This window comes from Eumetopias jubatus, unplaced genomic scaffold (assembly GCF_037043125.1).
Source record: "Eumetopias jubatus isolate StellerSeaLion01/CBP00866 unplaced genomic scaffold, mEumJub1_p1.0 scaffold_3, whole genome shotgun sequence".
Classification (NCBI taxonomy): domain Eukaryota; kingdom Metazoa; phylum Chordata; class Mammalia; order Carnivora; family Otariidae; genus Eumetopias; species Eumetopias jubatus.
The window spans coordinates 157,130,510-157,274,688 of NW_028274809.1; the positions used below are offsets into that span (position 1 = coordinate 157,130,510).

The 144,179-nt window shown below is 35.0% G+C and overlaps 2 pseudogenes; both read right to left on the minus strand.

The window, feature by feature from the left end:
• Positions 1-6,306: 6,306 nt before the first annotated feature.
• Positions 6,307-8,363, minus strand: LOC114210046 (zinc finger and BTB domain-containing protein 39-like; annotated as a pseudogene).
• A 26-nt stretch (positions 8,364-8,389) lies between these two features.
• Positions 8,390-116,167, minus strand: LOC114210033 (synaptosomal-associated protein 23 pseudogene; annotated as a pseudogene).
• Between the last annotated feature and the right edge of the window lie 28,012 nt (positions 116,168-144,179).

Consider the following 144,179-nt stretch of genomic DNA (forward strand, 5'->3'; position numbering starts at 1 on the left):
GCTTCTTGTCTCGTGACAGGTAACCCACAGGCTGACAGCATGTAGTACTCCCATCCTATGGCTTAATACGCTAAGCAATAAAGCAGAGAACAATGGTGTCTGTTTCTTTTCTAACTCTTCTAAGAGAGATTTTATGTCACTCTGACTTTATAATATTGTTATTAACATTTTTTTTCAAATATACCACTATAATAGAAATCACAGTCTATTTTATTTTTGAAGACTTTACCTCAGTATCTTTTTCTCCGTGTAGGTCTCCACAGCATTATATATGTATGGATTGACTTACTCATTTCTCAATGGGTGCATCACTAACATCATTTGTAGATAAAATAATAAAAATTTTAATATAAATGTACCTTTAATTTTCCCAAGAAATAACTTTTCTTTATTCTCATGCTGCTGTCTTGACTTGGTTGCTTATAATTTCTTGCCTGGCATAACACATTAGTCTAGTTAGAAAATATTCCTCATACCTCTTGCACTTAATCTGAAATTGTCTAAGGAATTACATCAAATTATCTAAAAACAAAGGCAACCCTATAATCAATTTCTTAAGATAAATCTTTGTGATTTCTCCAATGTCACCAAAATAAAATCTCAAATTATTTGAGGGAAGTCCCGCCTATCTTATGTGGTACAGACTTAACTTACATTTTCCACCCAGATGGGAAAGGAAGAAACAAAATTACCTCTGTTTACAAGTGTCTTGAACTTGTATGTGGAAAACCCTAAAAGTTCCACAAAATAACTATTAGAAGTAATAAGCAAATTCAGCAAAGTAGGAGGATACAGAGTGAACACAGAAAAATCAGTTTAATTTTTTATACACAAACCATGAACAATGTAAGAAGAAAATTAAGAAAACATTTCCATTTATAATAGCATCAAAAAGAACAAAATATTTAAGAATTAACTAAGTTGGTGAAAGCAGCATATAGTACGGTGGTATTTTTTTCTTACCATTCTGCCAAGCTCTGTCTTTTGATTGGATGCATAGATCAATTATATTTAAGGTAATTATTGATTGGTGACACTTAGGTCTGCTATTTTATTATGTGTTTAAATTTTTTTCTTGGGTTTCTTGTTTCTTTGTTTCTCTTTTCTTGCCTTTCTGAAAGTTTCTTGAATATTTTTTTAGGACTCAGTCTTGTTTTATTTATAGTGTTTTGAAAGTATCAGTTTTTATACTGTTGTAGCGGTTGGTCTGGTTTTTACAATATTCATACATGACTTATATCAGTCCACTGGTACCAACCTTTTACCCAAATTTGAAAAACAAAGTTGTTTTTAGTACCTCTAAATGAGACAAGTGTTTCAGTTTCTTAGGTTATAGACCACAGATCATGATAACCTCCATTTTTGCCTTGATGCTAATGCTCTAATCTGGGAAATAACTCATTATGTTACAGTGTAAACATTCATATACTCCTCATAAAACATTATTTATTTATTCCACAGGTTCTTAGTCTTTGATTTTTAGTATAAGGAATCCCTTATGGCTAATTACATGCCAAACTGTGTTATACATTTACACCAAATATAAACATAGAAATATGCTTATATTTGCTACATAGTAATCGTTTCAAAATAAATATTATAATCCTTGAATTGATTCTCATATGTTTTCAAAACATTACTAACATATTTCAAGTTATTAGTTGATAGTGTGGTTATTTCAAGCCATCTTCTTAAGAATAATAGAATTTCAATTGAAACAAAAATTCTTTACTTTTGTTGCTTTCATATAATATAGACTCCAAATCACAAATGACATAGAGGATTGCTGATTTGTGTTTAAAGGACATGAAGATTTTACAGTTATGGAAATTTCTTTAATAAATGTTTTTACGGTGTTAAGTGAAATTAAATATGACGTGGAATATATATGTAGAAAAAAAACAATTTACAAATTGTAAAAAGTTGGCAAATAACATAAAATCCAGAGAAACAATCAAGGGATTTTAGATAACCTCCTGGCCCTAATAATAATTCCTTCTTTTCTACATAAGATTCATTACCTTCTAATTCTGATAATAAAATATTCTCTAATAATAATCATTGCGATGTTGGTAGAAATTATATTGATTATTTTTTACAGCAATTTTAGACATCTATTATTGGGGGGCAGTTTACAAAATTATTGTTATTGGGGGGGCAGTTTACAAAATATACAAAACCGTAGAGCAATAGATAGTAAACACTTAGATATTAGGAAGTCAGTGCTTTTTAATGTAATGGAAGGAGTTAGACATTAACAACTCTTCTTGGTTTTCACAAGAGACTTTCTCGCCAGTAGAGATGAGAGGGGAGGGTGGATAGGACAGGGGAAGGGTGTTAAAGAAACATCGGGATCAAGACAGTTTCATTTCCATTCTGATGTTAAGTTTATGGTGAGTGATCACGATGAAACAAATGCTTAGTGCCCTCCACTTCCTGACGTAATCAGTGCAGGATGTAGGCATAAGGATTCCCTAGATGGGCACAGCCTTCTCTGCACAAACCGCTCCCATTCCAAGAAAATCAGTGTTCACCTATACAGTGATTTAAATGTACTTCCAAAGTTGAGGAGTCTGAGGAATAGGGCCCAGCAGGAGTCCAGAAGAGGAAGAAAACTGATCAGTAGCAAAACCTGACTGGGGAGAAGGCTTGTTGGAGATAAAAGAGCACTGATAGATGAGAAGAGAAGAAAGTCAAAAGAAATTTTAACCAATGTCCTGGTTCTTAGGTGTCACCTGGGCCCAACCCCCCCACCTTCTTTTTTACCAACTAGCTATAACCTATAGAGACTCCATGGAGTCCTAAAATGTAGGACCAAATTCTAGGATACAGCAGAGATTTCCAGTGGTGTGGTGGCCTCAGTGAGCTGTCAATCAGTCACAGGGGAGGCAGGACACAGATCCCCTCTTCTGGCCATAAGCAACCTCTGCTGTTTTCCCCAGTGTGCCATGCAAAGGTTACTTTTTTTCCCTTAAGGAACAGATTGGGAATGGTCACATGCTCTACAGTTGCCTTCTCAAAATTCTTAATATTTTTAAAGATTTTATTTATTTATTTGAGAGAGAGAGAGAATGAGAGATAGAGAGCCTGAGAGGGAAGAGGGTCAGAGGGAGAAGCAGACTCCCCGCTGAGCAGGGAGCCCGATGTGGGACTCGATCCCGGGACTCCAGGATCATGACCCGAGCCGAAGGCAGTCGCTTAACCAACTGAGCCACGCAGGCGCCCAAAATTCTTAATTTTTAAACAAAGCGCTCTGCAGCTGCTCCCAAGTACAGTACAAGAAAATGCGGGGAAAGGGAGAAAAAAAAAAAGACATTCAAGGGTCCAACAGAACCTTGGAATAATTCGGTAGGAGACAGTGCTCAACCGGACTCCAGGGCAGAGAGGGCAACAAACTTCAATAAAGGAAAGGTTGAAACAAAACAAAACAAAACAAATTGAATGTGTTGCACCAGTTATCCTCACATCCCTTTGCCACAATATAGTGTTTCGAGTAAAACAATTCAGAGAAAGATGATCTTGATGCAGAGGCAGCAAACAGGACTCTAAACAGAGGGAGAGGTCAAGTGTGAATATGGGGACATGCAGAGGAACAGGGTTTGGCCAATGAGCCTCAGGAGCTGCTGACCCTGCTACCTATCTGACAACAACCAACTGGACCACCCTGATCAACCAGCTGGCCTCAGGAGGATAAAGGGGTGCAGTTTTTATTTAGTGTCTCAGGGGCAAAGTTTCTAGGATTTGATTTCTGGTTTACTGGCAAAAAGGGAAAATTCAGTTTCAGGTTAGGTATAGAGATAATCCAGCATCCACGATGCCCTCTATTAAGGAAAACGTTTCTCCAGCACATGGATCCATTCTCAGCTACCTGGCTGTGTTCTGGGAGGTACCACCTCTCTCCAATCTGACTACTCAAAAGTCAGTCCTCACTAACAGTCTGGGAGGGACCACTCAGGCTTGAAAAGGTAGCAGATATGGGACTGTCATCTTTTACACATTTTCTTTCTTGAATCTCTAATGGTCAGAGTGGTGAAGAAAGGGAGAAGCCCATCAGGGATAAAAAGTATCAGCACTGCTTTCTGACAAGACTGTCCTGAGGGAACATGTAACAAGGTGAATGTAGATGGTGGAAAGTGGCCACGTACACAAATCCTTTCCAGTAGCGTTCACCCCACCAGAGACTCGTGCACCTCAACTTTGGAGGTTTTAACAATGTCAGGCTAGGGGGAGAGGCAGCGGCTCCAACAAGGACAGAGATTTGGTTCACCTATTTGTCTTAGTATAGATTTCCTAGTTTAGGAAGGATGAGAAAATATGCAAAAATGTCCTTCACGTGACTTGATTCCCTCAACCCAGTCCCCAGTCTACTCTGGGTGATGAAAGGTCAGGAATTCAACAAGCCCCAACTTTCTAGAACTCATATGCATTATCTAACAGGTGCTCTGGGTTTATTCTGCAAGAGACTATCTGGAGGGAAACTAAAGAATATGCTTGTTTAAAGACTTGATACTTCCTCCCCCAGTTCTAGCCCCTGCTTCCCAAATCTCTGGTCAGAATTATCCCCCAGAATATGGATACTTGCTGGGGAGAAACTCATTTTCCTGAAGTCACTTATCCAAAAGAGATGCGTGGCGATATGTATACAAAAGCAAAAATCGGGGCGCCTGGTTAAGCGACTGCCTTCGGCTCAGGTCATGATCCTGGAGTCCCAGGATTGAGTCCGGCATCTCCCTCTGACCCTCTCTCCTCTTATGCTCTCTCTCTCTCATTCTCTCAAATAAATAAATAGAATCCTAAGAAAAAAGCAAAAATAAATATTAATGCACAAAAAGGCTTTTTGATTTCATTAAAACCACCTGCTTGTGAAATAGCCCCGGGATCCTGCCGAGTCCTACCAAGGGCAGTGTCAAGCCCCAGGCCAGGGACTCCCAGAGCTCAGCCAAGCAGGGTGAGATAGGGTGTTATTGAGGTGCCACCCTGTGAATATGTGGGATCTGAGGGCCCTGACCCTCAAGTCTTCTTTGGGCAAGACCCCCTCAAAAGTCAATGAAGAACCGAGACGACCAGCCCCAAAGACTGGGTAGATGCTTTCACCAGTCACCTAGGTAGGGCCTGAGCGAGCTGCTGTCCATTAGTGCTCCCTGGTGGGGACATAATGACAGATCAGGATAAATTCCCGCAGGTCAAAGGTGAACTGCCAAAGCTCCTGCCCAGTTAGCACAAAATAAACAACCGGCTATCTGACTGGGACAAACAGAATGCACATAGCCTCTACACACCACCAGTTCCTTGGGATTCTTTAATCATGAAAGGCTCACAGTCCACTACTCTCCCACCTCACGGGGTCTTCTCATCCGTACTACAGCCCAAACACACTTCTAGGTGGGAGACTGGATGTAAATTAAGGCAAGGCTGGGCTGTCAGAGACATCCCCACCTCTCCACCAGGACCCTCAAAGTCAATGGAGGTAGCCAGATGACAAGTGACTCTATCACGGTGGTTCTCCATCCACTTTACCCCAAAGGGAAGGCCTGACATGCTGTGCTGTCACTCCATAAAATCATGTTTCTTTGGAATTGAGGAGAGAAGAGAAACCTCCCTTTCTGCCCATCCAGGCTGCCACTTCGGTTGGCACTGCACAATGACTCTTCTGACTGACAAGGATTCATCCCAAAGCTTGTTGACCCCAGTTTGGATCTAGCTGCCAAAAGATTTTCCTGTCCAATCAGCAGATTAGAGTCTTGGAACAAACAGGCCCCTCCAGCCCATCTGCCTATTCCCAGCTAAGGGCTGGGCCTGGAACCCGAGTTGAGCTGTCCTGCTGACTCGTCTTTTCTGAGTGACCACATTCCCAAAATCTCCCTCATAGCTGCTGTCCCAGGTGGAAATCTGGCAATAATACCCACAGTGAAAACCTCTCACCACCTCCTCTATTCAGTGAGGCTGTTGCTTGGGTTCTTAGCAGCCTAAAACCTATCAGTAACCTAAAACTGGAGAGGTTGGGGAAGGCGATCTAGTCGACACCAATTGCCTGACAAGATCCCCAAACCAGCCTCGAAAGAATAAAAGACACAGCTCTTGGTGGGCGAGAACAGGTAAGGAAGTAAACATGATAGGACTGCGGCTTCTCAAGAACAGTAACAGCTCATGTGCTCTTTCTTCTTTTTTCTCCCCTAAACACAAGACAGAACGGGATTCCTAGCAAGGCAAAATTTGAAACTTCGGCTAAAGAGAGAACGGACAGCCGTCAGAAAATCAACATCCTGGCTGCCACCTGGGAGCTCCCCTGGCTCTGCTGGGATCCAGTCAGCAGTCCAGGCTCTTTGCTGCCTCTTTGCAATGGACACAGTACAAAAAGGTCTGCTTAACGGTGAAGTCAAGCAGGTCCGTGCATGCGCACGTGCTTGCTCGTGGAGCTGTGGGGGCCGCAGACTGTGCAGCGGTACCTCACTGCCCCCAAGTGTGTCTCCAGGCAGCACTGGATGGCTGCATGGCCTTGGAAGTACTTGTGGCACCCCTTACACCTACAGCTTCTCACCTGGGGATCCACCAGAGGTAGTTGAACTCGCCTGCATGGCTAAACCTTTTGCCACAGACCTTACAGCTGTACTTGCTGTTCCCGGGCCAGCCCTGCAGAGCCAGGTCCTCACTCAGGGACTCCTTCGCTGGAAGCTTCCATTTCTGGACTGCTCGGTGCGATAGTCCCAAACCGGGCCTTTCCTCAAGGCCACCGTTGTATTCGTGCTGCTGACACAATAGCGATAGGCAGCCTCTGATTTGAAGCTCCAGCCGCATAGGTGGCATGGGACTTCCGTTCTTCTAGGCTGTGGTGCACGGCCATTTGCTTCTCTAGGGGGTGCCAGGCCACAAAGCCATTCACACAGATGGGGCAAGAGAGGACTGAAGTGCCAAGGTGAAGACCATGTGCCATCTGTGGCTGCAGAGGTGAAGTGATGCTGGTCACAGATACCACAGTCTTGGCACCTTCCAAGTTTAGATGGTCAAGGACGTGGCTCTGGACCATGTGGAGATCTTTGGTCTGTGCCTTCCCACAGACAGTGCATTTCAACTCTGTGGAGGCTGCACCTGAAAACAAACCCAGATTCCCAGTCACGGGATCATTGGGGTGGACAGTGGTGTTGTTCTCAAATGTTCCATCCCGAGGGTGGAGGGTTAGCTGCCACTTCATAATGAACTTAGTTTCACATGTGTCGCAAGAGAAGAGGAAAATACCAATGTGGAATAGAGCATGGGTCATCTGGGAGTTTCGCTGCTAGCAGTGGGTCTCAAAGAACTTGTGGTTGTCTGTCAGCGGGTCCATGGGGTCCTGAGCATGCTGTCAGATCCAGTGAATGCTGTGTTCTAGAACTTACTTGAACACCTGGCAGGGCATGGCCTTATGGCGCAATTATCATTCTCTCCAAAAGTCAGCTCGTCTTCACTGGTATCTCTCAACTCATTCACCTCCTCAGCTATCCCTGTCTCCTGAGTGGGGTCTTCTAACTGCAAGTCATCATCCGCCGGGTTGATGATGAGCTGGAGCTCATCCATCTTCTCAAAGCCAGGATCTTTGGAGTGGTTTCTATTGCTCCCACGGGAATTGGTTCCCCTGGTGATGTCTATTTGCACTGTCAGGAGGAAAGAAACTATTTTTACTGAAGTCTCCACTGCTCTAAACTTTGTATGGAGGGCAGGAGCTGGGTCATCATCCTAGTAAAAGGCATGGAAGGAGCAGGGGCATCATGGTCTTCTGTCTTCGGTGGCAGTGGCTGTTGCAGCAGACACAAGCTATGGTTGGTGTCATTGGTAACATTTCTCTCTTCCTCTTTATAGCTTCCTCTAGCATCACTAGGTAACACCTAGTTCCTATCAGGACCAATGGGCTCCCCACCATCGCATTGTTCTTCAAGGGGATGAGTGGGTTCTGCTGAGTTACAACTCTGGGTACCACTGGTGCTGGTCCAGAGCATGGCCACAGCAGTGTTCTCCAGGCCAGGGAAGGTGGAGGGACAGACCTGGAAGAGATCCTCCACACCCAGACACTCAGTTACCTCTTAGATGACCCCAAAATTGATCGGGTCTGTCAAGGGCTCTGATGTGTAGACAAAGCTCAGAATCTTCTCAGTGTTGGCAGGGGTAATAAAGTCCACCACAGAGGTCCTGGTAGCATCAAGCCCAATATTCAGGAAAAGTTTCTGAAAGTATCTAGCCATACAAGCCCTCACAGCTTTGTGGGCCAGGAAGGAGACGCTCCCCACCACAATGGAGATATCACACATGGTTTCCCAGAGCTGGCACTTACTGAGTTCCTTCAGCAGGTTGTTGGGGTGGTTGTTGCTTTGCAGTTTGATCCTCATGCCCATTTTAGCAGCTCCTGTGAAGTGGCCCCCTAATCAGCACAGTTCATCTGCTCCTTAGGTGTGAGCACCATCGCTGCTGCCTCACATAAAAGCCCATCCCGACCAGGAGGGGGCGCCCCATATTGATTGTTTCTTAAGTGGTAACTGTATTTGTAACCAAAAGGTGCACTGCAAATATGATCTCCATTCTTTTCTCCCCAGCACATTCATCTCTGGCCTGGACACTTGCAGGAACTTCCTAACACATCTTCCAGCTTTCTCTCTTATTCTATTTCAAACATCTCTGTGGCTGCCTAAGTGATCTTTTTTAAAATTAAAATAAAATAATATGACTTGTCTCCTTAAACATATTATCTTCTCTCAGCCCTTAGAATCAAAATTATTTCTACATATTCTATAGGATCTTATATGGCCTGAGCCCTATTTATCTTCACAGCGGCCTTTTCAACCATCCTTTCCTTTTGTTCAATATACACTCATCACACGGGTCATTTTCAATTCTTTCTCAACTTAGAGAATTCCACCATGGAGGTTCTAAGGCTTTGAGTTGTTCTCCCCTCAGCCTTTTACATAGCATTAAAAAATTAAAAAAATAAAATTAAAAATATACTTCATCTTTTTCTATAAATGTCATCTCTACAGAGATTATTTCTGTGACCATTCCATATGATACACAGCTCTTCCCATAACATCATGTTACTCTCTATTATAAAGACATTCCTTATTGCTTAAAGTATTATTAAATATTAACTACATATTAAGCTATTATTAATATTTGGTAACTATGTTATGTTAGATATTAACTATTTTGTTTCTATGATTTTTTTCTCTATTTTGAAGCAGACCAGCCAGATGTTTCTGCCCCTCTCTCACTCAGATATGCTTCTTCTTGTGAATGATGTAGAAAACAGGATCTCTCATTTGTTCTCTGGAAACCTGTTCCTTAAGAATTTTGTGAATAGAGAACAGAGACAGATGAGTGCCTCTGAGGAGAGAAAAGATTGAATAGGAGAATCGGTGGTGATTTATTCTAGATCTGATAGAGAATGGTGTTCCCATGAGAGTAATACCCATACACCACTACCCTGCAGAGACCTGGGGCAGTGGTTTCAACTCCAGACAGATGATCTCATGGTGTGGTGTGAAATGTTCTAGAAAAGATTGGTGCATGTGAGGTTGCACATTAGCAGCACCATATCACAACCTCAAGGTATTACTGAGCATTGATAGTGAGCACATCAAAGATATCCAAGATGGGATAAAGATATGGCAATTAACCTCCCTTTCTATCACCACAGTTGAATTGTGTTGTTGTGAAGCCCTAGAGAAAGGAGCACGGTCCAAGTTCTACATTAGTTTCAACTTCCTGCCCTCATTATAAGATAGGACTTCAAAGTCAGTTTTAATATGATTTCAGGTCAATAAAGAAATGTGGCTTTTTGTTCTCACATCTGAACTTTTTGTGTAGGATTCACACGGAAAACTCTCATGTTCTTCTCAGTGTTGTTTACCACCCATGTGGTCAAGGTTTACATCTGCTTGAATGAATATTACGTACCTAACATCTAACAGACTTAGTGGCAAAGAATAGGAACACAATACATATTTCTGTTAATCAATTAATAAAATGTGATCTGATTTTTGCAGGAGGGGAAAGGAAAATATAACTTGGCCAAAATGAAACAACTCTTTAATACCTGAGTCTGGCCTTTGCTTATGAACCTTGAGCTCTTAGCCACTGTGCTGAAGCTTCCTCTGTGACAGGAAGGAAACAACTCCAAACTGGTAGGTCTGGCATTTACAGCATTCATAAAAACAACACATCATGAGAATAGAGATGACGAGTTAAGACGAGTGTCCTGAGAGGACTGGGGGACTTAGAATATTATAAAACACATTTGGGAAGGTTAATTAGAGGTCAATTTTTTTTTCTGAACAATTAAATTCTTAAGAAAATACTGGGGAATTTAACTAACATAAATCATGCAGCAAGTTGCAGAGGCAGCAAATTGGGATTGTGGTTTAGCTACTAGTGTTTAGGCAGTTTGAGTTCAGCAGGATAGCTGAGGAGGAATATTTGGGGCTCTAGTCACTTAAGGAGTCATAGTGGAAATTATTTAGTCTTTCAGGTTCTCTATACCATCATTCTCTGTTTTTTCTATACCTTATATATTTATGTTTCTTTTATAATTTATATCAAGATGTATTTTATTTTTCAGTCAATAATTTGCAGAATTATACTGCAAATGCACCTTTCAGTTGATGCCTATAAAATAAATGTTGCCATTTATATTATAAAACCTTCCAGAAATTTCTGTTAGATTATTTCCTGATATACATTTTAGTAGGTATTAATTTTATTATTGACAAATATAAACTAACATTTTTTCACACCTGTAAACAAAAGTTCCTATAAGGATAAGCTTCTTCAGAGATCTCTTTATCATGTATTTGAATATAGATTATATTAGAGTAAAAATAGCTTTCCCAAGAAAAAAGGAATTTTTCTTTCCTATGTTGAATAAGTCAATAATGACTCATTAAAATAGGAGTAAAAAAGTTCCCCAGCTATTATAAAGCAACATAGTAATGACTGATAGTCTCAATAGGCAATTAAGTGATCAAAAAGATTTAAAAATGATGAACATATAGTATATGAGAGAATGGAAAATGCAATCTTTGCCAGAGAACAGGATATTTTACGTTGTTTCTGGAGGCAGAAACTAGCTCCCACATCACTAGTCTATGTCACACAGGTGGGAGAGCTCTTGAAGTGATAAATGGGAAGGAAGACAGAAGTGGCACTTTCTTACAGATCCTAACAGGTGTAACCAAAAATTCTGAAATAAGTTCTGTTAAAGAAGTAGTTTTAAATGTCTCCTACAGAGTGATGAAAATTCTGCGGTGAGTAGATAATTGGTGACAGAAGTCCTGGAAGTTAAAAAAAAAAAAAAGAATCCACAACCTTTGAGCTTCTTGTGTACCCTTAAGTCCCATTGGAGCCTCACCTCATTATCAGCAAGTGTCCCTATTAAGGGGAATTACCACTTTAGTGAAGTGGGAGACCGTGTCATCAGATTTAATTTAGTTCCATGGAAAAGGTGCCAAGTAAGTGCACGTCCTCCTAAAAAACACATTTCAATTAATGCAGGTCACTGTATTTAGTGAGAACATATAAAAGTAGGAAAAAGTAATCAAAGTTATGGCAATTTGGTGGTAATAGAAACTAAATGGACAAACTCATTCTGTGAAATAAACTTTAATTTTTTAAGAAAAACATCTAATTTATAGAAAATCAATGCTATGCTCAGTTAACCTTACCTGTTCAGCTTATATATGTAAAATGTAACATGTTAAATAATGAACCCAAATTCTAAATAATCTAGTAGGATATTAATTTGGCATCTAACAAGAAAAACACAACATATCATATGTAGTCTTCCCATTGCATTATTTTCTTCATACACACACAAAATTAAAAGTGTTGTTTATAATATAATTTTTCAACACTGAATTTTTTATTCACATACCATCACTTTCCAATATATTTTTCCAGTTTAAGTAATAAGGAACAAGTCACAAATATGCTTTTGTAACCTAGAGATTTCAATTAGGATATCTAAATGTTCCTCACAATCCAAAATGCAATGCTGCCATTCTCATATAAAATGGAAATATTTACCTAAATTTACTAAAAGAAAAAGCTCTTTTAATGGCTTAAGTTAAATGCTTATTTCATTGTGAATTATTTCATTTTTAGCCAATTTCCCAAATTCAAAGTTTAAATGAACACTTGAAGGAACAATTAAGATTGTGGTTTCCTAATGAACATGCCATCAGCTCACCAGATATCAATACTAATCAGATTAGTCTATTTTTTAAAATTATTTTTAACTATTTCATTAAATAAAATACTAATTAATGTTAAATAACAAGTGGAACAGATATTCACAGCATGTTAACCAATGAAGGGCTGACATCACAATGTATAAAGATCTTTAGTGAATCAAAACACATAATTAGGCATTTCCAAACAGAGAATATTCAAATGGTTAATAAACACCTTAAAATGTAGTGCCTAAATAGTAACCAGATAAATGCAAAATTAAACCACCATGAAATATTAATGACTACACACAGATACTATGTATCTAAAATCTGAAGATAGTTATAATTAAGTGTTATAAGTGTGATGAAGATGTGGTTCAATAAGAAACTCTATATATCTCCAGTAGAAGTCTAAAATGTTACAATGAATTTGAAAAACATTGTGTCATTATCTAACAAAAAATGAAATTTGTGTATATGATACAGCAATTCCAAACTCAGATGTGTGTGTACATATATATATATATATATATATCTTTAATTATGCATTTCTGCAGATACCATAATTTTTTTAGTTGCCAAGACTTGAGAAAATCCAAATGCCCATCAACAATATGATAGATAATTTTTTGTATACTCTTTTAAAGAAATACAAAAAATAAACATACTTTAACTTCATGCAACAAAATGGTTGAAAAACATAGTGCAGTCACATGCAAAATTCAAACGTTAGGATTCAATTTAGGCAAATTTAAAATGACCCATAATGCCAGTAGTCAAAAAGTTGGAAGAAACAGAAGAAGGAATCAGTGGATAAGGAAAATATCATTAAAAGGTAGGGCAGTGGTCCTAGGATGCTGGCAAGGTTCTCTTTCTTGATTGTGTGGTGATTATATAAAAAATATTTTGGTAGATCACTGACCTTACATTACAATTTTGCGCATTTTTAAGAATGGTGTGTAATTCAATCATTTAAATGTGGACAAGAGAGGAGAGAAGAAATAACTTGGTATTTCGGAGGAATGTATTTAAATTAATCCTGGATTGGGCAGGCTGCTGTGAGTCTAAAGAAGCATGTGGGCTGTATCATGGTGAGTTTTGCATTATGTTAAGATAATTGGATTTTATCTGGGAAAAAAGAATCAGAAAAGCATTGAAGAGGAGCAGGATCTATTTTAGATATTTATTTAGTCATCATGGGGTAGAAATTGTTTTGGGTGCAAGACTGAAGTTGGGTAGACTAATTGGAAGACTGAGTGTAGGCTGATAAAATTTATGTTAAAGGGAACTTAAGCATGCTGAATTATGAACTATTTTCTGAAAAGAGAAAAAAAGAAACAGAGAAAGGGGAGATGACAGAATTATGCTCCTGAAAAACAGAGAGGTAAATGTCTAGAAATCTGGTGGAAAAAAAAAAAAAAAAAAAAAAACAGAATCATCTTAGGAGAAGTACCTAAGCAAAACCACAGAACTATAGAAGATTTTACTTACAAAGTGGCAAGTTTGCAAAATCTGAGAGAGCAAAATTCCAGGTGATGTCAAAATTGAAGGTATAAATGAAACCTCTGTTGTTGGATCAGAGTAGAAGATAATGGTATGAACGTGCGTGTGTGTGTGTGTGAGAGAGAGAGAGATAGACAGGTATAGAAGTAATTATAAATATGTGTGCATACAGAGATAGGAAAATATACATATATTTTCTAGTTCTGTCTGCTGAGACAGCCTATCAGCAATGACACCACAAGAGAAATGAGCGATCTTTGTACCCAGTTCTTTGTTTCTAAGTAAAAGGATCAATGACTATTTGAATTAATGCTTGATTATAGGAGGAAGGGCACATACATCATGAGCCATAAAATAAGGAAGATTAAAAAAAAAAAAAGATAAAGACACAAGCGCCAACCTGGAAGAACTTCCAGAAGCTAAAGCTAGAAAAATTAGAGTAAAAAAATTAAACAAGGACCGTATGAATTACGACAAAAAGAATAAAAGAAATATCTTATGTTCATCCTGACATAAATTATTAAATAAATGTTAGATAAGGGAAACATTTTCTTTCTGAAAAATTCCAAATAATAAATGTGTAAGCAATGAAAGAAAAACTCATCATCAGAACAGCACAATAACAGTTGCTATAGCCAAGATCCAGTGATTTAGTGAAATAGAAGGTAAAGATTTAAGAAACAGAAGGTAAAGATTTAAGAAACAGAATACATGCATAGCCTCAAAGTATCCCACCAAAAATAATTCTAATTACTGTGGTGGTTTTATCACAGGCCTACAAATTATAGGCTAACCCTCCCTTCAGGAGGTGGAGGTTAATTCCCTTCCCTTGAGTGTGAACTGGACCTAGTGACCTGCTTCCAACAAATTGAGTATGGCAATGGAAAAAAGTTAACTTTGTTATGGCAGACACTTAATCAAGTAATCAAGGTTAATGTCACCAAGGTTAAGATGTGAATAGCAGATACTCCCTGATATGATGCTATGAGGTCACCTGTGTTGTTCTTCCACAAACCCATAACCCCAATCTACTCGTGATAAATTACCTAAACTGAAATTAAGAGGCAATCTACAAAATATTGAACACTAATTTTCAAAAATGTCAAGGGCACAAAAACAAGAAAAGAATGAAGAACTGTCACAGATTGAAGAAGACTATGGTGGCATGAGAATTAAATGCAGTGCAATGTCCTAGATTGATCTATAATGGAAAAAAACAGTAGAAAATGGAAAATGTGGGTAAATCTCTATAATGTTTGTTGTTTAATAAATGTACTTTAGTTATATAAGATGTTAACATCATAAGAAGCTGGGTAAAGAGTACAGAAAACTGTACTGTATTTCATCTTCTATAAGTCAGAAATTCTTTCAAAATAAATTTAAAAATCTATTTCAAAAAGTGGACTTTAAGAAAAATTACTTCCAAATAAAAAAAATAAATAATTAAATATAGTTTAAAAATATGAATGTGCTTGTGCTTGTCTTTGAGGTGACCTACACCTAGTTTACACTTTCACATATTTAATAATCTAAGAATATTCATTGAAATTCACAAAAAATACTTTTCATAATAAAGTTTAATCATCTACTTTGATTTTCTTCAATGAAATAAATTCTATCCTCTATTTTTTTCCTTCAGTATAAATAGATAATTGTTTTTTTTAATTTCAGACTTATCCTTAGTGAAAATCTTCACTATTTATAATTAGAGGATGATTTCTAATATTAATAGGGGTTTTATTTATTTATTTGAGAGACAGAGAATGAGAAATAGCACAAGAAGGAAGAGGGTCAGAGGGAAAAGCAGACTCCCCGCTGAGCAGGGAGCCCGATGCGGGACTCGATCATCAGAATTTCACCAAAGTCTCATTTTGTTTTAATTTTTATTTTTTAAGTAAACTCTACCCTCAATGTGGGGCTTGAACTCATGACCCTGGGATCAAGAGTTGCACGTTCCACCTATTGAGCCAGCCAGATACGCTTGCACCAAAGTTTTAGGTGTGAATAGTAATGTGGATTACTGTGGAGGGAAAACCCTATTTCTTATTTTTCATACACAGACTTATTAAAGGAGAGAGTCTTCACCTTCAAGAGGATAGAAAAAGAGATGGTACTGATGATGGATGAGATGCCTTCTGTTGTAATACCATATAATACACCTTCTAAAAGGAGACATTTCTGAGTGAAAGGGGGTACTTTGTCAGAACATCAGGCATCAAACTAGAACTTTCTCAGACAGACAAAGAAGTTCATCCTGAAACAAACAAACAAAACACATAAATAAATGTGAAATAAAGGGAAAATTTCCCTTTGCACTTTGTGGGCCACAACTTAATTTTAAATTGACTCGTTTCCTCTGACTTGAACCAACAGATAGTGTAACTCAAGGTAACCTTCTGAGTTATTACATATATCCCATTTCATTCTTGCATAAGTGTAGTTTACAGAAACATTAACTCATCACATATAGCTATTTATGTGATATACTACATATTTCACATATAGATATATATATATACATATTAAATTGTATTCAAATCTCATTGTCTCTTTTCTCATGTATCTTCAGAATTAGAAAATAAATTTTTGTCTTGATTTCTGGATTATTAACTTTTCTGTACATCACAGAAGTGATTATGTAAGGAATACTATAAAATAAAGAAGATAAAATATTTGGTATAAATTCAAAAGAAAAGATTGAGTAAAATTTTGGATTATGGAATAAAGTTGAACTGGAAAGAGCAAATTCAATGTAAATACTTTAGAAGTAGACCAGAAAGTCAAAATATGCCAAAGCTACACTTGCCATCTTTGTTACAACTGACATTCTCACTAATTTGATACTTATAAGTACATAATAAAGATGTAAAATAAGTTTTATTAAATTTTTCTTGAAAGAAGACTGATACACTGTTGTTATTGTTGCTATTTTCCCTGTAATAATAACCAAAATCTTTCACTGTTACAGCTAGCTCTAATAGGGACACTAATCAGCTTGGGTTTTATCAAAGAGCTAGTGGAAATCAGAACACTGGGGGGGCATTGGAATTTATCCACAAAGATTTATGGGTTGCTTCATTTTTAAGAATAAATATTGCATAGTGTAAATTTTAAGAAAAAAATCACTTTCATCATTCAATCCCAGCAATAAATTTATATCCATCACCTGATAACAAAAGCTACAGTAATATTGGTTACTTTCAGAATGAAAAAGTACTGTCAATTTCTAAATAGTAACAAGATTGGACATAGTGTTTCCTTTCCATTTTCAACCCCATTCTCTGACAATGAGTGAAGAGGAATAAGACAGCTTTAGAATTATCAGACGGGGATTTTCTATTGAAGAAAGAACAGCAAGTTTCTACAAAAGGACTGTCATTTTTTGCTTTGGGGCTGAAAATGTGTAAGCAAAGAAAACAACCCAATACATAATCACACAAACTTCAACCCAAAGGCAACTCTTTGCCTAGTCCTTATTGAAGTTTATTCATTTATATTTCGTGGCAAAAGAATTTCAACAGCATCTGACATTTACTAACATAGAGTATGAGGTTTCTGCTGACATCTCCAAGTGCCATGTACATGTCTTTTTATTTCAGACCTTTATAAGTTTAGAAATGTCTGTAGCTTTGTGATCCCAAATAGAAGAATGTATGTGAGCACACATATACCAGAGGGTGAGGACAATAAAAAAATGAGCCAACATTTTGTTATAGAAACAGTGTTGAAAACTAAAAAATTGCTGCATCCCTTTCAATAAATATTTGGATTTAACTATAATTTATTCACATCTTTATAAACCTACATATATTTATTAGATATGTGGACCACTTGATCAAGTCTCTGAAAAGCATTTCATGAAGATATTTTTTTTGGTTTGTTTATGTATGTATGTATGTATGTATGTATGTATTTATGAGAGAGAGAGAGAGAACATGAGTGGGGGAGAGGGGCAAAGGGAGAGGGAGAAGCAGACTCCCTGCTGTCTCTGCTTAGTAGGGAGCCTGACCCAGGGCTCAATCTCAGGACCTTGGGATCATGACCTGAGCTGAAGGCAGATGCTTCACCAACTAATTCACCCAGGCGCTCTTGGATTTGTTTTTTAATAAAATTTTCTTTTTAATTTTTTGAAGTTTTATATTTATTAAAAATAAAAAAAAAAACACTAAAAGCATAGTAGAGAGTTCCTATATATCTTGTCCCTAGTTTTTTCTGTTATTAGGATCATTTGTTAGAATAGTGCATATTGTCACAAAAGCTGAACCAATATCGATACCTTATTAAAGTCCAAAGTTTATTTCAATTGTCTTAATTTGTAACTAATGTCCCTTTTCTCTTACAAGATCATATTTAGGATAAAATATTACATTTAGTTATCATGTTTCTTTAGGCTCTTCTTGGTTGTAATGTTTCTTTGACTTTCTGCATTTTTAATGACCTTGAGAGTTATGAGGAGTGGTATTTTTTAAGTACACCCTTCTATGGGAATTTATATATTGTTTTTCTCAGATTAGAGTGGGGTTATAGCGTTTGGGGGTGAAAGACCACAGAGGTAAAGTGCCATTTTCATCCATCCTATTGATGTTGACCTTGATTGCAAGGCTGAGTTAGTGTTTGTCATTTTTCTCCCCTCTAAAGTTAGTTTTTCCTCTTTCTATACTATACTCTTTGGAATCACAATGCACTGCATACACTGAAGGGCTGCAAGTTTATTCACCCCTTCAATCAGGGCAAGAGTATCTACATTATTAGGAATTATTCTACACAAGAAATATCTGTCTTCTCCTCCATTAACTGTTTTTATTTGGTCATTTCTTTATAACAGCATGGTCTCCTATTTATTTTATATCACTGACATTTTTACTGTCTTTAAAATGTACCTTTTTTGCGGAATGCCATATAATTGCAATCATAGGTTGTCTTTTCTTAGATTGACTCATGTTTTAATACTCCCGTTAGGCTCATCCATGTCTTTTTGTTATTTGATTGTCCTTTTTTATTGCTGAATAATGTTATTTTATATAGATGTAATACCATTTGTTTATCCATTCACTTACTGAAACACAGTTTGGATGCTTCTAGTTTGGGATGATTACAAATGAATTAAAAACAATTAAGATAAAGAGATAACATATTGTCTTGCACCTCAGTCTATGCTGTTTTCTAGAGGTACATAAATGATCTATTTACAAATTCATATTAATATTTTAAAAAATCTGCTATGCTGATTAATGCACTGATAAAAACGAAATATTGCTTAATATTAAATATATTAAAAAGGAGAGGTAAGGTTAACAAATACCTCCCATTTTAAGTCAGGAGTTTTGAAAACAAGACCATCTTTGATTTGTGTCTTATTTGGTTTCTCCATTATAGAATTAATTTCAAGGGAGTCAACTAGGTAAGCTGATCTTACATTATGTTCCTCATACAAAAATATATTTTCAGAGTGGTTTTATTAATGTATTAGACATTATTTTAAGATTTTTATTTATTTATTTGACAGAGAAAGTGCAAACAGGCAGAGCAGCAGGCAGAGGGAGAGGGAGAAACAGGTTCCCCACTGAACAGGGAGCCCGATGAAGGGCTTGATCCCAGAACCCTGGGATCATGACTTGAGCTGAAGGCAGCTGCTTAATGATTGAGCCACCCAGGCGCCCCTAGACATTGTTTTGATTAATTTATTAATCACAGTAACAATTGGCATATCATGCTTATCATATGAAGATTGAACCCTTTAGTGAATAGATTTCACACAAAATAGATTTATAAAAACTATCACAGATAAAAAAATGTTTTTGAGTTTAGCTCATTTTTAACTGAAATTTCTTATTTTTTTCCCCAGCAGCAGCATAAACAGCAGAATATTTGTTTTTTTATTTTTCTCTAAGACATTGGCTTTGAGGATTTTAATTTAGTTTAACTTCTTGGTATCTTCTCATCAAACTTCGTTTGGTCTTTAAAATATCACTGAACTTCCTAAAAAGAATTTTACCCCCGGTATTGAATGTCTTCACTCTATTTATTCTGACTGCTCTGGAAGTCTATTTACAAGCTATTTTAAAAATTACAAAACTTTCTTCTTCCTTTCTATATTAAAGATGTGAAGTTTTAGTTCAATAAATGTACTTTTGCTGTTAATTGTTCAGGCCATAAACATATCAAATATAAGGCTGTCTCCTTTAATAGACATCTAATATTAAGATTTTCAATATATTTATGAGTAATAAAAAGACGGTATAGAACAAGTGGCTAACTATTCTCTTTTTGTCTTTGCTCTCAAATGCATCTTTTTGTTGTTGTTGAAGTAACTTCACCTTCATATGCTCATGCATTTTTAAACCACAATGACCTAATTTTATACATTTAATGGAAACTTTTGATTAAAATTAATACCCAAATGAAATTAAAATATATAGAAACATAAGAGTCCTTTTTACAACTGAATTTTGAAAGTTTCCAGTTGATTCTTCAGCTTCTATTCATAGATAATTGTCAGTAGTGCCTTCCACAGGCCACCTGGAAGCCTCTCTCAAACCACAGGAATTCTCACTGTTCTATGACTTATTCCCTGTGAGTTCACTTTGCCTTTGGATCACCATGGGGGTGAGAGGTCTTGAAACAGAATGAAAGAATGAACAAACACACTCTAAGAAACCTAGGCCTTCGTGTCTTCGCATGGCAAAAGCAACTTTCTTTTAAATTTATCTCTCTACGTGAATACTCTGATTGGTTTTGTATGTACATGTTTGCAATTTTCTTATGCAGCTTTGAGGCTTCATGCTGATAAATTACAGAATGCTGATAAATTACAGAATTACAACAAAACATGTCTGTCTTTAGAACTTCATAATAGCTTCTGATACAGGTAGTGAATTAACATTCTTATTTTGCAGAGTCATAGTGAGTGTTATCAATAGATATTTTTCCCTTTTTAATATTTCTCTGTTAATAGTACAGGCTGCAAAGACACTTGAACCATGAAGTCTGTATTTGGCCTGTGAATGTGCCATTTATTCTTGCTCTGAAGCCAATGACAATGAAGTGTCCAATATGCATGAAACTACAATTCTCATAAAATGACTTGAAAATAGATGACTGAGAATTTATAGCTCTCCTATGACTCTCTTTGAGGACCTATTCTAATAACCACTTATATGTAATCAGATGGACTTTATGCAACCTCATCTTGTAAATGGACCATGTGAATGTTTCCCTATTATTGCTGCCATAGCTCACAGACTGCATGAGAGTTGCTAGTCATTCTGCACCGAAACAAATTCTGCTCTAACAAGAGAAATTACAATGGTCTTCACATAAGTCATGCCTCTATAATGTGGAGAATAAAACAAAACAAAACAAAACAAAACAAAAACACTGTTTAGGAGTTGTAGAATTCACCCATTAAACTGTCTTCTCTGTTAAATGTGTCACTGAGATATTTTCTATAGATAAAGAAATAAGGGAAATTGCTACAAATATGTATTTTGTCCCACCTCATAAGTCATAGTGTATGTCATGCTACTATACTTTTTAAAAGGTATTTGTGAAATATGAATATTATATATATAAAATAACTACCCCCAAATAGGTCATATTTTGTTTACTCAGTTCTATACATGATTGATTTTGTTTGTGCTTTATTTATATCCAAAGTGCTTCAGCTATATTTTCAACACTTAAGAATAAGACAAACATCTAAATCTAAGAACTTTTAATAATCTAGAAATTGAGACTTTTTGTCTTGGCTCTCAAATGCATCTATTTAAAATCATGAGATACATATTGAATAAAGCCTACATAAGTACTTTCTTAAGTTGGAGAGGAAACAAGCACCCCATTAGCATTAAATATAAGTTGGAGAGCAAAATCTAAAATAATAAAATAAATTCATATACATACACATATATGGAATATATTTTGGAAAAGATGATAAGTATATTTTAATATGACATGCTAAAATCATGTCCATGGATCACTTAAAAAATCATTTGTAAAACAATTATGGGTAGTAAAGCAAAATAGGCATAAAGAAAAGGCAATCTTTTTTTTAAAGATTTTATTTATTTATTCATGAGAGACAGAGAGAGCGAGCTAGAGAGAGGCAGAGGGAGAAACAGGCTCCCAAGGAGCAGGGAGCCCGATGCGGGACTCGATCCCAGGACCTAGGGATCATGACCTGAGCTGAAGGCAGACGCTTAACCATCAGGTGCCCAAAAAAACAATCTTAAAACATTTTTCAACATTACTCAAATTTCCTAATCCATGTCCAAATTTCCAACTGCATGAATGTGATCTAAATAAGATTGGTCTAAATTTAATTGGCATTATGAAAAATTTTCTGTCATGACTGTAAACGATGTTTAAAATCAAATTACTGTTCTTGAGGTGAATAATATTACCAATCTAGTTGTCCAGAGCAGCCCTGTAATTTAGGCAACAGTGAGAGAATTTAAATGTTTGTTTTTTGATCATCTTGGCAACTGATTACTTTAGGGATTTTATATAAAAATTTTTAAATTCCTCATCTTGCAATCAATGGTGGTGAAGAAGCCTACTTTCTTTCTGTTGGAAGTCCCATCTAGACTTTTGGTGTCCCCATAATTACTTGGTATTTTATAAATGAGAGATCAACATAATTCATTTAACTTTTTCTTCTTAGCCTAAGTGTTCAAGTTTGTGAAGAGAGTTCATTTCAGGAGCACAGCTGAATTTTGGTAAATTTTGTTCAGAAAAGTCTTGATTTTCTTAAAGATGCAACTTGTCCTCTCGAGGCAAAGGAGATATTTTTGCTTCTCTAGGTTTTTCTTTGTAGGATTAACACAATATAAACTAATTTTAAAAGTGGAAAGTCAATGCCTAATAAAAAAGCAATAATTACATTAACTATAATGACAATGATAATACCATCAGGTACTAAGTACTTAGTGCTTGAAAATTCTGGGTGAGGTGGTTGTTTTTACATTATGGTCCAAATTCATTTGAATATTCCTACACTGAAATTGCTGTTTGGTGGACTGAGAATTAAAAGTGTTTACCCTCAAACAGTATGCCATGTTTCATTTTGACATCTCAAAAAGGATTCAAGAATTACATGACAATAACAATTTGTAAACTACATCATTTTTATGTAATTTTTCCATTCTTTTTTGATGGTATTGTGTGTATCCATGTATGTGTAGGCACGTATATAGACATACATAAAGAATGGCTGAGCTAGTATTGTTCTGTTTCAAATAATAATGATTTATAGTATACTTTCACTTTTGGCAGTAACAACTTTACACACACACACACACACACACACACACACACACACACATACTCCCCTTCTTAGAAGAAGCATTAAAATTGTTTTAAAACAAGAAAGCTAAAAGACACTTGAGAGTTGAAAATAAATACAAAACAATTTCTAGTTAGTAGAAACAATAGAGAAACAAAATAAAATTGGTTTTTGAGAAGAAACATTTTGTTTATAGACAAAAAGACAGGTTTTTGGTTATGTTATAACTAGTAAGAGTTCAATAAGTTTACTGGTTTTAAAGAAATAGCATTGCTCTAAAAACACCACACATATCAATTTTAAACAAAAACAGTAACAAAAAAATCATTGTTATATATGTAAAAATATATTCAAGAACTTTGTGAAGAAAAGTAAAAATATCTTATAAAATAGTATAAAAGAAACCTAAATAAAGAGATATATAATTTTCAGTGATGAGAAAACTAATATAAAATATGCATTTTGTTAACCTGTATGTTCAACGGAATTATGATTTAACTTAATATAGAAACTCATCTTTTCAGATTTCAAGGCTTTTACGAAACTACTGTGATCAAAATAAACTAAATCAATCAATGCACAGAATGTAGAACAGAGAAATTGACCGAGACAGCTGTAACATTCCCTTTAGTCTGACTGATCTTTAGACAAAGTTCTTAACCTAGGCCCCTGACTCCCTTTTTCTTAAGAAAATTTACTTTAGAAAACTTGCAATTGTAAATGCTTTCTCTGCTCCTTTGGGGAATAAATCTTCCAGCCCCTTGCCAGTTTTATAATTCAGGAATGTCTCAAGGATCTGAAAGTCATTTCTTGGATGTGTAATCACCAAGAAACATCACCCTTCTCTCCTAATCTCTGTGAAAATGTATGAACCTAACTTCCATAGCTCCAGTTAACAAACAGATGATCTAACCCATTTACCAATTTCCCCCTCCCCCAACTTCATCCAGTACTTTTCCACTAGCTCATCCCAGCACTGAAAAGTTCTCTTGCCTTTTGTTTCAGCAGAGTTGAATTCAGTTTTTCTCCATTACAATAACCTTGAACAATGACATCCTTACCTGTTTAACTTGTCCAGGGCAATTTTTCTTTGACAAAACATATAAATGTACATAAGGGACCTTGATATATGATACAAGTAACAGAACAAATAAGTGAAGAAAATGATCCAGTGAATGGTTGTGGAGCAATTAGTTGTACATATGAAATAAGAGCGACCACTGATTATTTTCTAATACTAATAGACAAAAATAAATCTCTGCTTTATTTAAGATTTGCATGCACAATTAACAAATGAGAAAGACAATAATGGTACAATTTCATTATTCATGAAATATAAACTTTGTCATCAGGAATATTATTAAAAATATACAATCATGATATACTGTATTATTTCATGAAATTTCCTCTAAATGGTTGTTACCTTAGGATCATTATTATGAAGAATATAGAGTAAAATGGATGAGATTTATATTTAACACTATTGATCATGGACAATAACTACATTGAAAGAAATACTCAATAGTATGTTTTCAAATATACTGAGTAGTGAGATTACCGAATCATATGATAGTTCTAATTTTTAATTTTTTGAGAAAACTCAATACTATTTTCCATAATATCTATACTTATTTATGTACATAAATACAAAATACAAAAGTGTACAAGGGTTCCAATTTCTCCAAAGTCTCATCAATACATGTTATCTCTTGTCTTTCTGATAAAAGACATCACAACATGTGTGAGTTGATATCTTGTGGATTTGATTTGTATTTCCCTGATGGTTAGTGATGTTGAGCATCTTTTCATGTGTCTGTTTGCCATCTGTATGTCTTCTTTGGGAAAATATCTATTCAGTCTTATGACTGGTTTTTAATGGAATTATTATTATATTATTTGTTGTTGTTTGCCATTGATTTGTGAGTTCCTTATATATTTTAATTATTAACCCCTTATTGGATATGCAGTTTGCAAATATTTCTCCTATTCCATAAGTTCCCTTTTCATTTTGTTTATGGTGCCTTTTATTGTACAGAAGCTTTTGAGTTTAATGTAGTCCCACTTACTTTTATTTTTTTTGCCCGTGCCTTTGGTATCATACCAAAAATCACTGTAAAGCCTCTAGTCCAATTTTTCCAGTGTTTTCCTCTAGGAGTTTTGTGATTTAAGGTCTGACTTTTAAGCATTTAATCCATTTGAGTTGACTTTTGTATATAGTGCAAGATAAGGACCCAATTAATTCTTTTACATGTGAATATCCAATTTTCCCATCGTTTATTAAAGAGACTATCCTTTCTCCATTGATTATTCTTGGCACCCTTGCATAGATTAGTTGGTCACATATGTTTCAATTTATTTCTGGGTTCTTTATTCTGTTGCTTTGGTCTTTGTGTCTGTTTTTTGCCAGTACCATATATTGTTTTGATTACTATAGCTTTGTAATGTAGTTTAGAATTAGGAAGTAGAATGCCTTAGGTTTTGTTCTTCTTCTTCAAGATTGCTTTAGCTTATGCAGAACGTTTTGTGGCTCCATATTAATTTTAAGACTGTTTTTTCTATTTCTGTGAAAAATGCCATTGTAATTTTTTATAGGGATAGCATTAAATTTGTAGAAGGCTTTGGATAGTATGGACATTCTCACAGTATTAATTTTTCTAATCAATGAACTCAGAATATTTTTTTAATCTATTTATCTTGTTTTATTTGTTTTCAGATATTTTCATGTCACATAGTATCATTCTCTTTTAACTTTAAGAACACCCTTGAATCGTTTCTTGTTAAGGCAGGGCTAATAGTGATAAAGTCTCTTACCTTTTGTTTGTTTGGGAATGCTTTTATATCTCTTTCATTTCTGAAGGACTGTTTTGTCAGGTAATATTCTTGGTTGACAGATTTTTCCCTCTCAGCACTCTGAATATATCATTGCAGTACCTCCTGGAATGCAGGTTTTCTGCTGAGAAATCCACTGATAATCTTATGGTAGTTCCTTTGTGTGTGTGTGTGGCGGGGGGTTGTTTTTGTTTTCTCTTTCTGCTCTCAAGATTCTCTTTGTCTTTGACTTTAACAATTTGATTATAATGTGTTTTGTGTTAATCCTCTTTGGGTCGATTTTGCTTGAGATAATTTGAGCTTTATAAATCTGGATGTCCACATGCCTCCTGAATTTAGGAGTTTTCAGCTATTATTTGTTTAAATAGACTTTCTGCCCCTTTCTCTCTCTTTTCTCCTTTGGAACTCTTGTGACTCAGATGTTTATTTGCTTGATGGTATCCCATATTCATGGAGGCTTTCCTCACTCTTTTTGTTCTCCCTGCCCCCAACTAGCCAATTTCAAATGACCTGTGTTCGAGTATGCTGATTCTTTTTTTCTGCATGATTGCATCTGCTGTGGAAATTTTCTCTTCAATTTTTCAGTTCTGTAATTTATGCTTCCTCTGCAGAATTTCTATTTGGTTCTTTTTTAGGGTTTTTATTTATTAATCAAAGTTCTTGTTTTGTCCATGCATTGTTTTCCTGATTTCATTGAGTTATGTATCTGTATTTTGTTGCATTCATCATGCTTAAGATAATTACTTTGAATTCTTCGTCAGGCAATTGATAGATCTCCATTTCTTTAGGGTCAGATATTGGAGATTTATTAGCTTCCTTTGGTGGTGTCGTATTTACCTGATTCTTTGTGATCCTTTTAGCCTTGTGTTAGTGTTTGTGCATTTGGAGGAGCAAACACCTCTTCCAGTTTTTATAGACTGTTTTCAGCAGGTAAATATTTTCTCCTCTCAGTTCCTTGAGCTGATGAGATTACCTCCCAAAACAAGGTTTTAAGCTGGGTTGGAACCAGTTACAGGGTCATTTCAGGATCTAATGTGGAACTGAGTTTGGAAGACTTGCTTCCAAGGACACCCAAACTGTGTGGTCCAGAAGGACTAGAGCTGAGTCATGGGTCACTTCAGGGTCCATTGCTGGGACTGAGGTCTGTGGGCCTATAACTTGACACATGGGAGGATGTGACTCCTTCTAAGTCCATTGGTGTCTGATACTAGTAGCAAGACCAAAGCCAGCCAGAACTCTAGCCCTGTCCACAGGGGGATGGAGCAGTTTCTGGGTCTGCAGCCAGGATCACTTTGGGTGAGTCAGCCAGCTGTGTGCAAGTCTGCCTTCTCAAAATGGGGCTCCTAGGTCTTCAACTCTGCTGGGTTTTCACAATGTTTTACCCATATCCCAAAGCGCCCACAAAGGCCCTTTTATCTGTGGATGGCTGCCAAATTATTGTTGCTGAAGGGGAATACAAGCAGAGGAACCCCTATTCTGCCATCTTACTAACATCAGTGCTAGACAGACAGCTTAATCAATGACTTTAACAAGAGAATTAACTATGCTGTCAAATTTATCCTTCCCTCAAATTTATATTTCCCTCAAAGGAAAATAAATAGAATGAATTAAAAATACCATCATTATAGAAAGTTGGCACTATGAAAAATATATAAGTCATCAGTATTTGAAACAAAATAATACTGGCCCAACAACTGCCTTGGTGTATGTCTTTGTATGTGCCTACACACACACACACACACACACACACACACACACACACACACATGCAGTGACTAAGTACTAACATGGAAAAAACTGTAGAAAAATTAAATTGTTAACTAGCATTTAGCATTACAGAGGTCTTCATTATCTCTTAGAATCATAGGAAATATATTACCATATATAAATGTATTTTTTTAATTGATTTACATTTAGAGAGGGGGAGGGGCAGAGGGAGAGGAACAGAGAGAATCTTAAGCAGGCTCCATGCCCAGTGCAGAGCCTGCCGTGGGGTTTGATCTCACAACCCTGAGATCATGACCTGAACTGAAATCAAGAGTTGGATGCCTAGCCAACTGAGCCACCCAGGCACCCCTAAATGTATTTATTTTTAAACCAGTCATTTCATTGCAACTTCTAATTATTTATTTGTTAATCAGTTGATTGGAGAGGCATAACACTTCCTTAAGAAATTGTTTATGACTGAATATTAAAACATTTGTAAATGTCAACATATTAGCAGAAGATTAAAAGTAATAGTGAAAGAAGAGAGGACGTGAAAGGTTTAAATTACTTACCCTTAAATTTACCTTGGTGTTTGGAGTAGCCATAATGAATACCCTTCCATTAAGGGAAATACTTATATCTTGTATAACATTAGTTTAAATATTGTTTACTTATGGGGTGGGATATACAGGCTTCCAGTTATGGAATGAGTAAGTCATGGAAATAAAAGACACATCATTAAGGAATATAGTCTAAGATACAGTAATAGCAATTTATGGGGACAGATGGTAGTTATACTTGTGAACATAGCATAGTATATAAACTTGGCAAATCAATATGTTGTACACCTGAAACTAATGTAACACTGTGTGTCAACTATATTTAATAAAAAATAATAAATAACATACAAAGAAATAAATATTGGCTATCAGTAAGGAAATCAAAAAAATATATTGAAAATTTGAAAATTTGTAAAATAAACTTATCTACCTCATAGGATAGGAATTGCTGGAGCATAGTACCAGCTTCATCATTGTCACTGCCATATTTAAATGAATAAAATGTCAATGAACATTTTATTTTATTTATTTATTTATTTATCTTTTAAGATTTTATTTATTTGACAGAGAGAGACACAGCGAGAGAGGGAACACAAGCAGGGGGAGTGGGAGAGGAAGAATCAGGCTTCCCGCGGAGCAGAGAGCCCCATGCAGGGCTCGATCCCAGGACCCTGAGATCATGACCTGAGCCGAAGGCAGACGCTTAATGACTGAGCAACCCAGGTTCCCCTCAATGAACATTTTAAATAGAAGTTAATTATTTTGGTGGCAAAGGGGTTGCCAGTCTAGTGAGTATGCATAACTTGTGTTGTTCATATTAGTTAATTCCAGAATATGCTGAAGATATTGATAATATTGCTTTTAAAACTTTTTCATAATGTACGTAATTGATGAAAAATCTGTTTCTTTTGTATTAAAATCAAACCCTTATTTCAGAAAGCTCAGAAGTTGATTTATTTAACAAAATTTCAAATATATGACAAGTGGTCACTTATATTTTTCCTGTAATAAAATTTACATCATGAAAACATTTCAAAAACATTATCCTATATATGTCAAAATCCCCTTTACAATATTACTTTTGGAGAAGCACATTAACTATAATTTTATACTAGTATTAATTCAAATTTTATTTTTTGACTTTTATAAATATAGTCATAACTTGAACATTTTTTGCAAAAGAATATTTTATCATTTTTTTTAGCCGGTGTTTGATTCATTGCCATTTCTTGGGATAGTAGTATCCTCAAGGAAGTCTTACTGTTTTATAGAGAAATATGAATTTGTTCTTGCAAAATTTGACTAATATTACCTAAGATAATTATGTTGGCCATTGCAATGATCTAATGGAATGATTACAAAAGAGTAATGAAGATTTAACAAAAGACGTTATTATTCAATAATTTAAGACAAAGGTTCTTATTAAATTGTGCACAATATTAAATTAAACCTCTCAGTATTTTTGTGAGCATATCTTGTTTCATTTGAATCAGTTTTATTTACATTAAAGGTGAATGGTACTTTTATAGCCTCTATTATCCAAGTGAATTGAAAAAATAGGAGGAAAATTAGTTAAAACCTAGTTGTCATAGTAAAATGCAATCATATCAAACTAGAGGAGAATGAAAAATACATAACTCAATACAATCTCATTATTCATTTATCTTTTGGTTTTTTCATTACTGCAGAAAACTGCTGTGCACCAAAATTTGTTATAAAGAGAAAAAATAATCTCAGTCAACATACTAACAAGAGACAAAAAAAAAACCGACTTTTTATTTAATTACCTAGATAATGCTACAACAGAAGAGGGATAACACAAAATAAGAATTTGTTTGTATTTTATTATAAACAATATATTTTGTTTTCTGAGTAAACATATGATAGTAAAAGGAACACTGGTGTGGGATTCTTTCTATTGGATTAAACAAAAGTCCTCTCAAAAATTTCCAGTAAGAGAAATCTATAAATAACTAGTTGGTATTTGTGATCTTATAAATACTAGTTAATTTACTGAGAAGGAAGATGACTAAAATATTCTAATTAGAAAAGCTTGAAAAATGAAAAAAATCTTAAAAAAATAATGTCTTTATTTTATGCTATTCAAATTGAATACTTATTTTACTATGTTTCTGTGAAATGTGTTTTGACTCTGCTCTTCAGGGCATGAGTTCATTTTAGTATTATAGTACTTATTATAGCAAAGTAAGTGAAAAGCAGAGTAAATGAGTCACTGCGTCTGGTAACCAACCTTGAATCTGCCATGAACCAGCGCAGTGACAATTCCCTTGATAACTCAAGAAGACTGAGAGCCTTTAAAACTCATTTCTCTTATAGCATTATCAATCTAAAATTATAATAGTAAAAGCACATTTAAAGCAGTGGTTTTCAAGCTGTAGTACATGGAGCCATTGAAAAAGGGAAGCCAAGTAAACAAGACTTCTCTTCCTCTGTTCAGCCCCTCTCAGTCAGAAATCAGCTTCTTCTACATTCTTTTATATAATGGAATTTCCTGTAAAAAATTACTTATGGTAGATTTATATATATATATATATATGTTTATATATTTATATATAAATACATAATAAATGTACTTCCAATATAACATAATATTTACAAAATTATTCACCAAGCTATCCTTAGCTATTTTTGTTGATATCTCTAAAAAATTCCAAGTGTAACATGGACTATAAAACTAAAAACATCTAATCATATTTTAACATTAACATACAGATTATATGATTTGTAAAATAAATGCTTTGTGAGAACATTTACAAACTAAACGTCCAAAATAAGCACATTATAAACATAGACACTTTCATAAATTATTAATAAATTTTAACATTTGTAATTAATCTTTAAATAAAAGGCCATAAATGGAGAGATGGAGTTGGCAAAACATTATCCAAAATTATTATAAAAAATTACTCCATTGATAGTGACTTAGTTATTTGCTTGGAGCATGTTAGATATTTGTAGCCTGTAACTAAGGGACTTTAATACAGAAAGAAAAAAATGCCACCTTTGGAATAAAAATGCTGAAAAATTATAAGAAGAGTAAAAGAATGAATTCAGAATTATTTTTCTTCAGTAGTAGAAGCAAAACAAATACTGTCATGGCATGCAAATTGAAGACATGGAACACTGCTTACCAGATAAGATACCAAAGTTGTTACACTGTGACCTGATGCACATTCTACTCATTTGTGGTTTTTAAATACTATTCTAAATAACAGACTGCCTATTTAAGCAAACCCATGTGTGTGTATTTGACAAAATAAATGAAATCCTATAAACCTGTCACAGAGCTGAAGATTATCTTCTACATGCAAGCATATCTTATACATTTCTTTAAGATACAGGGAAAAAATAAATTAAGGAAAAGGCACTGAAAAATCACTAACAATCAATCTACCTAGAGAAGCAGTCCGTTGCCATGGGAAGTAATTAAAGGAGATCTTTGAGAAGGTATAGGTAGAGAGGGTGGAGGTGGGAATGTGGAGGGGAAAGGGAGTGCTGGATGAAATCACTTTCAACCCTGTGTGGTTCAGAGGAGGTTGAAAGGTGCTGAGCCCTGAGGCTCAAGAATGAGTAAGAATTAATCAAACAAAAAGCTCCCCAGTGGGTCAACATCTCACTGATTAAAAAAAAAAAAAAAAAAAAGAGCTTTTTACTGACAGAGGACAATTTTGCTGGCAAGGAGAAATGCAGAGCCACCTTTTTTTTTTTTTAATTCACTCACTTATTCATTTAACATGTGTTTAATGAGCTTCTACACTGTCAGGCATTTCTCAAGATGAGTCATAAACAGGGGACAAAACCCATAGAGAACTGGAAAGGAATCCAGGACAAAGGCTGATTTTTTAAAGCTGCAAATTTTGTTAGTGGTGATGTTCCTTCTCAATCAGAGAGAAGAAACACAGAGAAACCAAATTTCCCTGTGTGAGTTTCCCATGATGCTGATTCACCCTGCATGTTATCAACAGACTGCTGGATTTCTAAACCAGAAATGCAAATTTATATGTACATTTCCTCTTTTAATTTAAAATATGGGGGCAGAATTTTAAGAGAACCAAAGCAGATATTAAGTGATACACATATTTTATTGCATCTGGTTTTAAAGATTGCCTTCTTTGATTATGCTTAACAAAAGGGAGGGACCATTACAAAGATTCTAAAACTTGGGTCCGGGTATTGATGGGAGCACACCCAAGTATCTCCTTTCCTGTATAAAAGTCCATTCATTTATATACATACTTACATATAAATGAAGAAACCTAAAATATGCCCTTAGATGACAAGAAATGTGTAGGAATTCTTGAGAGTAAAATGCAAAGGTGATCAAATTGATGGAAAGAAGAATAGAGAAGAAAAACAGGCAAAAAATAAGTTTGTAATAGAAAAATCAAAACAAAGATAAGAACACTTTTCTCTAACAAAGGCTAGCAGGGAAGAGGGTGTGTGGAACCCAAGCTCAGATAATTAAAATTAGAATAAACACAAGAGAGATACAAGGTGAACTAATTGCAGAATGACATTTATATCAAGTATGCCATTCATGTTTTTATTTCTTTATGAATATTGACTACAGTATTATTTGGAGTCAGTATAAGATTCCACAAATAGTAAAAGTTTGGTGATAAAATTGACTATATTTAGAAGGTGAATTAAGAACAAAACAAATGTGAAAATTAAGGAATTAGAACCTACTATAAATATGTATGTCCTGATAATGTTGAAAAGGCACAACGTGTAAGAATTGTAAATTTTTGCAGCATGTGGGAGCTGGAATGAGTTAGCTGATTTCCTTCTCTGTGATATCCTGCTTTTTTAATTTGATAGATTTTATAAATCGGAAAACATAAAATTTTATGACAATTTTACAACAGTAGTATTTTTTTAAAAAAAATGGCCCCAATACTTCACCTCCCCTTGCATCTATGTCCTTTGCAACCTTTCTGCATAAATGCCCTTTGTAAGGTGACGCCACACCTGTATCCGAGATAAAAGTCTATTTCCCCATCCTCTTGAATCTGGATGATTCTTGTGATTTAATTTGGCCAATAGAATGTGGTGAAAACAGAGTAATAGGGAGTATGGGCTTAGGGCACAGGAAGACATACCTTGGGAACCCTGCTACTATAGTGTGAACAAGTCCAGTCTACCCTGGTAGAGGATGAAAGACTGTGTTGACCCACCAACAGCAGTCTGACCTACAAACATGTAAGAGAACACAATCAAGATCAGCAGAACTGACTCTCCCACAGCTGGCTGCAGAGGCATGAAAAACAGCCCAGCTAACCCAAACACCCACGAAGGACTGTTTTAGTCACTGAGTTTCAGAGTAGTTTGCTAAAGAGCAGCATTAATGTAAAATAGACAAGGGATATACGAGATGAAAACTATCCCCTTTTTTTTAGAGAGAGAGAGCGGGAGGGAGGGCAGGGGAGGGGCAGAGGGAGAGGGAGAGAGAATCGTAAGCAGAATCCATGCCTAGCGCAGAGCCGACTCGGCCTCGATCTATTCATGACCTGAGATCATGACTTGAGCCAAAATCAAGTCAGTGCCCCGAAAATTATCTCTCCTTTTAAATTATTTAATTTTATTTTTAAAAAATTTTCAGTTTGTATTTTACAGACAAAAACCTAACTTTCAGGTATATAGCAGAGAATACTTTAAAAAGAAGAGTAAATTAAAAAGGTGTTACAGAAATATATGCGAGGTGTGAGGCAAAGCAGCTAAGCTATAAAACAACAAAGAAAAGCTCTTTTGATCAAATAAATACACAAAATAATAAAATATGGAATAAAATAAAACACACAACTTATACATGAAAAGAAAAGAAAAAAAAATAGAATGATGTCCCCATCTAGATCTAAGATTTATCCACATTCTGGAATATTGTTTATATTAAACCTTTTAAAGTAAAGTTTGGATATCCTCACATTCTTCCCTGAATAATTCAGCATGTTTTTTTAAAAAAATAAGTAAAGTCTCCTACATTATCATAATTATAAAAATATAATTATCCATAACAAAATTAACATAAATTTCCTAATATAATTTTATATCTAGTCTACAAATGCCCCTAAAACATCTTCTATGGGTGTCAGTTTATTTCTTTGTTTTGGTTCAGATCCTGTCAAGCTTAAATGATTTTATCTGATTTTATCTCTTTTCCTCTCCTTTCCTCTTTTCTTTCTTTCTTTCTTTCTTTCTTTCTTTCTTTCTTTCTTTCTTTCTTTCTTTCTTTCTTTCTTTCTTCTTCCTCTCCCTCTTTCTTTCTTTCTTCTTCTCTCTCTTTCTTTCTTTTTTGGAAAATGTAATTTTGAAAACAAAAAGCCATTGTCTTTTATAATATCTTTTTATTTTATTTTATTTAAAAATTCCACTGACTTTGGAAAAATAATTGGAGCAGAGCCTATTAACAGAGAGAACCACTAACCAAACTTCTCCAGTATCCTTTGAAGCCAAAAGCAAAGGAAGAATAAAACTAGATTTGGAGGCTTATATTCAAAAGTGTTCTCATATCTCCCGCATTAGTCTTTGCAACACTTCCGTCCTGCCAGTCAGAAAACCAAATAGACGATAATATTGATTTGTTCAAGACTTCAGGGCCATCAACAGAATTGTTTTCCTTCACTGCCCGGGGATACCTAACCAAAATACTATTTTGTCATCAACTACACCTGAAGCCACTTGCTTCACTGTAAGTTTTCCTTTGCACTGCACTTTCCAGTGTGGCTCTAGACCAGAATAGTCAGTACCTCTTAGCCTTCACCCAAGAAAGACAACAACATGCATGGGTGTTCGTGTCGCCAGTATTTACTGAAGCCTGCCCCCCAGAACACAGCTCACCCCATGCCATCAATCAAGACTAAATGATCTAAATTTCTCTTGTGTTTCAGTTTTCATACAATATGTAGGAGATGTCCCACTTTGTCTGTAACATAAAGAAGTTTGTAAAAAGGATTTCTTTTACTTGCTTCCGGCCTTCACAGCGAAGGCACATAAAGTTTCAAAAGGTAAATGATCATTTTGCCAAAATGCACTTATGTAGCCCATTCTATCTCAGGAGAGAAAAACCCTCTCTTCTGATAGACTAAAGACTACCTAAACTTCTCCTAGATCCTTTACAAAACAAATTAAAAGGATTTCTAGGATTAACTGGATGTTGCAGGTAGTGGGTACCATTGTCTTCTCAGATAAAGATGCTTCTTTATAAATTGCCTTATATTCTAAACATGTGTTTTAGTAACAGGGAAGTCCTCATTAGTGATTCAAACCTTCTAGAGCCCAAATAGTACCCAGCTGAGGAAGGAGTACTCAGATGCCATTTTCATGCCCTCCTTCCTCTTCTTCCTTAGGCAATGTGGCCACTGTCCATGCACTCTAAAGGAGGATTTCTGTAATAATGTGCCCCAGAAGGCGTTATCCTTTCTCACTAAATTTAACAAGATTACCACCCTCTCATGGACCCAACCTAACCAGTCTTTAAGGTTTCTTCACTCTTTTGAGTGGGTCTCAGAGCCCCACTCATCAGGTCTCAGCTACCTCCTAGTTTGTTGATTAGAACCTGTGACACAAAAACACTGCCACGGGTCAGAGGCATTCATTTGACTTTTGTAAACTCCCAGAGTCAGTTGAAAGTACACACCCTTTGAGAAGTGATTATTGAGCAACTACTGGACCTTGGAAGATACTCAGCACATGACCCATCGCCGTAAAGTACTCTTTTGATCAGAAATCACAATCATTCTGTCCAACCAGAACTCTAAAGTTGCTGGATCGGGGCAGCTCAAGAATCCCCTCAAGTGAAGTGAAAATGTTACAAACTAGAGCAAGCAAATTCCAGGCCTGCTGAGGTTTGGCAAGCCCATGAAAAGGTCTCAATAGTGCTCCCCCCACTGCCAGGAGCATCAAGGCAGGAGCCACTGGCCCAGTAAGGACACAGCTACGGAGATCTCCTGGACCACACTGGGGACTGATGCATTGATGGCTCCTCCCGGGGAACTTTTACAAGGATGGAATCAGTCCATCCAACCCAAAAGACAACTGTCCTTTACCAAGAATAGGCCACTCTCCTCACTTCAGTAGTGGGAAATTCCAATATGGCTACTTCTTCTATACTTCTTTTATCTGGCAGTCTTCTATTATAAATAACCCCACAAAGCACACAGTTCTTTATCAGAATTTTGCCAATATTTTCACATTTACCTACTTTCATCCAGTCAGATAACCAGTACCTAAACACAGTACTTTTATCAAGTAGAAAAATAAGTTTCTGAATAAATTAACTGCAATAAGAAGCAAATACATACGTGTGTGTGTGTATATATATATATATAGGGATGTTCCTCATCCCAATTTTCTATTGAATCCCATGGGAAAGGAAATTTCTGTCAACCTTTCTACTCTTTTTGTGCTGATAAAGAATGTTTAATATATTTTTTTAAGATTTTATTTATTTATTTGCCAGAGAGAGAGAGAGAGAGCACAAGCAGGGGGAGTGGCAGGCAGAGGTAGAAGCAGGCTACCTGCTGAGCAAGGAGCCCAATGTGGGACTTGATCCCAGGATCCTGGGATCATGACCTGAGTCAAAGATTTAACCGAATGAGCCAGTGTCCAAAGAATGTTTAATATTTCTGAACACTACCCACAGAAACTACAGAGGAGAGCCCAATATTTAAAGAGCCAACTTTATGTATCAGTCAGCTTAAACCTGTCATAGATAATTTCTCATTAATTGCGTGACATCTTTTCTTTCAGAACTGAGATTTTTTTTGTTGTTCTCCATGTAAAAAACCCATGATTACTAAGCCACTATTTAAAAAAATATATATATATACATGAGATGTGTATGGAGTGTGCCATTTTAACTATTTTTCACCAATGCTTGGGTAAGAGTCAAGTTAGCTGACCACACCACATGATCATGTTCTTTGATTTATCTTTTACCGTATATAGATAGACCAGATGTGTTGTAGAATATTGGTGCTTTTCTGTTTATTAATACACGTGATATTTTGTGGGTTTCTGTTTGGATATCAGCTCTTTCTGTGTACTCTCCACTGGGAGAAGAGCAGAATGAGCCTGGAGTCTCTGCCCACCTTGCGCTGCGCCAGGTCCAAGAGCCAATGGGTATCACCAAAGTATCAGCACATGGGGACCAGGGTATAATATCCAGAGATCATGGTTGCCTCGTAGAGCAACCATGTGTGTCCCCTATGTGTGTGAACCATGTGGCCTGCAGTGTTTCAAACACTGTAGGCAGTGTTACTGACCATTCTCAGTTTAACTATAAGAGGGCTTAAATTTAGTGCCCAAAAGTATTGTCTAGAAATTCAAATAAATACAAAAAGCATGAATATGATCATGAACTGACTTCTTTGTATTCTGAAGTCTGAAGTTTTCTTAGGGAAACTAGAGTGATAATACGTCTTTATTTCTCAAGTGACTGCTGAGCCCAGGGAGAGGACAAATTCCCAATTACACCCTACAAGCTCTCATGTCTCTTTGACCTCAACGTCTATGATTGTTCCTCATTCCACTTGATCCAGACTAATCATCTTTCTGTTCCTCAGACAAAATAGTTATGATCAGACCTCAGGGCCTTTGTGCTGGTATTCTCTTTGCCTGGAAGGGTCTTTCCTAGATACTGACATGAAATCCCCTGAACTTCCTACAGAAGTTTTCTCAGATGTCACCCAGGCAAGGCTTACTGAACAACCAACACTACTGATCACTTTCATCCTGCTCTATTTGGTCTTCTTTCTCCATCTTAGCATTTGTAACCTCCTGAAATACTTTATAATCTACTCTTTATTGTAGATTATTATAGGTTTTTAAAGTATTTGCTCTTTAAGAGTAGGACTTTTTTTTGTTTTATTTTGTTCTTATTAATCACTGGAGTGTGCAAAGTACATGGAATGATATATTGTCATTGAATAGGCACTCAGTGAATAAATGGAATGAATGTGACATGGACAATCTCACTTTCAATTTCTGCCCTCATATAAAGTATTTATTTAATTTATAAAGAAATGTTTTAGACTAAGTTATCATGAGAAATGGAAGACTGCACTATTACAGTAGCCTCAGATTAGGATCTTCTTTATGGAGAGCCATGGAGGAAGTAGAATGAACTTCAATTTATGTGGTTAGCTTGTTAATAAGCTATGGCTGGCAGCCCTGCAGACACACAAGCACACGTGTGTGCGCACACACACAGTCATTGTCATCTAATTCTACATTGTTTCTGGATGGTTTGATCTATGAGCTGTGATCAAGCTTGGAACTTAAAGACTCAGGTTGCTCATTAAAATACAGTAGGGACGGACGCCTGGGTGACTCCGTCCTTAAGCGTCTGCCCTCGGCTCAGGTCCTGATCCCAGGGTCCTGGGATTGAGCCCCAGATTGGGCTCCCTGTGGAGCAGGGAGCCTGCTTCTCCCTCTCCCACTCCCCCTGCTTGTGTTCCCTGTCTCACTGTCTCTCTTTCTGTCAAATAAATAAATAAATAAATCTTAAAAAATAAAATAAAATACAGTATGGAGATGACTTTGTTCCATGGTGAACGGAACAGATAGCTCACATATGGACCAAAATAAAGGAAAATACTAAATACATTATCCAGCATAGAGAACAGAGTATTTTTGAAGGCAGTGAAATGAAGGAAAAAGGTAGAAAAATGGCTGAAGATGAATTTAGAAATTTAGAATTAAGGGAGAACTATTATAAAATGTGAGAAACTCATTTTATGCCTAAGGAGAAAGGTTCATTAGAGAAATTGAAGGTAAAGATTCAAGGGAGAGATCAAATAAATGATGCCAAAAATCCCTTAAAAATTGTGAGAGAATGAGATATGGACTGCTAGTGGAAGTATTAACTTCCACCGTATATTTGTTAGGGGGAAAATGAAGGAAAAAAAAAAGTGTGTGCCTTTGTCTGTTCAGGCTGCTATAACAAATTACCATAAATGGGTGGCTTACCCAACAGAAGTTTATTTCTCACATTTCTGGGGGCTGACAAGTCTAAGATCTAGGTGCTGACAGATTCTTTCTGTGGCGAGGCTGCTTGCTGATTCAAGACAGCTGTCTTCCAACTATGTCCCCACAAGGCAGAAGAGAGGGGGTAGCTCTCTGAGCATCTTTTTTATAAGGGCACTAATGCCATTAACAAGGGCTCCTCCCTCAAGACCTAATCACCTCCTGAAGGCCCCTAGCACCACACTGAGCATTAGGTTTCAACATATGAATGGGGTGGAGCACAAACATTCAGTCTGTATCAGTGTTGTAAGGGTATGGCTTGCAGGATGTTAGCATACAGGAAGTTGGGCGTGTAGCCTCTGGATCACTCAGTTGGAAATTTCCTGAGTATATATTGTTGTTGGTGGTGATAGTGGTATTGGTGGTGGTGGTGTTTCTGTGTGTGTGTGGTGGTTCTAGGGAGTCTATGAGGATTGTGAGAGCACATATGATTGGCCTAATAAACTTGAAAAGAATGCAAAGTTTTGAAACATTTCCCTGGAAGTAGAGATAGTTAGGATTACTAAAAAAACACCAAAATGTGTCTTGGTGATGTATTAGTGATATTGCTCTGATTAAAATAGATATGAAGAAATACTTTCTACGCTCTTGAATAAAATCCAACTTTATTGAACAGCACATTAGGCTTACCGTCAAAATAGTGACAATTTTTATAAGTACTAAAATGTTTCCTTGGTGATATAAAGGAGATCTCAATGACTAGTTCAATGTGTTAATCAAAATGATATTCAAGGAACTAACATGTTCAACTTTTCTCAACACGGGACTTATTTGCAAAACATCTTTGCTTTAAAATTTCAAAATCACTCAAAGCAGTTAGAATATCCCTGTTTCTATGTTATAAGCAGTTATTTAAAACTTCCTGGGCTTACAGAAGAGCTTGGTAATGAACTTGACTAAAAATATATTTTTTTAAAAAATCACTTTAGGAGATAAAACAGCAAAAATAATGATTTTAAATTCTACATATGGTTTATATAACTTTTCACAAGCTCAAATAATCTATGATAAATTATAAAGCATTGCCTGCATCGTGAATTATATAAAACACAAACAAAGAAATAATCTTGTTCACAGTAATGTTCTCATTAAATTGTAGTGGCCTAATGAACAGAGGTAGTAAAAGGGGATGCTCTCATATTCACATTACTACTATCTCCTACATTATGTAGTACTTGGCAAAGTAATGATTATTTTAAAAAAATATTGAGCCAGTCACAGAGAAGATTTTGTTTTATCTTTTCAAATTTTAATATACGTTGAATGTGAAAGATGTAGTTAGGCTCTAAACAGAGGAACATCCAAAACAAGGACACAAGAAATAATTTTTAAAATTAACTTATTTTGCGCAATTTTAGCCCCCATTCAGTTTTTCATCCTATGAAATTCTCCTTTATGGTAACTATCTATCTTAAGCATGGTTTTCATTTTCTGTGGCAATACTAGTTTGATGACATTGTCAAAATTGTTCAGTTTTAAGCTTGATACAAAGACAGTGGATCACTATACATAGACATTATTCTTACTTAAAACCAACAACAACATTAGTAGGGCTGTTTCTTCTATATAGGTTTTTTTTTTAATTATTTTTGTACTTAACATTTTCTGTTTATCTTATTTGCTCTCCCTTGGCCATGAATTCCAGGACAAATACAAATAAGACTGAAATTCAGCATAATGAGAAGATAGGAAAACTTCAATTCTAAAAAATAACATTCAAAATAATGACATTCCTCCCTAAAATCCATGTCCATGACTCAGAAGAAAAATGAAATGTATTCTTTTTTTTTTTAAAGATTTTATTTATTTATTTGAGAGAGAGAATGAGATAGAGAGAGAGCATGAGAAGGGAGAGGGTCAGAGGGAGAAGCAGACTCCCTGCTGAGCAGGGAGCCCAATGTGGGACTCGATCCTGGGACTCCAAGATCATGACCTGAGCCGAAGGCAGTCGCTTAACCAACTAAGCCACCCTGGCGCCCGGAAAACTTCAATTCTAAAAAATAACATTCAAAATAGGGCGCCTGGGTGGCTCAGATGGTTGAGCGTCTGCCTTCAGCTCAGGTCATGATCCCAGGGTCCTGGGATCGAGTCCCGCATTGGGCTCCCTGCTCCTGGGGAGCCTGCTTCTCCCTCTGCCTCTCTCTCTCTCTCTGTCTCTCATTAATAAATAAATAAAATCTTTAAAAAAAAAATAACATTCAAAATAATGACATTCCTCCCTAAAATCCATGTCCATGACTCAGAAGAAAAATGAAATGTATTCTTGAAGAGGCTAAATGTTATCCAACATACTGAAAGCAACAATACTGTACGTAAACCACAGGTGTTACATAAAAAGATAAAAATTATTATTGCAATATCCTCTTGTACTTCGTGTACTTGTATCCCCTTCAGAAACTCAACCTTGAACTGAAGTCTCCATGAATAACATTTCCAAAGAGCTAGAGGCCAGTTCTGGTTGAATGTTTTGCTATTATTGATAATTAACAGTTATTGGGAGTTTAGGATGCAATTAGGTGCTGTAATAAACATCAGCTAATCTGATAGCTATCTAGTCTAAAGCAATTACATAAGTAGATTAAGTTTCGATTGAGTAAAAGAGAGCAGAACTCTGAAAGCCTGGATGGTAGCAAATTAAGTATGGGAAATTCTTTAACTTATTTCGACCCAAGAAAACCTACACAGAAATGGAAGTCATTTCTTTATTCCATAAATATTTAATTGCCCACTGTGTGCCAATGACCTAAGCACTAAAGACTAAGCACTAAGGAAACATTAGTTCTTTTCGCTTACTGAGTTCACATCCTAGTAGAAGACTTAATAAGTAAATTAATTACTCCCACGTGGATCAGGGAGACCAGGGATAAATTCGTGAGATGATAAACAAAAGATTGAAAGTTACGCAGACTTCTGAGGACTTACTAGGACACAGCCACCAATCCGTTAACGTATTGTCTACCCCAAGACCTCTGAAGGAGATGTTTTTTCTTCTTTGTTTAAAGTGCCATTATTCCACAGTTTGACTATTGTGGACATTGCTGCTATAAACATTGGGGTGCACGTACCCCGTCGGATCCCTACATTTGTATCTTTGTGGTAAATACCCAGTAGTGCAGTTGCTGGATCATATGGTAGCTCCATTTTCAACTTTTTGAGGAACCTCCATACTGTTTTCCAGAGCGGCTGCATCAGCTTGCATTCCCACCAGCAGTGTAGGAGGGTTCCCTTTCTCCACATCCCCACCAACATCTGTCGTTTCCTGACTTGTTAATTGTAGCCATTCTGACTGGGGTGAAGTGGTATTTCATTGAGGTTTTAATTTGGATTTCCCTGATGCCGAGCGATGTTGAGCACTTTTTCATGTGTCTGTTGGCCATTTGGATGTCTTCTTTGGAAAAAATGTCTGTTCATGTCTTCTCCCCATTTCTTGATTGGATGATTTGTTCTTTGGGTGTTGAGTTTGATAAGTTCTTTATAGATTTTGGATACTAGCCCTTTATCTGATATGTCATTTGCAAATATTTTCTCCCATTCTGTCGGTTGTCTTTTGGTTTTGTGGACTGTTTCTTTTGCTGTGCAAAAGCTTTTTATCTTGATGAAATCCCAATAGTTCATTTTTGCCCTTGCTTCCCTTGCCTTTGGCGATGTTTCTAGGAAGAAGTTGCTGTGGAAAGAGCCAAGATGTCCATCGACAGATGAATGGATAAAGAAGATGTGTTATAGATACACAATGGAATATTATGCACCCATCAAAAGGAATGAGATCTTGCCATTTGCAACGATGTGGATGGAACTGGAGGGTGTTATGCTGAGTGAAATAAGTCAATCAGAGAAAGACATGTATCATATGACCTCACTGATATGAGGAATTCTTAATCTCAGGAAACAAACTGAAGGTTGCTGGAGTGGTAGGGGGTGGGAGGGAGGGGGTGGCTGGGTGATAGACATGGGGGAGGGTATGTGCTATGGTGAGCACTGTGAATTGTGCAATACTGTTGAATCACAGATCTGTACCTCTGAAACAAATAATGCAATATGTTAAGAAAAAAAAAGAAGATAGCAGGAGGGGAAGAATGAAGCAGGGGAATAGGAGGGGGAGACGAACCATGAGAGATGATGGACTCTGAAAAACAAACTAGGGTTCTAGGGGGGGATGGGGGGATGGTTTAGCCTGGTAATGGGTATTAAAGAGGGCATGTTCTGCATGGAGCACTGGGTATTATGCACAAACAATGAATCATGGAACACTACATCAAAAACGAATGATGTAATGTATGGTGATTAACATAACAATAAAAAATTTAAAAAGAAAAAAATAAAGTGCCATTATTTTTATTTTATTCACTTGAGATCCATAGTCTTATTAAAGCATCTGCTTGAGAAAATTCAGTTTCCATGGCCAGATTCTAATTCTTAGCAGGAAGAATGCAAACTTCTGGCCCCTTCCTACTTCCATTATTGCAATATTGCATTATTGTATTATGGAGCAGTGCACTGAACTCAGATTCATACAACAGGGTACTGAATAAATAAATAAAAGGCTTTTGGAAAGTTTAGATTTAAAATGACAAACAGACACGCCTACGGTTTTATCACATAGCCTCTGAAGTTAGCTAGCATGCCCGTGTTATTCCTTCAGACTGACAAGAGGTATTCCAAAAATTTAACCTGCATGTTGATTTAACTAATAAATGAATAACTGGACAAATAATTATAAATGATTACAATTTATAGTCAAGTTTTCAATTTTAAATATAAATTTTTAGTTTTAAACCTAATTTAATAGGATTTTCACTTTCCTTGTATTAAGAAGTAGCTAACATTCTGTCTGTATTTGTTGAATGGTAAAGATATTTTCCGAATGATTGAACAGTAAGATTTTAAGACATGTTATTGGGACATGCCACAAAAACATGAACGAAACATTATTTCAACAACCAGGAGATTTTTGTCTTTTAGAGTATATCTCACTAATAGAAAGAAATTTTAATTATCGCTATTAGTTATTACTTAAATCATATGCCTCATGGATTACAAAGAGATCACGTTTTTGCATATCAGTTTAATGATTGAAAATGTTTTAGTACTTTAGGAATGAGAAACTAAAAGATACCTCAGAATGACAATCACATTTTGAAATTAGATGGTATAGGAGAATTAAGTGGGCAGAGATAGTAGCTACAAATATAAAAGAAAGCTGGGAACTGCAAGGATTTAATCATATCTAGAATAGCTTCTTTACTGCTACTGATATATCCTCATTATTTGAAATGTGACAGAAATGAAATGTAATGTTCCTTAGCAGCAGAACCTGAGATCGAAGCAAAAAAATAATAACCAAAAAACCCTTGATGGTAGTGTGGAAAGAATAGTAGAAAAGAGCAACATGATTTTAAATACTCATTATACTATTAAATAAAGATGAGATATATTTTAAAAATTCTGACACTACTGTGTTTAAATCTAGGGTCTTTTACACAGAATCAAATGACTGGCAATCATCAGTGACAACATAACGATCCAGTTATGTTAACATTGGAGATCATGCAAATTCCCAAAAGATTTTGACTAATGGAAAAGGAAATTTTATTACAGAACATGAAGAACAGCCACAAATCTCTACTTTTTAAATTGGAATATATCTTTGTAAATTAACTATTAAAAACATAAAATGTGCTCTGGATTCCAGATATATAACATTGTATTTATAACTTAATAGAGTTTTTTAAAGGAAGTTATTTTTCTGAAAAGGATTTAACATAGATATTTGAAAAGATAACAATAATTAGCAGCAATAGATACAGAAATTAAACTTCAGTTCACATATAAGGGAATTAATAATGTTTCAGTAACAAATCACATGAAGTAACAATATTATACCAATAAATATTTTAAAAACCTTTATAAAAATACCACTGTTTTTGGGAAGATAACATATTAAATAAGGTCCAAAATGTAGTGGTGTGATCTAAATAAAAGAAAAAAAAAGGAGCTAACCTGACTTAGACACAAACTTTGCCGTTTGGATATTCTACATAATAAGAGATAATGTGGGGGGAGGGGCGGAGCAAGATGGCAGAGGAGTATAAGACCTGGATTTCGTCTGGTCTCAGGAATTCAGCTGAATAGGGATCAAACCATTCTGAACACCTACGAACTCAACAGGAGATCGAAGAGGAGAGTAGCAACAACTCTCTGAACAGAGAAGCGACCACTTTCTGGAAGGTAGGACGTGCGGAGAAGTGAATCCCAGGCGACATTCGGGAGGATAGACGGCGGGGGAGGGGCCTCCGTCGGCCACTTCTGGCAAGTGCTAGAGCCGCGGAGCACAAAATCGGAACTTTTAGAAGTCGGCTCGGCGGAGGGACGTCGCTCCAGTGGCTAAGCGGGGGGTAGAAGCCTCGCGGGACAGTGTGGACCCAGGACCCTTGGGGTCACAGAAAGACTGGGGGTGACTGAGTGCAGCAGAGCTCCCCGGTATTGGAGCAGGGAAGCCGGCTGCAGAGACGGAGCCAAGGAGCGGGCTCTCAGCTCGGGGTTGCCATAAACTGTGATCCGCGGCCCAGTCGGGCCACTGCTCCTCCAGCAGGGACCCAACAAGCGGTAGATCCGGGGAGACTCACCTTCCTCCCCTGGGAGGAGCGGCGCAGGAGCGCCCCGCAGGGATCTGCTGGGTTTGGAGACTACGACGGGGTCAGGTGCCAGACATAGAAACGCTCGGTCACAGGCCGGGTGAGCACGGAGTGCGGCCGGAGACCAGGGAGACGGGAGTGACTGCTTTTCTCTGGGGGCGCACTGAGGAGCGGGCCCCAAGTTTTCAGCTCCTCTGAGTGGAGATTGGGAGGTCACAATTTTCACCCTGGTCCTCCAAAGCTGTACTGAGAGCTTGCAGGGAACAAAAGCTCCTGAGAGCAAACCCGAGCAGCTTGCTTAGCCCGGACCAGCAATTCCGCCTCCAGCAAAGACATTTGGGAACCATGGCAACAGGCCCCTCCCCCAGAAGATCAGCAGGAAGAGCCAGCAAGCCAAGACCAAGTTTATCAGACAAGGAGAATGGGAGAACTCCAGCGCTAGTGGAATAATGCACATAGAATTCATGGCTTTTTTTAATCACGATTCATTAGTTTTTCAAAGTTAATTTTTTTAAACTTTTTTTTAAATTTTCTTTTTCCCTTTTTCAACCAACATTTTATCAATCCCTTTTTTTAAAAAAACATTTTTTATTTTTCATTTTTAGAGTCATATTTTATCCCTTCATAGTAGTTACCCTTATTTTCGGCATATATATATATAAGTTGTTCTCTTTTTAAAATTTTGAGATACAGTTTCTTCAAAATAGATAAAAATATACCCTAAATCACTAGTGTATGGCTTTGTTCTAGTCTCCTGCCTGATCACATTCTCTCCTTTTTTTTTTAATCTTCTTCTTTCTTTTTTCAAACAACTTCTTATCATATCAATTCCTTTTATAAAATCTTTTATACTTTTCATCTTTACAGTCATCTTCCATCCCTTCATTGTATCAACCCTTATTTTGTACATATATGTCTTTCTTCCTTTAAAATTTTAGGAGGTTTTTTCTAACAGACCAAATATTACCAAAATCTAGTGTGTGGCACTGATCTATGCACTAGCCTGATCATATTTGATCATATTCAGGTTTTTTTGTATTGTTCTGTTTTTGTTTTTATCTTTTTCTTTTTGTTTTTCTTTCTTCTTTCTTTTCTCTTTCTTTTTTCTTTCTTTCCCTTTCTTTTCCCTTGGTTTCAGGTCTTTTCTGATTTGTATAGAGTATATTTGCTGGGGACATTGTTAACCTGTTAGCATTCTGTTCTCTCATTCATCTATTCTCCTCTGGACAAAATGACAAGATGAAAAAGTCACCTCAGCAAAAAGAACAAGAGGTAGTACTGTCAGCCAGGGACATACTCAATACGGACATTAGTACGATGTCGGACCTAGAGTTCAGAATCATGACTTTAAAGATACTAGCTGGGCTTGAAAAAAGCGTGGAAGTTTTTAGAGAAACTCTTTCTGGAGAAATAAAAGAACTAAAATCTAACCAAGTCGAAATCAAAAAGGCTATTAATGAGGTGCAATAAAAAATGGGGGCACTAACTGCTAGGATAAATGAGGCAGAAGAGAGAATCAGCGACATGGAAGACCAAATGATGGAAAATAAATAGGGTGAGAAAAAGAGAAACAATACAGGATCATGAGGGCAGAATTCGAGAGATAAGCAATACGATAAGATGAAACAACATTAGAATAATTGGGATCCCAGAAGAAGAAGAAAGGGAGAGACGGGCAGAAGGTATATTGGAGCAATATGGAGGAATTCTTAATCTCAGGAAACAAACTGAGTGTTGCTGGAGTGGTGGGGGTGGGAGGGATGGGGTGGCTGGGTGATGGACATTGGGGAGGGTATGTGCTATGGTGAGCGCTGTGAATTGTGCAAGACTGTTGAATCACAGATCTGTCCTTCTGAAACAAATAATGCAAAATATGTTAAGGAAAAAGAAAAAGAAAAAGATAGCAGGAGGGGAAGAATGAAGGGGAGTAAGTTCGAGGGGGAGACGAACCATGAGAGATGATGGACTCTGAAAAACAAACTGAGGGTTCTAGAGGGGAGAAGATTAGGTGGATGGGTTAGCCTTGTGATGGGTATTAAAGAGGGCACATTCTGCATGGAGCACTGGGTGTTATGCACAAACAATGAATCATAGAACACTACATCAAGAGCTAATGATGTAATGTGTGGTGATTAACATAACAATAAAAAATAAATCAGTCAGAGAAAGACAAATTCCATATGATTTCACTCATGTGGAATTTAAGAAATGAAACAAATGAACAAAGAAAAAAATACAAACAAAACATAAACCCAGATTCTTAAATATAGAGATCATACTGGTGGTTACCAGAGGGGAGTAAGGTAGGAGGTTTGGTGAAATAGATGAAGGTGATTAAAGAGTACATTTATCATGATGAACACCGAGTAATGTATAGGGTTGTTGAATCACTATTGTACACCTGAAATTAATGTAACACTCTATGTTAATTATACTGGAATTAAAAAATTAAAGGTAATTGGAAAAAAAAATAAGAGATAATATGGGGCCCTGCATATAATATTATCTGCAAATCCTTTGGCACAGTGGTACTCAAATTATAGTCCACAGACTTATTTCACTTCCTACGCTGGTTGTGACTATCCATGAGTTAGCATAGAAATTGATGCCAAACATTGAGAAAATTTTGTAAACAATTTGCCAGAGTCATTTTATGTCTGTTAACTCTAATGATAAAATGTTGAACTTTACTTTGTATTTTTTTAAAATTGGGGTGCCTGGGTGGCTCAGTCGGTCAAGCTTGTGACCCCTCTCTCTCTGTCAAATAATTAAAGAAAATCTTTAAAAAAAATTCAGATAATTAATTTGTGTTGTATTTTTATTTTATTTATTTATTTTTAAAGATTTTATTTATGTATTTGACAGAAAGAGACACAGCAAGAGAGGGAACACAAGCGGGGGGAGTGGGAGAGGGAGAAGCAGGCTTTCCTCTGAACAGGGAGCCTGATGTTGGGATCATGACCTAAGCCGAAGGTCATCCTCTTTCCTCCCTGGGAAATGGAAATATACTTCAGAGATCTCCACTTACTGAAAATTCCTTCAACCAATCTTTCTTTCTTTTTTTTTTTTTATCTCTAGGCTTTTCTTCCACCAACTTTTAGGAGAATTGGTCACTAATAATTTTTATCTTCTCTCTGTTAGTCCTATTGGCATGTGTCTTAGCTTGCACATACCTCCTACCATCCTCTGCTTTGAGACTATGGTCAGTACATAAAGAAAATGCAACATCAGCACTAATCCTCTGGTCCACAATGGGATGAGAAGTTTGTACCAGAATATAAAGGAACTACATCATCATGTATGCTGTTTAATTCAGCTGACATTTTATTTTCCACAACAAAATATTTCCAATGACAGAAACAGTGTATTTCTAGTTTGTTACAAATTCCTTATTCCATGAAATTGTAGCAAACAAGTTAACCGGTTACTCTAAGTAGATCTATTAAATACATTAGGTCTCAGTGCAAAAGCAAATGTCCACACCTCCCTCAACAGCTGGTTGCTGTCCCAGCACTACAATAGAAACAGAGCATAGAGGAGTCCTTGGGAGAAACTTGACATAGTCCCATGAAGATCCAGGGTCACAGAACCCAGTGCCAAATTTATCCAGAGGGATCTGAGGTGGGATACCTAATGCCGGGTAAAAGGAGAAGCAGTGATGGAAAGGCCTAAAATACCAGAGTTTTGTTGGGCTGACTTCTCCCTTGGGCCTAATGACTAGGGGAGAGTAACAGGCCTTATATTTTCCTGAGAGAACCTACCCAAGAGTGTTTCTTTCCAGAAATGTATCATTGGGGAAGGACCTTGTCAAAAATTGTAAAAGAGTTGAAATTTTACTCTTCTTGCAAGTCAACAATTTAGCCTGCCATGGTTTTCATAGATGTGGACGATAAAAGAGATTCATGGGTCAGCAGTAAAGAGATTTATTTATCGGAGCAACCAATAGGACAGAAAGAAGTTAATGTTCACATTAGGGCCCCTTGCCCCTACCTCCCTGTGGGAGCAAGGTAGAAGTAGGATCAAGTATATGGAGGACACAATGGTGGTTTTGTGTCACAGCTGAGGAAACCCAAGTTTAAGAAACTCCACATTCAATTTGTTTTGTTTTGTTTCAACCTTTCCTTTATTGAAGTTTGTTGCCCCCTCTGCCCTGGAGTCCAGTTGAGCACTGTCTCCTACCGAATTATTCCAAGGTTCTGTTGGACCCTTGAATGTCTTTTTTTTTCTCCCTTTCCCCGTATTTTCTTGTACTGTACTCGGGAGCAGCTGCAGAGCGCTTTGTTTAAAAATTAAGAATTTTGGGCGCCTGGCTGGCCCAGTTGGTTAAGCGACTGCCTTCGGCTCAGGTCATGATCCTGGAGTCCCAGGATCGAGTCCCGCATCGGGTTCCCTGCTCAGTGGGGGGTCTGCTTCTCCCTCTGACCCTCTTCCCTCTAGTGCTCTCTGTCTCTCATTCTCTCTCTCTCAAATAAATAAATAAAATCTTTTAAAAAAAAAGAAACTCCAATATTTTAAATGGTGCTGCTGGCAAACTTGCCCAAACGTTGCCTTGAAGGGAGACATTACCTTTATTATCCTCGATATTAAACAAATCTGCCCTTTGACCTAGAGGGAGACACTGTATCTTAGAAGCTGTTTGCTAAGCAGACATTCTTGAAAAGATGGTCCAGAACAGAAGGTGATGCAATGTGTCCAGAAACACTGTGGAGAATTACTTTCCAACAGATCTGAGAAAGCTACAAGATCTTTATGTTAATGCGGCTAATGACAGTTATTTTACCTTACCAAAAGAGATAAGACTGACAGATGAGACAGAGATAAGAACATTTCTAATACAGATTTGCATCATTTGTTCAATATTTCCAATGTTCCTTGTTACCCATTCCCTGCCCTGAGATCAGAGGAGACAGAGGGGGCAGAGCAAGAGATGGGGTAGGAACAAGAAGCAAAGCAGCCTACCAACACCTCCCCTTTCTGCCACACACACATGCACGCACACACACGTGCACACATGCACACATGTGCACACATGCACGTGCACACACATACAAACACACTTCTGGTCTGTGGAATGAAGTAGTCAGATATCATACTTAAGGCGAGAAGAACATGCAAGAAGATTCCAACAAGGTCAGGAATTAAATCTTGATATTATTTTAGACTAAATCTTTAAAAAAATGGTTATTCACATATGATTTTAAACATATTATTTATTGAAGTCTAAGTTTTCTCCATAACAAACAGGGTGAATATTAACACAAGGAAGCTGGGAGGATTGTATAAAAGCACATTTAAAAGCATAGCATGAAAAAATCACAATGTAAATGTTCAGTAATTGATCTTATTATTATTATCATCAGTCAGATGATAGTATATGGTTTTATTTACTTAAAAACATTTTAATTTTTTTTTTTTTTGGCTAGGTAATTTAGTACTGCTTTTGTTACTGGAAACAGAATAAATGGTGTATTTAAAAGTAACATGTGAAACATACAAAGATTTTGTTTTTAGTCTGTTACCCTGATGTTTATAACCTATAATCCCCTTATGTAATGAAGTGAATTATATAGACCCTGAGCAAAAGTTTGCACTACATATGGGGAGAGGGAGGAAATTAGTTGACCTTGCCTAAACACAAGCTGATATATATTCTAACATGGAGAACTGAAATCTCACAAACCCAAACTGAAGACATAGATTTTAAAACATACAATACATTCTGTTCCTGTCCTGGGCCTCAAGTTTGAGCCTTCATGAAATTCCATATTCTGAAATATAAATTTCATCTTCATCAAATCTAGAATGCATTCATTTTTACTGAAAAAAAATGGTTTCAGAAGTATGTCAAATATTGACATTTGAATTTGGATATAAACTGGTTTGAAACCTACAAAAACCAAGAAAATTTTGGATCCATGACAGTGTTGCAGTCCAGGAAAGAACAATTATACTAAAGAGGATGAATATATTAAAAAGATATTTTAAAATGATCGAGGCCAAACCAAGAATATATTGCGGCAGGTTATAAGAAAAAACTCGAAAGCTGTATTTTCTTTATTAGACGATCTCTTTGATTGTAAGAAAAACTTGTGATTAATAGGTGTTTAGGAAGAGATAAGGTGTTTTGAGAGAGTAAGCTACTTTATTTTAACTTCATTTATGGTAATTTCCTTGCCTTTTTAGCCAAAGACCACCAGGAACAAATCTGTAGTTGAACAAAGTTGAAATCATTTATTCTTTGCAACAAGGGGGAATACATATATACACACATACATATGTAACCATACATACATACATACATACAATACAATAAACATGCTCGCTCAGAGAAAGAGATGATCGCCTTGGATTTTTAAAAATCTAGCTATATGCTGGTTTACCAAGGGCTAAACCTAGGGCCACAGAATAATTGAGACTAAAAAGAATTCCATCACTGTATTTAACAGCCAAAAATTAGGAAACAAAAAAAAAACTGTGATTTATTTGTAAAATGGAATATTACATATAACTATGAATGGACCATAGCTTCATACATTAATGTGCATGTAAATTAGTACCAATCTAATTATGATGGAGAATGGAATAAGCAAGTTCTGGAATAGGACTCTCCTTACATACATACATGACTATTCAAGAACATATACAAAATTGAAATAAAAGTTATAGACACATAAACGTATATGTAATAACACTGTTTTTTAAAAATGCAAGGAAAAGGAAAACAAAATTCAAGATATGGGTTACCTCTGGGTATATGAATAAGAAAGGATCAAAAGTAGATAAAATAGGTAGAGGTAGATATTATTACATTTCTAACTTTTAGGTTGATATTGATTTCATGGTTGCTCATAATATAGCCAAAACACAGATATCCATAAACACAAACACAGAGTTCCTGACACGTTAAGTTGTCCTCGTGTCTTCATTTTTTTTTAAAGATTTTATTTATTTATTTGAGAGAGTGAGAATGAGAGAGAGAGAGAGAGTACATGAGAGGGGGGAGGGTTAGAGGGAGAAGCAGACTCCCCGCTGAGCAGGGAGCCCGATGCGGGACTCGATCCCGGGACTCCAGGATCATGACCTGAGCTGAAGGCAGTCGCTTAACCAACTGAGCCGCCCAGGTGCCCCTGAATTAGTAATTCTTACTACTGTGATCCATGGAGCGTTAATGTGTTGTCACATATACAAGTACTACTTAAACAGCATTGTCCGTGTGATAGAAGGGAAACACAAAACTTTTTTCTGGATGACAGAAAACCTGACAGTTGTCCCTAACCCCACTGTTTATATGCAAATCCTTAAATTATCACTTAAATAAATGAAAATGGTGCAAAGGAATATTAGCTATTTTCATTTGATAGGTTCACCTCATTTAAATAAACATGTAAAGTTTGAACAGAAACTTTTGTCATTTAAGGTTATTCAGTCTAAGGAGAAAAGAAACTACAAATTACAAAACCCAAAATACCCAGTATAAAAAGAAAAAGTGGAGATCACTTGTAACTATAGAATGCTGGCTTTTGTTTCCCATGCTTAACTTATTCTGAGGTCATCAGGGTGTTGTTGCTAGGAAATTTCAGACATTTATTGCTCATGATTTCTTTGTTATACCCCACTAAAGACCTATTCAAGTGTGTCTTATTTCCCCTTGTTTTATTATTTTAATCCCCAAACACCTACTTAAACTTAACATCTAAAATTCAGGGAAAAGCTTGTTTTAACCATCTCTGAATTTTTCATTGATTCTTAGAAAATTCATTTTTGAAGCACTGACTTCACGATAGATGGGTAGATCTAAAACAAAATGCTGTCAAAATTTTTTTTCTGAATTTGTTGATATATCATAACTTGCCTTGCATTAATTTTATAATATTTCTATAAAATGAACTAAAATATAAAGTCCAAAAATTGATTAACATTAGATCAAAACAAGTATAGTTTTAATATCATATACACTGATAAAGAGTACATTATCTGAAAGAAAAAAACAACTCTTCTTTATTATATCTTGGTAGTATTGTGTGTGTGTGTGTGTGTGTGTGTGTGTGTAAAATAATGAGCTAATGTCTTAAATTATATAATGCATCACCAAGCAGGCACACAATTTTGAACATTAGAAAACACATCTTAAAATTTCATTTGAATATTCCTGAGATGGTATCTGAACTACTTATTATTCGTATGTCACCTGGTAAAATCTAAATTAATTAACATTCTTGACAAGCACTAAGATAAAGACTGATGTGAAAAAGGATAAAAGCAAGTTTGGGTGGCTCAGTCAGTTAAGTGTCTGCCTTCCACTCAGGTCATGATCCTGGAGTTCTGGGATCCAGCCCCAAACTGGCTCCCTGCTCAGCGGGGAGCTTTCTCCCTCTCCTCCCTGCTCTTGCTCTCTCTCACTATTTCTGTCTCTCTCTCTCAAATAAATAAATACATAAAATCTTTTTTTAAAAGCAAGTTTGTAAAAGTAAAACCCCACGATGTTAAATGCAATGTATAGTTTCCCACTGCCATGATTTATATCTGCGACCTTCTGTCCTTTTTCAAGTACAAAAGAGATTGGCTTGCTCCTCAGTGGCTGTTCTGTATCCGAACTTGTTATCTGGTTGGAAGTTGGATTGTTCTAACTTGGCAACCATCCCATTTGTTGGAACTGCTCTGTGGAATCGGGTATATTTAGTTGTTCATATGCTACTGAGATCCAGACAAAATTCAGCCTTGAAAGTCAATAGGACAAAAAATTATAAACAGAAAGATGTTAACATTTACTGACAACATGGCAGAACTCTTTTCCATATGTTAAAAGGATTAAGTCATGACAATATTCTCCATAGTTACCAGTGGAAAAGAGTTCAACTATGTAACTTACCCATAATAAAATAAATATAAAAATCTCAGGTCCATTAAAATTTTAAATTTAAAAGCATTCTTATTAATCAGGCTTAGAGATTGTTTTGGTATTCATAATCTCCCTTTGATTCCCATTTCCATACTGTTAGTGATAAAGACTTTTTATACAGTGGGCCAATCTATATCCATGTTGTTTAGCAAAACAGATAAGATTTTTTTTCTGTCAAAACATTTAATTATAAAGTTGTTCGTGTAAGTTAAGAAGTAAATCATTTAAAAGGTAAAAAAGATTAAATGTAATCTTGAAAGGAAAATGCTTACAGATAAAAAGGAGAGAAACTTGTAGTCAAAGAGAGAAAGTAATTTGTCTTTTCAAGATAGTTAATGAGCTTCAGATACTCTTTGATGAAGAGAAAGAGTATGAGATACACACAAAAAAAGCTTTAATGAAGTATAAAATTATAACAGATAATGAAGTTCTTTTTTTAGAATATGCAATTAGTAACCGCTGGATTTTCTATTTCTTAAAATCATAAATATATTGACAATGTTACAAATATGTAAAACCATTTTAAACAAGTTGTAAATTCTAACTCAAGTTGATCAAGATCGAACTAACATTTTTTTTTTTTTTTTTTCCACCTCAATTCTCCTTTCTGAAAGATCAGGGGGGATAAAGTATGTTTAAATATACAGGATTTCAAAAAGGTTTATATTAAACTGCTTGGATTGTAATAGTGTAGGAATTAGCTAAGGAGATTTATTTAATCAGAAGGTGAAGAGGTTTTATGGTGGTACTCTGAAAAAAGAATTTATGAATAAAATGAACAGAAAATGTTAACAGACTGCTAAATTGGAAAACAAGAATTAGTGGAATTTCATGTAACTGTTTTAAAATTATAATACCAGAAACAAAGTAAGAAACAATAAACCATTTGACAATAAATATGTCAAAGTTAATTCAAACCTTCAAGTAGGAAACATGGCCTCTCCAGGTACTTCTATTTGCGATGACTTTTTTCTTTTCCATACTAAGCATGTATAATGAAATAACTAGCACAATTGTAAAATGCATATGTAAAAGGATATTACCTGCAGATACATGCATAAGGATGTTATTTGCAGCACTGTTTGTATAGAAATATGTAAATGACTAAAATTTCAATAATAAAAATTTGTTTAAATGCAATTTAATTCTATAAAAAGCCTTATGTGCCTAACAAAAGGTTTAGGTAGATATTCATCTTTTAACAAGAAGGATACTAATCAGCTACTAAAATAAAGTATAGAACAGCATATATACTCCAGCATGATTTATAATATAGATATGTATTGGCTTAGCTGCTCATTTCTTGGAGCAAATCATCTGCTAAAATTATGTACTAACTGGAAAACATTGTTTGGGGAGACATGTTTTGGGATTTATCAGGATTTTCACTATTAGATATAGTACCATGATGTTTAAAATATTTTAAAGAAAAAATATACAGACAAGAAAAAAGTAAAATACGACATTAAAGAGGAGGCTAGAAATATTTTACACACTTTGCTTTTGAAAGTCAACTAAAATCTTTTCTCAATTTGAATTACTGAGTCCCCTTTTAAAATAATTGTATTGAAAACTCTTATTTTAATAAGCTCCATTCTTAGATGTCCAAGAATCTAGGTATAATTATATTTATATATATATATATATATATATCACGTGTAATTGTCGAGGATAATATTAGGCAATTGCCTTTATTAATGATCCCCCAGTAAAACAGAATATGTTCCATAATGGAGGTGGTTTTATCCAATCAGTTGAAAGTTTTAAGAGAAAAGACAGGTCTCCAGAAAAAGAAAAATTCTCCTCTATATTGCCTTTGGACTCAAGACGACAATATCAACTTCTCTCTGGATTTCCAGCCTGCCAGCTAGCTCTGCAAATTTTGGTCTTGGGAGCCCCCACAACTGTGTGAGCAAATTCCTTAAACTAAATCTCTTTCTCTATGTATATACATACTATTGGTTCTGTTTCTCTGGAGAATCCTGTCTAATATAGTAACTAACAATGCTAAATGTATTAAAGCCAAAGTTGAATTGCAGCGGTTTTAAATTCAAATGACTTTAGGGACCTAGCAGATGATTGAAATTAGAAAATCGGGTGGCTATAAAATATTAAATAGTGGTGGGTATGATGGTGAAATTAAGACTCCGTTCCTGTTGAAAGGTATTCAAATGAAAATATTTTAAACAGTGTATCCCAATGAAAAATGCTTGTAGGCTGATTTAGCATGTGGAATGCCAGTGTGTGATTTAGTTCAAAGAATTAGCAGAAGTGGGAAAGAACTGTGGGTTGGAATGATTAGATAAAATGTCACGGAGCTAAAGAGATTTTGAACCTTCCTTGACCAAGACTGGCTTAATATTCCCTGCAACTTGACTAAACTTCAGACAGGATTCTTCCTGACTCTGCGCCCCTGACATTCTTTTCTTAGAGTCTTTGCTTTAAAAAACCTATAGTTGTAAATCCTTTCTCTGCTCCTTTGAATATAAATCTTTTTCAAAGCTTCTTGCTAGTTTACAAAATAGGAATGTCTTTCTCCAGGAGCCTAACTTTGGCAGGTTAGGCTCCGGGAGAATAACTCCAAATTATAAAACTGCCTCCTGACATGAAGGTATGAGAAAGTTCACTTTTCATTTTGGTAAAGCCAATTAGGAAACACAGATGGCCTACAGTCCCCCAACTCCTGCTCTTAAAAACTCTCCAGCCTTTTATTTTAGTGGTGTTGAGCTCAAACAGAGTTATGACCTCTCTCCTCTACTTTAGTAGCCTCAGAAAAAGTCTTCCTTGACTATTTGCATTTGTCCAGTGCAATTTTTGCTTTGGTTTTGTTTTTGTATTTTCATTGCAGTTAACATATGGATACAAATAGATATAGATACTTGAAAATTTGCTTTTGACTAAGAAAATAGCAAAAACAACAACAAAAAACATCGATTTTAGTAATGTTATGTATTCTTTCTTCTGATTCTTTCCTCCTTTTTCTCTCTAAGTCATCAGGAAGCCTATACAATTAGTAGAGACATAACAAAATAAAATAAACAAAATAAGAGACATGATTTCATTATAAAGAAGCTTTATTTCCAGAAATTTATAAGTCACAATCATCCTGGTTGATTGATGAGCCCCAAGATTATGTAGCCCATTTGTACATCTCACTGAATCATTGAAACTGTAGATTTTCCCTTCTTTTTGCCAATCACCTTTACGTCAAATGCTCACTTAGCAACTGTGTGATACATATATTCTTTCATAATCAGCTGAAAATTTACTCTACTCTTCAGAGACATAAACATAGATATAATTATAGACATAAAGTATATACATAAAGAGAGAGAGAGAAGTAGTAAAGACATTAAATAGAAATGAAAATCTCAATGAAAAAAACAATCCCTAGCTATATTAACAAATATCTTACCCATTTTACATTAAAACAAATAATTCCTTGGAAGAAATTAAGCTTTTAATATTTTTTCCCTGTATCATTAATGAGCTAGAGAAAGAATCGTAACTTTTATCCACTGGCCTGTTTTGTTTTGTTTTAAATTTCATTCAAAGGGCTTTAACTAATAAGTTACAACAGAAATCTAATGATATCACTCTCACATATTCGGACATTCCTGAAATATCTATTTTTAAAGTTTACAACACCTGTGAGATACGTAATAATTGACATACATAATATATACACATATATGTACACATATATCTATATGCACATATTTTTCCTTTTCAGTTAATATAGACTATTATACTGGTATGATATCTAGCACTGAAGCATTTTTATAAAAAGATAAAAATATTTATTTTGATAACCCAAGTCCTAATAAGGATTACTTTAGGAATAAAGAAAGCTCTTTAATAAAATTGGAAAGTAAAAAATCTTATATAAGTTGGAAGAAGAGCAGTTTCAGAATTCACAATGTTGAGTTTTCCTCATATGAAAGGCATTCAGAGATACAGAACCTATTACAAGCTTCAATCTACGTCACATGAATTTCTTAAAGAAAACAGAAGAGTCACCATATAATTGAACACTTTACAAGGTCAGAGTTCATATTTCCAGTCCCTGTTAAAGCAAAAGCAGAAGTTAAGAATTTGGTAGCTCAGCATACTTCCTACATATCTTTTATGATTGTGGCAATAGAAAAAAATATGAAGGAAATATATTCAAAGTTCACCAACAAGTATCTCTGGATGCCTTTAGAGTAGAAAACAAGAACAGCAATATTAGCCACTGGCTATACTGAATAATTCATTTCCTAATTTATTGCGGTACTTAAATTCAGAAACCAAATGCAGAAGTTCAGGACAGGTGAGTTGTGAATTTCCACAGTTTAAGTGAAAAAGACCTGGAATTTAAGTTGACTACAAGTGGAATATAAGTCAATGGCATGACAGGGCTGTCAGAAAGGCAGTTTGACTTAGAGAGAACTAATACAACTGCAGTGTCCATGTTAAAGTAGGGAATCATTCCTAGCTGTCAACCCTACTCAGATAACACTGGATATAGCAAGATCAGCTCTAAACACCACAAGTTACAAAGAAACTCCATAAAATCTAACACATTCAAGTGGGTTCTGTGCATTTGTTTTAAAAATGTGGCTAAAGAAAATGAAAATATTTCTTTAAAAGTTGGAGATAGGGTTGGGGAGTACTATCTTCAGATGTTGAAAAAATGTTCTCAAAATTAAGAATAGTTTTTGTTATAGACTAAATGCTTCTGTTCCCTCAAAATGCGTATCTTGAAATCCCAACTCTTAATGTGATATTATTTGTAGGTAGGGCCTTTGGGAGGTAATTCAGTCATGAGATTGGAGGCCTGCATAGGATTTGTGCCTTTATGAGACCGGGAAGATTGCTCTAACTCTCTGTTCTTTGCCATGGGAGAATAGAAGAAAAAGATGGCCGTCTGTAAACAAGGAAGCAGGCTCTCGCCAGATACTAAATGTGGCCACCTTGGATTTACCAATCTCCAGAACTATGAAAAATCAATTTTTGCTGTTAAGACACCCAGTGTGTGGTATTTCGTGAGAGCAGTCGGAACAGACTAAGACAATTCCATTCCTTCATTCTTCTATTAACTCAACATTAACATCCATCGAGTGTTGAATTTCTGCCATACACTGAGTTGGACAAAAATATTACAGTATTATTATTGAATTGGGCTGGAGGTCAGGCAAGATATCTGGGTTACAAATAAGTTCACTGAATCTTGTATGTTACATGTTCCATGGCAGTGGCTCTTAATGGACACAAGAGAGTGTATAGCTTACTTGAAAATATTTTGACACTATAAACATTCCTAAATTACTATATTCAATGGGCTTGAGAGGGGAACTTGAAATATTTATTTCAGGAGAAGGAAAGGTTTGCTACATATTCTTATCTCTTAGATAAAAATCACTGCTATAAGTTTCACAGTGGTCAGACTATGGAAAATAATATTGCCATTTGCAAAATATCCTTTGGTCTGAGGAGATAGCTTCTGATAAATATAAAATCTAGTACTTTACAAAGAGTCAGCGTTCATTAAATGCTTATTAAATGACCACTTTATCTAAAGAAGTGAGTTTTACAACATTTCATGTGGAGAGATAGTTTATTTAATTCAAATTAAAACATCCTATACGCCGCATGTCTTAGAGCAAATGGCTAGTAGACAATTGTTTTAATCAAAGGAATGTACTATAAAATGTGGATTTCTACCCTATGAGGAAGCATTTTATTTCCTACAGAAGTCATATTATTTTGAGGGACTAAATCAGCTCATGATAATTAGGTACTAAAAAGGTCACTAATTTTTCAAATCAAGATAACTGAGATAACATTTTATATACGGAGAGGAAAAAAGTGAAAATATGAAACTCTCGGTGACTGACGCTGAACTAGGTAAAATTGAATAGAATTCCACTAAAAAAGATTTCTGTTATACTATATCCTTTCATTGTTTGTTCTCATGATAACTTCGTTTCTACCAGCTTTACCTTTCTCATAATTTTCTTAACTGTTGTGATGCTTTCCAACCTGATTTCCCTGTATGTTCCTCCTCACCTATTTATGACTTCGGGCACAGGGTTTTGCTCCTTAGGTCTTATCAATATTTGTCAACACTTCCCAAAGTGAATTTAAGGCATATGAGTAATGAGGGATATGTCTTGGAATCTCTGGATAAAGCAGCATAATAATGTGTTTAGGGGCCCCTGGGTGGCTCAGCCGTTAAGCGTCTGCCTTTGGCTCAGGTCGCATCCTGCTCTCTGCTCGGCGGGAAGCCTGCTTCTCCCTCTCCACTCCCCCTGTTGTATTGACTCTCTCGCTGTGTGTCTCTCTCTGTCATTTAAATAAATAAATCTTTAAAAAAATAATGTGTTTAAGGGCACAGACTGGATTCCTGCAACCCAAGACTGAATCCTGGCTAAGATACCTGCTTTATGGGTGAGCATAGGAATGTTATGTATCTATTCTGCACATAAATTTCTTGCTTTGCATAAAAGATTACTATCACCAACTTTAAAGTATTGTGGTAGATTGTATTTTATGTTATTTTGTTGTTGTTGTTGTTGACTTTAAATGAGTTAGTATATGTAAAACCCTTTGATTGGTGATAAGCACACAGGAAGCTCCCTATAAATATTTGCTATCAATATTTTATTATTAATAGTAGGACAACACACTCATTTTTTTTGAAGTGCTAGTGAAGCTCTTATAGTCAAACTACCATCCTTCCACTTATTCGGGGTCAACTTACTCTACAGTTTTTCAGGCCAGCTGTTCCAACTTTTCGCATCCACTAAAGTCTACATTTAGTGAATGTTTCCTCTTTATCAGGCCTTGATTCCAACAGCTTACGTTAATAATCACTTTCATATTCACAGCAAATGTAGAAGGTGGGTGCTATTTTTGTCTCCAATATAAAAATTAGCACATCAGAAAAAAAAAAAAACAATTGGTAAATTGAGGCCTATGTTTAGTAAGTTACCTCACTCACACAGCTAGTGAGGGATGAACCAGGATTCGACCTTGGGCATCTAAATCTTCAGCCAGCACTTTCAACCATCATGTCTCCCCAGTGTCTCAGGGAATATGCCTCTAATCTATAAACGACCGATAATCTCTTCCATTCCCATAACATTACTCTGATCCTGTATCCTTTAAACATTGATGAATCTCATTCTTAGTAAATAAAAAATAATAATAATAATTTGGTGACTGCTTTTATGCCTCTCATTTCTCTTAAAATAAAAACATTTAAAAAACAAACAAACAAACAAAAAAACCCTTGTTCTCTGCAAGCACTGAACTTCTTTTCTTTCCTAGGTCCTTTGAAATCTTCACTTTTTTGTTACCCAGTGACTATTCTTGCATAGGTCACCAAGGATCTAATCAGTTCTATATGCAAAGAACAATTTCTTACTTTGACTTACTCAACATGTCTTGGTTTCCCTACTTTTCCCACATCTTTTTACTTGAGTGACACCATTTGTTCCTGTATTATCCTTATACCTCTCTATAATTATTCTTTGTCTCTATAATTATTCTTTCTCTTTGCTCTTATCATTCCTTGTCCTCTGCCTACCCTACAAATATTTCTTTTGCTAGAGATTTCATTTTGGGCTGATTTCTCATTCTGCCTACTCCCAAACTGTGTCTTTAATATTTATTAAAATCTCAGGATGTCATAACTTTACCTCAAACTCTTGCCTGTTCTCTGAGTTACAGATGGAGACTTCAGATTATTTTTTCTATGTCTCTTTCTGTGTGCATCCCACAGGAGTCTGTGCTCCTGTCCACGCCTAAGGTGATGTTTTTACTTCTCTCAAATTAGTTATTTGTCTCAATTATTTGAAATTCATAGCTACTTCCTCCAAGTACTTCTTGAAATTCTTAGCTACTTACTACAAGATAGTTGGGAAATTTTTTTCAGTCTTGTATCAACTAATCAATTTTAGGAACCATGATGATTTGCAAGAGAACACCTGTTTCTTCAAGTGAACTCCTTGGCTTCTTCTCATAGGATGTCTTCTGTTCTTGCCTGGAAAGTACAATCATACATTATTTGCACATCTTCCATTTTGCCCCTTTTTTATTGAAATAGGCCCCAATATTCCAGTTAAAGTTAAACTGGACATCTTAAGATTTTCATTTTATGAAATTTTTCTAACTTACAATTTACATATTTTTTAAAAATCAGGGCGTGTGGGTGGCTCAGTCGGTTAAGCACCTGCCTTCATTCAGCTCAGGTCATGATCCTAGAGTCCTGGGATTGAGCCCCACATCAGGCTCCCTGCTCGGCGGGAGGTCTGCTTCTCCCTCTCCCATTCCCCCTGCTTGTATTCCTGCTCTCACTATCTCTCTCTCTCTGTCAAATAAATAAATAAAATCTTTAAACAAATAAAATAAAAGTACTACAAGTAGGAATGGCAGCTTATTACTGGCAGTACTTTGTCATATAAACTGAGTTTTCCCGACCTATTCAATATTTCAACTGTCTTATGAATCCCTAGTAACAAAAAAAATAATGAAAATTGAGATTAAAGTATGATTTATCAAGAGACAAATATTTCATGGAGAGTTAGAGAAAAGCTAGTGGGGAATTTGTAATCCTAGTGAGCAGTCTTTTTAATGACAGTTTTAATATGAGTTCCCACTGGAGTTTCAGAAAGTAGTCTTTACTTAACATATACTACTCCAAAACTCTAGATTTTTTGAGAATAAAAAAAGCATTGATTCAAATAGACTCAAACAAATTCCAAAAAATGTCGGTTCAAACAAATGCATAATTTTTATGGCACCATAAATCAAGTGCCAGGTGTTCAGGGACTAGATACCCACTCTGCTCAGAGGAGATGCTGAGACAGCTCAGGTTCATAAATTGAGACATGGAAAGATACCTAAAGATTAATTATGACATTGAATTTTTAAAAAACCTAAAATAGATCAGATGACTAAAACATAACAGTATTTACAAGCCCATGGTAATTATTACAATTTCAACAATTGTTCATGAAATTGTGCCATAGTTTTTGCAAGAAAACTTTTTATAACACTCTGCCTAATATGAAGGAAGATAACGCCATATTATTTTTTTTTATTTTTTTTTTTTCTGGGCGCCTGGGTGGCTCAGATGGTTAAGCGTCTGCCTTCAGCTCAGGTCATGATTCCAGGGCCCTGGGATTGTCTCGCATCAGGCTTCCTGCCTGCTCTGTGGGGAGCCTGCTTCTCCCTCTCCTTCTACTGCTCCCCCTGCTGTGCTCTCTAGCTCTCTGTCAAATAAATAAATAAAATCTTAATTTTTTTTCTTTAACATAGATTTCCTATTAAAAATGTATTTTTTAAATTGACCTGCTTGAGAAAAGTAATATAACTAGGACATCTAACACTGCTTGATATATCACACTTCTGTAGAATTCTCCTGTAGAAAACAAACCAACAAACAAAAAGCAGCTAAAGCAAATAAGCAAACAAAGGGCATGTGTAGAAAATGACCATATTTTTTTTTAAAGATTTTATTTATTTGACAGAGAGAGAGAGAGCGAGAGCGAGAGCAGGAACACAAGCAGAGGGAGTGGGAGAGGGAGAAGTAGGCTTCCCGCTGAGCAGGGAGCCCGATGTGGGGCTCGATCCCAGGACCCAGGGATCATGACCTGAGCCGAAGGCAGACGCTTAACGCCTGAGCCACCCAGGGGCCCCAGAAAATGACCATATTGATAAGCATGAAAATTTTCATTATGATTCTTGAGTGACTGTCATAATTGCAAGGTGGGGCTCTCAGAGTGCTTTCCGGTTTCATCATTTACAGAATATGCACATTTAAATGTGAAGAGCATTGGCATAGCACTTGGTGCCTCATATTACTTTAAATAATACTGAGCAAGTTGATGTGAGAATATAAAGGACAATGAATATGTCAATTTCTTATTCAGGAGCCCAAGCAATATGAAATTAACAATAATAAATGTTCAGTTTCGTTTTATTTATTTGTGTCAGGACTCAATGATATTATCAACTATTATATGTCAGTTAAAATGAGTTAATTGTATTAACCTTTTATAGACATGGTTACATCTCAAAAATACTTTGCTCAGATGTGATCAGTTTGCAGAAAAAAATACATGATGTGTGTACAGTTTGAAACATATGCATATACACACATTGTTTACAAAGGCATATTTATCAAAGTATTTATGATGCATGGATCATGAAATAAGAGATGGCAAAGATGCATACAAATATTCAGAAAGCAGTATCGAGAACAGAGGCAAGAGAGAGCAAAGATGCTTCAACTCTACATACTATGTTATTGCTTTTATTTTATTTATTATTATTATTTTTTAAGTAGGCTCTATGCCCAGCAGGGAACCCGACACAGGGCTTGAACTCATAGCCCTGAGATCAAGCCCAGTATAGGGCTCCGTGCTCAGCCGGAAAGCTGCTTCTCCCTCTCCCACTTCCTCTGCTTGTGTTCCCTCTCTCATTGTGTCTCTCTCTGTCAAATAAATAAATAAAATCTTAAAAAAAAAGTGTCAGATGCTTAACCAACTGAGCCACCCAGGCACCTTTGTATTATTGCTTTTAAAAAAATTATCTGAGAGATAATTGCATAATATTAACTAATGGTTTAATCTAATCAAATCTGAGTACCTGATACAAAGTTCTATTGTTGCATTATTCTGTATTTTAAATGGTTAATATTAAAATTCATGAAATATAGCCAGTTAAAATATGCTTAAGTAAGAAAGAGTGAGCAAAACAAACAAAAAAAAAAAAATAAGAGAGATGAGAGAAGACTAATGTTGGTAATCAAAATGCATATCATAAAATACTAAATACTTGCTAAGGAAGGCTCACAAATAATATTTGAAACACTCAAGTTTTTCCTTCAGAAAAATACAAGGTTCAATTTAATTATCTATAAGATTTCACAGGGGCCCCTGGGTGGCTAGATCAGTTAAGCATCTTCCTTCGGCTTAGGTCATGATCCAGGAGTCCCAGGATTGAGCCCCATGTTGGGCTCCCTGCTCAGTGGGGATTCTGCTTGTCCCTCTGCCCCTCACCCACTCATGTTCTCTCTCTCTCTCTCTCAAATAAATTAAAATAAAATAAAGATTTTACATGAAAAAAACACACACCAGATTTTAGAAGTAGCAAAGCAATACTGGGTCCTGGGACAAGAAAACCTCACTTTTTCAAAATAAATATTTTTTTAATTTTGAAAATGCATATGATAAACACGAACCACAACCAATATTTCAATAACTTTTAAATAAAAGAATTTTTTTTACATTTTTAACAACATAGAACATTGCATCTTGTGAATTGTTCCTTTATTAATTTTCATTAATCTTTTAAAGTTGAAGAAGCATGATAATTAAATTTTGGGGGAAAGCCCAAACTAAGCTTCATTGATCTACTATCTTGTATTTATTTTTACTACTAAAGGTGTTAGGGAACCTGGACTGGATTGCCGGACATAAGAACCAAGCAGCACTCGGAGATCTTGGAGGATAGGAGGTTTATTTAACGCCTGGTGGGCTCAGAGGAGAGTGGTCCCCAAAAGTCTGTGCCCCGAGGGCAAAAGGGGCAGTTTATACACTTCTACTTCCCCATACTTGGCACTTCTGGCGCGTGTGCGAAGCAGGGCAGGGAGAAGGGCCCGGATTGGTGCAAGCGGGAAGCAGGGCAGGGAGAAGGGCCCGGATTGGTGCAAGCGGGAAGCAGAGCAGGGAGAAGAACCCTGAAGAGCCCCAGGGCAAGGACTGGGACTCTCGCTGGCTCAGTAGGCCATCTTACGACACAGATTTTCCTTATCAAAAGTAGCATGGTATTTGTAGAAACTTCATAAAGTACAGATTACTCAAAAGGAAAACAAAAAACTGCAAACTAACAACCTTTCTGAAATCCCTTAAAATTTTTATAACCAGTGTTTTGTTCTATAGATTATATTATAGAATATTTCTTATTCAAGAATATATTTTCATGTATAATATGCATACCTTCCCATAGGAAGCTTCTATAATAATATATAAGAGATATTACTGAAACACAAATATTTGCATATATTCCATTTTAAAATTTAAATCTTCAGCATTCTATTACTACTGAATCCTCTCCATATTACATATTAAGGTGTTTCAATTTTTCACTATTTTAAATACTTCTATTATGCAAATATAAAATAAAAACTTATTTGGATACACCTTTAAATTAAACTCTAGAATAATGATTATATTAAAGAGTATGTACACTTCAAGTAATTTGACCTATCTAGAATTGCCCTCTATAAAATTGTACTAATACACATTTTTGGCATTTTATGATTTCGTCTCTCTTCAAATCTAATTTTCTGGTTTTATGCAATTCTCATTCTATGTTGTTAGAAGCTGCTCTTCATATATCCATCACATTCAAACCTTTAAGTTCCCAGGATCCACATTAACTTTTTTCTGTACTTCCCAAAAAATGCCTTCAAACCGATTTATAGTAGCTATTATAAATCAAATAAAAATGTACTAATTAGCTCTCTGAGACTCAAAGAAATTGTCAATTCCTTAAAAAAAAAGGAGTTTGCTGGACTATCTTTTGGTTTGCATTAAATATAACAATCAATTTGGGGATAATTGATAGCTTAAAAATCCAACACAAGAACATGGTATATCTCTCCAGTTATTTCTATCTTCTTTAATTGTTTTTCAGTATATTTTTTAGCTGTTGGCATATTACTCTTGCAAGTATTTTATCAAATTGATGCCCAGATATGATTTGCTTTATGATACTACTGAGAATGGTATTTTCCAACTTCAAATTCCAAATTGTCCTTGATTATTTTTAAATAAAACTGCTTTTTAAAAAAAATATTGGCCTATATTATGTAATCTTTACTCTCGAGATTTTGGAAGTATTATATTGTTTTTCCATTAGATGTCTTAGTAATTTTTATATATGCAAACATGTTATCTAAAAATTAAGAGAATTTTATTCTGTTTCCTGAATTCTTTATTTCTTTTCTCTTGCCTTATTATACTAGCTAAGACTCACAGTGCAATGCTGACTAGAAGTGATAGGAGCAGATAGTCTCTTTTTTTTTTTCTTCCTTTAGAGGAACTCATTCTATAATCATGAAGTATGACCTTGTTCTTTTATTTTTAATATATGGTTTTTATATGATTGAGAAAATTTCCTTCTCTTCCTCAATTTCTAAGAATTTCAATTACTTATGGTGAAATTTGTTAAATGTTTTTTCTGCAGTGTTGAGAGGATATACTTTCTTACTTTATTTTAAATTTTATTAACACTGAAAAATATATCAGTTGATTTGTAAGTGTTAACCAATTCACATTACTACCAAACCCCAGTTGATTGTATTTTCTTTTTTGTTTGATGTCATTTGTTGCTAATAATTGGCTCAGCATTTTTGAGTCTATATTCCAAAAGGATATAACACTATAGATTTCTTTCTCCTAATGTTTTAGATCTGCTATCAGAGTTTTTATTTTAGTTTTTGAGTTTTCTTTTTGAGTTCAGATTTGGGCATCATTATATAATTAAGAAGGCATTTTTTGATTTTCTGTATGCTGATGCTGTTTGCATAGGATTGAAAGTATTTTTTTCATAAGACTTCACGTAGTTCACTACTAAAATTTTCTGGGTCCAGTGTTTTCTTCATTTCAAGGTTTATAATTACAAGTTCATTTTAATTAGATATGTTTATTGATCTTTTCTTTTTGTTTTTAAGCCCATTTTGACAATATGTGACTTTCAAGGAAGTTGTTCATTTTCTACCTAAAATTCCAAATTTATTATCATAAAGATTTTAAATAATATATCCTTATTATCATTTAATGTTGTAAGGTCAACACTGATGTCCTCTTGCTCAATCTCAATTTTAGCAAATTGTTTCATTTTTCTTTTTCAGTCTGCTAAGTCAAACTAAAGTTTTATTTATTTTTTTAATTGATTGAGAATTTTGCTGATTTGAGATCTTTATTTCCTCCTTCCCTCTCCTCAATAATGGGATGGTGATATCAAAGGCCTTGCTCTCTCTCTCTGCTAACCAACCAAGTTAGCTAAATGAGATTTTTCTTTGATCACATTTAATGTACAAAAGTGTGCTCTATTCAAAGTACTTTTCAAATATTCAAAATGAAAAAAATCTTGAATTTTTCAATACTAACTTAAGAATATCTCACAAAAAAGAAAAACAGCTTCAGATAAGCAAATTGAAAGCATAGGCTAAAGCATTCAGTAGTTGAGTTAGTCTTTGGCAATCACCCCTCAGCATCCCCCAGGGCCCACCACTTCCCACTATGTATTGTTACTTCTCTTCTCATTACCTCCCTTTTATCAGAAAAGAATTTAACTGCTTACACTTAACAATCAATGTTTTCTTCTTTTAAGATATAATATAAAATGTAAAGAAACAATCTTATCTCCCTAGCAAACTTAGACACAGCCTCAAAAGCAATTATTTCACATAAAAAAAAATTCTGACATGGGTCACTACTATGGGCACAGAGTATGGATTGCTACTGTGATTCTCTAGGATACTCCAGTATGGTCTGACAAAGGATTTTCATTTTAAATTAGAAAGGTGTTGCTGTTCCAGAATACAGAGGATTGACTACTATAGAACAAGTCAAAGTGGGGCGCCTGGGTGGCTCAGTCATTAAGCGTCTGCCTTTGGTTGAGGTCATGATCCCGGGGTCCTGGGATCGAGCCCTGCTCAGGCTCCCTGCTCCGCGGGAAGCCTGCTTCTCCTTCTCCCACTCCCCCTGCCTGTGTTCCCTCTGTCGCTGTGTCTCTCTCTGTCAAAAAAATAAATAAAATCTTAAAAAAAGAAAGAACAAGTCAAAGTGAATATGAATGATGGGCTTTCTGCATACTGTGAGTTATTGATATAATAACATGTATAGTACCAGGTCCATTATGTATAGTCAAATGCCAGATCTGCACTCCTAGTTTCCATATTTTCAAAAAGGTGTCCCCATGTAGTTGGTCTATTTGCCCAAAATAACATGATAGCTAAGAGGAAAGCTATGGGTCAAATTCACTTGAATGTGTCCCAATTGCTATATAAACAAATCAATGATCTACACCTACCTTGTTTGGATAAAATAACTACAGAGATTGTCACTATTAGAACTATGGTTTTACAAAATCATTTTCCTCTTAAATTGAGTGTTTGAAAAAAAGGTATTATATCCTCATTAACAAAGAATACTCATTCCAGATAAATAAAATGATCCAGAACTTAGTCAATTATTCTTAAAATAGATTGCAAGATCATACCAGACCAAAAATTAGAACTTGGGTTCCTTGCAGTGTTAAAATATATTACTGGCCAAACTAAATATTATTAAAATAATATAATATTTTAAAATAATTATTCATTTATATGTGATAATAATGCACAGTTATATAGTGAATTAGTTTGTACCATACTGTTGAGGACATATAACAAATACTGGAAAAATGGTAACGCACACAGCATCAAATGAAAATGTGGAAATCAGAAAATTCAGTATTGATTACTTGGACAGATCTTAATTATACAAAAGTATTAGTTGCATTATTTTACATAATCATAGGCTTTGTGGAATGTAACCATTATGTTAAAATTAGCTGTCTCAATAAAATAAAATAGAACAAAATTAGAGGAAAATTGTATTTTGATGACCTCAGAAGCACTAAAATTTTAAAACTAGGTAATTATCAAGATAAAATTATCTCTATATATGTGCTAATATTAATTAAGAAACAAAAATTATACAGGTAATGATAATGGGCTATTAGATCTGTAAGTGTACATTCTTAAAATTGGTTTGTTATGGAAAATTGATTGTGCCACTTTCAGTTAGAAAGTGAATTTTCTGATCTTCCTTATAAACACCAATGTAAATTCTGTATAGAATTCCTCACTAGGAAAAGTGTATTCAGACTCCAGACTCTAGATTTTGCCCTTGCATACATGCAATTGTTAATTTACAAAGCTTGAATTCAGCAGATTATAATTTAAAGTCAATAAACAATATTGTTCTTCTACAAAACCAGAAACAATGAATAAATACAACATTGGAAGAAGTATAAAACCATAGGGAAAGTCTTTACTTTTTCCGTCCTTCCTTCTTGCCTGCCTGCCTGCCTGCCTGCCTGCCTGCCTGCCTGCCTTCCTTCCTTCCTTCCTTCCTTCCTTCCTTCCTTCCTTCCTTCCTTCCTAGCAATCGTTACAATGTCATTTAAAGGTGATTGCAGGGTGCCTGGGTGGCTCAGTTGGTTAAGTGACTGTCTTCGGCTCAGGTCATGATCCTGGAGTCCCGGGATCGAGTCCCACATCGGGCTTCCTGCTCGGCAGGGAGTCTGCTTCTCCCTCTGACCCTCCCCCCCCTCATGTGCTTTCTCTCTCTCTCATTCTCTCTCTCTCTCAAATAAATAAATAAAATCTTCAAAAGAAAAGATGATTGCAGTTTACACCTGTGCACTTACAGATGAGAGTCAACCTAGAAGTCTCAGGAATCCTCACCTCAGGTCAAAGATTCACACAGACCAACCACCTAATTTGCTGTCAAGCTCTGGGTCATGTTCCATTGTCTCCATGGTCCTCAGGCTCTGTGATGTGACGTAAAGGGCACTGAGGAGTAGGGAAATAGGTCTACTACAAATGCAATAGTCATAGTCAAGGTCATATTCAATAGCATATTCAAGGAACTTCAACTATGGTGATATGAAGAGGTTCATGAAATCCTTTCTGTAAAAAAAAACTTTAAAAAAATATTGACCAAAACTATTGTTTTCAGGCTCTAGAAATAGACCATAGGCAGACAGCAAATTCAGAAATATTTATTACTTGAAAAATAATAAATCTTCATGAAAGAATTGCACTAGTCTGTGACTTTCTCACCAAAGGCCTCTTCTATTCCTCCATAGTTGATATAACATGGTTTTACAAGGATGTGGTTGGTCCCCTAAATAATCAGCTTTGCCCCCAGAGTGAACAAAATGGATCTGGGCCAGGCAAAACCCCATAGCTTTGTCCTCTAATAGTGATGAACTTGGTGAAAAACAAATGAGTAAAACCCAAACCTTTTATAGTCTGAAGTTGTGGTTTTGGTTGGAGTAAGTGCAGACAAGCCAGCAATTTAACCAGGAGACCTTGAAACGAAAGAGCCATATGTTCTCCACACAAACCCAGTTACTGAGAAACTGCACACATGCCTGGGAGACATCGAAGAGGACCTGGTGGAAAGTAAAGGCCTTGAAAACTTGCTAATTGGTTGACCTTTGAATGTGCTTCCCAGTCTACCAGGGACAAATCAGCAGACAGTGTAAGTCTTACAGGCTTGAGGTGTTGGAGTACTCACTGCCCAAATTGTTGACTGAACACTTAACTACATAGATACAGGAATGAGTGCTTGGAAATCAGGTTAATAATTAAAGGGAGAATGTAAACATCAAGCAGAAACACCAGTGGGCATGCACAAACTGGGAAATAGTCCAGGAGTTTAGAGTAAAAGAGAATATGTGACCCATAATCAGTGAATTGAAATGAACTCTGAGTGGGCCTAGAAGTTGCCCTTATTACACACAAAGGTTCACAAGCATCTATTATAAATATGTTCGAAATTTTAAGAGAAACTATACTTAAAGGATAATTTATTCTAAACATATTTTTCAAAAGTTCTGCTTAAAACAGCAGGCAAAAGCTACATAGACTTTATTAGGCCAGTAAATGAAATGATTTAAAAATATGAATATGGGGCACCTGGGTGGCTCAGTCGTTAAGTGTCTGCCTTCGGCTCAGGTCATGATCCCAGGATGCTGGGATCGAGCCCCGCATCAGGCTCCCTGCTCAGCGGGAAGCCTGCCACTCCCCCTGCTTGTGTTCGCTCTCTCTCTGTCAAATAAATAAATAAAATCTTTAAAAAATATATGAATACATTTTAAAAAGTTAAAGTGATAATGATAAGGGGAAAAGACAATAAACATGTTTCAAATGAATAGGTTATGTGTTCATGTCATTTTCCAATGGCATAACATTAGATGAGACACTGGGGGGAATTTTATTTTTCTAATACTTAAACTCTTCCTCCATGAGTTTGTAAAATGACTTCTAAATTATACGAAAAATATCTGGTATTAAAATTAGGTCACTCTATGATGATCACGTTCCCATTATTTTTAGTACTAATTATATTTTATTTAAACAAATTTCTTTTTGGTTATTTTACCAAAAATTACATTCAGGGAACTTATTTGATAAGAAATATATAGATTAGAACAGACACGTGCCATTAAATGGAAGACTAAAAAGTAGAACAACCTCTGTGGAATTAAAATTTGAATGAGTAATTCACCAGCTGTTATTACAGATCAAATATGTGTATTTCAGTGGAAGCACTTGGGATTTCTAATTGTTCACAGTCAAATTCCACTGGATTTCCTTAATCTATTTTTCTTCTTTGATCTCCTATAATCTGCAGTATTGTAATAGTGGCTTTTATTAATGGCAATTTTTTTCTACTGAGGGGAATTAATATCTAAACATCTGAGCTTTCATAAGAATATAAAACTGTCACAGCTCTGAGTGAAATCTCTTTCTTTTGCATAGGTACCATTATTAAAAAGAAGGATCCAGTACTTAAAAATATACTATTTAGGGGCGCCTGGGTGGCTCAGTCGTTAAGCGTCGACTGCCTTCGGCTGAGGTCATGATCCCAGGGTCCTGGGATCGAGCCCCGCATCGGGCTCCCTGCTCAGCGGGAAGCCTGCTTCTCCCTCTCCCACTCCCCCTGCTTGTGTTCCCTCTCTTGCTGTCTCTCTCGCTCTCTCTCTGTCAAATAACTAAATAAAATCTTTAAAAAATATATATATATATATGCTATTTACTTTTAAGAGATAGAGTTTCATATTTTGCCAGGACACAACTGCTTGAAATTACTTTAATCAGTAATGATATATTTTTGGTATCTTCTAACCATGCTATAGATTGTGCTTTCTAAAACTCATATGCATGAAAATTTCCCAGACATTTGACTATTATCTGAATTTTTGTAAAAAAATAACAAAAAAGTATAAATAAATCGTCTTTCAAGAGAGAGATAGATTCTGATTCTCAGGGGAGTCCACAAACCAAAATAATATCAAAACCTAAATAACTATTGAGGGAAGTGAATATATATATAATTAAAATTTATTTTTTAAAGCTTCTCATAATCTATGTCTTTGGAGTTGGACTCTATCGATGGTCAAGGTACTATCAAGTAGGGACTTAGCATTTTACATAGCATTAAGATTGAAATCACTGGGTTGTATGCTAAAAGAAAAAAAAACATGTCAAATATACCTCATGGCATATTATATTTACCATGCTCATGGGTTGGGTTAATTCACTTCACTGAACAGGATTCTGAATACACAGATGCAGAAATGTTTGCTCTCTGAGGCTGAAGAAATTAGAAATCATGAGGAATGTGACCTGGGGTTGAACACAATTCTTTACTATTTATTAGTTTTCTTGAGATATCCTTGACTTCTTTAGGTTCACAGGGAAAATGTTTATTTCACAATAATGTATACATCCTTATTCAGCCAGAAAAAATAAAGTATGCCTATACATTCAGAAACTGGAAATGAATTCAAGCTTCAGGACAAAATGATAAATTAATTTTATATTGATTGAACATAAGCAAAATATCTTGTTCACCAAAAATCAGTAGATGGTGATTTTTCTTTAGCCATAACAATGCTACTGCATAAATTAATGCCTAATGTACTTTATATTTGACTGTCCCCATGCAACTAATATGATAAAGGAAAATGTCCTGTTAATGAGAAACTATGAGATGATTTATTTTAGAGGTTTGAACTAGACACAGGGTAGATTTCCTCCATACAAGTTGGTCTAAGTAAGGCTTGGCTTTAGAGTGTAAGCTTATTACAGGCTAAAAAACAACACTTTAGTGAAGATGTTGGATGAGAAGCATACAGGAGGGCACGTTCACCAAAACCAAGCTTTGCAAACAGTAGCTTTAATGCACTGGTTGGCTAAGAGATATTAGTCAAGTAAGGGGGACATGGGTAACTGTTTCAGAAAGACCATGAATTGCGCTGCATTGCAGACCTCAGTTGGAGCTTCTATTATACTGCCTCTGTGACATAGTATCATATTTCTAAAAGTGGATTAAGATAAAGTTCCTGGGAATTCAGTAAGTTGACATGTGTAAAGCCAGAGTTAAAGACACAGTAAAAGTTACTTACCCCTTATGAGTGAAGTAAAAAATCTGCTTTTAAGGAGCTAAGTCTTCAGTTTTGCTGACAAGAATGTGTTTTTTCCTAGTCCAAACATGAACCTTTAGTGTAATTCTTAGAAGAAAATACCTTACAGTTGCTTGGAGGATTAGCTGGGATGTTTTCAATCTCTTCTGGATAGATACTCAATATGGTGAATCCTCTGCACAAGATAAAGGAATTCCTCTTCGGGAAGAGTTTTATATTCTTGAAGAGCAAACATCCAGTTTCAACAACAGAATCATCATGCATCAAGGATTGACTTACATCTGTAAAAAGATTGTAGTAAATTCCTTTATGATCTTAAAATATACTCTGATTTTTACCTGTTTGTTTTGTTTTTTTACAGACCCTCTTATTAGCAGCTCCAAGATTTGAGTATTAAATGAATTATTTTTTTTCATCCTATTGCTTATGATTACTTCCATATTTTTATTTGTACTACAATTAAAATTCAAAATGTATATGACCTTGCAAACATCTATGTGACTCGTTACTTACCCCATTTCTTTGAAAAATAATGAATACTCCTTTAAAAATATCTATGTGATGTCATTGAATAATATAATGCTCTTGTCACCTGGGAAGGGTTAGGCAAAAAAATGTACTTAGAGGAATAATAGATCTTATATTTAAAATCTGTATTCTGAATATAAAATTGAAATAATCAGATGCAAAATGCTGATATCAAAATTCATAAATCATTTAAACTCTTCCAATAAAAATAATTTCTCACTTTTTACTTCTGACAAGTGAATTCTTTTAGCCAGGGATACCAAGGAATTTGAGGTAGTTTCACATATAATAATGTATACAGACTTCACGATTTAGAAAGTCTTAATGTAGGGCGCCTGGGTTTGCTCAGTCGGTTAAGCGACTGCCTTCGGCTCAGGTCATGATCCTGGACTCTGGGGATCGAGTCCCGCATCGGGCTCCCCGCTCAGCAGGGAGTCTGCTTCTCCCTCTGACCCTCTTCCGTCTCGTGCTCTCTATCTCTCATTCTCTCTGCCTCAAATAAATAAAAAAAATCTTTAAAAAAAAAGAAAGTCTCAATGTATACAGATAACAAAACATGGTAATATTAGGAGATTCCTTGTTCTAAATGCATGCTCTGGAGAAAAGCCCAAGGATATGGCTGGAAACCATTTGCTAAAGAAATTAGGCATGTGACACATGGATCCACTCACTTAACCACCTCTGTGAAGCAAAACACAGAAATGGGATTATCCAGGAAAGATCTGAAGAGGAGCCTCCTATCTAATGATATTGACTTCTATGACATACACAGGAGCCCCACTAGGTTTTTGAGAATTTTACATCACTAGAAATACTACTAGCTTGGATGGAAAGAGACAGAAGAATGAATTGAGAAAACGATGTCAGAATTCCAAAATTCTATAGGTAGAAACATCTGATAGCACTACTATCGACAGCAAACATGTGCTTCCTTTCAAGAAAAAGGAAAACAAAACAAAACAAAATAAAACTCTGAGGGCGGATCCTTGAACGCAAAGAGTAGAGTCATAGGTGAAGAGATGGGTTGGTGCATCCAGGTGTCCAGAGGGCAACATCACAGACCTATAGAATGGAACACTGAACCACAGCAAATTATTCTCAAGGCTTAAAAGCTATTTGAATAATGCTGCTTGATTTTAAACTTGCTTGGGGCCCATGTCTCCTTTATTCCTCCCATTTTTTTCTCTTTCAGAAAGGGAATGTCCATAATGGTTAGCTCTTGCCCGTCTGTGCCACCATTGTATTTCAAAAGCAGATAACCTGTTTTCTAGTTTCACAGGTCCACCAATGAAGGGAATTTTTCCTAGAATAGATCATATTGTCAAAGATAAAACCATACGCTACTTCAAGTGTTAAGGGGAGATTTGATCAGTTGAAATTATTGCAATAGAAAAAAAGAGTCCAGCACAAACTGAACTGAACTTTAATTTGTGCAGAGGTTAATGCAGATTAAGGGAGTAGGGACTGGGGCAAGTGAGGGCTCAACAAAGTCAGGGAAGTAAAAAAAAAAATTACAAAAGTTTAGTCAGTGTAAATGTGATTAGGCCATTTGTGTTTGCTGACTGGAAATTATCAAAGTTGGGATTCAACTTACCCACAGAGAATAGAAGAGAGAGTCCCTATCCTCAGATATAGAATAAACAGTAAATTTTTTAGAAGACTTATTATTTCTTTTTTCAGATATACAGGTTAAGAGAGGCTAGAGTTATCTTCAGTATGCAGCCGTGAGCTCTTAGAAACTGTTAACGTTTTTTCAAGTTTCATAGACTTAAGGTTGAGGCCTCTTTGAGAAGTCTCAGAGGAGCGTGGCTAGAGTCTGGTCTTGGAGACACTTTCTGGGTATTGACCCAGAGATAGTATTGATCCATATTTGATACAGAGGACTTTAAAAATGAGATTTGTGGCTGTTGGACTGATAACATTTACATGAAATATTTGCCTTAGAGTTGATGTTATAATAGGACAAGACTTGTAGAGATAACAAAATGGGGTAAATAACTCTTGTATGTAGGACAAACACAAATGCTTGTGTGCCAAAGGGCAGACTTTGGTGGTCTTAATGGTGGTGTCAAAAAGATATGTCCATATTCTAATCCCTGGAAACTATAAATCTTACCTTTTATGGTAAAAAAAAAGAATATCAATATCATCATATATATCTATATACATACAGATATATATATAAATATATGTATTTTTAAAAGGATTTTATTTATTTCATTGAGAGAGAGAGAGCATGAGTGAGGGGGAGGGGCAGAAGGAGAAGCAGACTCTCCGCTCAGGGAGCCTGATGCGGGGCTTGATCTCAGGACCCCAAGATCATGACCTGAGCCAAAGGCAGATGCTCAACTGACTGAGCCACCCAGGTTCCCCTAGATATATGTATTTTTAAATGTGATTAAGTTAAAGATTTTGAGAGGAGAAGCTTATTCTGGATTACCCAGGTAAGCCGTGAATCCAGTGACAAATCCTTATAAGAGTAAGGCAGAGTTAGATTTGATAGAAACTCAGAGGAGAAGATATACACCCACAGAGGGGGACGCCATGTAAAGACAGGAAGAGATTTCAGTGATATCACTAAAAGCTCAAGGAATAGCAAGGGTGCCAAGGAATGCCAACAGCCACCAGAAGCTGGATGAGGCCAGAAGTAAATTCTTCCTTAGAGCCTTTGGAGGAAGTACATCCCTGACAACACCCCATTTTAGACTTCTGGCCTCTAGAACTATGAAAAAATAAATCTATGCTGTTCAAAGCCAACAATTCTGTGGCAATTTTTGAAAGCAGTCACAGGGACCTAATGCAAATTCTCTTGCTGGCACAGATATGACCATGCTTGTCTTCTCACTCTCCACCCTTAAAAAGTGTCTGTTAGTGATGGTCTTGTCATCTATAAATAGCTGTATTAGTTTCTAATAGCAATTACACACACACACTTATAGAAACACAGACACACACCCTCCCTCCCTTTCTCTCTCTCTCACTCTCCTATATGAATGTACAACACTTCAAATTTTACTGGTAAATGGGAATGAGTACAAGTCATCAGAAATCCAAAAGTGCTTGTGGCAAAAATATATATACATTTGTAGTTGAAAAGAAAAAACTTCCTTGGCTCACATGTTTTCTAAGATTTTTTTTGAGATTTTATTATTTTTTCTGAATGTAACAGATATATTATATTCCAAACGATAACTTAAAAATGGATTTTCTTTGGAATCTATGAATAGTTCATTAAATTACACACAAATCTTATTTTATGTAATATATATAACATATAAATTTTAACATATAAAGAAATTAAAATTAATCCTAAAATGAAAAAGAGTAATCTTTATCTTAATCCACAGAGGGAAAGAAATTCAAGCACACAGCATATTCATGGAAGATTTTTACGCTCCTTTCCAGTTTTTCCATCCTCCACAATATGGTCTTTTGATGTATCTTAGCATTTCTCACTTATTGGCAATAACTTAATACAGCTGAATACAACTGACCAGAACAGCACTGTCAACTTGATCTAATTGATTTTTAAAAAATACTCTATCCAACAACAGCAAAATGCCTATTCTTCTCATGCTTACATGGAACAATCACCAAGACAGAACACATTCTGAACCATAAACACACTGTAATAAACTTGCTAGAATAGAAATAATACAGAATGTGTTCTCAGACCACAATGCAATTAAACTAGAAATCAATAACAGAAAGATAGCTGGAAAAATACCAAAATATTTGGAGAATAACAATACATTTCTAAATAACACATGAGTCAAATACGTTTCTCAAGTGGAACTAAGTGAAAATGAAAATGGAATTTATTAAGTTTCTGGGATGTGGTAAAAGCAATAGTGAGAAGGAAACTTATGGCCTTAAATGCAGATATTGGAAATAAAGAATGTCTAAAATCAATAATTTAAGTTGCAACTTTAGCAAACCAGAGACAGAAAAGCAATTTAAGCTTAATGTGCACTAGAAAAAAAAAAATTCTAGAAATCAATGAAATTTAAAACACAAAAGCATTGCGAAAATCAAGGAAACCAAAAGGGCTCTTTGAAAAGATCATTCAAATCAGTAAGCCCCAGCCAGGTTGACTAAGAAAAAAGAGAATATGCAAGTTCTCAATATCAGAAATGAAATAGGGAAAGTCCCTATCTTGCCATAACAATTAAAAGTATAATAAAAGGATATTATGAACAATTCTGGGCCACAAATTTGATAACTGAAATGAAATGAACAACTTTCCTGAAACGCATAAACTATCAAAATTTACATGAGGAAAAGAGATGATCAGAATACACCCCTATCTATTGAATAAGTTGAATCGATAATTAATAACCTTTCAAATAATGAAGGGCCAGGTCCAGAGTTTTTCACTAGTGAATTCTAACAAATATTTAAGGGGGAAGAAAAGATACCAACTATCCACAACCACCATTACCTAAATTCCCAACAGATAAAGCTATATAAGAAAATAATAGACTAATCATTGATGAATGTAGGTGCAAAAGTCTTTAACATATAGTAGTAAGTCAAATCCAACAATGTATAAAAAAAAGGAATTATATGCAATGCCTGGGTGTTCAAGGTTGGTACCTTATTTGAAAATCAACCAATATAATCCATTATATTAACAGGCTAAAGAATGAAAATCATATGATCATGTTAATGATGCAAAATGAAAACTGATAAACTCCCAAACCTATTATTTTATTTTATTTTTAAAAATATTTTATTTATTTATTTGACAGAGAGAGAGAGTGCACGCAAGCACAAGCAGGGGAAGCAGCAGGCAGAGGGAGAGGGAGAAGCAGGCTCCCTGATGAGAAGGGAGTCCATTGTAGGGCTTAGGGCTCGATTCCAGGACTCTGGGATCATGACCTGAACCGAAGGCAGAAGCTCAACTGACTGAGCCACCCAGGTGCCCCCCAAACCCATTATTGATAAAAACTCTTAGCACACTAGAAATAAACTTTCTTCGAAATAACAAACATCTACAAAAAATGTATAACATCATATTTAATCTTGAGAAACTATACTCCCCCACCAAGTTTGGGAACTTGATAAAGATTTCTTCTCGTCTAGTCCTTTCCTTTCACTCTTATTCAGCAAACATACTGTAAGACTGATCTAGTGCAATAAGATTTTTAAAAATGGAAAACAAAAGCTATGTAAACAGGAGAGGAAGAAATAAATCTCTTTATTCAAAGATAACATGATAGTCCATCTAGAAAATCCCAAGAATCACAAAAAAATTTATAAGAATTCTGTAACTAATACAGAGTAAGGTCCCAAGATGCAAAGTTAATATACAAATGTCAATTATTTTCCTATACACCAATAATAAGCAATTGGAATTTGAAAATAAAAACATAATACCAGTTATAACAGCACCAAAATATGAAATATTTAGGTCTTAGCAAAATATGTTCAAAACATATGTAGAGAACCATAACTACCTGATGAGACAAGCCAAACGAGATGTAAATAAATAAAAAGATATTGTGTGTTCGTGGATAGGAAGTCCCAACATTCTTCAACTGTCTACTTTTCCCAAGTTGATCTATAGGTTCAATGAAATCCTGAGGAGAATACCAGCAAGCAATTTTGTAGATTTAAAAGGAAAATGATTCTGAAGTTTATATAGAAAGCAATAAGCACAGAACAGTCAACACAATCCTGAAGAAGAACAAAATTGGAGGACTGACACTGATTTCAACTTTACAGTTGATAAAAATGTATCAGTATTGGTTCATTAATTGTGACAAATATACCATAGTACCTAAAGGTGTGAATAACTTGGGAAAAAGTGTTTGGGATATATGAGAACTTTCTGTACTTTCTATAAAGCTAAAACTGTTTTAAATACTAAAGTCTATTAAAAAAACACAAATCTATAGAGAAAAGGTAAATTAATGCTTTCTTGGGGTTGGATATGAGAACAGGGAATATCTGATAATGCCCATGAGGGATCTTTATGGGATGCTGGAGATATTCTAAAAGTGGATTGTTGTAATGGTTACATAAATCGGTAAATTTACTAAAAATCAATGTATTGTATACTTAAAAATGGTCAATTTGATTATAGGCAATTTATACCTCAATAAAGCCATTAAAAAGAGAAATATGTAATATGAATACTGATATTAGAGGGAATGGTTAAGAGTCATATTCATAGAAGTAAATATTTTGGCTGAGGCCAAAGTAGGAAGCATAGAAAAAAAAGAAAAAATTGAGTAAAAGAGAAATGAAGAATATTGATATTTAGAGACAGAAAAAGAGAAGAAACATCAACTTCTCTTACTATCTAAGCTGTCATTGTTAATATTAATTATCATTTCAAGGTTACTGAGAAGATACATGCAATCTAACATGGCTTAATCTGTAAATACAGTTTTATTGATTTATCATAAATAATAACGGACCAACTGAATACCAAAGAAGCTTTCATTTGGTCCAAGACAAGACACAGGTATCCTATTAAATGTTCTCTTTCTATGAATTGCAAATCCCTCAGGGAATCTTACACTTCTTCCTCTGGTTTATTTTATGGAAGACCCTTATAGACCTGCTCCTAACTTGTAGGACTCAACGCAAGCATATAGCACATCCAGGGATTTCTGAGGTCAGTCGTGTGTGTCCAAAGTCGGCCTTAAGGGGAACTTGAGTATGGATTCTGACTTTAAACATCCATTGACCTTACTGAACCCCTAACTCTGTGGACATGTGGGTGGCAGGAGGGTTGCCATACATGCCTGCCAAAGCATGGCACCAGGGTGAAGCCATAGTTATTTGAAGTAAATATAAGGATGACTCTTTGTTGTTCTAGATTTTTTTGCTACAGAGCCAATGTTGGGGTCAAATTTTTTTTTTTAATCCATTTGGAATTGACTCATGACCATTTGCTTAGGAGAGGATATTGGGACAAGCTGTACCTCTTCCAGTAGTTTCGTTAGATTCTTGTTTTTGTATAATCTCCTTTACTTATTTTCTATTTGTCTGTTTTTAAAGTAAAAATCATTCCAGTTTGTATAACAACATCAGAAAAAAATTCAGAAATGATCAGTGTATGTGAATAAAATATGAACTTTGACTCAGGCAACATCTTCATGTCAGTAGGGAAAACTGTTTTCTTTCCAGGTCCCTTTTCTTTAGACAAAAGCTCCAATGTTTAGTGTTAGACAAGGTTGTTGTCTACCAGGAAGGACTGCTAACTAGATTTGATTTAAGAGGACACAAAATAATTAGCAGCCTTGTTTGCCACATCAATTCTTAACCTACTGAGAAACAAGGATAGCAACATATGGAGGTCAAAATATCATTTCCTTTTTGATACAGGCTAAGTTGGAGGATCAGATCATATATGTGGGCAAGTATTCTAATCCTTACGCCCTGAATTAAACAGATTTAAATACAGATAGAAAGTTCTGGCATGGAGAAATGGAGGAAAATAGGAGCTTCAGGTGGCAACATTATTCCCAAGAAGAAGAGGAAGAATCTTGGGTACATATAACTCCGTTTCTTCTCAAAACTCAACTTTTCAGGTTATTCACTCTATATTCCCAAGGATGGGGTTAAGTGAGGGGACAAAATGAAGGTAATCATGAGCTCTCTGCACATGGAAGGGAATATGAGGAGTATGTAGTAAGTAGAGTCCCTCATCTAATAAATATGGAAAGTAGTTTCTTAGAGATAGAAAAATGGACCCGCTTGACTGTGACTTGATGGAATGAGACATGTGAGGTCAATCATGATGCGGGAAAGAAAGAGGGATATGTCTGCGCAGAGCATGTTTTCTAAACATGGGTAAGAGACATGGGGATAGCTGTGAGTGGATACTTTTTATATTAATAGGGAGAAAAGGATAACTCATTGATGGATAAAAAGAAAAATACACAGAGGGAAAGAGTTGGGCAAAATAGAAACTCGTTTTACTTCGTAATTTTTCACATGCTCTTATTGGTTACACACGACATTTTAGTAGATGGAAAAATGCCCTCTACAGAGCCAATTTTATATCAGTCTTTACAGTTTTAACTAGGTCACTGTTGATTATCTGGGAGAGTTCACTTCAAATCACTTTGAAGCTTTTCCTCAGTGTTTTACCAGGGTGCACATGAACAAGGAGTTCCTCCCTAATTATTCTTCCATAGATTTCACTCTCTACGTCTTGCCAGCTTGTTTTCTTGCTACTAGATCTTTCTCCATCAAATATTTATTAGAGTCCACACTGTGTACAGGGCAAGGTACTATGAAGTAAAGAAGAAGATAAGGAATCAGTCAAAGAGATGGGTTCCCAAATCCCATCAGGTTACCAGTCTGAAGTAGTCACAGGGCACATGGCAAAGGAAAAAAACAATAAAGCAAAACAAAACCAGCTACATACAAAATTGGATGTTTTAGACAATGCCAAAGCAAGTTATGAAAACTCTTCTTTCTTCTCCTCAAGGTTTTAATGTAGTGGTAATTTTTCGACCCCACCCATGTAGGGGTGGGTAATTTTTAGGATCTGCAACAAATGCAAAATTGGGATGACTGAATTATTTGCTAATTCAATCTGTTCTCAGTCCAAGTGACTAAGTGACTTTGTTCAGTTCATTGTTTCTAAAGAAATTAAGAGACTTGGTAGTGGACAAAATAAGGCTCATATAATGTGCTTCTCTTTCTTACTCCTTGAAAACAAATTCATAAAACCTTGTGTATTTAATCATTTTAATATACTCTAAATCAAGATAGAAAGAAATATAAGATATAATGGAAGGAGAATGGATTATGAGGTTTTCCTTACACAGCCTGTTTTGCAAAATAAATCATTATCCACAAGTCAAATTGGTTTGATTTTGACAGACTACGTTTTTTTTTTTAATTATTGGTTAATGCAATTTAAATTTGAAAAAATCTACCAAGTATTTGGTAGAAATAGCTTAACAAAATTATATGTTCAATAACTGTTGGAGGCATGAACTCAAAATTACTGTGCTCAAACTTGACTCTAGTAGAGGTTAGATTCAGAAAAAATATATACTTGGAAGTATTTTCTCTTTGCATTATAGTGTGAGGGGAAAAACTGCATGCATTCAAAGCAAACAAGGTATGAGAAAATCTGTAATATCTATCACTCAGCATTAAAATTGTTTAAACTAGCCTGTCTTCTTACCCTGTCATATCTACCCTTTTGGACGCTGTGTGTTTTATCAAAGGCTTATTTATTTTATGAGAGGAAAATATAGTGAGAATCAAAATACAGCAAATAGATTCCTAACCATCATTGTAAAGTGATGCGATAAAAGATTTATCAAATGATTACAAAGTACTCAGCACAGTAAGATGAGAGAAGGGACTTTGAGAATTCTCAAAATAGGAAATTCACAAATTAAACAATATCCGTTAAATATAAATTGGACAGGCTTCAATTGCAGGCATGATTGCTTTACAACTCTGGAAAATAGAGGATCCTATAGTGAGAACAGAAGCAGGAGGATAAAAGCCAAAGCAAATTTTCATCCTAGGAAAAAGTGGGTAGACCGTGCACTGTCCATTCTAATTTTAGAAATGATGAATAAAAGTGCAAATATAGATATGACAACAAGAAAACTAAGCAGTAGCCAAACTCAAGACTAAGAAAACCGGTGGGTTTGGGCATGAGAACTTGCCAATATGAAACAGGAACCTTTATATGTATATGTAATAGTTTGAAAACTCTTAAAACTCTTCCTTGTGTAGGAGAGGCAAAACTTTATTTTTAACCTCTCAGGGTTTTTGGCTGGTCCTAAGGATTTAAATTGGCACAAGACAGATTAACAGGAGCAAAGCATAAAAATTAATGCAGGTTTTTCATGATACTGAAGGCTTCATAAAGAATAAAGACCGAAATAAGTGGCAAAACCCAAATGCTTTTATATTAAGTTGAACAAAGAAAAAAATGGTAAAATAACTAAATTATTTAAAGTAAGATAATTATTTCAACAAGGTCTGTTTGTACAGAAATTTTTTGGTTTCAGGTTCTTGTTCTTGATGACAGGAATATTTCTTTCCTCCTGTTATTGGGAGGACATTTTCCATATGGGGGTTTTATTTTCTGCTTTCAAGAAGAAAAAGGGAAGGGTGAGAATACCCTTCTTACACCTACTGTTTTTTTAAGTGCCTTTAACTCAAAACCATGTGTATGCTTAAAGGCATATTTTGGGGTGACATATTCCTGTTTCCTTCGATCGTGAATATATGTTATGGAATTATGAAGATTGATTAAAGACCAGTTATTTTAAGGACTGTATTTTGAAATCAGCATCTATCGTTATTTGAGGGTCTGTTTCAACTTTTCCCCTTCTTTGTTCTGTTTTTTTAGTGTGACTAATTGTTGTCTATTGAAAACCAGGTATATAAAGTATAGAAGTATTGACTACTTGTATTAGTTTGGGTTCCTCCAAAAGCACAAACAAGGACAAGAATTTGAATGCAAGCAGTTTATTTGAGAGGTCCAGGAAATGCCTGTAGGGGAGTGAGGAAGTCAGGGAGGGACAGGAAAAGGAGCCAATAAAATATCTATTATCAAACTCATCACTACTATGGGAAAAGGAAGCCCATTCCCACTGAGGAAGTCTCAGATATAGTTGAGAGCATGCACTTCAGAGATGCCTCATGCAAGGGGCAAGGGAGCTAAAGCATCTGTCATTAGGTAAGGTCTGCTTGTGATGAGTAGAGAGTGATTAACTCCCCACCATTGCTGGCCAGCCATATTAATGCTGGACCACTGGGCTCTGGCAGCCACAGAAAGCCCGCAGCAAGGAGATGGAGGTTCTAGGATTTGGAAATGGCACTGGTAAACAGTATAGTAAAGAATAGTATAGTAAAGGTCCAGGGAGATCTTAAGGAACTGACAGCATCTCTACAGTGATGTTATCTCCCTCCCGAGAAGACGCACATTATCCTGTGTGAGGGTCTAGGGGAGAGTAAGTTCCTTCAGTCCAGGGACTAGGGCTGGCTTTAGTCCCCCAAGCCTCAGTCTATCTTGAAAAGCGGTGCTCATAGGTGTCATTGAGCTCCAGGGGTCATTGTTTCCCAGGATCTTCCTTGTTCCTTCCTGAACTCCAACTTTCGGCTCCTTAGTATCATGACATTACTGAGAGCTCTGCTATGCTTTCTTTCAGCCACTTTCAACTTGGCACTTTACCCTCCTGGCTTAGCCAGAGTAATGTGCAAATGCCTCGGGGATCAAACTGATGTTTCAGCTCACTTCTCCGCATTTCCAACCCACTTTTTTTTTTTTTTTTTTGGTCTCCTCTGTCCTGTGAGGGAGCCTAAATCTCTGTCAGCTTTTCTGACTCTTAGCAGCATCCCACTGCCTGAGTTCTCAGCAAATGCTTTGAGAAGAAAAGCAAAATAGATGACAAAAGTCCAGACGGCCTCACCTTCGTTAATATCCTCCTTTGTCTGGGACCTGCTCAATGTTGGCTCAGTGTCATACAGATTTTTTCTCCCATTTTTTTTTTTCCTGGACTTAAACTCTTAAAAGCAACTCCATTATATATGGAACAAAAGTCAAAGATAGCAGATGATAAGGAAGAATTTTAAACTTTGGGAAAAAACAATAAGTAACAGATAGATTACATACTGGGATGGAAAAAAGTAGCAAGGAAGTCCCTGTTTTACATAAGGCCTTAATCGTATTCTAAAGTATCAATATGTAAACTCAAATCTATGTAAGTTTTTTCTGAGAAAGACTAACATCTTCCTCTATACAAAGTTTGAAATGAACTTAATGTCAATCTAGGGCTCAAAAGCACTATAATATTATTTTGAAATAATATGCACACAGATATAGTCCTCTCTCTAAGGAGTATTTCTCAGAGCATGTTTGGGAACTCATGGTCTTTTTCCAAGGTTGAGAAATCAATAGAAAAAGCATCAGTTGCTTTTGGGATGCTTTGCTGACATATTAGCTTACATGCTTTCTCTGTCAAGAGACTCCAATCAATATTATATAGTTTTCATGGCAAGTAGATAATAATACATCATTAAAAATTTTTGAAGGTAAATAGATAATTTCAATTTTCACATTGAATGTTGAAGTGTATAACAAACCGACAGGAGCTAATTGTGATAAAATTTAGAGCTGCATATATTTTCCTGCTTGTGACATTGAATTGTTAAGCTTGCTTCAGTACCTGTTTGTTTAATTTCCATTATCATGATTCCCACGGGGACATTGCTATTTTACAGGCCTCATACACACAATAGCTAAAATCAGCCTTCGTGAAAAGGTTAAGGGTAGGGCAATTGGATTTCTGCAATACTGATTCAAGGACATATGATAGGGCAATGTCTGTACAATTCAGTCTAAAAAGAATCAATACTGAGTGTCCAGGTATTATACTACTTTGAATTGATAGAATTCTAAATATATCAGAGCTTAATTTTATAATATCTTTTTTGTAAGAACGATCTCGATAACAAGTGAAATTATTAAGACAAAATCTCCAAGTTTGTAAGTTTTCTGTCTAACCCATCATTGGTCAAGAAGTTGTCAGTGTCTCTTCACATTTTTATAGGAAAACTAGGCAGTGAACGAATGGAAATTTTCTTGAGTTGGTAGATAGGATTAGAAGAGACATCTGTGGTTCTATTACTTGTACAGCCATTCTACTGATGAGTTCTATGACCTTTAGCTAGTCACTTAGCTCTTCTCTAGGCTTAATTTCCTTCCTGTGTATAAAAAAGGAATAGCACTTGTAGATACTGTTATATCCATGGATGAAAACTGCCCATAAGGGTGAAGAAGTATAATTAAGCCTTGGCATTGTTCCTTCAAAATTAAAATCACATTAAAAATTAAGGAAGTCTTAAACAACCTCATCAGTGCAGGACTGGAAAGCAATTAAGTATATTGTTTTGCCCCCAAAATCATCCCTGGAAGGTTAGTTGTGCCCCTTATTGCCAATGATATTTACTGATGTAATTGATAATGGATGTTTGCTGATCAGTCTTTTTCGGTATTTATTCTCCATTTTAAATATCATTCCTAAAATGGACAGTTAAGTAAAAAGTTTAAACATGGTAGTTTATTCAGAATCTACGAGATTTATAAAACAAAAAAAGCATGTAGGCAAAAACAGAAGTAGACAAAAGGAGAAGTGGTATTCCTAATAACTTAGGAGCACACGATTTGCTGCATTTACCAATTACGCTAAAGTTTATTAAGCTAAATATTTGTGGCCTTTCTTTCATTTTTAATTTGAGAAATAAAATATTTACAAACTTTCCTTCATAAAGAATTCTTTATTCAATCAGCAGTAACCTTTGAGGCTTATTTCCTGTATTTCAATTCCTTACACTGTTCTGGGTTATTATAAAATTATTGATATTTTTCGGGCGCCTGGGTGGCTTAGTTGGTTAAGCGACTGCCTTCAGCTCAGGTCAGGACCCTGGAGTCCCGGGATCGAGTCCCGCATCGGGCTCCTTGCTCAGCAGGGAGTCTGCTTCTCCCTCTGACCCTCTCCCCTCTCATGCTCTCTCTCACTCTCTCTCTCAAATAAATAAATAAATAAAATCTTTAAAAAAATTATTGATATTTTTCTATAAGAATCTACACCTTAGAGCCACCTTAAATTTAAATGAATCAAAATAAAAATTCACATTTGAGAGCCAGATTCATTTTAAATAAAGTGAAATAAAGAATTTTATTTCACGTCTTTTACTCCTAAATCTTTTCTCCAATATGCATAATCCAAAGAACTTGATATACAACTGGGAGAAACATCAAAGATGTGTCTGATTTGAATTCAATTCGTTAAATATCTATTGAGCATTTACTCTTTTTTACTGAATTTTAAAATGCATCCTTATATTGTATTTAACTAAAAAAGAAAAAAAAAACACTGGAAAACTAACACAATGATTTTTGACACGTAGAATATTTATATTTTGCTTAATTAGTAAGCTATTTTACACTTAAGGAAACAGATTTTAGACATAGAATTATGATCATAAATGTTTACCTCCGGGTTTCTCTGATGTATATGTGAAAATAATCAAAATCAACTTCCTTTGCTTTCTGATTTTGGCTTTCGTGCATCACTTTTCAGAGTCAGTTTCTGTGCTTTTCTATAAAATATACTCTCTACATTAAAGAGTATTAGGGGTTGATATTTTCTGGAATTTCCTTTTGAGACAGTGATGACTATTTCTTTGATGCCAATCTGCATGTGTAGTAGGATATTAAACTAACTGAATTAAATATCAAAATTGTGAAGGGAATAATTTGTAGGGTTATTAGCTGCTTTATTATTATTCATTCCCCAACACCCATAAGTCCAACAAATTTGATGAAGAAAATATTTTTTTTAAATCTCATTGAATTGATTTTGTAGGTTAAAAAATTACATAAAATCGCTCAAATATTGCAGTGGTGGTATTTTTTAAACTCTAAGAAAACACAACAGACATTTTGTTCTTAATAAGCACGGTTTTAGGCATCCGGCTTATTTAATAAATGGTAACCTACCTATGTTGGCAACCTTCTCTAGAATTCCTCAGAAAATTTTTATCTATTTTGAGATATGCAACTTAAATCTAGGGAGTGCTTAGCCTTTATTTATTTTAGTCATGGCTCTGACATTTGGTATTTTCTAATAGAAAATCCCCACATCATGAACTATTTCTTATTCATTTCTTTTTTCTTTTCCTTTATTTTTAAGATTTTATTTTAAGTAATCTCTACACCCAATGTAGGGCTAGAACTCATAACCCTGAGATGAAGAGTCACACACTCCACCAACTGAGCTAACCGGGGCCCCATGTTAAAACACACGGCTTACACACAGTGATACTTTTTTTTTTTTTTGGCATTACATACTCTACACATTTTCTTTCATAGGAAGAACTAGGCACATATTTTCACTTGTAGTTACATTCTGTTTCACATTAAAACTGTAGTCTTCTATAAGAAATCCTTCTGCTTCCCTACTCTACTTTTCCCATCTAAACTAATAGCACATGATTGTTTCTCTAGTAAGGCCTTCTTTCTTCTTTTTTTTATTTTATTATGTTATGTTAATCACCATACATTACATCATTAGTTTTGGATGTAGTGTTCCATGATTCATTGTTTGTGCGTAACACCCAGTGCTCCATGCAGAACGTGCCCTCTTTAATACCCATCACCAGGCTAACCCATCCCCCCACCCCCCGTCCCCTCTAGAACCCTCAGTTTGTTTTTCAGAGTCCATCATCTCTCATGGTTGGTCTCCCCCTCCGATTTCCCCCCCTTCATTCATCCCCTCTTGCTATCTTCTTCTTTTTTTTTCTTAACATATATTGCATTATTTGTTTCAGAGGTACAGATCTGTGATTCAACCATCTTACACAATTCACAGCACTCACCATAGCATATACCCTCCCCAATGTCTATCACCCAGCCACCCCCTCCCTCCCACCCCCCACCACTCCAGCAACCCTCGGTTTGTTTCCTGAGATTAAGAACTCCTCATATCAGTGAGGTCATATGATACATGTCTTTCTCTGACTGACTTATTTCACTCAGCATAACACCCTCCAGTTCCATCCACGTCGTTGCAAATGGCAAGATCTCATTCCTTTTGATGGTTGCATAATATTCCATTGTGTATATATACCACATCTTCTTTATCCATTCATCTGTCGATGGACATCTTGAAGGCCTTCTTTCTTAAAAGGAGGTTGCTGGTTTCTTTCCTACTTCTTCATATTCTTCTTCAGTTTTCTGTTATTAGAACTTCACAGCTATGTCTTCTTGTGTAATATGATAGCCCACCGAAAACAGATGAAACCATAGTTCTTAGAAGTAGTTAGAACATTATAAATTCCGCCTCAACTGAAGTGAGACGTCCTACCCAAAACAGTTTTATTATTTTATTTTTTTAAAGATTTGATTTATTTATTTGAGCGAGAGAGAGAGCACACATGGGGTGGGGGAAGGGGAAGAGGGAGAGGAAGAGAATCTTAAGCAGAACTGTGGTGAACGTGGAGCCTGCTGTAGGACTGGATCTCACCACCTTGAGATCATGACCTGAGCTGAAACCAAAGAGCTGGATGCTCAACTGACTGAGCCATGCAGGCAGCCCCCAAAACAGTTTTAAACCTCTATTTCCCTCGTGTTTTGAACAATTTTGTTGGATATGAGTAGCTGGTAATATGTGAAATGCTTTGTTAAACAAAGTTAAACAGATTTCTATTTCTTAGACATTTGAATATGTGACTGTGCATTGTACATTTTTAAGTTACTATAGCCAGTATTTGTCATTCATTCTCTTTTAGAGAGAATAAGAATAATTTTTTTTAATCAAGTATAAAAATTTAGCACAGCAATGAAACCATACATAGTCAAGGAGAGAGTTTTCTCTAAAATACTCTTCAAAATAAACTCACCTACATTAAAGAAATGCTAAGCACCAATTGAGACACCAACAGCAATTCTCTCAAGCAGAAAAGAATTAAAAATTGAAGGAATAAGAATAATTGAAAAAGTCACTGATTTGGAACTGAGTGTTGTCAAAAGTAAAGAGCTAGTTTGTAGCACTAACATATTCAAGGAAATGATGTTCAATTGTTTTCAGTGACAATCAGCAAGAGGGAATCAAGCATCTCAGAAATTACTGAATTTCTGCCAGAATCTGTTTTAACATTGCCTTAGGGGAGGCAAGATAAGGAAGATTCTAGCTAGGAAGCCACATCAAGAAAAAAAGGGAAATGAGATCATTGCAGCTTAATCTATGAAGTTACCTGATGATTAAATGTGTCATCCTTTAGGAAGAAGGGAGGATTGATGTAATATTTAATAATGGGTAATTAAAAACATAATGCCTTTTTGTTAGGAAAAATACCATGAAATAGCATTTAAAATTTTTAAGGTCAAAGAGTATATTACATTTAATATTTTTTTGGTTTTGAAATAATTTAGCAAACAACAAACATTTTACCCACTACGTTAAGAATTTACATACAAATCGTGGAAAAATTAACAAATTTTAAAACTCTTTCATTTTAATGAATGTACTATGTCATCAGATGTGGAGCATAACAATTCAATAGGGGGAAAAAACCACTGAATTCTGTACAAACTTTAATAATAAGAAACTGAGTAAAGTAAATAAGTATAAATTATAGTAAATTTTGCCAGGCTTAGAATTGGATTAGAGAAATACTATAGCTTTTCAACTTGAGGGCATAAAACTAAAATATGCAAGAAAGATGTTACTGATCTTCAAAGATTTAGTGTGTAGAATATATTTAATTTTAAAATCAACTTGGTGACTCAAAATAATTTCTAATTATAAAGTACCCATAAATCACCATTTGGAAAAATAAGTATTACTATACTGAAAATGAAAGGTATCCATAAGTAGAAATTTATTAATCTATATAATTATAAATATATACTGAAGAATACTGAAAATAATTTTTTGCAAGAAAGATAATTTGGAGTAGATGCTTGATGTAAATTATGGAAGATGAAGCTTAATAAGGCACAAAGACACATTTTTATGTAAGTAGATATATATCTATTCAATTCAGAGAGAGACAGAGAGCAAGAGAGAGAGAGAGAGAGAAAGTTATGCCAGTAATGGGAATAATTTCATTTAGAAAGAAATTAAGATGTGAGGTGAGGAATGGAAAAATTGAAGTTGACAGGTTTAGCATTCAAATAATTATTTACATTAGCTGAACAAACTCTTTCTCTTGTTTTGGTAGGCAATACAAAACAAAACCACTGTGTTTTCTTGAAAATGGAAAAATCTGTGAATTATGTTTTGTGAAACGAAGTGTGACTAAAAGGTTCCTTAAAATCTTGTCCTTCAGTTTTATAGCTGTAGTCCTTGTTTTCTTGTAAGTACAGCACAAAAACTCGCAAACCATAAATCCTGTTGTACCTCACGCCCCAATCAACCCCACCCCCCAACACAAGACACTGAATCCCCCTATAAAACCCCTGAATTCTAGAATGTTAAACAGGATAGGGCCTGGAGGTGCTTTGGTATAATCCAATCATTTCACAAATCAGAGATGTGAGGTCAAAGCAAATGCCTGGTTACTTTGTCATTCTCTCTAAATCCCATATATCTATAGAAATCTGTACACATTTCAACTTCTCGAAATCTTCTAATGAAGAAAAAATAATTTCTCTTAATTCCCACATCATCTATTTTGGAAGGTGCAAAATCTTCTTTTCATTGCAGTTATTTGGATTTTCTTAGCTCATTTCATTGTCTGTCAGTTCTTAAATATACAAATTAAGTTTTATACATTTTTATTTTTTTCATATGCCTTTCCCTAATTATATGAATTGGCTTGCACTGGGCAAGTAGTCACTTTTATCTATTTTGTATTATAGCTTTCTTCAATTTGTATGGATTCCCAAATAATATTTTGTTAAATTAAAATTTTGAATAATAGGAATATGCATTTTATACATTATTAAGAAGCATATTTTACTACATGTAGAGTTTTGTAACTTTTTTTCTCAATGTTATATGTTTGAGTCTTATCCCTGCTTTATGTTTATAGCTGCACTTTTATTTTTTTAACTTTAAATTCTGGTAGAGTTAACATACAGTGTTATATTAGTTTCAGGTGTAGAATTTAGTGATTCAACACTTCCATACATCACCCAGTGCTCCTAACAAGTGTCCTCCTTAATCCCCATCACCTATTTCACCCATCCCCCCCCACCTCCCCGCTGGTAACCATTAGTTTGTTTTCTATAGTTTAGTTGAGAGTCTATTTCTTGGTTTGTCTCTCTCTCTTTTCTTTGCACTTTTTTTTCCCTCTCTAGATAGTATCCTTTTGTGTAATTTACCGTAATCCATATGTCCATTTCCTATTGTGACATTTGGATTATTTCTATTTTTGTAGCATTATAACCATTGCTTCTCTGAATAATTCCATAGGTGTCTCAATTTTACATATAGACGAGTTCCCCAGAGGTTTATGTCTTGGTATGAAAATGGGCACCTACTGAAATCTATAACTACAACATACTTTCCAGACAGGTTTTGTCAATTTGCATTACCACCAAACAATCATAAGACTTTCTTTCCACAATTTTTTCAGTGTGCAATACTGTGAGATTTAGTTTTGTTAATCTTTTGTACTGAAAATATTGCCCCAAATTGGCTGAATTTCTCTCATAAATGGAGAGGTTTAGCGTAATTGCTAAGTGATTTTAATATAGACTAACACACCTTTTTCCACATTATTAATTTTAATAGAATTTTGTTGCTCAAAATCTTTTGTCTTTTTTCTTTTTTTGGAGTAATGAGAGGAGTAATCTGTAAGGCACCTTTAGTGTATTGTCAGGCACAGCTGTTTTTTGTTTGTTTGTTTGTTTGTTTTTGCCACTGCATAGTGTTTATGCAGATTTGTTTTCCAGATTCTGATATGCATATCTTCCATGTAAACTGATGAGCCATTCCCATTGATCACCTGCTTTAGGTGTTAATATCTATATCAGTCAGGAGAGAAATGTTTATTCTGTAACAAAATCAACCTCAAAATCCCAGTGGCATAAAACAGCAAAGCTTTATTTCTTAGGCTCTTCTTGTCAATGGTACAGAGGTTGGGTCCTGTAAAAGTTCGTCTCTCTCTTGTCACCATGGCCAGCTTTATTGTACATGGTGTGGTACCCATTAGCTTGGGTCCTAGAATAAATGTAATATTTAGAAAAGAAATAATTTCTTGTTGTTTTAAGGCATAGAGGTTTTGGGAATGTCTGTTACAACGTCATAGCTTAGACTATCCTTATGCAGATTACATTTTGAAATATCCAATTGTCTGCACAGTTAGAAGAGGAAGACTGCTTTGGTGTCTTTTTGTACTGCTTTTCTGCCTCTCTTGATAGTAGCAGCATCATTTTAGTTTTCAATAATTGTTAGCATTTGGATACTATTACATTTTAAATCATCCTACCTCCAATCAAAGTAAATATCACCTAAAATTGCTATTTCTCACAGATTGTAAGCCACATATCCTTCCCCATTACAAGCACAGATATTCATAAGCAATAGTCCTAATGACCTATCCTACCCAGACAGTAACTAGTTAAAGTATCACCATCATTTCTCTATTTTAACTCTGTTTGCTTGCATTAATCTTTTATGGTTATGTAGCTATAAAACTGTTTAAAGTAGATCAGAGGGAATGTATTATGAGGTCTGTGTAGATATTAGCTAAGTCTTACAGGAAGCAGAACTAGATCTCGCCAGGTTTCCAGCTTGCTAGACTCTCTCTATTTTAGACTGTACAGTCTGCACGGCTAACTCATGGAAAAAAGAACTTGCTACTGGTGAAAAGCAAGAGATGTACAGTAATCTCTATTAAACTTCAGGAACTTAACAAGAATTGCAAAAAAATTCTGTAAATCAGTATTTTTAAACTCCACACCCTCTTACATAAGTTAGTACTTTCTTCATTCTTAAGATAATTTATATGGCAAATAATAAAAACATTATTTCTCAGTTTAAAGTTGCATCAACAGAACCTGTATAGTTTGAGTTTCCTGGCATCCAAATTCATAAACATAAAGTAGGCACCATGTCTCATCTCTTCTGACTCCACATCTTATCCCACATTCTTTTTCACTCCTACATTATCCAATCTTAGGAAAACATTATTTATTTGTCATTTCAGACGCCTCTGTCCTGATGGTTGGCCCCATTTTGGCCAAACTCTAGATTTCACAGGGCTTTAATAGGACTGTATTATTTCCTCCACCAGGAATTTGACGTTAAAATGTACTTTTTTATTAATACTAGCATCTAGACCTTGTCTTTATTGGAGGTAAAATATCCTCCTTGAGTCCCTGATACTTGATATATTAGAACAAATTCTATAAAATTTAGCAGGTAAACAAGCTTAAAATAAGTCATTATCATCCACTTAGGCTCTACGTATCCAATAAGTGAAACAAAAGCAGAAGAGAATAATGGTTGTGTGTTTTCATAAAATGGTCTCAGTCAGGATTCTGCAGAGAACAGAACAAATAGGGGGAAATATATATATATATATATGTGTGTGTGTGTGTGTGTGTGTGTGTGTGTGTGTATATATGTATATATATATCCACGGGGGGGGTGTGAGGGGAAAGAGGGAGGGAGGGAAGAAGGACGCAGAGAGAGAAAGGGAGAAAGAAGGATTTGTTGTATATAAATCTTTATATAAAAATAAAAAAGATTTATTGTAAGGAATTGGCTCATGTGATTGCACTAACAAGTATGAAGTCTGTAGGGCAGGCTAGAAATTCCAGCAAGAGTTGATGCTATAACTTGAGCAAAATTTATTTTCTAGGAAACTTGTTTTTGTTATCATGGCATTCAACTTATTAAATAAGGCCCACCTACATTTTTGAGGGTAATCTTTGCTTATTCAACTGACTTCAAATGTTAGTCCTACCTACAAAATATCTTCACGGAAATATTTAGTGTTTGCTTAAATAATTAGATAGTAGGGCCTAACCATGTCAATACACAAAATCAACCATCACACCATCTTTTGTGAATTGCTTTCTATGTTGCTTTATCTACTCTAACACTCATTAGCTTTATGTATTTATTTATTAAAGATTTTATTTATTTATTCATGAGAGACAGAGAGAGAGAGAGAGAGGCAGAGGTAGAAGCAGGCTCCCAAGGAGCAGGGAGCCTGATGCGGGACCGGATCCCAGGACCCTGGGATCATGACCTGAGCCGAAGGCAGATGCATAACCGACTGAGCCACCCAGGCGCCCCATCATTAGCTTATTTAAGGTTAAAAATTAATTGAAATAATGTGTGATGACACTGGAAGATGTAAATTAGCTATTTAACTAAGTAAGGCATTTAAGAGGTTCTTAAAACGTAATATTTATCATTTTATACAGAAGAAACTAAGCACAATCTTCAAAATGCATAGGTCAAGATATTTAATTAGCTACTAGGGTGAAAAGCAAGTTTCATATTTACCGTTTGTCTGACAGAATTCACTCTTTTTTTGTTTTGTTTTAGAAAGGAGTAGATTTTGTTGTTACTAACAATACAAGAGATTTCTCAATATTTTAGGTGTTTCCCTGATCTTCATCTGACATATTTTAAGATATTTAAGGTACATCTATAACTTTTGCCTTGTGAATGTTTTAATGAAAGCATAGTTACATATTGTGATTGTTTAATGCCCCTAAAATGCAGTAAGTAATGATTAGATTTAAGAAGCAATTTGATTCAAGAAATGACTATTCAACCCTTTTAAAATCTTTAAATTAGAAAATTTGCTGATTGGATTTCTGCTTTTTTAATCTCCAAGTAGAATGTGTGAATCATTTCCAGCAAAATTACTTTATTGTAATTATTTTGCCTTAGAAGAATGATGTAGACAATGTGTCTGTGCACATTCTGAAAATGACAGAACATCATGTAAAGGACAAATAAAGCTGCATATTTGAATATATACTTAAAATTTCATAGATGTTACTAATGATTTGAAAATATTAATTTGACTTTAATTTTGGAAAATTCTAATTAATTTGACTTTAATTTTCGAAAATTCTAATTTCAACGGAGTTCCACGCAGTTTGGCAGATCCTGCTAGCATTTCACCAGAACATCTCTTTCCCTCAACCATACGTGTAGGATTATAGCAATGCACATGATAGCGAATATTCTCATGCATTTAGATGCAGCATTGTGGCCAAGTTCTCTTCTAACAGAACGGCAGCAGAAGTGATGAGTGGTACCTTTCACAGAGTGTATTTGACTTCACCCTCTCTTTCCCTCCTCTCCTGAATGAATGCAGAGTATGGCAAGGTCGGAGAAAAAAGGCGACAAAAGAAGAAAGGACCTGACTCTGGTGGGAAGAGCTCTTTGCCACCCTGATCACCTTCCTTGGATGGTCAAATTAAGCATAAGTAAAAATTAATGGTGTTTGTGCCACACATGGTTATTTTTCAAGGTAGTTGAAGCTAACCTAATGAGTTCCCTAAGAACATACGTTTTTTGTTTTTTTTTTAAGATTTTATTTATTTATTTAAGAGAGAAAGAATGAGAGATAGAGAGCACGAGAGGCAAGAGGGTCAGAGGGAGAAGCGGACTCCCTGTCGAGCAGGGAGCCTGATGTGGGACTCGATCCCGGGTGTCCAGGATCATGACCCGAGCCGAAGGCAGTTGCTTAACCAACTGAGCCACCCAGGCGCCCAAGAACATACTGTTTTAACTTCCTGAGGCTATCGTAACAAATTACTACAAACTGGGTGGCTTAAAACAACTGAGATTTCTTCTCTCACACTTGTGCAGACTAGAAGTCCAAAATCAGCTTTGGCAGGGCTACCTTTGCTCTGGAGGCTCTAGGAACGATTGCTTCCCCACCTCCTCTGGCTTCTGCTGGTCACCAGGCCTTGTGGCTGCATCACCCCAATTCTGTCTCCCTCTGGAACATGGCCTTCTTTCCTCTCCCTCTCTTTCACCTCTGTTTGTCTCCTAAAAGGACTCTTATCATTGGATTTAGGACCCATTCAGATAATCCTGATTAATCTCATCTCAAGATCCTTAATATAATTATGTTTGCAAAAGATGCTTTTTCCAAATAAGGTCATTCAGAGGTTCCAGGGGTTAAGATGTGGACGCATCTTCCAGGGATCTCTATTCAATCTAGTATAGTACCATTAAGAAAATTTATGGGATTATGTCTTTTACTTCTGGAATTGCACTGCCTATAATGTATCATATTGGTCATACAAACATTCAGTAAGTTATGCTTACATGTTTATTATGTGGAGCCTTTCACAACTTTGCATATCAGTTATAAATGGAAGTTTGTAGTCTCCAATTTAATGGACATTAAAGTAAGATTTACCTGTACTGTTTTAAATTATAAAAATAGCAAATAAAAAATGATAAATGATCATCTTACAAGAAGTCATTTTTTTGTTCCTTTTTACATTTCCTTAAGCGTCTTTATTTTCTAGGATGGGGAATTTGAGTAAAAGGAAATAAGCAGTTCTACTCCAGAAGCCCAGATCACTGTAACATGATGTTAAAATGGGACTCTCACTACCTCAGCTTCAGCTGAAGCATAAACACAATAAAAGCTAAGAACTCTTGAGACAGACAATGTGGGAAAAAAATAAATAAATAAATGAGAGGTATTTCCAAAGAGGATTTCATTAGGAAACAGGTCTGCGTGGCTCTCTCCAGAATAAAAACAGGAGATAAGGATGAAAGGATGCTATTTCTAACCCCAACTACAGTGAAAAGGGTTTCAACAGAACACCTCAGAGCATGTGATATGTGCTCCGGCAATTGGCGACATGAAGGACCATTTCCTGACCTTTGCTTGGGAAAGATGAAGTGACCTGTGGGATGGCAGGTTAAAGGGCTGCATCTGCAAAATAACAGTTCTCCCTTCTGGGAATGGTTAATAAGTGAGTGAATCCCAGTGACTCTGTATGAATTCTGCAGGCGTATCAGCCTGGCCTCATTTTAGAAGGGAGCCTGCCCAAGGGGGAAGCCTGGCATCACAGCAAAGAACCCCAGCAGTAAGAGAGTTCCTGAGAAATAAGCTGCAATAGAAGTGGAGGCATGGCCCACATAATTGGAAAGGGCTGGTGGGGTCAGTCTCTGAAGAACTTGCAAAAGAACCCACAGGGCAAAGTTATTCTTAAACATGTGCCATGACTAGAGAGCACGGAGTGTCTTACAGTATTTCAAGTTACCTGTACAGAGATGGGAGACACCCTTCTCAACCAGACTGCAGTCCTGGTGTAGGGTTCCTTTTGGTTTTAGTCTTTTCATATGCCACTCCATTCCAAAGTTGATTAGTTTGGCTCCTTTTTTCTACCCCATTCAGTGAGATTGTTTCATAAATACATAAGGCAGTTATATTTTTTAAATCACATTTTGCATTCCATCCTGGGATCCTCTGACGTCCTTGTTTTTTTTGTTTGTTTAATTTAAACATGTAAAGATTAATTCTTTGTGCTTTAAAGTTCTATCGATTTTGACATTTGGATAGGACCAGGTATACCCTATTACAGCACCATGTAATTTCACTCTCCCAACAATAAAATTCCTCTTTGATTCATCTATTCAACATATATCTTCCAACTCGTAGCAACCACTGATGTGCTTACTGTCTTAGTACTTTTTGTCTTCCCAAAAGTCATAGAAATGGACTCATACAGTATGCAGCCTATTTAAATTGGCTTCTTTCACATAGCAATATACATTTAAGATTAACCCATATCCTTATGTGGCTTGACAGTTTAATCCTTTTTTAATTATTGAGTAATACTTCACTATATATATGTACCGTTATGTTTTTGTTTTTGTTTTTATCATTCACCTATTGAAGGGTAGATTGGTTGTTTCCAATTAGTGACAAATATGATTTAAGTTGCTATTAACTTTCACATGCAGGATTTTATGTAGACATACATTTTCAAATCAGCTGGGTAAATATCTACAAGCATGATTTCTGGATTAAATGTTAAAACAAAATTTAGCCTTCTAAGAAACTGCCAAATGGTTTCCCAAAGTGGATATACCATTTTGCATTCCAACTATCAATGAATGAAAGTTCATGCTGCTTCACATCCTTGTCAGAAATTGATATTGTCAGATTTTAGGAATTTATCAATTGCATTGGTCTATATGGTATCTAATTGTTGTTTTAATGGGCAATTCCTGGACAAATGATATCAAGCATCTTTTCATATGCTTTTTTGCCATCTGTATATCTTCTTTGGTGAGATATCTTTCCAGATATTTTGCCATTTTAATGTTTTTTTAAAATTTTTAAATTCTTAAGAGAATTACTTATATTTTGAGTCAATATCTGTATTAGGGTTCTCAGAGAAACAGAGCAGTAGACTATAAGAGACAGGTAGATAGATGATAGATAGATAGATAAATAGATATATAGATAGATAGATATGAAGGAGATTTATTATGAGGAATTGGCCTTACACAATTATGGAGGCTTTGACGTACCACAATATGCCATCTGCAAACTGTAGAGCCTGGAAAGCCGGTAGTATAATTCAGCTGTGTCTAAAGGTCTGTGAACCAGGGGAGCAAATGGGTATAAATCTCACTCCAAGGGGCAGGGAAGATAAAATGAGATGTCCCCACTTAAACAGTGAGGCACAAAAAAAAGAATGAATTCTTCCTTCCACCACCATTTGTTCTATCCAGGCCCTCATCAGGTTGGAAAATGCCACATTGGGGAAGGTGATCTACTTTACTGAGTCCACCTGTTGAAATGCTAATCTCGTCTGGAAACACCCTCACTGACACGCCCAGATACAATGTTTAATCTGGGTATGCAGTGGCCAGTTAAACTGACACAGGAAATTAACCATCACAATGTCTTTTATGTGTTTTACTTATATCTTCTTTCAGTTGGCAGCATGCTATTTTTTTTCCATTTTCTTCACTATCTCTTTCATAGAACAAAAATTTTAATTCTAATATAGTCCAATTTATCTTTTTTTTTTTTTTCAGGTATCATGCTCTTGGTGTTGTCTTTAAAACCTCAAAGATCATGTAGAGTTTTCTCTTGTTTCCTTCTAGAAATTTTATAGTTTGGCTTTTCACATTTACGTCTCTGCTAAATTGTGAGCTAACTATATAATAAATCATGACATCTGTGAATAAACTCAGTTCTATTTTCTCCCTTTTCCAAGCTGCATACCTCTTATTTCTTTTACTTGTCTTGTTGCACTAACCATGATTTCCAGCATGCTGTTTAATAGGAGTGATGAGATAGGATCTCCTTGTCCATAACTCAAAAGAAGCTATTAGATTAGAAAACAGTAACTGACCAAAATTATGGGTTTCTTTATTTTTTTTTATTTTTTAAAGACTTTATTTATTTATTTGACAGAGAGAGAGAGCACAAGCAGGGGGAGTGGCAGAGGGAGAGGGAGAAGCAGAATCCCCACTAAGCAGGCTCAATCCCAGGACTCTGGGCTCGTGACCTGAGCTGAAGGCAGATTTATGGGTTTTTTAAGTTAAATTGCTCAATGGGTCACCTGACACCTAATATACAATGCCTTAGACAAAACATTAATAATACAATTTATACACTTACTAAGCTGTATTGAAATGGACAATGTAGTTACCAGGTAAACTGGTCGTTGAGGAATCATTCCAGCATTTGAAAGGAGAAGAAATAACATATTTATCAAAAATGCATTTTTTGGATTCTGAAATTGGTTCTTTTTTTTTTAAGCTTTTATTTATTTATTTGAAAGAGAGAGAAACAACACACGTGAGAGAGAGCTGGAGGAGAGGGGAGGAGAGCGACAGAGGGAGAAGGAGAAGCAGACTCCCCACTGACAGGGAGCCTGATGGGCACCTTGATCGCAGGACCCTGGGTCGGATCATGACCCAAGCCAAAGGCAAATGCTTACCTAACTGAGCCACCCAGGCGCCCCTGAAATTCTTTATACAAAATATTTTGATAACCTTATCTAACCACTTCATACTAAATACAGAAAAAGCAAAACCAAACCACAACAGATTCTTATAATCTATGGTAGAACTAAGAGTTCATCCTGTAATTAATACGATGTCATCATTACTCTGAAAGATTTTCCTTTGGTTGATTTGCTACAGTGTCCGGTAATAGCCAGGGACTTTGGCAGTAGATGTATTCCTGTGCTGGCTTAGTCATCACAGCACTGGGAAAGTTCTTTTCTTCTGAAAAATTCACTTTTCTCATCTTTTAGACACAATGTTTTAGGTATTATTTAGTTGTATTTTACATTTTAGTATTACAGAAAATTTAAAAGAATCCTAGTTTACAAATGTGTGTACGAGTTAAGGTGAACATCATGCTGTCGTGGATTTGCAAGTAGATATATAAAATCTCAGTGATAGTTTTGCCCCAAGAAGGTAAATTGATAATATAATTAAAAATCATTAGAAATAATTCTTGAACAAGAATTGTGAACTTGCTTAACTTTCATCTGTGATTAAGTTAAATTTTTCTTTTGGGAGATTCTCAATGTATTTTCTTACATTAAACCGGTGCAGTCCTCAATTTGTATAGTTGTTTTTCATGCCTGCTATTTAACCACCAGGATGATACACACCCACAGAATTCTGTCACATATTCTCTATACTCAGTAAACAACAGTCTCAAATGTTCACTTTTACAAAATAAGATTAAATGTAACATCAGAAATGCCTCATTTTACTTTAGTATGATTAAAATCTGTGTCTCCTTCTAAAAATTCCTAGTTTTGAAATTTAAATTTGTATACCATTTTTAAAAGAATAGGGTCAGCTAATTTGATAAAATGTATATTCCTTAGTAAAAGCTTAAGTCACACACAGATAGTTAATCTCATTCTCAAAAGTTTTTCTAGTATATTAGTTGAGTGTATGTTCCATTAAGTGCACACTCTGAGGAGCCGAATGCACTCAAATATTAATAGCTTTACTTCATTAGTAAATCTATATTCATACTTACTACAAGATTTCTTGAAATTACAGTTTTAGTACAAAGAACAAGAGCAATTGTGTAATAGGGGCATTAAGTTGTCTAGTAAACTGGAATCCTGAAGTTAAATTAATAGGGTAGCATGTTTACATATCAGGAAGAATATGGAAATTAGGTCTAAATAAACAGTGGAAGAATTGCAAATTGATATACAAACTATTGGTAAATGACTGTTTTTGTATGTTGTATAATGCAAAACTGTTACTTATTGACACATTTAAGTATTAACTAATTCATGAATGTACATTATGTATATCCTATGCTATTAGAGCTATAAGCATTTAATGTTAGATTTGATTATCTATGTATTTCAAAAAGTTAAATGGCTAATTAAAACTTGAAATATTTCTTTTTTGTCAGCAGAGAGATAATTTGGTTAGCATCTTTGCCTAAGAGAATGAAGATTCTATGCTAAGCCACAAATTTGCTTTTGCTAAGGCGATTATAACTCTTAGATATTCCAGTCAATCTAAGTGGAATGTTTGACTGCAATTTACAGTTTGCAGTAGAGATTCAAAAGTCGATAAGTTATATAATTGGGACTGGGGGCTTCCAACTGGACATTTTTAATCACATCTGGACCTCCTTTGGAAGTACTGTAGGATTCATATTTGGGAAATTGGGAAATTAGCTACCTTCAAAGGAGTTTGGATCATAGAAGTAATAATTAGCTCATCACTATCACTCATCATATATTTGCAAGGACATTAAATTCTTTCAATGACAAAATAAGGAAAAATGTGTAGTGTACAGGGATCTGAGATGCCTGCAGATTTAATCACATTTGACAAAGTTTTTATTTTGCTACCTTACATAGCATAATTAACTTTCAGGGAAAACACAGTCTAGGTCTGTGTTTTTCAATCTTGACCGAACATTACAATCACCTAAAGTTTTACAAAAACAGAACAAAACAAAAATACTCACAATGACTAATTCAGAATATTCTAATGTGGACCCAGATATTTGTATTTTCAAGGAAAATAATGCTATTTAGTTTATTTCATCACTTTGACATCTGATATCTGAATGCTGACACCCATACAATTCCAGAAAACATAAGAGCAATAGTATGCCAATTATCTCTTCTAATATTGGGAATTTTAATGAAAAATAATGGAGATTAAATTAGAACAAGTATGTGCCAGCAGCATAAAATTACCTGAGTTCTCTGATCCTGAGCAGAACTGGGAATGGGGAAGTAAAGACTGTTTTGAACACATTATATTCTAAATTAACAAGTACTATTAATTGTTTTCTTTGAAGTTGCAGGCTTATTATGTTTTTTGTTCATTTTGAGAAAATGTCTAGAAATAAATAAGCCTGCAAAACCACACTCTGTCTCAGTCATTGTGTTAAGTAAATACAAAGTTCCATGAAAACAAAAGCTGCTGGTTCAGCTCACAACTCACACAATTGTATAAGTGATATCCCTAGCAGGGATTAAATTACCTAGCAGGGGTTAAATTACCTGAGTTCTCTGATCCTGAGCAGAACCGGGAATGGGGAAGTAAAGACTGTTTTGAACACATTATATTCTAAATTAGCAAGTACTATTAATTGTTTTCTTTGAAGTTGCAGGCTTATTATATTTTTTGTTCATTTTGAGAAAATGTCTAGAAATAAATAAGCCTGCAAAACCACACTCTGTCTGAGTCATTGTGTTAAGTAAATACAATGTTCCATGAAAACAAAAGCTGCTGGTTCAGCTCACAACTCACACAATTGTATAAGTGATATCCCTCAAAATAACCTGGTACTTCTGTACGCAACTGAGGTGCTTTATGCAAACTTCCCATTTTGTAACACAGAATATAAGTAAGACCTGACTGAAGGATAGACAATATATTTTTAAAATTTTTATTGCTTTAGCAATGACATTCCTGAATGAAACTGGACTTTCCCCCTGAGAATGCATTGTCCAAATGTTAATACAGTGAAGAGGAACCATAATGTTTTAGCATTATTACAAAAATAGCATTCATCTATGGACCCCATCTATGAACTTATCTCAGAAAACCCAGGGATCTGAGGTGACACTTGAAGACGACTGGTATAAAGAAAAGAAGTGATTTTTTTTTTTTTTTAAACAAGAAGATTACACCATGCCATCTTGTAAAATGTCTCCCTGCCTCTGGTTTGGGCATCCTCTCCTCATCTCCACGGACTCATTCAAATCTCTGGTTCCCACTGCAGCTCCATAGATTGGCTGACAAATCTCCCTTAGCTTCAGAATGAAAATCCAAATCCTTTCACGGTCCATAAATGTTCATTTGCTGGATGATGTGTACCTCTCCCAGGCTAATTGGATTCCACTCCCTTGAAGCACAATCCTTTTTATCCTTGCCAGGTCTTTTCTCTTGTCCCTTGTGCTTGGACAATTTTAGTTCTCCATTTCCCTTTGTTTGAATCATTAATATTCGTCCAGAAACACTCTGTGATTCTGGAGTCTGGCTTGATTTTCTATATTAAGTAACTTTCGTAGCCTTTTGTACTTCTACCAAGACAGAACCAACCTCAATGTGCTGTAAGCTTGTCACCATGACATCACTTCTATGTTAACTCCACCAGATTATAAACTCCTTGGGGGCAAGGATGAAATTTGTTCTACTCAAGCTGCATATTTTTCAAAGACAAACAGCTAAAAGCTGTTTGAAAGGTAAACAAAATTTATCTCGCTAATAGGAATCACTTCTATAGCCTAACTTGGCTGCATTTTTTTAAAGATTTTATTTATTTATTAGAGAGAGAGAGAGAGCATGAGAGGGGGGAGGGTCAGAGGGAGAAGCAGACTCCCCGCTGAGCGGGGAGTCCGATGTGGGACTCGATTCCAGGACTCCAGGATCATGACCTGAGCCGAAGGCAGTCGTTTAACCAACTGAGCCACCCAGGCGCCCTTGGCTGCATTTTAGTACGTAAAAAATACTTTTTCCCAAAAAGATGAAGTGAGAAAAAACAAAACAAAACAAAACGAGGGAAAATCCTATCATCAAATATGTACAAATATTTATATATTCCCTCACAAAGTTTCTTCTACTATATTGCGGCAAATGTGAAAATTGAGGGGCATTTTGTCCTGAGATTTTATGAAGTTTTAAATTTTGCTTAGAACAAAATAAATCTGACTTCATGCCATTAGCATCCCTGATATGGATCAGACAACAAAATTGCGTGATATCAGGAGTGTATTTGAATCCATGTGATTATTTTTGTTTCACATTCCATTGCCAGTTTATCGTCTAATAAAATTTTTAAACTCAAATCTCAAGACCTGGCAACTCATAGTTCCGTTAAAATCAATTATCCATTAATAACTATTTAATGATTGTTTTCCACTTTCTGAATACTTATAACGAAGAATATTAGGGTGTTCATCAATGAGGTTGGCTCTAAGTTGTGATGATATTATTTAAGATGGTGCTATGTACCTAGTTATTGTTAACATAAAACCTTTGTAAGAATATTCTTTAGGTTTGGTGCTCTTTTCTCTTCTCTTTTCTTCACCTCAAATTACAATAAAAATGGAGACTCAATTTCATATCCGTGGGAATGAGTTAACTGTGTTTTTGACTGTCTCATTCTGAGCATTTAGCTGTCATAGGGCAGAGCATGGGCCATTTCATCCATTTTAAAATAATACACTGTCTCTTTGGAGATAGCGCTGTCATTTGTTTTCATTTTACTGAGGCGTCTCTCTTTAGATTGAAATATTTATTAAAGGGAAAAGTCCAACTCCCTGAGACATGTAACCAAAGGATAAGATTTCTTAATTCACATTTTATCTGAAATACATTCTCCTACCTATTTCAGTATGGTAGGTTATGAGCTGCATTTTAAAACACAGTGTGTTGATCAAACTATTGAGCCTCGAGAGAAATAGGTTCTTGTTTAAGTTAAAAATTTATTATTCGCTGTTCATCTTCCCATACATTATGCATTCTATTCATTGTTCATGCCCACTGTGCTTCTTTAAAAAATAATCCATAACAAAAGTATACTAAACTAGTATATAAATTTGTTTCTGCCTTTTCAGGACCAAGCTATGGGAAGGTGATATGAAATGAATAGCACTAAGAAACACTTAATTTTTATAAAGAAACACTCTTGCTTTTTACTTTACTAAGGCAAACCTAAGTTTTAAATCATATTGCTTCAAAACATTTTCAGTGGCAATATAGAATATATTGCCATACACATGTTAGGATTAGACTAAATAACAACTATTTCCTTATGTGAGCATATATATATATATATATATATATATATATATATATATATATCTTTTGTTCTTCAGTATTTTGGTGGGTGGGAGTTGTGGAAAGGACATTTATAGGGGAGCCTAAGTGGCTCAGATGGTTAAATGTCTGTGTTCTGCTCAGGTCATGATCTCCTGGTCCTGAGATCCAGTCCCGTGTCCCGCTCCCTGCTCAGCGGGGAGGCTGCTTCTGCCTCTCCCCTGCCTCTCCTTCTGCTCCTGCACTTGAGCAAGCTCTCTCTCAAATGAATAAGTAAAATCTTCTAAAAAGAGAGAGAGAGAGAGAAAGGACATTATACACCTGGAAGAAATGCAAATATATGATGCTTTCAAAGGCACAGACCAAAAACATTTTCAGTAAGAATTTTTTTTTTAATAATGACAAAGCAGTCGTGTAATAAGGGCAATTAGATCATCTTCCTGAGGTATAAAAAAGGAATTCTGCAACAGGAAGAATCAGGGCTATGTTAAGAACAACCATGTAAAAAGATACAAAATTAAAGGAAATCATGAATTAAAGACTGAATAACACTTTTTGATGATGTTCACATACCTTCAGTGAAGGAGGAAAACAAGTCTCTTTCAGTGTTTTTCCTTTAATTTTAGAGGAATGAAAACACATGTATCAGTTGTTACTTAGGAACCACATCTGATCTGATAAAAGTATTATTAATATAACTTAAATTTCCAGCTGTAGTTGTAGCAGAAAATATAGTGATTTTTAGCAAGGAATTTATTTGCTTAATTTTAAAAACATTTAATTACTTTGGTTAGATTGGCTCTTAGTGCTATATTATCGTTAATGTTTTTTTTTAACTTTTCTACATAAAGTAGAGATTATTGTCATCACTTATAAGAAAAGCAAACTCCAAGTATCATATTTATTAGAATTTATAGTTAGATTATGAATAAAATATTCAAGCAAAACTTTTGATAGCAGATAATATAACATATTTTCACTTTCAACAGGAGCCACACATGAACATACTAATGAATTCATGCTATTAGTTTATCTATTTGAAAGATTTTTTTGAATATTTAACAAAGTCATATGATGAGAGAATATATGAATGGCTGATCAGACTCATAATAGTCAATATTTGACCAATGAGTGAGCAAGTCACATAGAAGCAATTTGAATCTCTTGGCTCCCTAGTGATAATAGCAACTTCTACCTGTTTTATATAAAAACAAACAAACAAACAAACAAAACAACAACATTTTAGGAAAAAAATCTAAAAGAAATTTAGAGAAGAAAAGTTCTCTGCATGAGGATATGAATTGTAGCTTTGATTAAAACCATATCAAATATTATTTTATAATTACCTCTAATTGAGATACTTTATTGTGCATAGTGTTATCCCAAACTTAAAAATGATCCTGTATTGCAACCAACTTTGTGGTTTGATTTTATGGACATAATCTAACTGTTGCTTTAATTTTCATGTTTCTGTCTACTAATAGATTCCTAGACTTAGTACCTAGTAGAACACTTGCCTTTTTTTTTTTGCCTATTTTAACTTTATTTTCTGAATATTGTCAGCATACAATCTTTTCTATCTCTTTTCAAAAGTGTTTTATAAATACTCTACTTAGGAAAAAACCTTTTCATATAACATATTTTTTTCTTCTTTAGTCTGGCATTTTCAGTTTATCTTTTAATGATATATTTTGTAAACTTTAAAATTTCACATAGTTCAGTATCTCCATCTTTTCCATTATAGATTCTAAAACTTATTGGGGATATAATTAATTAGCAGAATTTTTTCCCCTCCTTTTTTGAGAATTACGAGTAGGAGTGATTAATATAGTGTTGATTATTCAAAGAGCAAAAACACTGATTTGAGTCATGACATATATAATATTTTCCTTCAGTGCTTTATATACAACTACTTAAACTCACTTTAAAATTTGACTAAGCATTTTTATTTCTCTTAATAATTTTCTAATTTTTACAAGTCTCCCAATAATTTGTTTATTGGTGATTTACTACTATTTATATGATATAAGTATAATATATATGTACACTATATATATATATATAATATATATATAGTAACTGGTGTAGTAAATCACCAGTATAATATATTTAAATATATATATACACACACACACACACACACACATATATATATGTATAGTAAACCAGATTAAGCATTTACAGCCATAAACTGAATTTTCCCTAATACGCAGTAAATTTCTTTAAAAGTGAGTTTCAGGACATGGATAATTTAGGAGCTGCTATGATTCCAGTTTGCTTTTGAATATTTTGGGAGGAGGCATAAGAGAAGGTTTTACTTAGAAATATCTTCCCCACTGTAAGATTTTACAAGTATTTAAGTATTATCTTCAAAATTTTTATTAACATATTGTTTTATTTTCAATGAATGTCTTTAATTCATTAAGGATTAATTTGGCATATGATGTGAAGTGTGGATTTGTGTTTGCTTTTCTTCCAATAGAAAGTTATACATGCCAATTTCACTTACAAACTAAAGCATCTCTTACTCAGAGACTTGTAAATATATATTAAGTTCCTGAATATATCTGCCTTTATTTCTGGATGGCAAATCTGTTCCATTTATGTATGCTTGTCTTTATTTGGCAACCTTTTACTTTGTGGCTTCGATTGCAGAATATGAGATTTGAAGAAACCCTAATACAAAACTCTCCTTTCTCAAATAATCCTTTTATTCATAAAATGATATTTTTCCTTTGTGGGATAACTGTTTCTTTCTAAAAAATACTTTACCTCACTGATTGTGAATTTCTTTCTTGACATATAGCATGTGTGACTTTTAGACTGTCCTACATGGTTGTATAATTACTATTACATATATCAGTAAAAATGATAAAAACAATAGATCCACCACAAATATAGATCCATTCAGAAAATTAACTCCAAGCAGAAAACCAGTCTGCTATTTTCACTGGTGACAGTTTTAATAGATTAATATTGATTTCTACCCAGTAAGTATGACTCAGGAATAAGATCAATAGGATTAAGGAACAACCACAATAATCAGAAACACTGATAATATCTAAATATATATTCACCTGTTTTCCCACGCAGTGGTTTATTTAAAGAGCAAATGTAGGTAAAGTGTGAAGTTTAAGGAGCAAGGGCAAAACTCTCATTAATAATATTACAATGACAAGTCTATAAGAACTTTTCTCTTAAGAAAATGAGTATACTCTTCATAAAAGAATATCAGAAAGAAAATCTCATTTTAAGTAATTTTTTTAATGAAACATTTGGAAATATGTATGACATACTTTTGTAAGTACAAAGACTAAGGTAGGAAGAGAGACACAATGAATGTTTGTAACACTGTAAATATTTCAGATATGTAATCTAAGAACACAGTATTTCTCAATGAAACTAGCACATTGGGATAACTTCCAGAATTTGGAACTAATTTGCATTCATCGCTTAAATCAAATGAATGTATTATGGACAGTATTTGTTATCTGCAAAGTAATATAAGACAAGATTATAAATGTCTGGCTCACAGCAACAAATAAATGTCATCTCTGTGATGAATTCAAATATAAAAACATAGAATATAATCAAAAGTAATACATTCTTTGATTCAGTGCATTTACACCAATGTGTAATTATTCATTCATTGTTAACACCCTTTGATTGATGTATGATCACCCCAGTAGTCTGTAAACACCAGAAGAATGGGGAAACATTATATCAAATGTTCACCATCATTTGCCCAGACTGCTCATACATTTACTACCTGCAAGACATTCTTTGAACAAAATTGTAAATTCTTTCACTTTCAACATACCATCTGTAAAACTGAAATACTGATAGGATGAACTTTGTAGTGTTCTTTAGATGAGTAATGAAATAACCCACGTAAAACATTTAGGAGAGTTCCTGGAGCTTAGTAAGCAGTGAATACATGCTAGCATTTTACTGAATAGCTACCATTACTTACTCAAAACTGAATATATTTTTTTTTAGATTTTATTTATTTATTTGACAGAGGGAGAAAGATAGCAAGAGCAGGAACACAAGCAGGGGGAGTGGGAGAGGGAGAAGGAGGCTCCCCACTGAGCAGGGGGCCAGATAGGTGTGGGCCTCCATCCCAGGACCCCGGGATCCTGACCTGAGCCAAAGGCAGACACTTAACGACTGAGCCACCCAGGCAATCCCTTAACGACTGAGCCACCCAGGCAATCCCTTAATGACTGAGCCACCCAGGCACCCCAAAACCAAATACTTTTATGTGAATAAAATAGTGTGTCTTCTCTGAAGTATCTCATGGCCTATGCTGTTGTGCAGTATGAGAGACCTACAGACAAAGAATAATTACAGTTTTCCTACACACTTTCACACTCTTTTATTAAATAAGATAAAGAAGAAGCAACACCCTTTCCAGTATCAGGGGACTGTAACAGAATAGTTTAATATTTATCTGATGAGATCTTTGAATCAATCCTGAAATGATGAGTGTGAATTTTGTAGAAGAAAGCTAATTGAGAAAGATTTCCTTGGTTTTGTTTCTAGAAATTTGCTAAGGGTAACAATACTAAATAACAGTGTACATTTAGAAGAACTATATAGAACAGAAATGGATTTGTGAACAGAGTGGTAGTATTGGGTAAGTGGGGGTGTAGGTTAGGAAATTATAAACTCTCTAACTTGACCTTTCCTTGATCAGTGATCTGGCTTGTACCCTCTCCAACTCATTTGAAAAAATAATGACACATATTTACACATAATAAAAACCTTCTGCTGGTAGGCCGTCCTAAAACATGTCCTCAGAGTTCCACCTATCAGTTGAGTTGTGCTCTTACCAAAAGTAAAATATAATTCTTAAAAGAGCTTTGTGCTAGTTTTAATCATTTTCTATTGACTACTTTGAGTTGTAATCAGTAAAATGATGGACAATAACTATTGAAAGGAAGGGGGCTTTTATCAAAAGTAAGTAGGGTCATTTAGGAAGACTATATCAAGTTGACAGCAAAAAATATACTGAGTGTTATTAATATCAAAGAAATGGAAAGTTATAAAAAGAAAACCAAAAAATCAAAACAAAACAAAATCCCCTAAGCCTAGAAGTGGTATGCATGTTGATTTATTTGTAAATATCTTAAGTTGTTAATCTCGTATAAATAATATGAAATTATAAAAGAAGATGGTGCTATATGGATGTGTTTTATTTACTTTCAATAAAAATAATAAATTTTGATAATTTATTTTAAAATTACTTAGGAACTCAAATCAATGCACCATACACAAGTAAAAAGCCTTAGATTTTTTTTAAAGATTTATTTATTTATTTGAGAGAGCGAGAATGAGAGAGAGAGAGTACATGGAGGGGGTCAGAGGGAGAAGCAGGCTCCTCACTGAGCAGGGAGCCCGATGCGGGACTCGATCCCGGGACTCCAGGATCATGACCTGAGCCGAAGGCAGTCGCTTAACCAACTCAGCCACCCAGGTGCCCCAAAGCCTTAGATTTTTTGATTAAACTTTCCAAATTACTTTTATTTAAACTGAATAAATTCTAGCTTTTTAAAAGTTTAAACCTATATAAAACTCAAAGCAATCTATTTTTCTACCTGAGATCAAAATAAATTTCTTTTTTCCTATGTAAACATAATTCTAGGCATTGATGGAAAACTGAATTGACATGCTATACTGTGTCAAATTTTCCAAAAAAAAACCCCGCTTTAAAGACAAATTCTCATGTTATACATACATATTTATATATTTTTTCTTCGAAGACCAATGACAAATTTATAAGGTTAACAGGCCTATAATGGGACCGGGATGCCATAATATGAAAATAAAAGCCATTCATTTATACAAAGCATTCTCATATGGCACAATATGAAATGAGATCAGAAAATCTATGTATATATATATATATATATATATATATGAGTTATCAAGAGTTAAGCTCACTTTAAGAAAACTCATTCTGTTTTTTACAGCAGAGGTTGCAAAGTCATCATATATGATAAAAATATTGTGTATAAAATCTCCAAAACTAAGCATTAGCATAAATTGGCAATAACGGTAACTTAAATTAAAAACTAAACCCAATTAGATATTTACTGTGCGTCTGCAACTTTTACTTTGTGGCTGTGGGTTTTACTGAGGTCCAACCTCTTATCTCTTGCCTATTCTTGTGCCTTGCCCTCCCCATCCTAGCTTCCTTTTTCATGACTGTCTTTGGTAGTGCTTCCAGATCTTGAAAGCAAAAGAACCTGATAAAATCAATGAAGATAATGAAAAACAACACTATATACGATGCATGAAAACCCACATGAGTATAAACTGAGAAAGAAAATACTGGAAGAAGGGCAGAACAGCAGTCTACTCTGCAGGGAGAGAGAGAACATAAAAACATACAGAGGCAGGACACCTGCACCCCAATGTGGATAACAGTAATATCCACAATAGCCAAATTGCGGAAACAGCACAGATGTCTATCAACAGATGAATGATAACGAAGATGTGTTGTATATATATATACAATGGAATATTATGCAGCCATCAATAAACCCGAAATCTTGCCATTTGCAACGACGTGGATAGAACTAGAGGGTATTACGCTAAGCAAAATAAGTCAATCAGAGGAAGACAAGTATCATATGATCTCACTGATATGTGGACTTTAAGAAACAAAACAGGATAATAGGGGAAGGAAGGGAAAAATAAAATAAGATGAAATCAGAGAGGGTGACAAACCATAAGAGACTCTTAAGTATAGGAAACAAACCAAGGGTTGCTGGAGGGGGAGGGTGTGGTGGGATGGGGTAATTGGGTGATGGTCATTAAGGAGGGCAGTTGATGGAATGAGCACTAGATGTTATATGTAACTGATGAATCACTGAATTCTACTTCTGAAACAAATAATACACTATATGTTAATTAATCAAATTTTAATAAAATAAAATTAAAAAACAAACAAAGAATACATAGAAATATACAACATACCAAAAACAAAACAAAACAAAACAAAACCAACAACAAAACCCACACTCCTAGCCCTTCTTCCATATTATCTCCCGATTAGAAGATTATGGAAGCAAAATTTCAGACTCTGAAAAGGTAATAGTTGAAGGGTTTAGCAAAGAAAGTGAATAAATGATAAATAAGAAATGTACCAGTCACTTAAACTGTCAATGAGTTTCTTTGCTCTGACACTGGTAATGTTAACATGATCCTTGCTGGTATTGGTCTTTTCTGGGATCTGGTCTATTTGTTGATTTTGGGCCTCAATCTCATTGCCCATGTCCGGGGCCATTTTTTTTTTTTTTTTTTAAGATTTCCTAGAAGTCAGGTTCTCTTCCATTTCATCTTCTCCGGTATCACTGGCTATATATATATTTTTACGATTTTGTTTTTTTATTTGAGAGAGAGAGAGAGAGTGAAAAAGCATGAGCAGGGGAGAGGGGCAGAAGAAAAGGGTGAAGAAGACTCCTCGCTGAGCAGGGAGCCCGATGTGGGGTTGGGATCATGACCCGAACCCAAAGCAGATGCTTAACCGACTGAGCCACCCAGGCGCCCTTGGCTATAGATTTAATGTATCCACCATTGATGGCTTCTGTGGTTGCTTGCTGAGGCTCACCATTTGCCACATGGCCTGGCTGCTCAGATATTACATTGCTAGAAGAGTTGTCTGTGCCATCTCTCTATGTTGCCTTATGAGGCTTACTGGCTTCAAACTTCTTTATCTTATTACATGGGCACACAGAAAGGCCACAGCACTTGTAGAGTTCTGCTAAAATTTTCTTTGCCTCTCATGTCTCTACATATTTGGTCCAGGTCTTATTGTATATCATTTATTTGCACCCCTTATTCATCCAGCACAGTGTTAGTCTTGACTCTTACATCCTGAGTCTCAATGGTTACACCCAGGATTCTCCTTGTATTTTCCAGAGACCCATCAGTAACCTGGTGAGACCTCGGCTGAATTTCTTCTGATGACGGATGATTCATGATGAATTAAAACTCTTGAAAGGCACAGAAACTGAAATGTGGATATTAGTTCTGGAGCCTGGAAGTCTGAAATCAAGGTACCAGCACTGATCATGTTCTCATGAGGATCATCTTTCTGATTCAGAGCTATCAGCTTCTGACTGCAAGGGCAAAAAGCCTTAGACTTTCATCAGAAAATTAGAGAATGGAAGTATACATAGTGTTCACATAAGCGAAAACAATAACATACGTAACAAACAATACTAGAGTTTCGGTAGATAATCACAACAAAAGTGTACTTTTTAACTGACGATAGAGTTGATTAGAGGTCAGTACATCACTTTCATGCAATTATTCTAGTGTCCAGTTTCCTTCTATTAGCTGACTCCTTTACACCCAATGACCCCTGAGTCCTCTAATAGTTTTGTCTTCTATCTGGCTGTCTACAGAGCAAAGAGAACAAGATGAGCACTTCCCTCTTATCAACCTCAGCTGATACACATAACTTCCACACATATTCCATATGCAAGAGCTACCTCAAAGCCAGGGCCTTGGGAAATCTAGTTTGAAGTGCTCTGAGGGAGGAAAAAAAACCGCATTAGGTGGCACCAGCAATCTTCAACATGGTATATTAAATTTGTAATTTTTAATAATTCATCCAGACATTGAGGTATGTGATCAAAGGGAGACCAATCATAGCCTTTCTCCAGAAATTTTCTAAAATTCAGCTGGTATGGAGAAATCTATTCATATCAATAGGTAACAGGAGAAATACGTTACTTAGAGTTGCTAGGACCTTCGTTTCTAGCATTATGGAATAAGCTGGTTGAGGGAAAGTGGACAGTCTCTCTCCCCTTTCTCCAGGGTATTTACATTCATTTGTGCTTTATTAAATGAGTCCCAACTGTTTTTTCTTAGTGTGGGGGATGCAGCTGTGAATAAAACAGGATCTCTTCTTGGGGCGCCTGGGTGGCTCAGTGTGTTAAGCGTCTGCCTTTGGCTCAGGTCATGATCCCAGTGTCCTGGGATCGAGTCCCCTGTTGGGCTCCCTGCTCAGTGGAAAGCCTGCTTCTTCCTCTCCTGCCCCGCCCCCTGGCTTGTTCTCTCTCTCTCATTCTCTTTCTCTCTCAAATAAATACATAAAATATCTCTATAAAAAATAGGATCTCTTCTCTAATTTGGTTTAAATTCTCATATGGGGGTACACAAAATAAATGTGTATAAATACATAAACAAGATAACGTAAGGGTAGAGTATAATGCATGTCAAAAAGAAATAAAGCAGAGTGAGGTGATTGAGGGTGACTTGATGGTGAGAGTAATTTAGGTTGGACATTTAGAAAACAGATATTTGAGTCAAGGTCTGAACAACATATAAAAATCAACTAAGGAAACGTCAGGAAGCAAATCATTCCAAAGGAAACAACTAATCCAAGACCAAAATTTGGGGAGGATCTCAATGTATTCAAGAAGCATAAAGATAGTATGTGGGCTGGAATTCAGGAAGGTAGGGAAATGAGTGTAGGATATATGTCCAAGAAGGTTAACATGTTTGAAATCTGTTTGACCTTAAGGTGAGTCAAAGGCTATTGAGGAGATTTACATTAGGAGAGTAGAATGATCTGATTTTGTTTTATAAGGTCTCAGAGGTCGCTGAATAAAGTAGGAGAAGGGAAACTAGTTAGAAAGCTATTTTAATACTCCAGCCAGCAAATAACAGGGGTTCAGATGAGAAGTATAGGAATGATTTTAAAAAAAGAAAGAAATTAAAGATTCAATAAATTCCTCTGTTGTCCTAAACTACTATGATTTAGGTTTTTATCTATTGCAACCAAAAGAGATTAACTAATCAAATAGTATCCAATTCTGTTGTGAAGTCAAGGAATATAATAAGTAAAAATGTCCATTGAATTTGGAAATAAACAGAACAAAGTCGATGTCAGTTGTGGAAATGATATATTTATTTTAGCAAACCTATAAAACTATCCTTTGATATCCTTGTGAAAATGTTCAAAATATGAACAATAGTAGAGTATAATCATTTATATAAAAACTATCAAGATGGAAGTTAAATGAGGTCTCAGGTATTTCATTATATGGGTAGTCTCATGTCATTTATAAATTAATCAAAATAAAATATGAGATATTGTTTTCAAAACTCTGGATACAGAAAAATTTACAGAATGTCTAATGAGTTAAATAAAATAATTGGGATTTAAAATTGCTTCACGATATTAGATTGATGGTCTACATGTAGCAAGCTGAATTAATAGCATTTCTTAAAAATGAAACTTTAAAAACACTACATTAATTTATATGGTGTAACATGGTATGAACTCAAATTAATAGCTTATTTGAATAATACCTAATGTTCTAGGAGCTGATGAACTCAATGTGAGCTCTGTGTCCTGCTGATTGATAGAAAAAAAGTGAAATTAGTTCATATTAATAGACATATATGTTTGAATAAATTATCCAAAGTTCTCTCTGGAGTATTAGATCATTTATATTTGCCATAATTTAAGATGGACATAGATTACAGTCAGAAGCATGTCCTATGGTGTGGGAAACCACGATTTATGAAAATTTCAAGGTTCAGAGATTTGCAAAAAATGTGGTATGAGGATATGATAGCTGAGTTCAGTTAATTTCATTTTTTTCATGTTAAATACTTCTTTATAAAATGTTCCAGAGGAAAAACCTATAGCATTTGATAAAAGAAGTAAAATGGAAAAATATATGAAGAGATCAATTCAGCTGAATATTGGGAAGAAACCCTAAGAAAGTTACTAAGAATCTTACCTCTGGCTCAATTACTTCTAAGAATAGTCTGCTCTCTCATTATAAATGTTTAAAGCTAGGGCAGGTACCAGTTTATAAGAATGGAGAAAGCACGTAAAAAATGAAGATGAATGGTTGAAAAGACCTTAGGTCTTTTCAAATCTTAATTTTCTATGCTTCTATAATATTGTGTGAATTCTATGGTAATTTTAGTTAGATAGATGAATAGACAAACAGATAAACAAGTTGAGAAAATGAAAGGAATATTAGACAACTCAGAATAAATTATAACAAAGATGAAAAAATACCTTGAAGAAGCTGGACTCACAATGCATTTAAATCTTACTATATTGGTGCCTCACCATCCCCTAAGTTTATTGAATGAAATAATGTTTCCTTGGCCCACATTTAAAAAAGAAATAAAGCAAGTCTTATCTAGATCAGAATTCTGGGAATTCCTATAGGTTGTCTGCTTACTCTTATGTGGCAGACTGCTATAAATTTCAGAAACTCAATTCAATTGTAGATATTAATCAAAATTCTGAAGTGAAGCAGTGAAAAGTTTATACCATTCTCCCAGCTCAGTCAGCTTCGGGCTGGGCACCTGCAGCCTGTGAAAAGCACTATTGGCTCCTATAATCCCTACTGGCTGTTTCTCTTCTTACTCTTACTTCTTGCTGACTGTTCCATTGATCTCTTTGGAAGGACAAGGCCCAGGAGTATGGCAGTCTGTACTTTCATTAGTATTATCACAAACTTACTTCATTCTCTATGGGCCTCATGGTTGTTTAAAGATGACTCTTTGTCTCCTGGGACACAATTTTAAGGATGTTCAGACATTTTTTGCCAGGCTGGTCCAAAGCATTTTCCTTCACTGTTGCAGATTCTTATATTCTAGGGGGTCAGTTTGTCCTCCATCCTCAGTCCCAGCTCACTCACTTCAAGTTTCTCATTACCTAGTTTTTTATACCCATCTGTGTAGCCCTGTAGGCCATTTTATTTCTCTTTCTCATGGGGACCACAACTCAACTTGTGGAAATGCATACATAGCCCCTGACCAATAAACTATGAAAATGTCAGCAAATCCCACAGTAATGACACTTCCGGCTCTGGGATCAAGGCTGCCAGAGAAATCCTCGTCCTCATGGCTTCTCAGGCTGAAGTCAGACTGTAGACCAATGTGAACCCAGCTGGTGTTTGTTAGCTATTTGGCATGTTTAGGTCCCTGCTGGAGCCTTGTTTTTCAGGTTTGAGGTGAGGGGATTAGAGCCAGTTTTCCTTGGTGGAAGGTGAAGGGAACACAGCAAAGATTTCTCCTAAAATACCATCCTCACAAAATGATCTCACTTATTCTCTCAATTTTTTTGCATTCTCAGAGAATAGGAAGGTGTTTGAGATCAAAGAAACTGTTTATAGTCAAAATTGTTTGAAAATAAGCATATGGTTATTTGGCAAAGAACTTTCAAATATTATGTCTATTTTATTTTGGTGTCTTACTATAAACTTCTGATCTAAAATCCTGCTTGATAATAATTGAGAGAAAAGCAAGTTTGATGCTAGGTAGATCTAAGTATCTTGAAGTGAGGATAATAGACATTCTAAAAGAAGAAAACAATACAGAATGAAATGGAAAAAAAAAAATCCTATTTAAAAATTACTCATCTGGTCCATAGATAAAATTGAGTTCCCAGATTGGAAGGGTGTATTACAACATGGTTAACACAAAAAAGGATCATATTCACATATCCCTTGGTAAAATTCCTATAATTAAAGAATAAATAGATAACTATTCAAGATTTCTACATGTAGAGAAAACATTTTTTAGAGAGTCTGAAATAGCTGAATGAAATATTAACTTGTCTCAGAATGAACACATTAAATACTCTATGATACTATTTTGTTTTTCCTTAGAGGTACACCTTTAATGTCTGTCTGCCTTCTCCCATCAGGATTATTTGATTGAGTGGATTGCAGGGGTGTAATCTGAAGCTTTCCTTCATCATGATTCTAAGCGTTCATTTTGTCTTACTTCTGTTTTGAACCACCAGTTCACTAGATCTTTCTCTTCTTTTATCTTGTTATTTTGTTGGACAAGAAGAGTGCATAAAAATAATGTTTTTAAAAGCTTAATTATGCAAACAATGAATCATGGAACACTACATCAAAAACTAATGATGTAATGTATGGTGATTAACATAACAATAAAAAATTATAAAAAATAAGATAAAATAAAACAGCCACCCAAAGTTCAAAGAAAAAAAAAGCTTAATTATGTTATAGTCAAATATGAAATTCTTTATGTTGTTACAAGTGGAGCTAAAGAGAAAATATTAACAATAAACCAACAGAAACTCCTTAATGATTTGCTTATGAGTAGTATTTGTTATGAGAATATCATGCCAATAGAGATGGATAATTCCTACCCGCTCTTGTATTTCTTACAATTCCAGCTAAGAAGAATGAACTTCAATGGATGGCACTTCAAATGGATGATACTTCAAATGGATAACAATTTATTAGTATATATCTATGCTTGCTTTGTGTTTATTTTGTCTTTCTCTCTTGAAAATCTGCTGTTGAAGACATAATTTCAACCAACTTCCTTTTAGTAGGACTTGCTAAATTACATTATGCTATAGACAGAATGTCTGTGTCCCATCAAAATTCTTACATTGAAATCATAACCCCCAATTTAATGGTATTAGGTGGTGGAGCCTTTGGTAGGTGATTTGGTCATGAGGGTTCTGCCCTCATGAAAGAGTTCTGTGCCTTTAAAGAATATACCTGGAAGAGCTCCCTCATCCCATCTGTCACGTGAGAATACAGCAAAAAGATGGCTGTCTATGAACTAGAAAGTGAGCTCTCACTAGACACCAAATCTGTTGGTGCCTTGATCTATGCTTCCTAGTCTCCAGAACCATGAGAAATAAAATTATGTTGTTTCTAAGTCCTCTGGTCTATGGTTTTCTGCTATAACAGTCTGAATGGACTTAGACATTAATATTGAAAAATGGTAACTCCCTTTCCCTGAAATCTATGACTGGAATGACTGGAGTGCATTCACTACCAGTTGCATTTGGGTTCATCCCTGTTACTCCTTTGTCTAATGGGATGTTAGCAGATGTGACATCAAGAGTGCTTTTAATGTGTTTGTGTACTTGGGCATGTCATCTTGCACATCTGCCATCTCTAGAAGAGCTGTGACTCAGTAGTTCTTGCCCTTCAGCCTTGGCGCCAGAAGGACTACTTTGGAGCAGATACTCCTAAGCTAAACAGCAGAGCCATGAGAAAAATATATATCTATTGCTAGAAGCTAGAAGATTTTTTTTTTTGGCACTTCTCTTTTCTTATGTAGTAAAAGTGGATATAAAAATTGGCAACAGAAACAGAATTGGTGTTTGTAAAAAGAACCTAGAATACATAGCTGTGGATTTTGAAACAAGTGCTTAAAGTGAGAAAGCTGATACCAGAGATAGGAAAAATGGATATTTATTTTCTTTAGTGCCAAAATATTTGGCGAAATTTTGCTTATGATATTCTAAAACACAGAAACTGTTCCTAATGTATTTTCAATGAAATACCTGGAGATCTTGAGGCAAAAATTTTGAAAAACTTAGTTGGTTGCTACTAGCCATATTTCATAATTTACTGAAAGATAGAAGGAAGCTCACAAAAGTGCCAGTTTGCAAACATAATTTTGAGCCAAGATAGGAAGCCCATAACCTTACAGGTTTTGAAAATTAAACAAACTTTTACCAAATAAAATGTTATTGTATATGATAAGCAAAAGCCCAAATTAGGTATGTTGCTCAAATACCTTTAGTTACCATTTCTGAAAGGAATTGATTGGTATCAAATAGACCCTTTAAGCTGGATGAAAGGATCCAAAAGAAGAATGTAGTCTCACAGAAACCTTATTTGCTCAAAGGAACTATAATTTAGTCTAGAGAGATAATGTCTTGAAAATAATTGATGGTGTGGTTCTTGGCATATAGAATAGACTGAAATTTAAGACTTATAAACTAAAACATATGAAAACAATATTGTCAAAAGTGCTGCCAGCCAGATCACAAGAAACAAATTATTTAAGTTATAAGAAATCTTTTGGTCCCCAAACTTACAAAGACAGGGATCAGGTTGAGAAAGCTTAGACTTCCCAATGGGTATATTCTTTAATTCTCTTAATTATTTTATCCTTAGCCAAATTTGGTTACGATGCAAAGAGAAAGATGCAATGATGCAAAGAGAAAGAACTTCCAGAGGGCAGAGCAAAGAGCTGTGGTAACAAAACCTGTACCTAATGAAGAAATATCCCTTTCCCTCAGAACAGGGACACCTGGTAATACCTATACAGAATTGTTAAGGACCAAGGACCTATATTTGCCTTGGGAGGCTAATGGCAATCGGTTCCATGCATTAATGATTAGTGTGAGGGAAGGTAATAAGTTGGCTTTTGGTTCAGAGGACTTTAGATAAAAAGGAGCTGCATCAAGATTTCACAGAGATTTTGGGGCACCTGGGTGGCTGAGTGGGTTAAGCGTCCGACACTTAATTTAAGCTCAGATCATGATCTCAGGGTTGTGGGACCCCCGCTCCCGGCTCCACACTCAGCGCAGAGCTGCCTGAGATTCTCTCCCCCTCTCCTTCTGCCCCCCAGCACTCACACTCTAAATAAATAAATAAATAAATAATCTTTAAAAAAAAGATTTCTCAGAGACTTCGAGAGCCTGGACCTCAAACTTGATGCTATGATTTTGGCAAAACCTTTAGAGATCTTATATTTTGCATGTCAGAGAGACTTGAACAAGTAGACAGATCATGATCCTTTGAATATTATTCAAAAATATTTACTCCCTCTACTTCACTTCTATAGGAGAATATACTTCCTACAATTTGTCTTTGGGCTCACTCATGTTAATATGTAACTTGCTTTGACCAATGAACATTTGTGTTAAACCTTAAAGCTTAAACCTAAAGCTTAAAATTTGCTTGTATTGCATGCTTTTGTATTTTTCTGCCATTATATTGTAAAAAAGAGATTTTTCTGAATATGGGCTTCTCTGTCAGTTGAAACCCTAGAATGAACAAATCTATGGTGAAACCATTCTAGTATATTTGTGGGCCTGAACCATGAAATATAGCCACTAGAACCTCAGACAGAATGAGTCATCAAATTCTAATATCAGTGATAAACAAATCATTATTATTGTCATTTTAATAACTATGTTCATCTCTAGGAAAATTAGCTATGTAGAGAAATATCTTAAAATTAATTATGTGTTAAAATGGCATTACTGAGGATTTTTTCTTATATATTTCATGATATACTTCAATTCAATAACCTAACATTGTTTTTATTAACATGTTTAACAATTTGTATCTCTTAAGAAAATCCTTAAAAACATTTCAGCCATTTAAAAGTTCAAAGTACGTAATCAAGTCAGTGTGGTATTATCAAGGAAGAGAGTAGATTCCAGGAATGAACTTATACATACATAGTTGATTCTTGACAAACTTTAAAGGTTTAGGAGGGGTATTTTAAAACTTCAGCAGTTACTGGGCGCCTGGGTGGCTCAGTCATTAATCGTCTGCCTTCGGCTCAGATCATGATCCCAGGGTCCTGGGATCAAGCCCGACATCGGGCTCCCTGCTCAGCGGGAAGCCTGCTTCTCCCTCTACCACTCCCCCTGCTTGTGTTCCCTCTCTCGCTGTGTCTCTCTGTCAAATAAATAAATAAAATCTTTAAAAAAAAAAAACTTTAGCAGTTACTACATGTAAATCTAAATACACCCTCTGTGGATGTCTATTCCTTCTCTTTAAATTTTTTTCATGGTACCATCATGTGTTTTGTTTTTTTTTTAATTTATGGGCTACAGTTTAAAGTTAACTACCACAAACATACCAAATATATATTTTTAAAGGAAAATGACTTTGTTTTTTTAAAGATTTTTATTTATTTATTTGAGAGAGAGAATGAGAGATGGCGAGCACGAGAGGGAAGAGGGTCAGAGGGAGAAGCAGACTCCCTGCTGAGCAGGGAGCCGGATGCGGGACTCGATACGTGGACTCCAGGATCATAACCTGAGCCGAAGGCAGTCGCTTAACCAACTGAGCCACCCAGGCTCCCAGGAAAAATGACTTTAAAACATACTTATATCATTCACCTATTTTTATGTATATAATATTTATACATGTATACTGCAGTATCTCCTAAAATATATCAAGAAAGTTTATTGGAGGAGATATTTCAGTACTAATTTCTCTAAATGGTCTCAAGACATATTTGGCATTTATGATTTCCCTCCTAGGTAACTACTCAGCTTTGTAAGCCAGTACCGATAGGTTTTCTTTCTTTTTTTTTTTTTAAGATTTTTATTTATTTATTTATTTGAGAGAGAGAATGAGATATAGAGAGAGAGAGCATGAGAAGGGGGAGGGTCCGAGGGAGAAGCAGACTCACTGCTGAGCAGGAAGCCCGCAATACCGATAGGTTTTCTACCTTTTGGTGCCCCCCAAAACTTCCTTTGGAAGATTTGAAGCACTTAGTTTATGTAATTAACAAGTGTTAATTACATTTGTTTGTTAGTTAACAAATGTTATCACTGTTAAAATGTATTAGGTTACCTCACTGGATTCCTTCAGTTGCAGTGTGAGCTCTCTGTTCATGCAGCTTAGTTCTGCCTTCAGAAATTGTTCTGAATATAGTACTTACTTTTTTGGACAGTGGTTTGGTCTATGGATAGTGAATTGGATAATTATGGGCATGGGGTCACTTGGAGTCCTGGGTTAGGCATTTAGTCTCTATCGGAACCTACTGTATAGTAAAGAACGTTGTTTGTCAAAAGTGTAGTTTTTCTGTTATGTCTTTGCTGTCAAAACCTAAGAATCTCCCTTTTTACTCTCTGTGCTGGGCTCACCACAGGGTCCTTGTTGTAACCTGATTTGCCACAAACATTTTCATTACCATAGAATCCATTGCTTCTGAAGGTTGGGTGGCAGAATTGCCTTACTTACCATTTGGAGCTATCTAACAAACCTCTTCTGGGGTAAAAATGGAAGCATCTTAGTAACTCAGAAAATGGTCAGCACAATACATCCAGATGTGAATTATTGTTTCTAAAATCAAAAGTGACTTTGTTTGCATTGTTCTATTTTTTTTTCTGAATAAGAGTTCCAAGATATATCAACTTATCTTTACTTTTGAGGGAATATTTGAATGTATCCCAGTCACTGGACCTCCAAAAGTATTCACTGACTAAGAAGCCATTTATTGTTTATGGAATCATAGAATTTCATGGAATGAAATGCTGCTTTCTGGATTTCTTATCAAAATAAATTCATTATTTGGTGGACAGTTGTGATGTTCTCTGGGACAGTACAGTGATCAATATCCCTGCAAATTAAAATGTGTTCTAAATTTAGAAGCAGGACGGAGATCTATTCTCTTGCCATGTGGTAGCAAACTACTTCTGAGTATTTGAGAGAGAAATGATGAGGAGAGAGAGGGAGATTGAATTTCCAGATCAATAGCAATAAAAAAAAATAACCTTGTTTTATAACTAGTTGTAAAACAAGTGCTTGGAATTTGATTTGTGTTTAATTTCCTCAAGTAAGAAGACAACATCTGGATGAATAGCTGAAATTGAAGTTACTCCCTGCTTAAACTTAAAAATAATCCACTTTCATATTACAAATCACTCTCTCTTGAGCTTTCGGTTAGTAAGTGAAATAAAGGAGATGGGATAGTAACCACCTGTGACATTTAGCCATTTATTCAATAATCCTACATATCAAGATATGCAATATTTTATTGGCTTAAAACAAAGAGTCCTATTATTTCTCATGAAAGAGAAATGACAAGTTGCATTGGGTGGTTTTGCTGACCTGGTCCAGGCTTGACTGTCGTCTGCTAATCTCATTTACACATTTGAGATCAAAGGGTAAGATGGTATAGGGTGGCCTCAAATGGAATAACTCAGCTCTCCACCAGCCCCTCACACTTTGTCCTCCTGCAGGCTACCAGGACATGATTTGATGGTTAATTCGAAGAACAAAATGGGCTAAAAAGCAAGCCCTACTATACAATTGCTTTTCCAGGCTTAGACGGCATCCCATTTGTAAGCATCTTGTTTGCCAGAGCAAGTCATATGTGGAGCAGAATATCCCATTCCCAAGGGAACCACTGAGAAAATCCAACTGTATTCTACTACTCCTGTACCTTTAGTAAATTCATCACTTTTCTAGTATCTTTGTCTCCACCACAGACGTGTGTTTAGTTTGGGTTTACACAACTGATGGAAATGTGGGAAATACAGAAACTTCCATTTCCTCTTTCTCCCCTAATGATTCTTATACTTTGATTCAGGGAACCAATACAATAGGTAGCCACGTGTATCTTAATTACAACTTAAGATTTTGGGAAATGACATGAGTATGAACTTGTTATCCCGCTATACCTATCGTGAGGTAGGATCAACTAAAAATGCCACTTCCCACGTAAATTCCACAAGCCCTCACTCTGTTAAATTACAGTTACATTTTATATTCCCAGGGATTAGTTCAGAGCCAGTGTTCAATAATTCCTAACAGGCTGAATAGTTTCTGTTTCCAAGCACACAGTTACCACTTTCCCTGTTCCAAAGGCTAGAAGGAAAATCCCGTATAGCCTTGTGCTGTTATTGGAGAGTCCTCCCTCAAGTGTACCAGGGTCTCAGTGAAGTGGGGTCTCAGAACTGAGCAAAACCTCCTGACGCTATTGTGCTAAGCCAAATCAAGTGTTAGTTTACCAGATGTGTCACTTTTTTTATGATTACACAGATCAGATATGAACTTCAGGACTGCCACCTATTTGATTCTAAGTGTTTGATTATGCATGTGCTCTCATCAAAGATTTCTGTAGATCAGGCTGTTCTGATTACTATTCTAGTTTTCTGCCTATTATAATTACTATGGCCACACTCCCTCTGGAATCTAAAAGCAATGACTTGGCCTATCACCCCAAGATCACACCATTCTTGTTGAAATCAAGCAGTCTATCTTAATGGCAGGGTCTTTTACCTTCACTTCTGACTTAGAGAAGACAGTCACCACAGCACTTTCCACTGATGCTAGGCTTTCATCACCAATGTATTTATCAAGGCCTTGACTGAAGGAATGCCATAGCTCTCCATCCCTGTTTGCCACCATGTCACTCTTTCTATCTGTATCACTATCTCTGTATCTCTATTTCATTCTCTGTAACTCTTGCATTTCTTTTGCTAGACTTTGATTTCTCCCCTTCACTCCAGCATTCCAGATTTATGTATTCACCCCTTTACTCCACAGCTTGACTTAGATGCCCCAAATGTGCCTTAATCTATTGCTGAATGTCAATTTTCAATTACCGGTCCCCATTAAAAGTGAACCCAGCACAACGCTATTGAAGCCCACCTTCTGCAGCAGGCTTAAACCAGATACACTGCATTAATCCTATACTTTATGTAATTGAGATTTTGGACACATTTATGACATTTTGATGATATTCAATATATTTTCAAAACAGATTTTTCCCTATGTCTTTCTTATGAACATCTTCAAACATAGAAAAGTTGAAATAAAACATTAAACAACAACAAAAATGATAAACACCTCAAAATGAGCTCTTGATACATTCTCATTTCCTTTCTAATCCATAATTTCACCCTCACTGAGTAAATGGAACCATCAGTCACTTTTTAGTTCAAACCTTAATATTTATACTTGATTCTTCTCTTTCTTTATATTTGATATCTATTCCTTATACTCTCAGCTTGTTCCTCCAAATAAATATAACTGGTCTAGTTAATCCTCAAGAACTTGATTGCTAGTTTTAACCACAATAATCTTTTGCCTGCACTATTGAAATAGCCTTCAATTAGCCTCCTTACTTCCACACCATAGTCCTCCACACTAAGAACCTGGAGACACTTTTAATACATGAATATAAATATACACCCTTATTCAAAATCCTTTCATTCCTTCACCAAACGCAGAGAAACAATTTACACCTCTTTCTTTTCCATCCTGGCCCTAAATGATCCAAAAACTGTCTGCATAACTGACCTCATCTCTGTCCACTTTCCTCTTGCTCTTTCCATTCTGGGAGAGTGGCCTGAACCTAGAGAGAGGACTCAGCCCTCCTCAATTCAACTTCCTAACTAGCTGTGTAGACTTGACATGTTGTTTGATCTTAAATATTTGGACATATGTTTGGTTTTATAAAATAAAGGTTTTTAACATATTATTTCTAAAGGCTGTCTATAAAGGATGAGCATTTTGTTTAAATTTGTAAAGTAAGGGACCTACCAAGAAAGACTGCAAATCCTCAAAAAAAGAAACACGGGGCAAGTTGTTTGGGTTTCTTTTTTGTAGCATTTGCTTCCTTTCAGTAATCCATCAATAATCAGAGTGAATGATGTGCAACTAAGCAGAGGGTTTTATCTGTGTTATATGTCACATACATATGTACTATGTATCTGCACCCATATACACCCATCTTCTTCTTGGATGGCTGATAGGCACAAGTTTAGTATGAGATGAATCCATGAAAAAAAGAGATTTTGAAAATTTGTAAAATATAGTATTTCTGCATTTTCTACTTCCAAAGTTATAGCATCCTGATGAAAATGTCTGCAAAGCTAAGAACATCTGGAGGTGTTCCTTTCCATTTTTTCCCTTCACTCTCCGCTTTTCCTTCTTTTCTTTCTCTGGCCTTCAGCTTCAATTCCTAACTCTCTTCTGAAATCTTCTCACATATGCATTCTGCCTCACATTTAGTTATTTTTAAATATAATAGCTCTGACATTCAGCAACAAACATAGGTACTCTGCATCTAAAGCCTTGTGTTTATATTTTTGTTTGGGTTTCTTAATATCATTTTTATTCTTTCTTTGTTGTTGTTGTTGAAATATTTACTTGAGGATTTGGCTTTCAATTAAACCTCCTGATTAGGGATAATCTCTTTCCAATATTCTCTCATGTAAACACAGAGTAACAATTCTCTTTTCCAATTCGTGTTTTATTTACTGAAGTCTTATTTCTTAAGATAAGCTCCGTTTTCTTACTTATTATGTGATTGAATTGGTTAGCTCTTCAAACAAAAGTTAAACTTTAACTCATTTCACTTTTTGTAAAGCTGTCTAACAAGGTGACTCACACAATAACTGCTTCTAGCTGAGTAAATTCCTTTCAATTTTTGTTTAGTGTATCACTTTTGTACAACTTTGTAAGGGAAAACATAACAAAAACAAAAGAAAGGCAAGGAAAACATGTATTAAGCCCTTGAAAAATCACAGAATTACAAAGAAAAAGATTTGTTTAAATGCTAGATTATTTTTCATATGCAGATATAAATATCCATAATTCAATATTTGTAAAGTTTAAGGAAAAATACAATAATAATAATTATCCTGTAAATAATATTTGCATTAATTTTATATTCATCCTCACTATTCTATAACAAATTAGAACCATTCTTATATAAATGTTAAATATTAATAGAGATAAAATATTTTCCCTGAGGCTAATTTTTATTCTAATTTCTTATACACTTATGCTTTCTTTCTTTCTTTCTGTAATAACTATTAAATATTTTAAAGTTCTATACTATGACTCTTGGTGCTATTTTCTAGAAGGTCAAATTGTTTCTTTTATTAGGAAATTACACCTCTAACTTTTAAATATATATATATTAAATATAAAGTACTATATATTATACTTAAATATATACACTTTTTTCTGAATACTTCTATAGCACAATTTTTGTGACTGTTCACTAATAAAAGTAAAGAGCTAAAAAACGTTGTTCAACTTGTATTGTCAACACAGTATGGTCATATCAATGTTGTGTTTAGTTTTGTTTCCAGTCCTTTCTCATACAACTTTTGTGCCTTTCTTTTTTCTTTGTATGCCTGTGCTCAAATCAATTAGAATTCTGAAAGAGAGGTCTTTTCTTACCTAATTTTGATAAGTGGTTATAAATTTACAAAATAAAACATGTGTTTATTTGTATACTAATTTTAATTGATTGGATCTTCTAAGGATATGCCCATATTTGTATTACTAAGTTCAAGTATTACTAAATTATATCAAAGTACAAAAGTAAAGTGTACCTTCATGAAGTTGGAAAATTTGTAAAATATATTATTTCTGCATTTTCATGTTCCAAAGTTTTCCCCCAAAGATTTTACAAAAGCATAACACTCTCAGCATAAATACCACAGACACACAGTGAAATTGCAATGTTAAGATGAAGGGGTGAGGGAAGCTAATTAATTTCTCCCCAAATAGTAATCACTTGGTAAATCAGAAATTTTGAATGTTGATAAAATATATTTTTTAAAGATTTTATTTATTTATTTGAGAGAAAGAGAGAATGAGAGATAGAGAGCACGAGAGCGAAGAGGGTCAGAGGGAGAAGCAGACTCCCTGCCAAGCAGGGAGCCCGAAGCGGGACTTGATCCCGGCACTCCGGGGTCATGACCGGAGCCGAAGGCAGTCGCTTAACCAACTGAGCCACCCAGGCGCCGAATAAAATATTTTTGACACTATTAATTTACATTTTGGACCCCTAGGAGAAAAAATATATAGTATTTTGACTACACTTAATTTATTTCCCTTTTACCTTCTTTCATATAGTAGCATTCAGAGAAATATGCTATATTATTAAGAATACACTTTGCCCAAGGAAACATGTGTGTATACATGAATTAGGAAGTGCACTTGAAACATAAAGTTAAGGGTAAGGATAGCATTAAATTCGATTATCATTCAATGAATGTAATCCTCTTCCTAAAAGGAAAGTCATTCCATAAAATTTTATTTATCTTGATCTTTTTTATAACTGGTTATATAAGTAGGCACATAATATTTATTGAAATATATTGAATTTGAGTATTTATGTATGCTAGAAGCCTGGAAGAAAAAAATGTGTTATCATTGAAATTGGATTGGCATTGGCCATTAATTAAGCATTAAATATAATATAGGAGTAGATGGATGTATAGATGAATGAATGGATGTGGATAAAAGCTTCCGCTAGTGAATAATCAAATATTTTGTGTGGAAGATAGTGAAGGACAATCCTGGGACAAGAAATCTACCTGCAAGGTCATTGTTTCAGTGGTTGCTAATACACAGTGACTTTATTAAGGAATTTAGATGGTCATAGAGAAAGGATAGCTGTCATGGTCTGGGAGCTCCTCCTACATACCTAGTAATTTACCAACTTTCAAAGCATCTTACCAGCTTCCTATACAGGAGATTTAGAAGGCAGATGTACAAATTGAGTAAGGATCCAGTATGGAAAGTATAGTAGCATTCGATACCATAACTGGATCCTGGGTTTAGCACATCTTCTCTATGGTCTTGATAATTCTCCAGAATCATTCAACACTGGCTTTATTTTCAATAAGTCTAATAAAATCAAAGGTGTGTGTGTGGGTGTGTGTAGAAAGAGAGAGTTTTATTTTAGTCTTTAAAACATAAGCTAGGTTCAATATTTTGAATGCATAAAAATTAAAAGAGGGTGCTTATTAAAAGATTCTTCAGATCTACCTCTGTTTCAAAATGTATGAATTAGAACTCAAGGACTGAGTTTTAAAGAATGGCTTAAGGGATTCTCTTACAGTTGGAAGTATGAACCACTGTTAGAAACAGTAATTGTGGGGAGCCTGGGTGGCTCAGTTGATTAAGTGCCTGCCTTCAGCTCAGGTCATGATCTCAGGGTCCTGTCTGCTTCTCCCTCTCACTTTCCCTCTGTACTCTCCCTCTCTCTCTCTCTCAAATAAATAAATAAAATCTTAAAAAACAAACAAACAAAAAAGAAACAGAAATTGTTAGGCTGTATAAAGTAGCTGTGAAGTAGCTCTGAAGTTCCCAATATAAAATTTTAAATCAACTCTTTGACCCCAGACAGATGCATTCAAAATACTAGTGAATTTGGGGACTTCTGGGTGGCTCAGTAAGTTAAGCGTCTGCCTTCAGCTCAGGTCATGATCCCAGGGTGCTGGGATCGAGCCCATGTCCAGGTCTCTGCTCAGTGGGAAGTTTGCTTCTCCCTCTCCCTCTGCCTCTCTCCAACCCCCACCCCGCTCCTATAATCTCTTAAATAAATAAATAAAATCTTTAAAAAAAATCCTGGTGAATTTGTTAATAGATTGAGTTCTAGATTTCTAGATAAAACATTGATGCTTTCTTTATTTTCCAAGAGGTGAACATGCTGGTAAGAACAGCTCTTTTTTTTTAACCCAAGAGGATAAGTTGGCCTTGGGACTTTAGAGGAGAGTACTAAAAGGACATTTGACCTATATTCTCTATTGCTGTGGCTTGTATTTCTGGCTTTCAAATCTAAAGATGGGAGTAAATTAGAACTGACACTCACCTTTTATGATATGGTTTTAACCACTTTTAAAACCATCCTTTTTCTTCCCTGACTAAATTCATGATTTTTAAAAAGCCATGGTATCCGAATTCTTGCCATATGTTGTTTTCTGTTGTTTGTACCTTTATATATTTGCTACTACAGTCCTTAGCCTGATCTACTCTCTACTCATTACACTGTCAATGGGCTAGATGAAAATATATGCATTCACACACACACACACACACACACACACACACACACACACACAATTATGTATCCCTAGAAGAGAGAATGGTACTTGACACAGATTGAACCCAATAAATAGGTAAAAGATGAATGAATGCATGAATAAATGAATCTAATGTTGAATGTAATGTTCACCAAATGATCTAATCAGCACAGAATACAAGGGAATATTTCCTATAGTTAGGAAATGGTGTTTTTTATTAAAGTAGGATAAGAGTGAGTTTCCTTGGAGGGCTGTCACACTAGGTTAGATCACACTAAAGTGTGATCTAACTGATACCATTATTTTAATTTCACATTATTTTTTGAATCTATGTTCCCATTTTAATGAAGAAATTGAGATTTTGAAAAACAAAGCAGCTTTAAAAAAAAACTACTGTGAAAAAACCATGGGAATTTTGATAGGGATTGCACTGAATCTATAAATGACAGTGAGTAGTATAGAAATTTTAATAATATTAATTTTTCTAATCCATGAGCACCTAATATCTTTCCATTTATTTGTGTCTTCTTTAATTTCTTTCATCAATGTCTTAATGGTTTTCGGTGTACAAATCTTTCATCTCCTTGATTAAATTTTTTCCTGGTATTTTATGCTTTTTGATGCAATTGTTAATGGCATTATTTTCTTATTTTCTTTTTCAGGTAGTAGTTTGTTACTAGTATATAGAAACACAACCGGTTTCTTGGTATATTGGTTTTGTATTCTCAACTTGCTAAATTTATTTGTTCATTAGTTCTAACAGCTTTTTTGGTGGAGTCTAAAAATATAATATAAAATAAAATATAATATGATGCAGTAACATCCTACAAAGTTTTTGTTTTTCAGTGACTAGAAAAAAATGCTGTGCTTTTGACAAAGAACACATTGCATCATGCACTACTGCACTACACACCTCCTATATTTTACTTTGTAAATTAATCCTAATATTAATAAACATTAAATACATATGGACTTTCCATGTTCTTAAGTTCTTATGAGTTGCTAAGAAGTATTGCACATGCTGCTTCTAATTTATTAAGGGATAGATTTTATAGGCAGTACAAAAATCAAAACAAAAAGTAAGCACAAACACATACATACACACAATTTAGAAAAAGTTGGTTCTCAGCAAATGTTTGTTAAATAAATGAATAAATAAACTTATGTCAACCACTAAAACTAAATATTAATTAGTCATGGTAAAATGAAATTGAATATATCACTCACAAATTGAGACTAATCTATGCATAATTTATAAGCCATAAAGTTAAAAGGAAGCTTGGCAATATTTTTGTTTTTTATTTTCCCTGTTGATCAGGGTACGTGACCAATCTTTCCAGGAACCATATTCTGTTTACTTGGTGCTAAGATAATAAAATTTATAGAAATGGTAAGTAAACATCCTGGGATATTATATCTTCTGTATTCTATGTGTGGTGTTATAGCTGCAGTATACCTTTAATTATTTTATTGCTCGGTTATGTATAATTTTACAAGTAAAGAAATGTGTTACAGTAGTAAATTCCATATCAAGATAAATAAACATTTTAAATCAATTAAATAAATATAAGTACATAAATATTAATATCAGTCTATACTAACATAATGTTAAAAATAATAGAATTATGGGTGCCTGGGTGGCTCAGTTGTTAAGCACCTGCCTTCGGCTCAGGTCAAGATCCCAGGGTCCTGGGATCGAGCCCTGCATCAGTCTCCTTGCTCAACAGAGAGCCTGCTTCTCCCTCTCCCTCTGCCTGCCTCTCTGCCTACTTGTGCTTTCTATATTTCTGTCAAATAAATAAATAAAATCTTTAAAAAATAATAAAATTAAACACAAATATAAAATTATTGAAAGGTTAATTTTTAGATAAGAAAGTGAAAAGTACTTTTTTTTTAGTCAAGTGTGATGCGATGCTAGAAAACTGGTGGTGGAAGCTGTTGCAGTGTAGTGGTAAATATTCTTGAATCCCTCAATAAAAGGAAGATGTCAGAGCAACATGAATAGCAAAATCAAAAACTCAAGGACAATATCTACAGCAAAAGTATATGAAAAGTTCTCCTTATGGATATTAAAATAAGTGGATCCAACCAGAATGGAGCAAGACTGGCATGGTGTCAGCATTTGTGTGGAGGGGAGAGAAGATGCAAGAGTGCGAGACAAACCTGAGAAGAGAGGAACCTCAGATTAGCCAATACGGACTCTCAGGAAAGGGCAGCAGGCAAACTTACATAGCTAATAGTGGGTTACCTCCAATTACACATGAGCTCCAAGGTTCGTGGTAAGATTTGAATGTGCTGAAAACGTCTAGGTACTCTGAACTGTCAAAACAAATCAGCAGCAGCTAATTTCCAGAACACATCCCATATTCCACTATGAACAAATTGCTGGGGATAGAACCAAATATGATCCATGAAGTTACAAAAAGGGGTGAAAAAAGAGCCATGGGGAGGGTGGGGAACATGAAGAGAGCTAGGAAGTGAGAAAAGAAGGGACCACAAATTCTGAAATCTTATAAAAATAGCCAAAGAAGAAATTCTAATGCCATGACTCTCTAAAGGGTTTTGAAACTCATTTTTTCTTCCAAAAAACCAGAAAAACTAAAATCACATCAAAATTAGTAATAGAAAAAGATTGTTATAAGATCAAATACAAATAACTTCTTTTAACTTTCTTTTAGCTCATTTCTAATGAACATGTTTTCCAGCATAAACAATAAAATAAAGAATGAGAACTAGAATAATATCTCCAAAAATGAAACTATGCTGGAAAACACACCCATAAACAGAAACAAAGCATCGATTAGTATTTCAAAATGAGCTAAAAGAAAGTTAAAAAAAAAATCTAGAAAATCTACAAATAAGATCTAAGAATGTAGGGAAAATTAGAAACACAAGAAAAATTCTTCATTTTACAAATAAAGATTAAAAAAGGTTTCATGATTTTGTTATCACACTGTTAGGTTTCAAATTTAAAATACAGGTAATCCTGACATCCTGGTAGCACAAGGAATCCGTATATTTTCTTTTCATTATTAAAAACATTTTATTATTAAAATAAAAATTATTAAAATAAAATCTATCATAAAATAGCTGAAACAATTTTACAGTGAACATCGTTATACTCTCCATATAAATTCTACAAGTAGAATTGTGCTGATTACTTTATTACACAGTCTATCATCTATTTATCTATCTCATCTAACCCTCTATCAATCCATCAGTCCAACTTATTTTCAAAGTAAGTTGTAGATATCTGTTCATTTCTGCCCAAATGCTTCAGCATGCATATCAATACCAAGAATTCAATACATGGTTATGGTTCTTCTCCTTTTTTTTTCTTTAATGTAAAATTTACACACAATGAAATGTACAAGTCTTAAGAGCACCTATTCAGTGAAGATTGACAAATGCATACACTTTTGTAGCTCAAACTTTATCAAGATATAGGACATTATCAGCACCCCTGAAAGGTCCCTCATGCCTCTTTAATCAATCTCTATTCCTCAAACCTCAGAAGCCACAGCTAGCAATTATATTTTTCTTTACCACAGATTAACTTTGCCAATTCTAAGTATCATGTACTATCTGTTCTTTAGTGCAAGTCTTTTATAACTCAGTGTCATGTTTTCCAGATTTATCCACATTGTTGTGTGCATGACAGTGTTCCTTTTTATGATTGAGTATTTTATTTTAAGAATATGTCATAATTTGTGCAAGCATTCTAAACAAAATTGATAGACATCTAGATTGTTTCTACATTTTGACTATTAAAATAATGTAACTATGATTATTATACAAGCCTTGGTGTGTATGTATACACACACATAATAATAATAATAATAAAATTTGCTTCTTTTGGGTAACAATATAATGATGAAATTGGTGGGTTATAGGGTTGGTATATGTTAACTGTATAATGAAATAGCACAACTCCCTCCCAATTTTTTGTGTCATTCTACATTTGCATCATAATTTATTATAGAGTTCCAGTTGTTCCACATCCTTCTACATGTGTTTTAACAAACAAACAAAAAAAACCCTCAAAAATGTTAAATTCTGACATCAAAGGTGGAATGAAGAAGTAGCTCACTGAGGCAATTATTTTATACCCCAGAGTCTGTTCTTGGATTTATTACTTCTTGAGATTTATAGGCAAACAAATGTTTTTACCACTAAATGATGAGGAAGAAATAGCTAATTTGGTGGGGGAAAAAAAACAACAGAAAACAAAATGGCATTTTTAATCAAAATTCTTGCTGACAGTAATGACGGCACTACACATTTACCCCTTTCCACCTCGACTTCAAGCCCTTCTATCAAACTGTATCATTAAAACTTCAGGTATGACATTAGTCTTACCATATACATTATGATAGGCAATTTTATCCTTAGTTGTGTGTAGCTATATTTTTTGTGGAATTTGTGTGTCCAGTTTATAAATGGGAGAAATCTGCTAAAATGCCTTCCTGAAATAAAGCTGCTACTGTCAACTTTGACAGCTTGCATTGTTAATTGTGGCTGCCACTTTCCCTGCAGTATAAATGTTCACCTCTGTGGAACATTAAATGGACCATTAGTAAAATTCCTGAGAATTTGAGTTATAGTAAATGTGTCATATTCATTTTGTCATGAATTGTAGTAGGATTAAACTGTCACAAAGATTATTTTTAACTGAGTAAAATCTATACTAGGCAGAATAAGAATTCTAAGTGGACTACCATGCAATAAAAGAGCAAATATGCAATGAAACTTCCCAAGGGAGCCATTAACTTTTCAAATTATGTAGTCACACATAGGTGGTTAGCAGCACTCACTATAGGGTGGCATCATGCAAGTAAATTAATGTTGTGAAAAGTCCCCCACTGAGGGTCAAATACGTTATTCATCCCCAAAACCCAGATGAACTGACATGATATATATAAAATAAAACAAGATAGAGTGCCAAAAGCTCAGTACAAGCAATCAATGACTGAGAAAAATGACTTTATACTGTAAATTATCATTAAACAAAACTCACTGTCAGTCACTTAAGTATTCTGGATTTAATATTAAATGTTACAAATAAATTACTGTAAACTCTTGAAAGTTATAAAAGTGATTCAAACATACTTTAAAGAATAGATCTTAAAAAGAGGTGTCAAATTTGTGGATAAAGCATCTATAATTTTTGATAAAATTACCTGGGGAATTCAGTGTAACTAATAGATCTATTCAGAAATCTTCAAATGATGAAATTAATTGCCAATATAATATTTTGCATTGTTTATAATATGGGTAAACAAATAACTTTTCATACATATATATTTGGAAAAGTAAATAAAAAAGCTTTTACTTTCCCAGTCACTTGAAAAGATTCCCAATTCATTCATAATTTAAAAATATAATTATGAAAAACCTAGATTTTACTTATTTGGGAAGAAAAGTATAAAGGAGTTAAGAACACAGGATTGGTGAACATATGAAAAAATAGGTCTTATCATGAATTCCAGGTAGCAATAAAAAGTATTAAAAATCTTTGGAGAAAAAGGTGGCCATATCTACCAAAAAAAATATTGTTTTGTGCTGTCTAAAATTGTATTTTACCTATAAACTTGCAAATATTAAAAAATATTAAAAATATTATTTATCATAGCATTATCTAATAAAATAGTTTAAAATGTACAATAAGAGTAGTTATGTATATTAACTTGCTCCCATAAAAGTTACACATAAGACAAATTAGGTATATTAAATTGCTTCCAGTTAGTGTTATAATGATCTATGAGTAAAATAGAGCTCTATCATATCTGCCTGTCGATGAATCATAACCAATTTCAAAAAAACAGCCGTCAAGTAAAGCAAGAGAGAAAGAGCGATTATAGTATTTAGCACACTACCAGTTCCATACCCATGCAAATGCCATCCTTACAACTTCACAGATGATCTCTGGGAAATTTCAGAAGGAAATATTAGACCCCTGTTAGAATGATTATCTCTGGAGTGGAAAATTGTGTTCCTAATGGACAGTAATATTTTCTTTCTTTAGTTTTCCTTTCTTCCCTTCATTGTGTGTGTAATTGCTTGTGTTTAACGAGGGAGGAGTATTAGTTATTCCAAAAGTAATTAGATATAAGTTCTTTAACAACTTAAAAAAAGTAATTAGAAAAATTATAACTATAGATCTTTTCATATTATATGTGTCTTTTTGTGAAATGACATACTAAATATAAATTTCTTGCTTTAAATATATTAGACTGCTTTGATACATTTGTATACAGTGTTAATTCCTAAAAGAGGCATATAATTAATTTACATATGTCTGTAGAAATGACATCATTGTTAAATTAAATCTGCATTTTAAACACATGGAAAACAACTATAGACACTAAATAAAAATAATTACATCAAAAGTTTATAGAGCTCTAAATTAACTTTTTAACTTGGTAGTATACAAAATGCAATATTTTAAATACAATAACCACTTTAACTTCTGATATATATTCTAATTTTCAAATGACTTATTGTCTAAATAACAAAGTATAAAATCATCTAATTACTGTTTACTGTGAAAACATGGCCTTAATTACAAATAAAATTGAATTGTATAGGCACAGGGATCAGTAAATCCATATTATTTAATAAAAGACAAAATACAATGGCAAGTCATTCCAGTTGACATATCTTAAATGTTCACAGTGGAATAACTTAATCACATGAATGTCAATAGTCACTCTTCTCTGCCCCACAAAAAAAAGTTATGAATTAGTTGTTTAAAAGAAAATTTCACAATATAAGAATCAAGGATATATACAAGAAAATAAAATAGTAGATTTGATAAACATAGACTAGTTCTTTTTGAAACATGCAATGAAACTGACAAATCTATAGACAGATTATTCACTAAGGAAATAAATACATTAATAAGAAAATGTGTTATAAATATGAATAGGTTAAACATATCACAACATTATGAAATACAGTCCATGTATTAAGTGTTCTAATAAATTTGACATTTCTGGGGGAAATATACAGAATTACAATACACAGATATGAATATTACATATGAACCATATGCATAAATGAACATTTATCAGAGCATGATTTATACTGATAAATAATTGCTATAACCCAATTACCCAATTATAGGGATAAATTAAGTACAGTTTGATACATACATAAATGAGAATAATTAAAAAAATAACAAAAGTAATGCTGTAGATTAACTGAAATCTTTTGAACAAATTTTAGTGCATATAATGGAAAAATTACAATATTAGTAGTAGTGCCATTTGATTAAGACATAGATACATGTAGATACACTTACTGCATTTTACAACCTGGATAAATGTATACCATAATAATAGCAATTATAAGGCATGATGTTGGAAATAAATATTTTACAGAATATTTATTTTGTTATAAAAATGTTTGATAGTATATGTGTTACACTTAAATGGTGGAAAAAATAATAAAACAAAATAGATATATGTTTTTCTGCCCAGGTAAACTATAATTCTAAATCTAATCCTTTCACAAAACATCTACCTGGCTCTTAATTGAACTGAAAGTTATTTGTTCTCATAAATGACATACTTCATGTGAAAATATTTATCCTCTCTGAATCAAGTGATCATTGTTTTCCTAACAATTTACTAATAATGTTAAAGTTGATTTTGTAATGCACAGTCACTTATTTTATCCTAGAAAGTCAGATTTCTTAAATTAAGTCACATTCTGTACAGAATACTTTGATCACTTCAAATCTGAATATATTTCAAATGAGTAGCTACTTAAACAATTGAATTTGTTCAAACAAAAATAAAGCAATAAATTTCAATAAAGCTAATTGATTTATTCTGTGACTAATATAAAACTACAGGTGAACAATAATTTGTGCTATTTTAACTTCCTTTATGTTATCATTATTCAGTTTTCTGAATCATATACTATATGATACATTGATATGTTTATTCAGCAAATATATATTTTCAGTGTGTAAAATAAGTTAGAAATGAGGATGTGTACTGGACACAAAAATACAAACTAAGCACAATTCCTATACTCAATAAAAGATAAGAATATATTATTTTGGGGGAAAAAAAGCCATTATATCTAGCTTGCCAAAACCTTCATAATAGAGTAGTTTAGAAGGATAAAGAAAATTTGGAAAAAAAAAAGAAATGTTTTTTTACATTTCAAAGGGAATGACAAGTGCATAGCTAAACCCGTACAACATTATTGAAAAGTACATATGAAAAAGGGTGATTTCTAGGAAATAAAGTTGAAGAGGTTGTCAGGAGTCATGTCACTGATAAATTCTCCTACAGGCAAACATAGCTAAATATACATTCAATATGTGCAGTTACTGAAGTGAATTTGGGCAGGAAAATAAAAATTATATTTCCACCAAAAGGAGAAGTCTGGAACGTGGAGGGTTACGGGGTAAGGTTACACATTTGCCCTAGTGCCCTATGCTCAAATACTAAACAGAAACAAAGATATCAATAATAATGTCCTTGTGTTTCTGAGATCAAAGAAAGCTACAACAAGGGTGCCAAAATTTAAAGAAGTGGTTCAATGGGTTTCAAGAAAAGTTTAAGTTCTAAAAAAAAAAAAAAAAAAAAGTTTAAGTTCTATAGGCTATGATCTGAAATCTAAGAGCCATCTGAACATAGCAGTAATGGCATCTGACCCGCATTCAGTGAGAGGTTTAATATAAGATTCCTTCCTCCTTAAAGCTGAGCCTCTGTGCAAAAGAAGATCAAAATAAACACCTTCCACGAGTCCAGGGGAGTGCCTTGCCTTTACCCCAGGTTTAGTTAAAAACAGAAACCTGCACATGTATACACTGAACCCAAATTAAACTAGTCCCTTATAGTTATTATCAAACCTGCACCCCTTTCATAAAACCAAGTCTGCAGGAGATAGAATGTAAGGAAAAGAAGACTAGAAAAAAATCTGCATAGTGGTTTAGATATCAAAGAATAAAATATGCCTGTTTATTTCATGGTGTAAGGGATGGGAAAGAGATTGTTAATAGGGTAAGATTCATGATTTAAAATAATATTGGTGGGACTGCTAAAATGGTGGAATGAAGACCTCCATAACCCATTCCTCCATGAAGGCAAGGAAAGCCATGGCAAAAATGATCAAAATCAACATTTTCATAACTCTGAAAATTAAACAAAAGCTTTTTAAAAAAATCTAAGAACTTGTTTATTCAAGAACACTTGCTAAATCTCAGTAGGAACAACAAGGTTTGTAGTGTTATAAATCAGTCTCCTCCCAGCGCCCACCCACCACTTTGCAAATACTGTGGATGTGAAAACAGCAGCCTTGAAACTACCAAAGGAAACAGATAATGTATGGAGTTACTAAAAGTTCCTATTTCCAGAGCACAGCCATTTCTTGACCTGCCTTGCAACTCCATTCCTTGGGCCATTGTTGTTATTTGTCTTGACTAGAGAGAGCTTCATTTGAGAAATGGCTTATTCCTACAGCAGTTATTGGGAACAATCACTGGTTTGTTTAACATTGCAGATGACTGAGGTTATGATACCTGGTGGTATAATCAAGGGCATGGACAAAACTTAAAAGGAAGACCTGGGAAATGAGATGTTCTCAGAGAGAGTTTTGAAAAGCTATAATATTTTCGTGGGGAATCTGGAAAGTTACACTCAGGTGCAGGGCTGTATGCATGCCCAGGAAAGATCTATGAAGGACCCAATCTTCACTTTGGTCAACCTTAAAGCCTTTCACAAGCAAAATATGAAAGCCAATAAGAGAAAAAGATATCATCATATAGAAGAAACCATGGAGGCCAGAAGGCAATAAGGACACCAGATTCAAAATGGTGGAGGAAAAAGACTATCAACAAAGAAATCTTTATCCAGACAGCATACTTTGAAAATGAAGGAGAAATTAAGAGACCTCGAAAATGAAGGAGAAATTAAGAGACCTCAAGCTAAACAAAACAAAAAGAGAGAGACAGAAAGACAGAGAGACACAGAGAGAGAACATGTGATTGACAGATCTACTCTTCGAGAACTACTAAAGAAAATTGTTTAGGCTGATGAAAGAATAATTCAGCTGAAATCAGCACCATGAAATAAAGAACACTTACAGAGTTAACTATAGAAGTAAGAATAAAGGACACCCTAAAGGTATTTTTATAACTATTTTCTTTTTCCTTAATATTATAACATTTTATAAACTAATAATTATAAAACCATGTTGATGGGATAATGACATATAAAGATATTATTATTTTGATAAAATAACTCAAATTAGGGTGGAAGAGATAGTTTACAAAAGAGCATTTTTCCTGTATGCTTTTGAATTAAGTTAATATTAATCTGATCTCTATTCTTTTAAATTATGATGTAATACCCTTAGCAGCCCTCTCTCACACACACAAATCTCAAAAATGTTATTAAAAAAAAAGAAGAAACAGCAATAGAATTAGAAAGGCACACTGAAAATATCTATTTGAACATGAAAGAAGGCAATAAGAGAGAAAAAGGTGAGCAAATACATAAGACAAATAGCAAATAGAAATCAAATAGCAAAATGGTAGGCATAAATCTTATCAAATCAGTAATTATAATAAATGTAAATAGGTTAAATGCTCTAAAAAGCAGAGATAGTTGGATGGATACAAAAACA